Raw genomic sequence first — 121896 nt, forward strand, 5'->3', positions numbered from 1 at the left:
CTGGATCTTTAAAATTGCCTCCCGTCTCTCCAGAGCGGCGGGGGATTTTTCTTAAGCGAAGGTCGCGTCAGATCCATCGCCGGGCTGGCGGCAGGAGGGCGAGCGCGGCGTGCGGGGTGCCGGCTCGCTGCCGCGGCCGGCCCTGCGGAGCGACCTTCGTCCTCCTCGTCCTCCTCATCCTCCCGCTCTCCCCGGGCACCGGGGCCGAGGATTGCTTCGGGCCAGCAGGACGCGGGCTTAGCCCGGCCGCAGCGGCACCGCCGCGAGCGGGGAGGAGCTCTGCCCTTGCCCCCCGCGGGAGCTCGGGGGGCTGCGGCAAGCCTTCTCCGCTTTGGTATTTTTTGCATTTTTGGTATTTTTCCCGTGTTTATTGGTGCTAAGGAGCGCCGTCGGCCCCGCGCGGCGGCCGCCCGCTCGGCGAGGTCAGGCGTGAGCGCGGCCGGCAGATCCATCTGCTCCCTTCGCGGCTCCTCTCTCCGGGTGCAAAACGCAGCGAGGCCGCCGCGGAGGGGCAGCCGCCTGCAGCGATGGGCGCTTTCCCTTCGGAAGTCACCAAAGAAGTTTTTTTGGAGCCCGTCTACTTGCGGGGACGGCTCTCAGCCCACAAATCAATGCACCGCTGTATCTTATTTTCTCTGCAGCCAGCTGAGCAAAGCAGCGTAGCTCCAACAGAGACACGAATCTCCTTCATTTATCTTTGCTAAGGAAAAATTTCAAGGCTGAAAGTTTTTTTGGCTGCTTGGCAGCACTGTCAGGAGCGTGGCATGTTACAGATGGCTGGACGGGGGCTCCCTATTTGTTTTCCCCGTGATTTCCATGCTCTAAATTGCTGTTTTACTAACACATGTCCCCAGCTACTGGAGAGACAAATGTTTGGCCACCGGCTTAGGACAGGATGCATGGGTTTGTAGAGGAGCGAGCAGGCTCTTTCCCAGCCCTTCCCAAAGCTCGCAGCCCCCGGGACCCCCAGGCACCGTGCACAGACCCTGCTGGTCCTCGCGGGCACGTGCAGGGCCTCAGTTCCTTGAGCATCGGTGAGACCAACACGGGCAGAAACTGCTGACATCGGTGCACCGGCCAATCCCTTTGATGGCTTGTACATCGCAGAGGTTCAAAGGCAAAAAAAAAAAATCCCTCAAATTCATTCACACTTAGGCTCTTATTTGCATATAATTGCTTCCCATCACAGCAGGTACCATCCAACATCACCTTAATTATAGCAATCAAATCTAATCGTAAACAGGGCATGTTAGCAGGCAAATCCTCTGATACTCCAGGTGACTGCATCCACAGTGGTTTTCTACAGCACCAGAAAGGCCGATGCAGATAGCGTAGCAAAAGTTTAATTATAGAGAGTAGCACAGTTGGGAAAAAAAAATGAGTGGAGTGAAAACAGGAGAGTGGCTCATAGTAACAGCTCGTGGTGATTTCTGCTAATTTAAGGTTATGAGAACCCACAGACATGGAGCAAATCCTGGTTTCCCTTCGCCAGGACCGTGATGGTTGTGTGCCAGCCCATTGCACGGGTCATGGGAAGTTGGGGTGGTTTTGGAAACCTGCTGCAGCTGCGGCTCCCAGGCAGCCGCCATGGGCTTGTGCTCGGCTTCGGGCCGTGCTGCGCAGCCCTCGCTGGACGCAGCACCCTCCAGCATGGCATGGGTGATGCTGGCATTCAGCACTCCCCAAAATTGCATCCCTGGGAACCTGATTCTGCAGGATTTGATGTCAGCTTTTAAAGCTAGCAGCATGCCCTGAAGTCGAAGGGAGCCGAGAGCATCGAGCTGTTAGCATTGGGTGCTCGCTAGCTTTCAGCCTGCCAAACATACTCCTTTGGCAAGGGGGTGCAATAAATGCATTAAAAGCATTAAAGCACTCCAGCGACCCACGTGGACTTTGTTAGGACTGTACCAATAACTCGGTGCGTCCACGGAACGAAAGGCAGGAGGGAAAACGCGTGGCATACATCGCACCTGCCCTACTTTCCTGGGAGCACGACAGTGCAGAAGACGGCGCATTTGCAATGCGTTTCTTAAAAACTGAAGCCTATGTCTTGAGGATTTAACTCTAGAGAGGTTTCCTGCGGAAGATGCTAGAATTTTTCCAAAACATCTCTGTTTCCAGGGATGGCTGAGAACCAGCTGACATCAGTCCTCTGTGGAGCTCAGAAGCCGTTAATTAGATAAGAAACATTTGGGGAAACATTTGGTTCCTAACAAGGGCACCATCTCTACTTCACCAGGATTTCCGTCAGCTGGACTTCTCAAGCTGCATGACATCTGCATGACATCCTCATCCTTGGGTATATATATTTGCTTTCTCCCCTACCTGCTTTTCCTGGAGCTTTGGCATTAACAGGGCTGAGGAATTTAGCAGTACCTGCAAACTTCCTATGTCTTTTATGTAGAAGAGTTGAGGCTTTTAGGGGGAAATCTGGTAAAGAAAACCTTAGCCTAAGGATGTGGTTACAACTGATTCTGTACAGGGTTTGTAAGGTCGTTGCTGCACCTACAGCTACAGGCTCAGCCTGGGCATCAGGGTGGGAGGAGACCAGGAGAAGAACAAAATCTGGTGCTTGGGAGACTGTAAGATTTTCTCAGCGGGTGTTGCCTTTCCTAGGTCTTTACTATGCAGAACGAGAAAATGACAGTATTTTAAAACCTGCTGACAAAATGTGGCAGATGATGGCTGGGCTTAGGCAGGAGCCTTAGGGTTGAGGCCCCCTCTCGCCTCTGCTGGGTGGGTCTGCCAGGCTCCTTTGCGTCCCCGCTGGGCTCCCTTCTCCATCTTCCAGGAGACAGGTTTAATTTTCAGCAGGAGAAGCTTTTACTAGAATCACCAAAATGGTTTTCTTCCAGCAAAACACTCCCCCCACCAGTGATAGCTCTGTTCCGTCTTCGCTTTTTATCAGATTTATACGTTAAATTTCTCTGACACTTGGAGTCCTAGCAGCAGCCAGAGGTAGTGATCTGCTCTCTTCCCAGCTCCAAACCGCGTAGGCAAGGCTCAGTGCACGACGCTGGGACCGGCAGCGCTGCCCGACCCGGCGGCTTGGACCCCAGCGGGCTCCGGAGCGCCCGCGGCGGCTTTGCCGCCGGGCGAGGGTGCCGGCGGGGCCGAGCCCCAAGGACAGCGCGCGGGGCCAGCGCCGCAGCCGGCCTTGCCCTTCCTGCAAAACCGCCACCGACTGCTGCAGCAGAGGAAAGTCCCGGGTCCCTCCGAGGTCGGGTGGATTCCCCCCCGCTCTGGCAAAGCGCTGACAGCGCGCTAGCAAATCGAGCAGCCTATTTCATTTTGCAATTAAATATTCACTTCTGCTACAGCTGCCCGCCTCTCAGATGCACTGCAGAGCGATCAAGCACTTAGCGGGAGTGGGTTTTGACGGCGCTTCGGTAGCCAGCTCGGTTTTAGAGCGTCGCTCGGAGAAGGCTTGACGCACGCTGCGCTCTGCGTGCTGCTTACGACCGCTCGCCCCGTGAGCTCCCCGCGAGCCGTAACCCAGTTCTGGGGAAGCAAAGACGACCCAGAACTCCAACGTTTTCCCTAGCAGGCCATCAGTTAGGCAGAGTCCATGAAATTTTAACTAAGTGCTGTGGTTTGCCAAGGCACGTTCCTTTCAGGCAGCGAAGAGCAGAGCAGGATGGGTGGGGAACCGAGACAAACAAGGGAGCAGATTTAGGCTGACACGTTATAGGAGGCTGAGAGGAGTTAATTATTTCACTAACAAATGCTCTTAGGGGAACAAGTATCCCGCGTTTTGCTTTACTGTATTTTATTTTTGCTCTTTGCAGTCCCCCCTCCCCACGCACAGACTCTCTTCCCTCAAAGACGTCACTGCGAGCCAGGACGTGTGTTGGCTCCAATGATTTATTCAGAAGCCACATCAGCTCTGCCTTTCCACTCCGACGGTCTCCGGATCTCAATATTTTATATGGAAATCTCTCGCTGTCTGTCCCTGTTTCTGGTTCAAGCCGCTCGGCGAGCGCGCGGCGCGGCGGGCGCATGGCAGCTCCTGCGCCGCTGCTTGGCCTCGCCAGCAAGAGGAAGGTTTTTTTTTTTTTTTTCACATTTCTGGGTGCTTTTGAACCTCCCTCGCCAGCGTGGCAGGCGCGGGGCGAGCGCGGGGCGGCGCAGCGCCGCTGCCGCCAGCTCCCTTCCGCGCCCGCGGTCGGCCGGGCTGGCGCTCCGGAGCCCCTGGCAAAGCCCTCGCTCGACCCGCGCGAGCGCGGCGGGCGACCGCGGGAGCCGGCGCTCGCTCCCGGCCTCCGGCGAGCTCCCTTCCCTCCCCTTCCCGCTCCTCTCCGCAGCTCTGCCGCCGGTGGCGCTTAAATTACCGCTCGGCTCGGAAATTCGAAGCAGCATCTTGCAGGGGCTCGAGAAAGGGAACCGCGGAGCGGGCGGCAGCAGCGCGGGGCTGCGCGGAGGGGAGGCGCCGCGACGCGGTGCCGGTTACGTGCCGGGGGTTCCCGGTCTGTTTTGTGGCAGCTTCCCGGCGAACGGGGCCGCGGGCCGATCCAAAGCAGCGCCAAGAGGGGGTGGGATCCCCGAGGTGCCTCCTCTTCCTCACCCACTGAACCTGGCACGCCTGCCCGTTGGCTTGAGGAGCGTGAGGACGATGGAGAAGCACGTGCAACCGTGGTTTTCATGGCGAGAGGGTGGCAGCTCTTAATTACGCTCCCCCCCCCTCCGCCCGGCTGCGTTCGGGGCGCGCGGCGCTGCCGGGGATCGTGCTGCCGGCAGCGAGCCGGAGGAGCCCGGCGGCAGCCTCTCGGAGGAGGAGCGAGGCGAAGGCCGGTGGGGCGGGCTGCTTGCGGCAGCCGAGAAGCGGCACCGAGGCGGCGTCCCGAAGGGAACCGCGAGCCGCCGGGAGCGGCGGCGCCGGCCCCCGGGAGCAGCCCCCCGGCGCCCGCGGGCAGCAGGCCGGCCGCCCGGGGAGGCAGCGGCCAGCAGAAAGTTACGGTTCAATTGGACAGAAAAAAAAAAAAAAAAGAAACAACGCAGATAAATCAATTTCAAGAGGGGGAAAAAATTCATCTCTTTTTACTGCTCTCCCAACAAAAACATAAAACACAAACAAATCAAAGGGCTGCAAGCGCTTCCGAGGCAGGACATGACCTGACTGAGCAATCGGCTTTAATGTGCAGAGAGCTCCCACGAGGATTAAACCGCTGATAATAAATTATTTAGAAATATTAGGCAGAGAATAGGCCTGACGCCAGATTGATTCACAGCGGCGTTCGCAAAGAGCGGACGTGGAAATGCAGCGGCCCTGCAAGGAAAGCGAAGCAGCGGCGAGACCATCAGCTTTGCGGCAAAAAAAAAAGAGGGATCTGGGTTCGCCTCGGCTCGGGCTGAGAAACGGGGGGGAAACACCGCAGACAAAGCCGGTGGAGGAGGCTCCGGGAATTTCATTTCATTCTTTTTTTTTTTTTTTTTTTTTGTTAATGCTATTAATCACCATAGGCGTACGTCGGACGCCTTATGCATATTTAAACTGGGCCAGGAGCCAGTGGTTTCTCATGCGCAATTTCCTAATGTTAATAATGTTTCCATTAGCCGTATTCAGGAAATCTGCCATTTTTTGTCCCCTTCTGGCCTATACTTTTTACTTTTAATTATGACCCACTGTCAGCTGTTGAATAGGTTGACGCATTTGAAGCGTCTGCAGAGATTTCTTTTTAATAATGCAATTTCTCGGCTGTAATAGGCCTATAACTTGAGTAATTAATGAAACACGCGGGCGGGCTGCTTTCAGGTGCTGCCCGTTCATTTGCAACGGGGTGGGGAAAAAAATAACTCTCCGAGCGGCTTGCGGACGGGGAGGTGCAGCAGCGGGCGCTGCCGGCGGCTCTGCGCCCCGCTCCTCACCCGGTTTCAGCCTCGCCGCTTTTCTTCATTATTGAAGGTTTCTGCTTCGAGAAGCTCTTCCATTCTCAGGGAAACAAACTCAAAAGGGCCTTTTGCTAATCTCTCCCTTTTACTGCGCAGCAGACATGAGCGTTTTCCCCAGGAAAGCCGTCTGCAGAGCGCGCCGCCGCCTCCCTCGTGTTTTTAGCAGCGTCAGAAAGCCCCTTGCCTCGGGGGTTCGCCTGCCGCGCTCCCCAGTATGAAAGAAAGCGGACCTAATTAAATCGCAAAATTGCAGCTGGCGCTTTTCCTCTATTTTCTTTTTTTCCCCCCTCTTTCTGCTTAGCACTTGACTATGCCCTTAATTACCACCTTCAATTATTTGACACTTCAAGGCCCACGAAGGGTTTTTTTGGAAAAACCCTTTCGCTGCAGCCGAGGAGGAAAGGAGAGGAGCGCGGGAGGGCAGGGAGAGGGGCCCCTGCCCTGCGCCGGAGCCGGCAGTCGCGGCACGCCGGCTCTGCTCTCCCACCCCGGCACACGCAGCAGAAACACTCAACCCACTTTTTTTTGCCCCCAAAGCGGTGCCCGGTGCCCGTGCCGGCACTGAGCGCTGCAGGATCCCAAACTCTGGCGGTTCCCGGCGTGGAGAGACGTGGGAAAACCCTGGGCGAGGGGGGGCTCACATGCCAGGAGCAGCGGGCACCAGGTCCCCGAATCGGGGCGTTTTCTGCAGACGAGGCGAACGCAGCCGGCGCCCCCGGGGGGAAGCATCTGCACCGGGTATCGGCAGCTGCTTCTGCCCCCAAAACCGCCCGTGCAGCCGCTGCTCGCCGCCGCGCGCCTCCCCGGCTGCTCCGGCCCCGGAGGCGGGCAGCTCCGCGCCTGTGCCTGCGATTCCCACGAGATACGGGGGATGAAAAGGGGCAAAACACGGCCGTGCGAGGAGAGGAGGAGAGGAGGGTTAGGTGCGTTTATGCAATTCCTGCTGATAAATCGCTTGCATCAAGCGAAAAGGGAACTATGAAGGATTAGCGCAGACATGAAAATTAAGAGTCAGAAGTAATTAAAAGAGCCTGGATCTCTGCTTAGCCCCAGAGGAACGCCCGATAACGGTGTGGGTGCTCATTAAAGAGACATAATTAGGAATCTGAAACCACTGATGAGCCACTTTTAAATCCCCAGCACCGCATTGCGGGCGCAGGCGGCGCCGCGCCACGCCGTCCGTAGCGCCGGCGAGCCCAAGGGCGGGCAGCGCGCGCCTCCCAGCCCCGGCACCCACGAGACGGGGCAAATTGCCGCTGGTCCCACGGCAGCCAGCGCGGAGCGAGCCGCGGGCCCACGCGGCGCCCACCGGCGTGATTCGCTTTTTGCAGCGAGCCTTGCAAATGCAAGCGCGCACGCACGCGCAAGGGACCCGCAAGCTGAAATCTCAACGTGAACCTCATCTCCAAAAAAAAAGAAAAAGAAAGGAAAAAAAATCAGTTCTGGTTTCTGTACGCTACGAAATCTGCCATCAGCCCTCCCAGTGCTCCCCCCTGCTCAGCGACGCCGCCCTGCTCTTCTCCGGGCGGCCGCCGCTGCAGACGGACCTCGCTCGCCCTGACGCTCCTGCCGTCTTTCCCCTGACGACAGCAAAGCCCTTCCCGGGCGGCTCAAATCCGCGAGGTTTTGAGCTGCTCCCCGCGGGCGGCCGAGGGCCGGGCGCCGCGCGGCGGGCAGAGCCGAGCGGGCCCCCGCTCTCAGCCCGGCTGGACGCGACCCTGCGGCTGCCGACAGTCGAGAACGCCAAAACGCAGCAAAATTGTTTGAACGCGCGATGAAAAGCCTCGAGTGAGCTTGAACTCGATGGGGTGTTGTGAGGCTTAATTAATTTTACAAAAGCACTTTGAGGGCATCGGATGAAAGAGGTTATTATAGAAGCGCAAAGAGATCCTTTATTCCACGAGACGGGAGCTGAAACAGCCCTGGCCACGCTCCCTCTCTAAAGAGCCCGGGCTAAAGCGCGTGATGAATAGGAGGGATTTTTCTTTTTTTTCTTTTTTTTTCTTTTTTTTTTTTTTTTTTTTTTTGAAGTTACGGAACGGCCCTGCGGTTTCTCGTGATGACACACCGTCCCGGCGCAGGAGGGCGCGGAGGGGGAGAAGCTGCCGGCGAAAAACAGCGCGCCGGTTACCTGCTCGCCGAGGCGCGCGGCCGCCCCGCCACCGCCTCCGCGGGGCTCGGGGGCGAGCGGGGCTGCCGGGGCAGGGCAGGGCAGGGCAGGACCCGCACGGCGGGTCTCCTCCTCGGCCCTGCACGGCACGTGGCTGTCCATGGGGAGCTCACGTGGACGCGGTTGCTTTGGGGGGCGGCAGGAGGGGGAACAAGATTCAGCTGAAGGTGGTGGAATAATTAACAAGTAATGAAAAGGGAAGAGGAGGTTTGGTGTACCGCTTCTGCTTCATCGCTCTGTTTCCAGAGTGGGCAAATTGTAACCCATGATTTGCAAAAGCAAAGCCAAGCCCAGCGTAAGGAAGTGAATCTGGCATAAGTCTGACCCGGATCATGTTCTTGTTTGCAGCAGAAATGATAACTCCAGGAGAAACTGTCTCCACGCAGTAAAGGAAAACAACAGCACAGCCCTCTTCTGACCCAGGCTTGTAGTGCAGACGGTGGAGAAGCTGGGCTGGAGATCTGGGAAGTTCTCGCTTCCCCGGCAGCGTGGGCAGACCCATGGTCCGGAGGATCCATGTGGCTCCATGGATCTTTCCAGCCATGGGGCTCTTCCTGGAGCATTGTAGGGCACCTGACGCGCTCAGTGCAGTGAGAGTCCAAAGAGGAGGGGAGACTGGGAAGACACCGCTGCTGTGTTCAAGGAGGATGGGCACCGTCCGGAAAGAACTGATTTTTAGAAGTGAGGAACATCCTGAACGCAAGAGCCATCAATAAAGATGCAAGGGCTCAGCGCCTCTGCCAGCTCGGCCCCAGTTTTAAGCAGGACGCTAGCAGGATACACCATGTGCTCCATCAGCTGAAGTCTTTTCTCCCTTTAGGAACCGCAGCATCAGATCTCTCTCTGCACCAATTTATGCAGCATTGCAATGCTCTCCTTCCATCCACTCCAGACACCATTTGGCAGATCTGTGCTGTGAATGTCACAGCAGCCTTTCATAATAACTTCTCCCACTGTCCCATCAAGTGCAATGAAACCTGCGTACCATCTGCTGGAAACCTTCCCTCCATGTGCAGAGCTGCATCCCTCCCTCGCTAGAAAACCCCCGAACCCTTCCTTGGGCCCACTCGGTGTGCCTTGGTGTGGGGCAGCCCGGTGCTCCGCTAGGCTTTGCATTGCTCCCTGGGGGTGCAGGTGGCTCCCTTGTGTCCCCCCCCCAGGAGGCATGGCGTGGAGGTGACCAGATCTGGGCGCACGCACTGCAAAACCCTCGGCTTAAAGCAAAGTCTCACGTGCAGCTTTAGCACTCAGCCCTAACGTCGTCTTGCAGGGCAAAACGTCGACAGGATCTCCGCCGCCCACGAGCCTCCTTCCCTCGCACAAGTAGGCAGTGGCACTTCAAGCTGTCATGGATTAAAAACCACCGTAATTTGATTTTCTCAGGCAGGAGCATGTCATTTGCTAGGGAAGGAAGATTTGATCAGCTTTGCTAAGCCGGGTGCTCTGTGCTGGAGCACGGACCGAGCAACCTGCACAGAAGGGAAATTAGAAACCTGGCAGGTGCCTCGCGCTTGGCCTTCGGGTCCCGACCGCTGGCCGGGAGCTCACCCGGGCCAGCCGCAGTGCAGATTGCGGCTCGAGGCCCTCCGCAGCCCTCGACTCTGCGAGCCTGCGATGCTCATCTGAGCCCTCTTCGTGGCAGCACAATTAATCTCCTCCTCATTTAGCCCAAGATTTCTTCTTCACCATGAAGAATTTAAGAGAAGTTATGGGCAAATCACGAACCTTGCGGCTGCCTCGGCCCCGGCCGGATCGTGCTGCCGTTTTCGTTCCCGCGGGAGAGGAGGGAAGAGGAAGGGGTCGAACCGGCAGCTGCTTGGGTTTTATTCCAGCTTGGGAAAACAGTTTGCTATAGAGCTGCCGCTCTCTTGGAAACGGTTTCCAAGTGCTCCCCAAAAGCGGACGGAAGAGCATCCCTCGCCGAAAGCACCCGCGCGAGACCACGGCTTGTCCCGGGAGCCCGGGGACTGCCCAGGCGGCCTCGTTTCGCTTGGTCTGTAAAAAGTGACAATGACAAGGTGATCTATAGTCGTGTTTTCACTGAGGTGGGAAGAATCCAAGCCGGAAAGGCAATTAAGGCAGGAGAGAAAAATCTCAGGGCAGTTTAACAGAATTTTATTGTCAACGTTGTTGCGTTCCCCGCGAGCTGGGGGAGGCAAATTTGGTCCTTGCCCCCGAGGCACTCACAATTTCAGCAGTTTGGATAATGAGAAAAGGTGTTTTCTGAGGGAAAATAAGTGAAATGCTTTTTATTGTGAAGGACTCCCTTTCTTTAAAGCATTTGCAACATTCTTCATAGTTAAAGTACATCTACAATATCATCCAGTGCTTTCTGATACTTTCTCTCTCTGAAAGTACGATTTGGATCAATGAAAATGTCCTAGAAGCTTACGATAACAATCTTGCTCAGCATTTTTTCACTTGAAAGAAGCCCAGGGGAAAGAAAGACTCATGCTTTTGTGAGAAGAATTGTTTTCCAGAGAGGCTCTTTTCCACCCCTAAGAAACAGGCTCCAGGGAAACCTTCACCAGCTTTGCCTTCGGGGAGGAGAGGGACGCGCAGGAGGGGGGCCTGGAGGAGGGCTGGCAACGTGCCCGGGACAGCTCAGCCGCGGAGGACGTGTCACCGCAGTGGCTCTAGCCAGAGCTGGGCACCTCCGTGGCCAGGATGGACCCCATGGGTGGAAATGTCCGGCTGGTTCAGCTCTCCGCCCTGTCGCCAGGCATCTGCTCGGGTTGGAATCGAGTCCCTTGATGCCACCAGTGCCACGTGTGAGTCCTCGTTGCTCTCCTCCCTTTGGCAGTCAGGGCCGTGCAAGCCAAGTTCCTCGACCAGACCTGAAAGCCCAAATCTCTCTCTTACGTGTAGGGCAGGGACCACCTGAAGGGTGAGGAGCAACCCTCATGCCCTCTGCTGTAAGCCCTGTCTAACTGATGGGAAGTGGAAACGGTGGAAAAAGTGGAAAAACTCTGGTTTGGGCTTTGTTGCTTAGCCTGCTCTAAATGACATACCATATATACATAAATGCATATATGCATATCTGTCTCCTTAAGTTAGAAGCTTAAAATTGGGAAGTGGAACTCCTTCCACGGCATGACAAGCCGCAAGAAGCGGAGCGACGGGAACATCTGCGCCTGGCGGCGCCGGAGGCTCTGGGTGCCGGCGAGCCAGGTTCGGGGCTGTCCCGTCGCGAGGACGAGGGAGGTGGCGGGTTACGACCGTCCCACCCCAGATGGGTGCCCAGGACGCAGGCGAGCTGGCAGCTCCAAGCACTGGCTCAGCGCTAAGTGCAACGATGATAACTGTTAGGCTTGATTCTGCCGTGAAAATACACTTTAATCAAACCTTCTCAGATTTGCATTGAAACCCAAGCATTGCAGGAACCAAAAGCTGCTGCTTCTCCACCAGGAAATCTTCCCCGGCTTTTCTGTTGGGTTCTGCTTTAAATATTCCTCCCACCCAGCAGCAACTGTGCTCAGAACTGAATAATTCTACGAAGGGACTTTGGTGCCAAAGCGAAAAAAAAAAGAAAAAGAAAAGAAAAAAAAAAAAGCAACACCCAAACCTGTGAAGATTCAGCCTTGTATTCCAGTGCACTTGGCAACACCAGCGTTTTTTTTCCCCCTCTCAACAAAATGTCAAAAATGTACTTAATGAGAAGTTCTCCTCTTACAAATGAAGCAGTAATCTGTCAGAAGGGAAAATCTGCTGTAAACTTAGTCAGAGCTCATCCCTTGACTCCTTGCCAGCATGCATTAAAGTTCATTAGCCAGCTCGTCTCGGCGGGCGCTGCGCAGGACGCGGATGGCGAGGCTCGAGTGCCATCTACAGAGCCGAGAGGTCTCGGTGCTGCTCCGCGCTTTCCTCCTGCAGCGAGGTCTGCTCCTGTCCTTCCCGCCTGTCCTGGTGCACGCTGGAAGCAGGTTCACCAGCCTCACCGGTGGAGGATAAGATCTGGTTGGTTTGGGGGTTTTTTCTTTCTTAGGAAAGGTAAGCAGTTGCGAACATAAGCCATTTTGCAAGCTCCAGGAATTATTGAAGGGAGGTGCGGCAGGTCCCTAATGGCACTGCTAAGGAGGTGCACGTTAATCAGCTGCCTGGTAAAAATGTCCTGGCACTGGACAAGAGTTCACTTCGCAACCTGCACTAACCCAAACGCTCACTGGAGACTTCGGCGCCAGTGGAAAATAAGCCGGCATCCGGCCCACGGGGCAGGGATAGTCTCACGTATGGCTTCATGCATACGAGAGGAAGGCAGGGAACGGGGCTGCGCTCTGCGTTCGGCATGGCAAAATACACGGGGGAGCTGAAGTCGGGGAGCAGGAAACCCAGCCTGGAGTCACGCTATAGCATTTACCAGAAAGATCTGCATGGGAGCATATGGTGTGTTTAAAAATGTACCCATAACATTTATTTAAAATACAGGCGCTAAAGCTTGCCAGCAAAGCTTCATCAGAGGAAACCTGCCTTTATGCTGGAATCTCTCCTATTCTTCCACTCAAATCATTAAGCTTGTATTTATTTGTTTTTAGCTTAAACAAATGGGGAGTGTTGCAATGAGAAATTTGCCTAGGATCTCCCTCCAAGGTCCCAGATCCAATCTGATCGGCTCACAGATGACTTTCCTCACCTGCTGCTCCTGCCAGGGGCTGACAGACCCAGCTGCGTTTGCTCCACCTGATGCCCCCAGCTATAAATCCCCTGCTAAGGGGCTTTGCTGGGTGCTGGCCCTGGTGCAGCAGTGTGTCTGTGCTTGCAGCTCCTGTCCCTGCTGCTGGGCTTAGGATCCTGGCTGCCTTTTGGTTTTAACTGGTGTCTTATGGCAGTTGCACCACCTAGAGGAGAAACAGCCTCTGCTCCGGGGCCAGGACGCAAATCCAGGCAGGGTGGATGGAGTGGGACAGCAGAGCAGCCCGGTTATGAGCAAGGTGCAGGCCCTTCCGCAGATGTGAACGCATTCAGGGCCTCAAAGGTGGGTCCAGGTGGCATGTTTCTGCTGGATAAGCACGTGGGGAACAGGACTCAGGGTGGGCTGCCTGACTGCTGCATGGAAAAATAATTTAAAAAACCCTTCCAGTCTGCCTTCAAGCTGACCGCACGCCCCTGAGCCTGCAATCGTCAGCCCTGAACGCAATTCCATTGCTCAGCTGGACTTGTGTTACTGCTGTCCCTGAACAGCTCTGCCAGGGATGCTCGTATGCATTGCCATGATGGAGATGTGAGTGAGTAACTAGAAGGACCCCTCCTCCTGCTCTGGCAGCAGCATCGCACCTCTCTGCCCCCAGCTTTCTGCAAGGGACAAGATTTCTGCCAAGCAGATGAGCCCTCAGGCAAGCTTATGTGGAAAAATGGATGTAGAAGGACTTCTTCCTTCCTTCCTGCACCATAAGGGGACGTAGGAGCTCCATTCCCACCGACTGTGTACAGATCAGGCCTCTGCAGATTGTGTAAATCACAAGGAAATATTGGTCATATCCCAACGACAGCCGCTAACGTGTCTCAGCTCTCAATCTGCCTCCTTTGCTGACACCCAGTTTTTTCCTCCCACTCCCCCGAGCTCCTCGCAGCCAGCTCCTTCCTCCCAGTCCACAGCACGTACATCTGCAAGCTGTTCAGGCTGTCCCGTCCCACGCTCGTCTGGGCGCAGCGCTGACCCGCGGAGCCCCTCGGGGACCGGCCGCCGGCTCCGCGGGATGCTGAGCCGTGACCGGTCCGCGTAACGGGCCGAGCGCGAGCAAGCTGGGCCAAGGATCTCTGCCAAAAAAAGGCTTTTCTGAAGTTTGAAAATTCAAAGTAGCGGTGATTTGGCTTGATCCAAAACTCATTTAAAGTGCATTGCCCACTGAGCCAAAGAGCGGTTGTTTGCAAATCCTGAATCAAAGCCTGCTCACAACAAGTGCGCTTTGCACTTGCAAAGCTGTTTGCAAATGAGACCTGCTGCGCACCAAAGCGCTGGCCTCCGCCTTCCCGATGACGGCCCTGCCGCAACCTGGAAGGCGGGATTCACAGCGGGCGCTTGGCTGCGGACCCGGCTCCGCCGCACGGAGACCGCGGGAGAACTCGCTCTTTGTGCTGAGCTCCAGCCGGCAGCGCTGAGATCCTGCCGGTCACCCCGGTGTGAATTCACCGCAGAGAGGTTTCGCTTGTTTGCAGTCAAGAGAGCGCACAAATGCTAAAAATAGAGTATTCCTTGAAGGTGATCTGAAAAGCTTCTGTACGCATAAAGGCTCCTTTTAAAAATGACTAGCTTAGAGAGCTAATGGGGGGTCAGACTCTGCTCTGGCTCCGCCGGGAATCAGAGTTACTCCACGGAAACCAGTGGAGTCGCATTAGTGCCTGATTGACGGGGCTGAACGAGGCTTCTGGCCCTAAAGCCAGTTTTGGGTGCTCCTGGCAGCCCTGTCCCGGAGCCCCGGTACCTCGTAGCTCGTGCGCACGGGGCTGCGGGTTTTGGGAAGCGTCGGAGGGAGCCCTCAATCGCAGTGCAAAGTCAAAGCAGAGCCGCTTCCTTCTGAGAAACATGGCAACCGCGGCGTCTCGGTTTCGTTTCGGCTTTTCTTTCCGTAGGGGTGGAGGTCTCTATCCCACCCAGGAGGTCTCTGGTCTCGCCCTTCAAACCCGAAGCACCCGGCCCCCTTCCACCACCTTCCGCTCCAGCTCGGTGGCACCTAACGCCGGCGTTTATATCCTGGCTTGGGGCTGAAATCAAAGTGCTGCTGGGGGAGACTCTCCAACAAGACCAGACAAATGGTTCATTAAAAAAAAAAAAGAACAAGAAGAAGAAAGCAGGGAGGAGGGATCGACTTTCAGTCCCCGAGCGACTCCCGCTGCGTTCTTCAGCGCTCCGTGACCCAGGCAACGGCCGAGCCGCCTGCCACCGCTCTAGACTTCAAGCGCCCGTCCGCAGCGGGCCGGCGGAGCGGTGGGAAGGGACCCGTCGGGCAAGGCGAGCCCCGCCGAGGCACGGCAGGCCCCGCGGCCGGAGGAAGGGGCGATGCGAGCGTGAAGCCCTGGCCCGAGGGCTGAACCTATCAAGGACCTAACACAGGAGCCGCCGCGCTGCCCACGGCCCCCCGCGCGGGGGGCTCGTCGTATCCGCTGCCGATCTACGCCAAGTCCCAGAAACCGGAGGCAGCCTGTGCCGATAACGGTCTGACACCTAACGGGCGCAAGGAGAATTATGACAAGAACTGAAGCAGGCCAGAAATGTCCTTATGGAAGCAGAGCCGTAGATAGCGTTGCCCCAGAACAGAGCCCGCAGAGCTGGGCAGAGATGGAAGAGTGCTGTTTAAAAGAAAACAAAAAAATGTATTTTTAAACATCCTATAAAATGAATAACAGGAAAAGATGATAATTTAATCTAGATAATAGTTTTCATAGGACTCATTACTATTGTTAAAAGATTCCAGTTACAGAATATAATAGAAAATAATCATAATTTCCTTTGAAATTTTACAGGCCTGTGCAGTACAATAGCAAGAAAAGAGTTGCAATCAAATCCCTTGGCATTAAACTGCATTTCTCAAGTTGGACTCCTATGCCAGATATGCAGGGAGATCCTACTGAAAAAGGACTGCTTCAGCCCCAAAAGGCTGCCCCCCCCCCCCCCCCGGGTCTGCAGCTATGTTTGGTATAATGGACAGTAATGGGAAGTTCACCAGCTGGACTCAGAAATGTTAAATGTGTTCTATGACCGTGCTTCTGTGCTACGCTTTCGCTTGCGTGTTTAATATAGCCTGTGGGCTAGGGTTTTTAAAGCCTGGCATCCGAGAACAACGTACAGCAGTGGAGCCCTCTGATGCCAGGCAGCGGAGCTTCCTGGGAGCGAACGTTCCCCCGGGAAGCGACGCCGGCTCCACCAGCCGGAGCTGGCCCATGGCCCTTTTCCTTCCCTAGGAGTGATTTTTTTTTTTCTTTTCCTCTCTGTTCCCAGCTGGCATAAAGTCATGCTGATAAGGAGGCTCACACTATCTCCGCTCCTTTCAGAGGGTAAATAGAAATGTTCGATATCAAGAGCTGTTTGCCGCCAGCTTTCACAGACGTGTCTATTCCCCCCTTTTTTTTCTAAATTTTCTATTATAACTTCAAATCCTCATGAGTCTCCCCGGCATTTATTAAATAACAAATAAACTCTTCAGTCTACTATGTTGCTACATGATCCCGCAGTCCTCCATCTAGTGTGCTGCCTGCAATGAGACTGAAGGAACTGAACAGCCTAGACGGTGCAGGAGGATGTGGGGGCCGGGGTCCCGGTCTGATCCACCAAACTATTGCTCCTGGCAGCTCTGAAGGAGTCACAGAAATCTGCCATCAGCTGGGATGTGTTATGTACTCGCTGCAGCTCATAGCACAAGGAAATTCATGCAAGAGGGAAGCAAGTGCCTTAGTGAGCCCTGTTGCCAACCAAAGGTAAGCAGTCTACTCCATTTGCTTAAAGCCAACACTTGCACTAGTTTTGCCATAAAAGTTTTGAGCTACATGATGTCTGGACCCCAAATACTGTCAGAGCTTGAGGTTCAGACTGGAGTCCATCTGGGTCTTTTCTTCTGCTTCCACCAAAAACTCAATGGCTGCAGCTGGATTTGACATTTGTGGTTTGGTTTCACCCAAAGATGTGTTTGAGGAATGCAAAGCATTCCAGCAGAATAAAAAGGTTTGCAAACCCTGAAACTATCAGTTTCCCCAGCATCTTAAACATGGCCGTGCCCCTGTTGTGTTGGATAGGACCCCTGTTCTCAGTGAAACAGCAGCACAGCAAAAACACCTGGTGTTTTAACACAGCTTGGTGAGAAAACTGCAACTGGCCACGAAGACACAGGTTACATGACACCAGAGGAATCTGCAAGGTAAGCCCTTTAATTCTCAGTGTTTCTAGTGCTGTCGTTTTTCTTGCCACAGAGGAAGAAAAATACATCTGAGCTCCACATGCAACCAACAGCAGCTTTTGCTTCTAATTTATCTAGGTGCCCTCATAACAAGAGCTTGCTCCTACCCCCTGCAACAAGCCGCAGAGGGGATGAGCAGACTCTGAGGCTGGGGAGGGTTTAACAGCAGGGCATGCAGCCAAGAGCCAACCCCCCTGTCCCTTCCAGGCAATAGCACGTGCACAAGAACATTTATCGGGCTTCTGGCCACAGCTTTGACATTAATTTTATTTTTAAAGTGCATTCACACGCAAATGGAATTGGCCTGAGAGGAAACATGAATACAAGGGCCCTTTCTCTCCTCTGGAGTAGCATGAGGAGGAACATCATGAAATGAGCAAAGTTTCCTCACCTCTGTGCTGCTATTTGGCAGTTAGGGAAAAGCAAGTTTATTGTTTCCTTCTGCACAGAGGCTGGCTGTGCTGTTTTCAGCAGTCTTGTTCAAGCAAGCCATTTCAGAGTATTAAAGGATGTTATGTAGCTCAGGGAAAAGAGGAATATGTCTTAGCAGCTCTGTTTTATCTATTGTAAGAGCAGGAGATAAATTAAAACGAGTGATTATAGTGATATGTGACAGCTGGAAACACAGTCTGGTCCCACATCTCCAAATAGGCATGGTCAGGCCTGGTTTAGTAGGCAGGGGACTCCTGGGGAAGGGGGGGGAAAAAAGTGTGTTCAGAATCCTGGAAGTGACCTGATTCCCTCTACACTAGTGATGAAAAATATGCCTGCTCCAAAACAAGCATCCCTGGGGTGAAATCAGAGCTAGAAATCTATTTCACAGCACTCAGCTTACATGAGCCCAGCACCTTGTGAAAACCCGTGCACTGCTGTAGGGTGAGGGGGGGAAGTCGGAAAAGATGCGCGGCTCCGAGCGGCAGGATCCAGCAATGACCCTGCTCGGATAGCGGGGCCAAAGCAGAGCCAGTTGGCGTTCTCAGTCCAGCAGCATCTTCTTCTGCAAGGACAGAACGGATCTGTTTCTGAGCGTAAATGCTTGCTGGTTTATAGTACTGGAAACATCTCTAATTCCAAGTTAAACTTCCTCCTCCGAGCTCTGTCGGGGCGCTGCGATGCGCTGCCGAAGCTGCAGCGGGGACGGCAGCACGTCAGCCGCAGCGATGCGATCTCCACCCAAAACACCCAGAGCCCCGAACGAGGAGCAATGCAGAAAACTGACTAATTATATCTGATACTCGAAACAGGAACTCCGTTGGGTTCTGGAACGGCAGGGAATAAATCTCCTCACGCAGGAGAGTTGCTCTAAGAGGCAGAGTCCGCTGGGGTACGAGGGCAGGGCGGCACTGCCTTTAGGTGTCACCCCGTTTGCAGCCTGGGATCCTTCCCATCTGCTCCTTCCTCGCCCGGGCACCTTCCCCGGGGTTTTGGTAGCCCCCAGCCAGCAGGTGCAGGTTTCCTCGGCCGCCTCTGCAGCGTCGCGGATGTTCAAGCACCGTGAGGAATGCGCTGGCGAAGCAAACACGGGCAGCCCTTGGGTTAAGGCATTATTATTATTTTTTTTTTTACCTGCCAAAGAGTTAGAGGGGAAATGCGAGGATTTACAGAGCCGTGACCAGCTGCGTGTCCTTCCCAAGGGAGGCGCGGGCGGAGGATGCCGGAGCTTTGCCCCCTGCGTCCCCGGGCCCCGGTTCCTGCGCTTTTCAGGTCAGCGCTGCCCCTGCGAGGTACCTGGCCCGCAGCAAAGCGTTTAACCCTCCGCAATCCCCCTTCCAGCTCGGCTCTAGGCCTGAGATCAGAAACTAAAGCTGCGCTGTTTACACCCCCCCCCCCCCCCCCCCCCCCGGGGAAGCTCCGCGGGTTCCCCCGGGCGGCGGCTCCTCGGCGGCCCCGCGGCTCCTCGGCGGCCCGGCCGCCGCCCCCGCCTCCCTGCGGCGCATGCCTCCCGCGCCCGGCGGCCGGGAAGGAGGCGCCGCCCGCCCCTGCACCAGCGCGGCGGGCGGGCAGCGGCCGGAGCGGCGCGGCGGGGCCGGGCGAGCCCGCGGGGCCGGGCGCCGCCGCCGCCACCACCACCACCACCCCCCTCCTGCTCCTTCTCCTCACGCCGTCTCGGCCCTCACCGCCCCCACCCCGCGGCGGCAGGTGAGCGCGGGGCGCTGCGCGGGGAAGGGGGCGCGGGCGGCGCTGCCCCGCGGCCGCCAGGCCCGGCCCGGCCCGGCCAGGCCGAGGCCCGGCGGAAGGCGGGAAGCGGGAGCCATGGCGGCGGCCGGGGCCTGCCGCGGCCCCGGGCGCGCGCGCGCGTGCGGCGGGCGAGCGGCGGCGGGATGTCGCCTCAGCGCGGCGCCGGCGGGTGCCCCGCGGAGGGGAGGCGGGGGGGAGCCCCCTCGGCCGCCCCCCTCGGGCCGCCCCGGGCCCCGGCGGCCCCTCAGGGCGGCGGCGGCGGCCCGCGGGTGTCGCCTCGGGCCCCCGCCAGCCCGGGAAACCTGCCGGCCCGTCCTCGCCGCGTGGGCCGGGGAGGGGGCGCCGGCGCGGCCGTGGTGGGTGTTTGCGTGTGGGGGTGTGTGCGTGTCGTGTCCTCCCCCCACGCACCCCCGCGGCGCCGCTCAGCCGCCGAGGGCCGCGACCCCACGCCTCGGTAGCTGCTTTTTGCCCCTTTTATCCCCCCCCCCAAAACCTGGTTGTGTTTCAGCAGCGCGGTTGTATTTCACCTTCAGGCATCACCTACAACGTACCGCAGGCTCCTCCGGCAGGACCGATGCTGAGCGGTACCAGCGCCGCTGCTGCCCGTCGCCCGCCTGGATCTGCCAGCGCGCGGTTAAGTTTCGGCAACTCGTTGGGGTGTCGCGCGCGGCCCGCCGCGGCGAGGAAGCAGCAGGACGCCCAGAACTGGCTCCCGCTCCCTCTTAGTTTTTCACCGTGACGGCAATCACGGTGTTGGGTGATGAAGACATCTGCCCCTGTTCTGGGAACTATGGAAATAGGTTAATAGGAAACAGAGTTTTTCCTCTTTTTATTATTTATTTATTAACGATGCTAGGAGCGTAAGTGTGTTAATTGCGTTTCTTTGGGATAATTAGGTATTCTAATTTCTGTCTTTCTGATCCTTCGCTGCTTATTAACAGCAAGGCCCTGTTTAAATTTACTGTTGTCCCAGTGAATATGTTGGAAGCTATTTTAGAAATTATTTATTCATTCACATTTTTGGTAACAGTGTGGGCTTTGGCCTGTATGTGTAGTAGACTTCTAAGCTGCTTCTGTGAGACAGTCCCCACATAAGTATGTAGCTTAAAACATGAAAGGTCTAGAGTGCTTGTATTTTATTGACGTGTATACAGAAGGAGTAAATCTGAACTGTCTTCAGTTAACTAAAAGTTGGAAATTATAACAGCATGTGTCAGATTGCTCCGTGTATCAACCAACAAGGAAGAATGTTCTTGACCAGTACGCTCAAAATTTTAATTCTGCAAGAGTGGTACTTTAATTTCCACTGAGGAAGAAAAAATCAGAAATAGATGTCCAGAGCCAAAGGCTTGGGTTAAAATGTGTTATGCTAAGATGTTCTGCAATAGAGAACCAGAAAATGAAATTGCAAAAGTATTTTCAATTGCTTTTTCAGAGCTAAGAGCTCTGTGGAAATCATGTGAGGCGTATCCAGGGTCACTCTGCCTGGGTGACTTAAGAGTAGTCTGATTTTCTAATAAGATGGCAATAAAACTGATTCTTAAGCATAGGTTCTAGAATACTATTGACAAAAATATGCATCATGTTACACTACATTCTTTGTTAGAGCACTGTGCTCTTTCTAAAAGTGATAAAGCGTTGTTATCTGTGGTTTTCCATTATCCCTTTCTCAGTAACAAATAAATACACTTTTAAGTTTTTTAAAAAATTAGAATCATAGTAATTCTTTAATAAAATTTATGGGATAATAGTTCTTTATTACTAAATATTATTTAATTCTTTAAACTCTTTAAAATAGTTGTTGCTACTGATTAATTTGATACCAAACCTAGAGAATAATTGACAAGAGCAAGGTTGGAAAGAACTTGAAAGTAAAAAGGTGTCTTTGCCGGTTTGTAGAATACAGTAGCATGCTGGTGTCGAGACTTGCCGAGTTTGTGTGAGAGGTGATGTCTCGGAAGTGTAGAAATGGCACTACTGCAATAGTCTTTGGATAGTGTATGCCTCAAGTCAGCCAGATAATGTTTTGATCCTGCCAAATGATGCTGCAGGCAAAACCTTCCACTCTTGTGGAACCCTGTGGCAACTGTGAACTTTTTGGTGTATTGTCAGTCTTCTCTGGATGGCTTTTTTGAATTATCCCACGCAACAGGGCTTCATTCTGTGCAGGGCTTCTACTGTCATATGAAGAATAGCTTGTAATCTTACTACTTTTGCAGACTCTTGAAGGTTTGCTTTTACCTATAGCTTTGATCCTGCAGTTAGGTCAAAATGATTGCTGTCTCAGGGTTGTTGCTGTATGGTACGTTTCAGGAAGAAATAAGCTCCCTTTCCTCTTTTTTAAGCATCCCCAAAATCCCTTCATTTGTGTGTGCTTAATGCCAAGTGCGAACTAATAGAAGCTGTCTTGGGATAGAGTGTGATTTCACACTTGGCATCACGCTAACGCAATCACTCTGCCCTTTGAATAAGAGTTGATTTGTGTTCCACCATCCCAGCTCATGGGCAGCCTTGGTTCACATCCGTCCATTATATACCACGTGGACTTAGCCAACATTGTTTTTGTTGTCAGACTAAACAGCTGAGCTCTGTGCATGGCGGGATTTATTTAAAAAGGGCAATTATGCCAAAGGAAACATAGGGAGGAGAATGTTTTGCACGTTCTCTTCTCCCACTGGTTTCACTTCATTATGAAAGCTTCCCTTAAAATTGCTCTTTCTCTTTTGCCACAAAGCTCACTGCAAAAGTAATAAAATCCTATTAGTGATGAAGGAGTCTTACCCACTTATATACTGAATATAGTCAAAGTGAATCTTTGTGCACCTTGACAGTATGTGGTTATTTAGGAACATACTCAGAGTGCTACCCCCAGTGAAAAGTGCAGGAAGAATTTAAGAAGTGAAGGTAATTACCTGAATTAGATTATAGCTCTGCTAAGAAAACACTAAAAAGCACAAATGATGAGTGTTTTATCTTGTCCCTAATGGCCAGTAGTCACTGTTTTACTGGTTAAAAGAATGTTGAGGAGTAGCTTTTGTGATTTTCTGGCACGGTACGTCTAAGTGGTAATAATTTACGATTTGTCTTACTAAGCATTATTGCATGGAACTTTAAAAAGTCAGATACATTATGAAAAGTATTTTTCTCTCTTTTATTTTAGGATGGAAAAGAGACCAGTCTGAAAAACTGTTTCTCTGTCGACTTTGCTGTTGTCTGCTAGAATGTTCCTTATGAATGCTTCTCCTTTGGTAGCTCTACAAACAAAATGGGAGTCCTTTGGACCGTCAAGGAGTTGTAGATACCCGGTTTGCTACTCTGAATCCGAAGGGGACGTCACTAGAACTTCTGTCAGTGCAAAAGTTCAGATGATCATAAACAACCTGCAAAGTCAAGAATCTCCTCTGGGAATGAACAATGAGTATGACTGTATTACGCAGAAGAAACAAAAGGGAGAAAAGGGCACTAGTAGCAGAGTTGCATCGAGCACAGCGCTGCTGCGGAAGCACCCTAACTATAACAGGCAAAATTGCCCCGCTGATTCTGACGGCACTGAAGTAGAAGAGAATGTGGAGTTTGGGCCTCTCCTGCTGGATTCTGACAGTGACGATTCTGTTGACCGAGATATAGAGGAAGCCATTCAGGAGTACTTGAAAACAAAAAGCCAGAGTGACCAGTCACTGCAAAGGAACGCAGGGTGTTCTGAAAATACAGGCAGAGACAAAAGGTTTAAAAGACAGTTCTCTGAGAACAAAATGGCTAATAATCTTCTCCCCGTGAAATTTAAAGCTGAGATGCTCTCTGAAAACTATCTTTCTGATCACTTGGGAATTGGTAAAAGGCTACAGCCTGCTTCTCCTCAGAGCATCAGTAGTGATGACTCTTTTGAACAGAGCATCCAAGCTGAAATAGTGCAGTTCTTGAATGAGAAGAAGCAGCAAGAAATTAGTAAGTGTATAACTGAGGAGGATAAAAAAGATCCACATACAAGATCTGTCCTAAAATTTAACAAAGAAACTACTAATAAAACAAATTGTGGTGCTATAAAGCAAGGGTGTGAAGCATTTCTCTTAAGACACCATCCCAAGCTAAGGAAAACCAGCACACAGTCCAAGTGTTTGAAGTCTAAAGTCCGAGAAGAGCCTAGTGATTTCAGCCAAATGAGCCAGGCATATCTAGAAGTGGCCACTGCTAGCCAGCCCTGGTTAGTGGAGCAAAATGAAGAAAGTGGAGCTAATTTCTGGGAAACAAGGAAAGAACTTATCAATGAGAGCACGCACGCATCTGACTCAAGTAGTGATGATGGTATTGAAGAAGCCATTCAGCTTTATCAGCTGGAGAAGGTCAGGCAAGAGGCAGGTCCTTCAACAGACTATGCCCCTTTGCAAAGAGAACAGTTTGATACAAAAGGTATGGCAGACATTTCTGCAAGCTTGACCATTAGCTCAACAAGAAGTGCCTCACCAGAAGTCCATAAAAGCCCTGCAAGCAGCAAGAGAAAAGAAATTAGTACAAAATCAACAGAATTAGAAAGCACAAGCAATGAATTTAACAAGCTGTTTAAGCCACTGAAAAAAGCTGGAAATTTTGCACCTCCAGAAAACAAGATTTCTGCTTGTGAGCTGACATTGCAGGCCTCTTGCAGAGCAGACACATCTGCAGAACTCATGTGTGCAGAAGCTATCCTTGATATTTCCAAAACAATCATGCCATCCCAAATGGGAAGTAACAACAGATCACTTACTGCAGACTCTTTCTTTTCTCCCCAGCTTCTCTCATCATCTCATTGTGAAAGTGACAGCAGCCTTGTGGACAGCGATGATAGTATAGAGCAAGAAATCAGGGCTTTTCTGGCTCTCAAAGCACAGTCAGAAAGCCCTGTAACAAAGCCTCACAATCTGTCACATGCAATCCAGATGCCTTTGCCTTCTGATCAAAACAGCCTCACTGGTACCCTTGAGCCTTCTCTTCCCAAAACGCTGAAGCTATCACTGAGCCGTAAAAGGAGACTCAAAGGGGAAGGTAGAACGGCGAAACAAAGTGCATCAAAAACACCTGAACAGTTTGAGACAGAACTTTTTCAGTCAGATTACTGTTCAAAATATCCTGTACTCCAAGAGGAGTGTGCTCTGAGCAGCCCTAAAGAACTCGGTGGTCTTCAAAGGCTCAGTAGCAAAGAGGCTAGGCAGCAGCAGCCAATGTCTTCTGAATTGTCCGGATCTGTTGTCAAATGCGTGGCCTTGGACTCTGTAAACCCTTTTATGCAGGTTCAGGGTAGCACAGGAAAGCTTATTAAAAACACAATCCCAACCCAGGAGAGGGATGGTTCAGATGATGAGAGCAGTTCTCTGGATAGTGATGAGGATCTTGATAGTGCTATCAAGGATCTTTTACGATCTAAAAGAAAGCTAAAGAAGAAGTCTAGAGACCAGAAAAATCAGTGCAAGAAGAGAGTCAGATTCAGTGAGACAGAAACCCAGCTACTAGATGAATTTAGTAACCTCCAGCAAAATGAGTGGAAATGTAAAAGTCCTGTGCTACTGAAAAGCTGCCTCTCAAAGTCTAGAAAAGCTGTGAAAGAGAATGCAGTCAGAAATCCTTCAGACAACTTAAATGTCAGTGTTGCAAATGAAAGACCAGAAACCATGAAGAACTTAGAGTTTAATTTACAGTTTAAAAAAGGATGTAAACGTAAACCAATTTCAAACCAGAATAACCTACAGACGGCTAAAAATAAAAGGTGTACTTTCACAGCTGCATCAGCCACTGATGATAGCAGTTCTGTGGACAGTGATGACAGCATTGAACAAGAAATTCAGAAATTTTTGGCAGAAAAGGCCAAAGACTCTTCAAGCAATTTGGAGATGCAAAAAGATGATGGAACTCTTGACTTACTGAGAGTGACCAAACAAAGTACTAATAAAGGAAAAGCAAAGCATCAGCCAGTTGAAAATGAGATTGACCTCTTACTGGCTCAGAGTAAAAAGACTAAGGTATCTCAGCAAGCTGATGAGTTCAAGAACTTTCAGAGAACAGAAGGGAAAAGTGCAATGTTACGTGGCAGTGAGAAAAATGCTTCCTGTGCAGAGAATGTATATCTTCAAACTACTGGTCAGTCAAAAGCTAAACAAGGTATGGTAGGGGTTAAAGGTATTGCTGCTGGTGAGTTACCTGCAAAAGAGAATGCAAGAGGTAAAAAGGATATCTGTAGTATAGAGCCTGTGCAGAAAATACTTCCCCCTAAAACCAGCAAAAATGATGGTTGTAAAGTACAAAAACTTTTTAAAGCAAAGCCTAGATCTAAAAGAAAGAATACTTTTCACCTAAAAATTTCAAGTAAATTTATAGCAGGTCTGAAATACGCTCGGGACAGGAAGAAATCCATGCTTTTGAACAAAAGGCAGAAAGCGGAAGGGTCGCTTACCCAGGACAGTGCATTAGGAGCCGAGGTAAATTCCCAGGATACAGATGCACTTAAACAGGGAAAAGAAGCCCTCTCGCCAAAAGGCGAATTTAGTGGAGAGAATAAAACAGCAATAAAAGAATCCATTTTTTCTGAAAAGCTCACTGTGGAAGTGTCAAGACCTCATGTAGCAGAAACCTGTGAAAGACTGGAGGCTGCTGCTTTGTGTATCAAAGAGCAAGCAGAGGTTCACAAAACGGACAATGCATTGGGAGACCGAGCAGATTCAAGTTCGGGTCTCCCCTTGCAGGAACAGAGTGTGGCAGCAGTAAAAGTAGGTAAGATTAGCAGAGAAATATTTGAATCTGAGAGCATTCAGAAGTGCATTGAGGAAGGAGATGCCCACAAAGACAGACAGGCAGATTCAAATTTAGGTCCTAAACTTCCAGAACCTGGTAGGGCAGCAGTAAAAGTTAGTGGAGAAGCATCTCAACAGAGCATACACATGTGCCGCGAGGGAGAGTGTAACCAACAGTACAACAGGCCAGATCCAAGTTTAGGTTGCCCACGGCAGGGACTAAATGTGACAGCACTAATGCTGGATAAAACAAGGGGAGGAACATGTACGGATAGAAGTATACACATGTGCATTGAGAAAGAAGATATAGCTACCCACCAGGACAGTGACAGGCAGGAAGAAATTCAGGTATCCAGCTCCAGTTCGGAAGGGAAAATACCTGTCCTCCAAGACAGGGAAACAGATTGTGAAGTGGACCAAGGGCAGGAAGTTTTAGACAAAAATTGTGCAAAATTTACTGACGTATCTGCAGATTCTCTCTTGAAAAGAAAGGTATCAAATATGTAAGTACACTTTTTTTTTTTTTTTTTACAGTAACAGTCCTTTTAGAAAATAACTATCACTGTAATTATCTTGATAGGAGAAAAGGAGAGAAAGTGGGAGATACTGATAAATATATACACACTAATGTGAAAAATGCTTCTATTTAACAGCATACATAGTTTTTGTAGAATTTTGTAAATTATTTAAAGTGCTCTCTAAGGAAATATTTTTTATAATGATTTTTAGGTCTTGCATTACTACAGGATGCTGTAGTTACTGTAGATAAGATACCATGGCTAATCGTGCTTTAAATTATGAGGCCTCTAATCATATATTAGAAGTAAGCCTGTTTTTGTGCCTAATATATCTGGCAATCTATTAAGAGAGCCTAGAAAAACGCAGCATTTGATAGCAACGCCATGCTTTTGAGGCAAAGTATCTGACAGTTGTTGGCATTGGAGCTGCCTTAGGACAATTCTATGTAGTCGTTTCATTCTTGGGTCGCAGTTCTCCGACTCTGAGAAATGTTGAATGAGTTCACCAAGCAGAACTCCCATGAAGGTGTGGAGATCCATCCTTGTAGATCCAAATGCAAATTCAAGTACGTAAAGCTGTCATAGGCTCACGTCCTGTGTAAAGCGATCTCAGCGGCTGCTGAAAATGCCTTTTGAGTACTGAAAACCTGTTGGCAGATGATTCAAAGCACAATTGCAGTTCAAGTCAAGAGAAGGAGCATGTAGAAGGAGCATGTCCATTCAGACAATGTTATTTCTGTGGATTTCACTGGATTTACATGCTTTTGGGCCTGCAAGGCTGAAACAATTTCTTGGTTATTATCAAATCTAATATTGATGGCCTGCAGCTGCCCAATGATGGCATTTGTTTTTCTGAATGAACTTCCTTACATTGATTGCCCTCTCTTTCCTTTTTCAAAAGTGGTTTCTAAAATTTTACATTTCTGTGAACTTTTATCTTTATTTACTGTTTTTGTGCAATAGAGCAAAGTTAGGTTTGCTATAGGAGGTCCGAAAAGTAAACGCCAAGGATATTCTCAGCTCTTTTCATTTTTACTGATAGAGCTTTCTCTGCCTCTTTTTTTAGTAACCAGAATAAAACAATTTTTCACTTCTACCTTTTAATCTGTGTTAATTTTAAATGACTTTAAAGTAGTGCATTCATATCAGTAAGTGTCCCCAGACAGATTTCACTGAAAAATCTAAAAGGTGTGAATTTAAGGTGTTGACTAGTTATTTCATTTTCATTTGTATGTAGTGAAATCCTTGGATTAGTTTATTCTTACTCTTGTGATTTAGTATTCACTGTATCTGGTCCTGAACTTATTTCAGCCAAACTACCATTTAGTATCACTCTGTTTCTTAATCACTTCAGCAGTCCTCCTAGGAGCTGGCCTTAATTTTGCAAAACAGAGCAAAAGCAGTCAAAATCGGATCCAGTATTGCATAGTATTCCTTGATAAGATGCATTTGCAGAATGTTGGCAAACTACAGTGTAGAGTAGAACCAAGTAACTGTGGCATGTAGAGAAATCAATAACATCCTTTGTGTGTTTATACTATTGTGCAGTTGCATTTTAAGCATTTTTATAGAGGTCACTTGATATATCTTACTGTCTGGCCACATTTTTATAGTCTTTGGGTTTGGTTTGTTTGTTTAAGAGATCAGTATGTTAGATCCTTTCATTTTAGTGGTAGAATACCTGGGAATAGTGTTTTCTACTTAGCCCACAGGCCTGCAGTTGTTCTACACAGGCATATATTTTTGTCTGCCTTGATTCAATTGCAGGATTTGGGCCTTTTTGGCATTGGTAAATAGACTGGTATTTTAAAATAGAAGTTTTCAGAGTACCTTACTTTAAAAGGATTAAACTATAATTAATTTTAATAGAGTTGATGGAAGCAGTAAGTACTGTTTGTATACAATAAGCTGAATGTTTTGTCCTCACAAATTTCAGTAAATCGACATTGAGTTAAAAGGTGTCTTGTGCCCTGTCAATGTGTCTGTGTTCTCAATACTCTTGAACTGATTCACTTTCAGTTAAGATGCAATTCTGATTACCTTGTGCTTTAAATAAAATCTAATTTCAAACAGCACTTTTTTTTAATTGATAAGCTTGATTTGTATATAGGAAATGGTGTACATTGATAAGTTTATAATGTTTAATAAATTGGGTTCTGACCATGAACCATGAAACAAGAGTCTCCTATAATTTGTGTCATCATCTTTAGTGAATAGTCCTTTTTGTCATCTGTTTTTTTCCCTCGTGAATGTAGTCCAAAGATGTAAGTAGCTTGTGCCAGTAACATTTGTGAGTGAAGGATGTCACACTCTTAAGATGATCCGAAAACTTCGGATTAGCCAAACTGGGAACAGGATCACAATTCATCTACTCCTCTTGCTTCTTGCCACTTCTTCCCTTCAGCCACTAGCTGACCCTAATCCACTATTTGACAATAGAATGTGACTTCATGGGACAAAGAAGCAGAATCCAGATCTTAAAAGATCCACCTGTTTAACAAAGGCTCTTAATAACAAAAAGTGGAGGAGGAGAATCTGTAAAGCACAGAGGTAAACAAGGTATTTGGAGAGGTGAGAATGGTGTTTGTAATCCTAGCAGAACGGTAACAACAGTTTTCCCTGAGTTGTGGGCAAGAAGTGGAGTCTTTCCTTGTGCTTGCCCCTCTCCTTTAGCAGCATCAGAGGAGCACTTCCCGAGCGTTTGGGGGTTTCCTCCCGTTGGAGCAGGGTTTGGCAGGTGGAAATTCAGGTTCAGTTCTGGCTCCGTGTGACAGCCTTTGCAGCTCAGCTCCTGCAGCCTCCAGAACTGGCACGTGATCCTTTCTGCCCAGCAACTGAAAACTGGAGGTATCGAGTCCAGGAGCCCGTCGGGTGGGAGGATTGGATGAACACGCTTTCTTGCTCGCACCGGGGAGATTGCAACACCTAGCATTGAGTTCTCGAAAACAATGAGACTCGGGGCTAGTCTTGCAGGGGAGAAGGAGGAAGAGTGTTATTTTGGAATGCAAACCAGCCTGCCAGTGTCGGTGCTTCCGTACCACTACGCTGTGGGTATTCACGCCGTTCCCCCAGCTCCTGCTATACTTCTTTGATCTCAGGAAGTGATTTTCCCAGACTTTGTCACACTGGAATTGCTGACGTGCAAGGCAAGAGCAAAGCATCCACGGGGGATATAACTCTAAACAGCGTACAGCAACCGTCTGTGGCAGTGACATCTCAGCAGTAAAAGAAGTGGTGTGGCACCGTTGGCAGTAGCATCATTCTGGGCACAGTTATCATCAATCATTCAAAAAAAAAAAAAGAGACATCTGTGTCTGAACAATAAGAAGGCACTGTTGTACATTACAGGTTAGGAGCTCAGCAGCTGAGTTGTAGAAAAATTATACTGGATGAGTGAATATAAATTTAGGAGCAAGAGTCACATCCAGTGCCAAGTTGGGGATTGTAGTATAAATCACTTGAATCTTGATAGCTGCCATACCAAAAGGGATCAGCTTTCATTTTCTTCCTACTGATACTGATGCTAGCAGCCAGCCAGCAGTGGACTGGATACCCCTCTTTATTTTTTGGTATCTCAGGTAATAGCAGAAGAGGCACTTTTTGAGTGCCCAGAACAAACTTCCTCTTTCCATGATTTCAGACCTCCCTAGGCATTAATTTGATCGTGTATCTATTGCAATAGAAATATGGAACCATGAGCTTGGATCTACCCAAGTAAGTAAAGAAGGATTTGTTTTTTTTTTTTTTAATGACTGTGGTCTGTATTTAAAAAACAGCATGTTTTTTCATTCTGGGCACAAACCTTGCTAATTTGGTTGTTAAGATATTAAACTACTTGGTATATTTTATTATAGCACTGAGATATGTTTAGCACCTGAAGCCAGCTTCTTAGAGTTGATATTTTGGATATGGGTAGGTATATCAAAAAAAGAAAAAAAAAGTTCTGGGTCTCTAACACCTGACAAACAGGTCAGTATTTCTTAAGCCCATTAAAATGGGGAAGTGTAAAAATGGTACTTTGGCCTCAGTAAGACAAGTAAACTCAAATGAGGACACAAGAGGGCTCATGAGGAACGGAGAATGCAGAAAATGAAAAGGAACTGCAAATTTTTGTACCCTTGAGCAAATCAACTTGTGAAGGCAAATCTCTTCAGTTCTGCAGCTGAAGCTTGTGTATTGCTCCCATCCCAGCAGACCTCAGAGAAAGCAAACTGGGTAACCGTCCTCCAGCATATGTCGGGATACAGTCTGTGTCAGAGTGGCGTCAGGTGCAAAACTGTTCAGAGAAAGAAGGAGGCACGTGGGCGTTTTAAGATGAACCATGCAAACAGGTGGAAAATACATAATAAAGGCCACTAAATTTGCATTTTTAAGAGGCAGTCTCATCCCAAAATTAATCCTATCAGCAAAAAAATCTGTGGATAAAACAAAAGATTTGTAAAATTGTCTCAAATGTTTTGTATTTATTCAGCGCTTTATGTTGCCTTTCATTTCAGGAGAAGAAAGGGAAGTTATGAGAAACTCGAGGTATTACCTGGAGTCTAATGGAAGAAAAGCAGTGACTGATGGAGGATTACTTGTTTATTTTCATGAGTTAAATATTTAAAAAGTTAATTTTTTAGGACATTGTCTGTGCTTAGTATTTTTAATTTGTTCAAATATATTGATGTGTTTTCAGCAAAGGTGAATTTAACCAGGTATTTTTGTGTTTGAGATGACAAAATGCACTGCAGTGCAAAACAGGAATTCTCTGATGGGCATAATTTAAATCTTACTGGTAGGTATGGGAACATGTAGCTATACTACGTTTTGAATGTTTACTAAAAGCACAACTACAGGCTTGACAATTATTCAGTTTTGGACTTCAGATTTTTACTTAGTGTTTCTTATTAACAGACTACCTTTACCTTGCAAGTATGTTTATACGTACAACTGGAAAAATACTGTTATGCTTGTTTTTAATATACATTATCACTGTGTTGTACCTGTAAAGTAGGATTATTTCTCACCTATAAACACATAGAGTTCTTCAAGACTAAGTTTTAGGGAAAATGTGATATGGTGTTCATTTAAGTGAAGTTATTGTATATATGATGTAGTTTCATTGGTCGTGTAACTACAGTTGTTGCAATAAAACTTGAGGAAATATTTTTTCCTTTGGATTAGTTGCCTTTATTTGAATAATTTTTTAAGACACTGTAGTTTTGAGAGGTGTATTTAAAATGCTACCCCTTCCAAGGTTAACTTTGTGGCCTGACTAGTTAGGAGTGCTGTTTTTTTTTAAAAAAAAGGGTTGGGAGAGTTGGTTTTTTTTGTTTGTTTGTTTGTTTTTTTTGTGGTGTTATTTTTTATGAATATACTGTTACCTTTAATCAGTTAATTTTGTAGCTATTTCATTACGTTGTTACAGGAACTGTCATGTTACCAAACTGGATGGGTTTTTTTTCCTGCACTAAGAAGAAAAATTCATATTAGATCCTGATTTACACTGTTAACATTGTGAACTGTTTGTTAATCTGTTGCTGATTACTTTGCTGTTTGAATTATTTTCCTGACAGTCTGTCTATACAGTTTTACTCTGTTCAGTGACATCCATCAGAATTTCTTAAGTACTGCAGATTTCTTGCAGCAGATACAATGCCAATGCCATAGAAGCCATTGTTGCAACTCATACTAATTGGCCTTTCCCAGCTTATCCTAATAGAGAATCAATACTGAGTGAGCAATAAAACCACTCTGGCTCATCCAAAAATAATAGTTGCATGTTGTTCCTAGAGCATTCATGGAGCAGCATGGCATGGGCAAGTGCGCTGCCTCCGAGCTGTCCATGTTTGCTTTGATGGTCGCAATATTCCTGCATGCTCACAGGTATTTTGAAGAAATCCATTATTTTCCTGCATGTGTTTCTTTATTAACACAAGAGCTCTGAAACAATATTTCCAGTTTAGGCCTCCCACCAATATGGTTTTCATACAAGCTTGCTTACCCACTTAATTCTCTGCTCACAGCGGTTCGTGACATCCCACGGCTGCTTTCTGAAGAGGTAACCTGAGGCCAAACGCTCTAGTAAGAGAGCCCCGTTGCAGCCCGATGGCACGTGGCATTGCTGCAGCAGAAATATGCCCTGGGCTTGATGAAAGAGCCTATAACCTAGTTGAGTTGGTCAAGTGCAATGGTGCTTCGTGCTTTCAAAAGAGGCTTAGCAACAGATTTAGGATAAAGTTAGTGTGGTTGCTTCCTTGCTTGCTTTTTATTTTGTTTTCACTAGGTAACCAATAGTAAACTGAAGGAGCTTCATGCTGCACTCGCCAGTGCTGCGAATCTCCTAACAGTGCGATGGCCCGCTTGGGTTGTAACTGGGATGGAAGTTGAGGTGGTCGGAGGAGGTGATGAAGTTGTCGGGGCCGGTCACGTGGCTCTTCTCGAGGAAGGTGTTGAGCCCGTTATCCCTGTACATGCCACACAGTCCCAGAGTATTTGAGAAAGCATGTGAGGTGATGCAGTAGGAGGTCTGTGGGAAGGAGAAAATGCGAGAAAGGAGATGTTTTAAATGTCCATACAAAACAGTAAGGGTAGGTTATCCTAAGGCCCTTTGAGGAATTCATTGTCACAGGTGTTGCAGAGGCCAGAAGCGGGGGGTCAGGATGGTTCAGAACTGCTGTGTGAGGGCTGAGCTATGCTTGGAAAGGGGAAGAGGAGTTTTGTCCTTTCTCTGTCGTGAACCTTCTGCATTAACCACTGCTGTAGAATGAAAACAAAACCCTCAAACTTGCCAGTCTTTAGAGCCCCAAATCATTCTCCCAGTTGCTTTTCCTCTGTAGAATAAAAGTGGAGGAGTTTACCTATAAATACTGCGTACATTCAGTAATAGCATTCAGCAGCAAAAGTCAAACAAGGAATAGTTCTCTGGGCTTATATATGGAAGAGATTTTTGTCCTGTTAAATATAATCCCTTCTTTAGTCTATCACATTCCAGGATAAGACCTAGATGATGGAAACTGTACTGATAACTGACTTTTTCTGGTCTGTCTTATCCTCGTGTAAAACCTGCCTAGAAACACTGGAGTATCTGCTAAGCCCGTACTTTTTTTCTCCAGCATGCTTGTGCCAAAAGCAAGAAACTTTGCGCAGAACAGTAACTGCCTACCTTGCATATATACATAAAATTTGTAATTGCTACAGCAAATGGAGATTTAGTGTTACCAGGATGGTGGTGGTTAGCTTATAAAGATTTAAGAAAATAGGAGAAATCATCGCTGCAGGTTTTAAGAACGCGCAAACTGCAGCAGTAACTAAAGTAAATATCAAAGAAAAGCCTGAAAGATGCTTTTATTAGTCCCAGGTGCATACGTACCGGCATCTCGTGCACCGTCGGCGCTTTGCTCCCGTAGGTCTGGTTGCTGGTCCTGTACAGGGGGTGAGGCTCCTTTTTTCTAGGGGAGAGAACATAAAGCTGCATCACGGAAACGTTTCCAGCAAAAGCACATCCTGGCGGTGCGCGGGATGGAGGGGAGCTGGGGAGCCGGGGAGCCGGGCCCGTCCTCACCGGTAGCCCTGGAAGCACGCCGGGTGGTTGAACCTGGCCGGCAGCTTGTCGCTAACGCGGTAGAAGTCGCTGGTGCGGGGGTCCCGGGGGGGTTGGGGCTCCGGGGCTGGCCCGTCGGGGCTGCCCGCGGCCGGGGGCCCGGACATGCGGCAGGGAACGAGGCCGCGATCTGGGCCGCGGGTCCGGATTGGGGTCCCAGCGAGGGGGTCCCGGGCTGGGGGCCAGGTACAGTCTGGGGTCGGGGATGGGGTTTGAGCCTGGGGTCCGGGTCTGGACTGGGGTTCGAGTGCACGGTCGGAGTGCAGACTGGGACTGCAGTTTGGGTGCAGGGTCGGGGCTGGGGCTCAAGTCTGGGGTCCGGGTCTGGCTCTGGATTGGGGGGTTCGAGTCTGAGGCCAGGGTCCAAATAGGGTCCGGGGTCTGGGTGGGGAGTGGGGTTTGGGTGTGGGGTCGGGTCCGAGCAGGGTCCGGGGCTGGGATCTGGGTGCAGGGTCTTGAGGCCGCGCTGGGGTCGGTGCGGGGCTCCGGGTCGGGCCCGAGCTGGGCGCGGGCGGCGGCGCGTCCCGTTGCCCGGCGCCTCCGCAGCCCGGGGACCGGCGGGGGCGGGGGCGGCCGCACCGCCCTCCGGCTCCCGCGGCGCTGCGACGGCGCCCGGGGCCGCACAGGAAGCGGAAGGCGCCGCCCGGCCTTCCTCCTCCTCCTCCTCCTCCTCTTCCTCCTCTTCCTCCTCCTCCTCCTCCTCCTGCTGCTCGCCCTGCGCCGCCGCGCACGGAGCATGGCGGTGCCGAGGCTCCTGCGGGCGGGTGAGCGGGCCGGGCCGGGCCGGGCCGGGCCGGGCGGTGCCGGGCGGTGCTGGCCCGGCCCGGCCCGGCCCGTGTGACCCGCTGTGCTTCCCCCCCGCAGCAGCCCCGCGGCTCTGCAGCACCGTGGTGGCCCCGGCGCCGGCCCGCCAGCGCAGCGGTAAGTGCCGCGCACCGGCCCCCCTGCCGCGGGCCGCTCCGGGCGGGGGCTGCACCGGGACCGGGGGGCGGGGGGGTGTCCCGAGCCAGACCCACGGCACCGCCCGGCTGCCACCCTGCGCTCCACGGCATTGCTCTGCTGCCACCCTGCACCCCACAGCATCACCCTGCTACCACCCTGCACTCCATGGCATCCCCTGGTTGCACCCCACAGCATTGCCCGGCTGCCACCTTTCACCCCATGGCATCCTCTGGTTGCACCCCACAGCATCACCCTGCTACCACCCTGCACTCCATGGCATCCCCTGGTTGCACCCCACAGCATTGCCCGGCTGCCACCTTTCACCCCATGGCATCCTCTGGTTGCACCCCACAGCATTGCCCAGCTGCCACCTTGCACCCCGTGGCATCCCCTGGTTGCACCCCACAGCATTGCCCGGCTGCCACCTTGCACCCCATGGCATCCTCTGGTTGCACCCCACAGCATTGCCCAGCTGCCACCTTGCACCCCATGGCATTGCCCAGCTGCCACCCTGCACCCCATGGCATCCCCTGGTTGCACCCCACAGCATTGCCCGGCTGCCACCTTGCACCCCATGGCATCCCCTGGTTGCACCCCACAGCATTGCCCGGCTGCCACCTTGTACCCCATGGCATTGCCCGGCTGCCACCTTGCACCCCATGGCATCCCCTGGTTGCACCCCACGGCGTTGCCCGGCTGCCACCCTGCACCCCACAGCACTGCCCACCTGCCAGCCTGCACTACACTGCATTGTGTGGCTGCTGCCCTGCACCCCATGGCATTGCCATTGGCATCGCCCAGCTGCACCCCACAGCGCTGGTCTCCGGCCGCCCTGCAGCCCTCGGCAGCGCTCAGCTGCAGCCCCGCACCCTGCAGTGCTGCCTGGCTGCATGCACCCAGGACCAGGAGACGAGCAGCGTCGTTGCTAGTGTCGCCAGGCTCTAGCAAGCTGGTGCTCATAGCACGCGTCTGGCCATGGGTGCGTCGGGGACTGCGGTGTGCAAGCTCACAGGGCGCTGCAGATGGTGACGCGGGCAGCAAAGAGCCTGTTCTGTAGTCCTGCAGACAGTGGGAGGGAGCAGTCGGTTTTTTTCCCTTCTCCCCTCAGAGGCGGACGACAGGCTGATCACCGAGCCTCTCAGCCACCCCGACTTCTTCAACGTGAAGGAGCTCTTCTCCCTGAAAGATCTCTTTGATGCCCGGGTGCACTTGGGTCACAAAAAGGGATGCCGGCATAGGTGAGTGACCCTCTTTCATGATCCACCACTTGCTGAAATCAGAAGTGTTCGCCTAGACCTCTTTGGAGGTTGCTCTAGGTTGGGCCAGGGCTGGCACTGCCTGGATGGACCCACATTCTTGCCTGGGCGCAGTTACTGCCCTGCAAAAGCGCTGGTTCCCCGGTGCGATGCAGGCGTCGCAAGACCTGCAGCCCTTCTGAGGCCGGCTGGGACAGAGGGGGCAGGTGTTATGTACCAAGGACTCCGGTGTCCTTTGGGAGCGTTTCCCCACGCTGGTTGGAGACGTGGGAAGGTTTGTGTGGGGGCACGCCGCATTCAGAAACGCTGCTCGAGGCCTGTAGCCCCCCCCCAGTCCCCGCGTCCCCTTGTGTCGCCTTGCCTCTGTCCCCACAGGTTCATGGAGCCCTACATCTTCGGCTGCCGCCTCGGCCAGGATATCATCGACTTGGATCAGACCATGCAGCACCTCCAGCTGGCTCTCAACTTCACAGCGCACATCGCCTACCGCAAAGGCATCATCCTCTTCGTCACCCGCAACCGCCAGTTCAGCCACCTCGTAGAGAGCACGGCCCGCGAGTGCGGGGAGTATGCCCACACCCGCTACTGGCAGGGCGGCCTGCTCACCAACGCCCACGTCCAGTTCGGGCCTGGCGTCCGCCTGCCCGACCTCCTCGTCTTCCTCAGCAGCCTGAACAACGTCTTTGAGCCCCATGTGGCCATCCGGGATGCTGCCAAAATGAACATCCCCACGGTGGGAGTGGTGGACACAAATTGCAACCCCTGCCTGATCACCTACCCCATCCCCGGCAACGACGACAGCCCCACGGCCATGGAGCTCTACTGCAAGCTCTTCAAGATGACCATCATTCGTGCCAAGGACAAGAGGAAGCAGAACGAGGTCTTCTACGAGCTGCAGAGCAAAGCGGAGGGTGCTTAGAGCCGCTTCGCTCTCACGCTGGTCTAGGGACAGAAGTGACCGTGCCCAGCAGCTTGACGTATCTTCCCCACTGACAAGGGGCATGAGGAGATGAGGCGTCCTGCTCCACTCCCACAGGTGCTGGGGTCTGATCCTGCACCAGGAGCCTAGCCACTGGCTTTTGGCAGAGCAGGGCTGGTTGCTACAAGGGACCCTCCAGCTCTGCTGCTGTGCAGAAATCCTTCAGCAGTAACCGCTGCGGAGGATGCGCCTGTGAAGGAACTTCCCTGTTCCACTCTCCCCTCCAAAAAAAAAAAAAAAAAGCTGGGCAGAGCGATCCAAGGGGAGATGGAGCAGGGCCAGTCCCGATTCCTTTCCTTGTATTTGTCCGTGGTGCAAGGAGACACTTCTGTCCTGTGGCCTTCCAATTTCTGAGCGTGTGATCTTCTATGAAACCACATTTCTTCTTGATGTGTCAAATAAAGTGGTCTTTTATCCTTTTTTTTTCTTCCATGGAGGAAGGATGAGAAGTCTCTCAAACACGATGTTAGATGGGTCAAGGCAAAAGGGTGAAGGGTGTTTGCAGCTGGGAACCCCTCGGGGCAGGGCAGGCCCGGGACTGGGGGCTGCAAAGGGCTGGTCCGTAGCACTGCAAGCTGGAAACCGTGTTGTGTGTGGAGACATGCTGAGGATGTGTTGGGATGGGGCTCGGGAGCTTCAAGGTGGAGCCAGGAAAAAGGAAATTCAGCCCCTAACATGCCTTGTATCTCTCCAGCAGGGCTTAGGCCAGTCCTGCCGCACTGGGGGTCGGGCCCAGCCTCGGAAGAGCTCTATCTCTCCAGCAGGGCTTAGGCCAGTCCTGCCGCACTGGGGGTCGGGCCCAGCCTCGGAAGAGCTCTTGGCCATGGGTCCCTGCCCCTTTGGCCTAGTTCCCTTTCCGTGTTCCGGGCCCCGGGCCCCTCCATGGCTGCGTGCCTGGCCCCGCCTGCTCCCTGTGGCCATGTCTCTGTTCCTGGCTCCTTCCCATGGCCGTGTCCTGCTCCGCGGTCTCCCCCCATGGCCGTGTCAGCATCCCTGTTCCCTTCTCCCTGCCCGTTTCCACGTCCCCTCTCCCGGGCCGCGTCCGCACCCCCGCCCCCCCCCCCCCCCCCCCGCCTAGGCTGCTCCCCGCCCTCCGGGCCAGCAGAGGGCGCTGCCGGGAAGCGAACGCGCAGCGCTAGTTGTCCCCTCCGCCCTGCCGTCCAGCCGGCCTATATAAGCGGAAGGCGGGAGCCGCCTCGCCCTTTCGGCGGGAGGCGCGGCGGGAGCGGGCGCGGCGGCGGCGGCTCCTCGGGTGCCTCTTCCCGCATCATGCCGCTGCGGGACGGGCTCCGGCCGCAGCTGGGGGACGTGGCTGCAGCCGAGCGCACCTCCCGCGCCTGGAGAGGAGGAGGAGGAGGAGGAAGGTCCGGACGGAGCTGCGGGCGCTGGCCGGGCCGCGCGGGACGGGGGGGGGGGGTGTTAAGGGTGGCTGAGCTCCACGATGATGTTTCTGAATTTTGGCCTTAAGTTCTGTGTGAAAGCTCTCGGTTTTGCTGAGCCTTCTCCCTAACTTACTTGTTGTTTGGATTCTAGTGGCTGGCTCCTCATTGTACAATTTAAACTTCATCAGAATTAATGTGTAGCTGTCTCTAGTCCTTTTCACTGATCGGTTATGTTGTAACAGTTACTCGCTTCCTTTCTTTTAAAAGTTTTCTGGCTGTTACACTTTTTTTTTTTCCCCCGATTGGTAGGCTGTGTAAGTTCAGGATGTGCATTCCACTCTCCCCCCCCTTGTCAGGCATATTAGAAACTGAAACGTAAGCAGGCTTTAGAATTGATGTACATAAGGCAAGGGAATATGCCTCTAGTGAAGGAGCATAGAAAGTTCCAGGCTGCCACCGTTTTGGATTTTGAGGGAAATACTTCTTAAAGAATTGAGTGGTTAAACTGAATCTATTTAGCAGATGAACTTTTAAAAACTGCTTTAGTCTTCTGCTTTTCTGAAATGTTAAGTGATGCAGTTCAAAAAGATCAAGTAATCAGCTAAGCATTTGTTAGTAAACACATTCTTTCTGCTTTCTCTTTTATGTTTTTGCCTAACAGAAGGTGCACAAGTTGAAGTGAAGATTTTCCGTCTTGGCAAATCAAGGTAAGTGGATTTGAATGTAACACAAACCTTATCAAAGTCTGACGCTTTTAAAAAAAAAAAATCCTAATGATTCAGGAAAATAAGTACAGAGATCTTATCAACTCTCAAGTGCTGCATTACATGTTTTATCTACAGATACACCAAATATTATTTATCATACTACTTTACTGAATAGGTGACATAGTCATGAACTTAGAGGTATCTGTAAAGATCATGTTTTCAGTCTTACTGGGTTTTGTACACAGCAGAATGACTTAAAGTTGTTGCTTCAGTAAGCATAAGGAGAGTGATCGACTTGCTTAAGAATCAGATTTTATAAGTACATGGGAGTATGGAGTTGTGCTTGCTGAGTGAAGTAGTTCAAACTGGCTACTTCGTATGTCAGATTCATTAATGTCTAATGGGAGCTAATGACCCATCTGGCCTAATCTTGGACTCTGTAGCCAGTTTTGGAAGAGGATAAGCAACAGAAATGTCTTGCGTGTGCCTAGTGTAAGAGATTATTTGAAACTCACTTTTTTTTTTATTTCAAACCCATATAAATGTAATGAAATGCTTTTTGTTTGTTGATGCTTTGTAATGCTCAGTAAAATTTTCATGCATCTTCTACTTTATGGATAATATGTGAATATATATAGATTATATTGAATTGGTTCCTGCCCCTACAGGCGTTGCAGAGGTGGCTGCTGTGGCATCTTTGTGTCATTAGGTGGCAGAGAGAAACAGGCTATGTTCTACGCTCGTTTGTTCTGAAACCTGTGAGCATTCAGAGTGATTAATAGCCTGACATTGTTTATAAATAGACAGGTTTTATTAGGTGGTTCTTGAGAAACTAAACTCTCCTGTTCTTTTTTTTCTTTCCTTTTTTTTGACTATTCTAAGTGCAAGATCTGTACGCAGTAGAAATGAATGCTGTCCTATATGTACTGTAGCAAATGTGTAGTAGAAAGGTTACAGGGCTTTCTTAATATTTAATCTTAAACTGTAGGCACAGCTAGTATGTAGAATTGTACTTGTATTGCAGATGGAAGAATGTGAGTTAAAGTGATCTAAAGCTATGTGGCAAGTTGGTGACATCACTGGGAGCAGATGCTGGGAGTTGCATGCCTACTGCCCTGGCTTCTCTATGAAAGGTAAACATATGCTTTCTCTGTCTGCTTATATTTCTTTAGCTTGCCTCTTGGGCTGGCTTTCTCAAGCTTCTGTCAGCAGTGAAATAATAGCCATGTTATCAGGCTTTTGAAGTGTGTCTAAATAGGTAATATAAATGCTCTATGTATTTATCACTCTTCTTTTTCAGAGAGAGGCATGTAAACATGGCAGACCCAGGAGGTTTTCTCAAAGACCTGAGGTGAGCAGTAGTTCATGCAAGTTTGTGTTGATTAACTCCATGCCCCAGCTCGTGTTGCAAATGTGGCTGCTGTGTCACATTTGTGTCATTAGGTGGCAAAGAGGAAAAGGCTATGTCTTTGCTAGTGCTCTGAAACCTGTGAGTACTCAGGGATGATCCACAGCCTGACAATTGCTTCTCGCTTTACCTTTTTTCTTTTAATATTAAATCATGAAAGATGAGGGATTCACAGCTCTGGAGAGGTAGGGTACAGAAACTAGCCTTATCCTTCAGTGTGGAGGACTTTTATTCCTTTAATGAAGGTCAAGAGATAAAACTGAGTGTTCTGCCATCAAACATCAGCAGTCTTGTTCACTCCATATACTGAGCAGCATGCTTGAAAATTATAGCTTTCTTCATGTCTTCCTCTACTCAGGATTCTTCCATGGGAATATAGCACTGCACCATGTTTTTACCTTGTGGTTTTGAAGTCCATGCTCTTCCCTGCCCCATTCTTTCAGAAAAGAATATACAGCTGAATCTGAATTTGAAGTCAGCTACTGCTTCCTTAAATCTTTGAAGAATCCTTTTAAATTCTGTCTGACATCCATTTTCCTTGCTTTTAATTCCTTTTCGTATCTGTGGTTTTTAGATTAAAGAAAAAGTCTGAAGGCAGATGTCCAAGAAGACGTTTTCACAGAGCAAAGGTGAGGGAGGTTTTTGAACCTATATGATACAAGGCATGTGCATTGTGGCTTTGGCTGGAGTTGATGTTGAAACTTTTGTGCTTTACTAACATCTTAACAGTTTAATGTGCATACAGAGCAGTACTTTCTCCATAAAGCTGTTTGTTAAACTTGTGTTGAACTCAGTCTTGCTCCATGCTTACTTCCCAACTCTTGCTTTCAAATATCAGTCTAGGTGTAACATAGATGTGGTGTAAAACAATTTTGCAAGTATGAATTTCAGATTTTTTTTTCTTTCCTGTTGCAAACTGCAGAGGAAGAGGGGTGGAAACCATAAGAGCTTGTCTCAGACTTACTTGTTAGGTACCATAGATGAGAAAGCCTCTAAGCAAGCAACATGTTTTGACTCAAGATATAGAGGGATGATCTTGCAGTTAAGATCCTGCCGCAACAGAGAGATTGCTAATTCAAGCTTCTTGCATACTGCATCTGATACCATTATGGAGATATGGCAAATTTCAGTATTCTTTATTGTAATAGTCCCAAGTCCTCAGATTTTCTGCTGTTGTGACTGTTAATGTCATAAAGGGGGCAGAAATGAAGGGGCTTCCTGTGCCTGAAACTTGCAAGCGCCCAGGCCTTAGTAGCTTAACGTGATTTCCATGCACGCCTCTTTCTGAAGAGAATCAGCGGAAGATGGAGCAAATTTCCTTTGAAAGGCAGTTATAAGGATGCCAATTTTAACTCCATCTGGAGAAGGTCTTTTCCTTTTGTGCAAGGACAAATAGAAGTGATAGTTCTATTCTTGAACTCTTTAATTCTATTTTTACTGTCCTTTGTGACCTGCAAGACATCCTTGTTTGCCTGTTTGGTCTGTGGAATCAGGATAACATGCCTCTTTAATTTTGCAGGGATTAACATTATGTCGATACCAAGAATTCCACCTGAGTGTGGAGGAGGCAGGGGAAATGGATGCCTAAGTTTGTTGTTTTGAAAGTACTGGAGTGGGGTAGAAGCAGTTGGGTGTGGATTTAGCATACGAAGGAAATAGTACCCTGCTTCTAAAATTTAGCTACTATTTATCAACAACATCTTGACTTCCAATAGTGCTAAGTTTGACCAGAAGGTGTAGTCAACAATTTGGTAAATGTATGTATGAATACATGATTGTAAATCAGAGTGAATCTTCTGAACTGTCTTTAAAATCATGCTTGCTTTTGGGAAGGGGAAAAAACAGATCTTTTTCCTTCTTACAGTTACATTTGAGAATGAATTCTTCTGGAACTTGCTTCAAGGGTTGAAGGTAGGTATTATGTCATTTCTTGGAAACCTACTTAAACCCTATGTGTTACCAAAATAGTTAGTGTTAGGGGGCAGGTCCTTGGGCTGACACGCTTTGTCCCACTGACTACTTAAAGAGACTTTACAAAACTAAATACTTGCTACTGGTGACATCTTAAATTTGTAACTGAGAAGAGCTTAAAATTCAATATTTAATCTTTTTTGCTTACAAACCTCTACTTTAGGAGGGATGTTTTCAGGTTGAGGCTCTGATACATTTTGGTTTATGTATCTGCATATTTCATATTAATCTAGTATCTATTTCAGATTGTGCGTTGAGGGTTTTTTGGGGGGGATAAGGCCACAAAAGCCCTAACCTCTTTGTTTCTTACTAAAGTTCTTTAGAAGCTTTATATCACTGCTTATTTTAATCTGTGAATTCCAAGGAAATCTGTACATGAAAACAGGAGTACAATGAAAGAATTTGAATGCACCTTAGAAATAAGTGTTGCAAAGGTTTGTCTGTAGCACAGCTTAGGAAATTTAAGTGCTTTGGAATTGGAGAAGATTGCTGGCTATTGAAGTTATTTTCTAACATCCTTGGGCTTTTATTTGCAGATCATGCTGTGAGTTTTAGAATTTCCAGCAAACCTGGCTGCAGCAAAAGAAATGTTTAGTAGTGTCTGCATTTGAAGATTCCTGAAGCTTCATCTTTTCTCATACGTGGGTTCAAATAAACTCCAACACTACAGCCAGTGAAAGTGCCTGTGATGTTGCTTGTGATTCAGAATATTTGCTGCAACCTGTGTAGTGAAATGTCAGTTTAAAAAATTATAGCTGTTCTGCTCCAAGTTTCTATTTTTGCTGTGCTCCTGCTGAATATGCCTTAAAAGTTGTAATCTTCGCTTCTCCCGGTAATCTCAGCTCCATACACTGTTTTCACAGCCAGATTCTAGAGTACTTCTATGTCACTAGGTGTTTTCTCCACATGGCTAAGAAGGGGTTTTGAAAAACAAAAGTGAAATAATGATACAACTACAGTAAGTTTGAAATGATTGTGCTTGTATTTTTGTAGCATCCCAAGTAATATCATTTTTAACCTTTCTGGAATTTAGGACTTTCCTTAGTGTGTATGGGAACTGTTTGTCATTTTGCCTTGAGCAGTGAAAGATCGAAGTACTGCTTCTTACCTCACTCTTTCTAATGCCTATGAAATCTGATAACCTTTTAAAGCAACAGCTACTTTGAAGATCAGGTTGTCGGTCTTCTGGTGTTGTGACTCTTCCTCTTTTTCTGCCTCTAATGTGGGAAATCTGGAGAAGACATGAAGAGTATAAAATAGCTTTAGTTTTACTCACTTCCCTCCCATATTGTAGGGTAGCTTGTAAACTATAAATATGTGTTCAGAAACACTGCTTTTTATTAGTGAGGGACAAAACTCAGTTTTGTTTTCCAAATGCAAAGCCAGGATGTGTGAGTCACAAGTGTGATTCTTGGAGTGTCAGTCCAGTGCTGCTATTAGGGTGTTCAGTTAATGACATGGAGGGAGATGTGATGGATTTTTGTCAAAAATGTCTTTATTTGAATAAAGCTGTCTTAACTAGTTCTCTTTATTACATTGTCCCTCCCACTGAATTTCATGTTTTCATCTAGATGCTTAAAGAGATTCTGGTGTTCAGGATTATGTGGATAAACAAGAAATGTTTGTTTTTCCTGCATCTTTCTGGCTGCTTACCTGCTGCTTTATTTAATCATATTGCTTTTGTGGTGGGAGAGTACTGGAGGAAATTAAAGGTAGAGGGAATGTCATTTATCTGGGAAAAGTCCACAGTAAAATTTCAAACACAGATCAGAGGACCAAAAATAACTTTATGGAAAATCTGAATGGAAGGTTTTGCATGCTTAAGTTCCTTTTTCTAACAGCAGAAGAAAGTTAATTTGCCAGCAGAGCTAGTTGTCATGGAAATAGAGGACAATAGAATAAAAGCTATGGTAGCTACATGTATCATTAAAAATTTCAGTGTTTGCCCTCCCCCTTCGCCCAACAATCCCTTTACAAGCTGGCACAGGAACTGACAGCTGCATGCATCAGTCCGGCACCCGGAGGTGGAGTCTTCGCTGGCTCTTCCTTTGCAGTATTAATATGGAATTAAAGGTGATTCAGATGGTCACCCTAAGGATGCTCAACTTTACAGGAGTTATGTTGGAAAGCTGACTTCTCTGTGGACAGCAAGCTGCAGTGGTTCTGTGCTAGATTTAGAGCACTGTTGACACTAAAGCATTTCTTCTATAAATAACTGTGAGAGGTAATGATGATCCTATAGATCTAATAGGAGGGAATATTGATATCTCTCCTCCAAAGGGCTCATAAGTTTGCAGCCGTGACATTTAAGATTGCCTTCAGAGGCTATGTATCCTGCCAGACTTTTCCCCCCAGCCCTCCCCCAGTGGTTGTATGTCAGATATATGCTCCACTTCGCTAAGCAATTGGCAAGAGCACTGGCATATGGTCCATCAGCAGGACTACAGTTGTGCTGGGAACAGACAGCAAGCTCATGGTAGTTTAGCTAAACTCTTCCTGTCTACCCACTGCTTTAAAAGGTTGAGGAATTGAACATTTAAAGGAAATGGACTATAGTTGGAGACCTGCTAATATTTATACAGCCAAAGGACAAAATGTCTCGGTATCTGTTGAAAGGTTGCCTGGAAACTTACTTTAATAGTGAGAGAAGCAGTGGATTGTTCTGGTATTAATCTTTAACCTCTGCAGTGAAAGCATAGCTTAATTTTAAGAGAATTAAATTAAGAGGTTGTCTTATCCCTGAATGGCTGATTGAGCATTGTGCAAAGTTAACATGGAGCATATATGGTAACCTGTCAGCAGAATTGTTTCTGTTATAGCCCTTAGCTTTCCTGTAGCTGTTCCTTGCCTTACGCTTTCAGACCTGACACGTGAACTGGAATAGCTTACAGTGTCTGGCAGACAGTTCCACACTACATGCAGAAGCAGCTGGGTGGGGAGCTGCCTTTAAACTGCCGTGGGGTCAGGCACTTAACAGGGAATGAAACAACTGCCAGGATTCTCTTGTGTGGAAAAGTCAGCTTATTTGCTTCCCAAATTACAGCTGGATCTTATGGGGAATGACTTGGACACTTTTAAGTAAGTACTCTTGGGCGGAGTAATCTACCTGCTCTTTTAGATTACAAGAAAGCTGGTATTTAAAAGGCTGCTGTTTTGCCATTGATGTACTGGCATGATTCACAAAAAAAGCTATTTATTTACATAAGAGATGTTCATCAAAACAAGATGTGACAAGTACAGTATGAGTGATTCATTCTCATCTTTCTGTACTGCTTTCCTGTTAATCAAGAAACAGTTCTATGCATCCATCTGGGCTCTGGTTCCTTATCTCTTCCTGTGTCGTCATCTTCCCCCAAGCCTGTTCAGCCAGGCTCTTGGTACTCCTGCTCTGCAGCACGCACTTGCAGACCGAAAGCGCTGTTTCAATGATTCTGCCGGGTGGTGTAAGTCGAGATGTTCTGCTTTTCATGAAGGAAAAGGGGCTGCAACTATGCTGAACTCCCGGAGTAGGGTGTTTTCCTGGAGAGGAGAGGATGGAGATACAGACCTTTGACCCTTGGCTGGACTTTACCCAAGGACTTTAGATTCTAAACTCTGGGACTGCGCTTCTCCCATTAGGAATATTTGGTGTTCGAAATCTTCTTCCAAAGCAAAGTCTTGAGGTTGTTCAACACAAGGGAGTGATGCACTTCCATCTGGCTAGCCAAGCCACTGAGGGTCATACAAGTTCGGAGCTGCTTCTGCAGCTCCTCTTTCAAATCAGGTGGTGCTCCGTACAGCAAGTAGTCCTGCAGCAGCCCACAGACTTTAGCCAGGTTTGGCTGCACCATATCACTTTTGCACTGCTTCATGAGTTTGTCACAAGTCGCCATACAGTCCTTCCCATAGGTGCAGTCCACGTTCTGCTCACAGTGACGTCCCTTGAGGAAACCTCTGATTGTCATCTCTGTTGCCACCTTCCTCAGATTGACCATCTTGAAGTCATATTTGTCATTGTAGCCCACGTTCTTAAAGCTGGTTTCGCAGATGTAGAAGTTCCCATATGTCCCGTGGAATATCTCCTCCACAAACTCCAGAAGGCCGATGGCAACTTTTGCCCGCCTGGGCCATGCTGGTGCAAACCACTGGTGGATGAATTGGTGGATGACTGAAGGTAGTAGTGACTGGAGGAAGTAGGGGACATCTGCTCCATAGAGGGAGTTGTGGGGGATCTTCTCTGTGATGTAGAGGTCTCCACAGTGCCCGAGGAGTTTGGAAGTGTGTTCTTTCTCATGCAAAGAGAGCATGAGAAGAAATTCGTTGAGCTGAAGTAGTGCCCAGATGGATTTAGCCTCTGCTAAAGATACTTTCCCATCTCTGTTCACGTCTGCCATGGTGATGATCTGGCTCACCAAGGCTGCAAGAGAAGTCTGATCTCCTAGGTTGGACTGCAAACAGAATAAGAAATGGCATCAGACCCTTTAAGCTTTTGTGTTCAGGCTCAATATTGTGAAAATGAATTGGGGAAGCAAAGAATTGAGTGCTTGGCTTGGAGAAAGACAGAACAGCCGCAGTGGTAAAGCAAATTGTGTGTTACGTTACAGTGCATGGGTTTTGCTCCAGCATAATTGTAGCAGACTAGGGGCTGCTCTAAACTCAGATGGGGAAATTAAAAAAAACCTTCAGAGCGCAGCTGGACAGGGCCTATCCTGGCAGTTAAAGCTGGCATGAGATGGGGCTGAATTTGGCTCTGCTCAGAGCCTCTCATTTACACGTTATCGCTGTGATATAAACCCTGTGCTAAGGGCAGACAGTACATAACACCGCTCAGGAAAGGTCTCAGCTGTAGTTCAGGAACTTGGAGGTGCGAGACCACCGCTCGCCCGTGACGCGGCCCCAGCAGGCCGTGCCGACGGCTGCGCGGGAGCCTGGGCTCCTGCGCTACCACGCGTGCTCCGGCCTCTTGAAAGATCACCGCTCTTATAATAGCGGGTTTATCCTGCCCTCAGCCCTGTCGAGGGGGAGAAACCTTATTTCTGCCACCCTCTAGTTCCTCGTGTCACCTGCACGACAACGCGCCGCTGCGGCCTTTGGAGTCCTGAACGCGTTTTGTACAAGGAGTAACTTGCAATTGCTCTTGAACAGGACTGTCACCGCAAGGGCCTCCCGTGGTCCTGTGAATAAGCTTTGCTGTGCACGGATGTCACTCAGCCACAGGACAGCAGCTTCCAGGGCTACTGATGACCTTGCAAATCAGCGTTCCTGTGCAAGAATGAAGTTTCATACGGAGTCATATCCTACATCTACCCAGCTCTGATCAGAGACTTCTCTTATTTAAATGGAAGGGAAGATGGGCTTAGGTTAGGCTCTTTACTACTAGTAAGCAGCATTCCAGGCCTTAAAGGCTCCTGGAGGGATTTGCCACACTGACCTTTAGGAAATTCAGGAGCATTTCTTTGAACTCATCCATCGACGTCCCTCGTGTCGGTTTGTCAAAGAGAACCACATCCCTCCTGGGCACAGAGTCCGGGTTGCTGTCTGCCTTTAGGGCCTCTTCAATACCGCATTTGATGATCACCTCTCTCTCCTTCCAGAGCCCACTGTAAACCTAGAGCAAAGGAGAGGGAAATGGTAAAGACAGGGCAAAAACAAACCTCTCCTCTGCATTTGCTATTATGGGCTCTTGACAGGAACAGAACCCGGGAGGTTTCTGGCCCCAAGACACAGGGCCTGCAGCCGTGGAGACTTCTGCCTGTGGGGCAGCTTCAGCAAAGGGATGGGCCGCGAGCTTCCCTCCCATGTGGTAGGCAGAAGAAGGGGAGAAAGGGGCACCATAGCTTCAGAACCTAGTCATGGCCCTTCTGCCTGGCCAGCTGATGGCCAAGGGGCTGGGGAACGTGTGTGCCGTGCTCCAGGAGGCCACGTGTGAGCTGGGGCGTCATCCAGCCCGGGAGCTGGTTTGCAGAGGGACTGGGTGATGCCCCGAGGTGTCTCCCTGTTACCTGCTGTGCCGGCTCTGGGAGCCCGGCTGCACAAGCCGGGCAGCACTGCAGCTCCGGGCAAGCAGCAGCCCAGGAGGGCTTTGGGAAGAGCCCGCTCCACCTCTTCCAGGCAAAAGACCTGGGTGATATGGGATGAAGAACAGAAATGGGAGTAGGCAGAGCTTGTCAGGCACCGTTTTTTTGGCGATTTCACCCATCTCCTGTAGCTAGTTGATTGCTGTAGAGGGGGAGAGATGGTTTTGCCCCGGGGCCAGCGGGGTGACCCACCTGCTGCGTGGGAGAGGAGGAGAGGCAGCGCTGGAAGCGGAGGGTGTGCTCCTCGCACAGGTCTTTGCATGTCGAGCCAGAAATGATTCCTTTCTTGTACTGGTCACACTGGGGAGAGGAAAGCAGAGGGAGGAACTCATGGTGGTGCAGGATGAGAGAGGACGAGCCAAGACGCACAGCCTCAGCCCTGCGGTTTTTGAGCCCCGGATGCACCCCAGAGGCTGGGCGCAAGCGGGCCCCCGTCGCGCCTGCCAGCTCCCCCAGGCTGCTGGGCTCCAAGCTCCTCGTCCGCCTTTCCCTGCTGCCAGGCTGGAGCCAGCGCTTCGACAGCCACGCGTGCGCGCTCGCTCGCTCGCTCGACGCGACCAGCACAGCCGAGAGGTTGCGGTGCAGGTTGTGAGCTGCAGCTGCCCGGCCCCTACGTGGGCAGTGAGCCCGGCCGCCCTGGGTAAAGGCTCTTCCTTCCCGGGCCTAAGTTGGAGCAACGGTGACAGGTCTCCCAACAACGGAGCGGGACTGCGAAGGCAGCGGCGCTGCCCGTTGTGCCGCAGAGCTGTGCTGAACTCGAAAACGCAGCAGCACTTACTGGCACATGAGCTGCTCGGCCCCTGGGAAGCAGCGCGGGCCTGGGGACAGCTAACGAGTCAATAAACACCGCCTAGTTCCAGGTGCACTTAAAAAGCATCTTGCAGCCTACTCAAGGGAGACTGATGACTTTTGGAAGTATCTTTGCCTGAATTATTTGTTACCAGTGTCAGAAATTAGCAGTTAAGATGGCAACCAGTGGGTGATCACACAAACTCACACGTTCCCCTTGTTTCTCGATTTTTACTTTATCTATTTGACAGCACTTTGTTTCTCATCAGTGTCACTGCACCCCTGCTGAGCCTGTTTCCCTTGGTTTTGTGTGAGCCTCTCGTAGCAGAGAGAAACACCTTTTAATAAAACAGGCACATCCGATCGCAAGGCAACACAGGCCGTTTGGAGGCGAGAGCGCCGTCTGCAAACGCCCAAAATGTTATTTTGCTCTGAGGATTTTGAGGTTCTCTAGGACAGAGTCCACCCGTGGGCGACTCCCCCAAACTTCCTGCGGCGCTTTTGCAAAAAGCCGAGCGGCCGGCGAGGGAGGGAGCGAAGCCCGCGGCTGCCCGGGCACCCGCCGGCACTCACGATGACGGCGCGGCACACGTGGCCCCGGCAGAGCTCGGAGTAGGACGCGTAGTGCACATAGGCCACCCAGCTGCCCACGAAGACGCCCAGCCACAGCACCAGTAGGTATTTCACTTTGATGCCGGGGAGGCGGCCCTGCAAGAGAAGGGAAAGGGCAGTGAGGACCGGGGCTCCATGTGAGCTGCTGCGCGCGCGCGGGACCCTCCGCAGGGAAGGGCCCCTTTCTCTCCAGCCGTGTCCCCTTCGCACCGTGCTTCGTGGTGGTTTTGCTCAGCATGATTTTCCTTTTTTTTTTTTTTTTTTCCTTTTTCCCCTCTACAAACCGATTTGAGCACTGCCAAAAATTTCAGCCTTTATATATATATATATATATATATTCACCAGGCTCTTATGCGACTCCTGCTGCAAGTAGGTCACTTAAAATTCCCTAAAAGCAGGGGGATTACCGCGCTGGGCCCGGAGGAGCCGGCCGAAGTGCTGGACCCGGCGGAGGCAGCGGCGCGACGGGCGGCGCTTTGCAGCGCGGCGGCGTTTCTCCCGCGGCCACCAGGCCCTGCTCGCTTTGCCGGCGCTGGGCTCGGGGAGGAAAAGCATCGCGGTCCCCAGCCCCAGCTCGGTTTGGGGGCGCTCGCAGCCCCCGCGAATGAGCTCAGCCCTGCAGCCCCCAGCCGCCCCCAGCGCCTTCCGCAGCCGAATCGCCGGCCCGAATGAACGGGTTTCCCGGCTAGTCGGCAGCCGAACGTGAAAGCGTTCGCGTTTGAGTCAAGCCCGCGACGCTTTGCACGTTAACTGGAAATGCCGAGGTGTGAATCGGCCCGCGACGGCCGGCCTTGGCCTGCCACGCCTCCCCGTCGATGCGCCGGGCCCTTCCCGCCCTGGCGCCAGCATTGCTCTTGGCTCCTTTCTCGCTCATCAGGCTTGACATGTTTAGTTCTAGGGATAACCCAGGAGAAGCAAAAGTGACTTTATGGTGCTTAAACGCTGCTTTTCTTCTAGCAACTCTTCTCTCTCTGCCCGCTGCACGAGGCGCTTTGGCGTGACTATCACCTCGCTGCCGCGTATCCGCGCAGGCAATCCCTGTGCGACAGGGATCCGGCTCCCAGCCCACGCTCGCTCCAATGCAAACCAGCTCCCCCGTGCCCTCCGGGCCAGGCCCCGCTGCCTCCCCGCCGTCCCGCGGCTCCGCGGCGATTCGCGCCGTGCGTCAGCGCGCGCCTGCCAGCCCGCGCGCCCGCTCCTCAGGCCTCTTTTCCAAGGTTTGCTTGCAAGCAGCCAGCCTGCTGCAGCGGCTCAGCTGCCAAGGGCCCGTCTGCCCGGAGCGGGAGCAGGGTCTCAGCTCGGCCCCAGCGGGGACGCCGGCCCGGCCCGCGGAGCTGAGCAGTTGCTGCAGCGCCGAGTCCCGCGTGCAGCGCTCCGGCCGCGTGCAGCGAAGCATCGCCCGGCCGAGAACCCTGCCTGGAGCTTCCCCAGCTTCTGCCTCCGTCCTCCCTCTGTGCCCCAGGTCCCCTGTCTCCCCCTGTGCCCAGAAACCCCCTCCCCACATTAGCCGCTCCTCCGTGCCCCGCGCCTGGTGCAGCAGGCCTTTCCAGGGAGACCTCCCGTGGCCCCGGGGGGCTTGGCGAGAGTCGGGATTTCTCACCCCTCTGCTGCAGAGGAAAGGCCCAGGCCGGCCCCCCGGCCCGGCGCTCGCAGCTCCCCAGCAGCTTCCCCGCGGCACGGCGGGAACCCGGTGCCGTCTGCACCAGGAAAGGGTCGCCCGGCCCTGCCGCCTCCGCCAGCGCCAGCCAAGGGAGGAAACGGAGAAGCGAAGCGGGAGCGGCCGCGGGATCCCCGCTGCTGCCGCACTGCCGCAGCGGCTCGGGCATCCCCGGGGCACCGCGCACCGCCCCCGCCGGGCCCCGGCCGCCGCCCGCCCCTACCTGCAGGCCCGAGGAGAAGGGGCAGAAGAGCACCAGGTGCGCCAGGCGCCGGAGCCTCCGCATGCTGCGGGCGCCCCGCCGCCGCCGCCGCCGGCCTCAGGCGCCGGGGCGCATGGCCGCGGCCCCCGGCTCGCCCCCGGCGCGGCTCGGCTCGGCTCGGCGCGGCGCGGCTCGGCGCGGCGGGGCCGGGCTCGGCGCGGCGCACGCAGCACAGCCGCAGTCGGGGGGAGGCGGGAGCGGCGCTGCCAGCGGCGGCACCGCGGCGGGGGGGGGGGGGGGGGGGCACGACCGCGGTGCCGCCCCCGCCCGGCCCCGCTCCCCCCGCGATCCCTCCTCTCCCGGGATCCCGGGATCATCGCATCCCGCCCATTGCCCCCCCTCCCTCCCCCCCACCCGGGGATCCCACCTAGGATCCCTCCTCTCCCGGGATCGCATCCCACCCGCAGCTCGTCCCGCTGCACAGAGTTCCCACCGCTCGGGGATCTGTGCCAGGATCCCGCCCCACCTGCACGCTCACCCCACTGCCTGGGGGTCCCAGCATCCCACTGAGGATCCTACCACACTCACCAGCTCCCCCCGCCGCCCGGTCCCACCCGGGACCCAACGCCACCCGGGGATGCCCAGCGGGATGCCTGCCCACCCGGAGATCGCCCCGCTGCCCGGGAGTTGCACGCGGGGGTCCCACCCCACGTGGGTGCCCCAGCCCCACGGGAGCTGGGCCCCAGCACCACTGTTGTGCCCAGACGGGTTACCCGAGGGCTGGCCCCGCGGCGGAGGGACGGGGGGCAGGGGCATTGCCGGGGATCTCCGCTGGTGAGCCCGGAGGAGAGGGGCTCACGGAGGGGCTGATCCTGCCGGTTTACCCGGAGCTGTTTCAGGGTTTAACCGGCAAGAGCCCCACCACCACTACCACCACCACCAGGCAACCCATGCGTGTGCGCGCAGCGCCGGCGTCCTCGAGCTGAGATCCGTCATTTCTCTTTCTCTCTTTTCCGGATCTTACAGCCGAGCAGCAGCAGTTTCTGCCCTTGCGGTTTGCATTGCGTTTGGGCAAGGAGACCTCGAGGCGAGACAGGGACTGCTTTGTGCTCGGCACCGAGCAAACGGGCCCACAGCGATGGTCCCTGGGCCGGGGAGTTTACGGCACACACAGACGAGGCAGAGCAAGGGGAAAAAGAGATGGCACCAACGTCACGGTGGGAAATGCCCTGGGAAGGTCGCTCATAAGGCTGTTTTTAAGATAATTCCTTGCTTGCTATTATTAGCACTTCAAATGATCTATTTACTCCTTGTTCACGGTTTAAATTGCTCATTCCCATTTGGATTTGGCACAAAATGACCTTGCAAACAAGCTGGTTGCTTTGCCTTTTGTACCGAGAGGTTCCCAGTCGCTGCCATGCCCAGGGACTAACTAGCAAAAACCTTTGCTGGTCTATGATCTTGGCAGGGGCGATGCGTAATTATCATCGCACCAAAAGCCAGAGCGCCCCAAATCCTGCGGCTTGTTTGTTGCCTTCTTGTGACAGCAAAAAGATATCTCGTGCTATCGTGCCATGCCAAACCCAGCTCAGCGCCGGGACCTCCACATTCGGGGCTGAACAGGGAGCCGCCGTGAACAGTGTTGTTTCGGTCACGGGGCCGCGTTACCAGTCGGCTAAGCCGTCTGCAGCTCTCGTTTGTGCAGTGTTTTGTGTTCTGCTGGTGATTCTCCAGAGTTTACATGCCTTATTTTTAGTTTTAATTACCCTAGTGAGAGGGAGAGCCCTGATGTGGTTTGTTGGTTTTTTCTTTTTTGTTTTTTTTTTTTGTTTTGTTTTGTTTTCGGATGAGGGTTTCGGTTGGTTTTGGAAGATGTCGGGGACAAGCAGGTGCACTGCGGGGTGCCTGGGTGGAAATGCTGAGCGTAGGTGGGAAAGAGGGTCCGGGGGGGGGCCGCGCTGCTGCCGTGTGCTGCTTTCCATCGCACTTATGGGGAAATACCTCTTTTATCCTCTGCGTTTCCTTCGCACCATCACAGCCCTCTCCTCAGCCTCGGTGCCGCCTCCGGAGGCTCAGCGGCGACTGCCGCTTGCCTCCGCCTGCCCAGCCCGACTCTGCCTCCGGAGCCCTCCCAACGCGAGTAAGCGGCGAGCTGCGCTCCGGCAGCGGCGCTGCCGGCGGCCCCGGCGAGGTCACTCGCCCCTCTCCCTGGAGACCTGGCGGCCTTGGGGAAGGGATGAGGAATGACCCGGGGAGGCGAAAGCTCAGAGAGGTTCGAAATGCCGTGATCTGCGCCACGGGGCTCTGTAATATCCAAGGGTGGATTGGCCGGAGAATCTAATTAGGAATGAGCAGGCCTTCCCGAGCTGTAATACGCCAAGTAATTAAGTGATTAGTATTGATTGTTGAATGCTTAATGAGCGGTTATCACTGAATGATTAATTAAACCAATCAAAAGAATAGTAAGAATTCTGCAGGTGTGATTATATCTTATATTCAATGAGCGGCGGCAGCAGGCTCTCTCCCCGTGGCGCCTCTCTCCCGTCTATCTCCTGGGCACACAGTGGACCTGGCACTGGAGACGTGTCCTTTGCTGCTTCTCCCCTTCCAAAAATCCCCTTGGCACTGCCTCCGGAGAGGCTCCGTGTGGCACGGAGGTGAGGGAAGGCCACCACCCATGGACCCGCAGCATCCTTGCTGCCAGTAGCTTTTTATCTTCTCCGTGGTGGGAATCTTTGCTCACAGGTTTAACAGGTTTAAGTTTCTCCTGGGTCACTTAGTCCACAAAAGCCCTGATAATCTCTGATAAATCAGCTCCCTGGAGCATGCTCGCCTGTGATCACTCTCCAGCCGTGCGGAGGCTCTCTGCACTTGTCCCTGGGAACGGTTTCATGCCGGTGGGACACAGGCACTCGCAGGGGATCGACAGGCACTGGTGCACCCAGGTGTCCCCAAGGAAATGGGTGCCCACAGATGCATACTGGGTGGCACGGAGCTACTGAAATCCAAAGATCTTCTGCAGCTATACTGAGATAACAGTCTCTAGCTTGCCCACAATATTTACTGTAGTATATAATAATGTCATTTGTGACTGAATAAATTATCTTGCAAGGCTGTGCTAACTTGGGCTACCCAAGTATGGAGCAGCCCTTCCTCAAGGATGAAGACCTCCATCCACCCCTCCATCCCATGCCACGGTGGATGCCCTGTGCCTTCCTCTAGGTAGGGACATGAGCAGTGCCTGATAGCCCAGCCAGCGGCTCACGGTGAGATGCCATCGCAGACAGTGTCCCCCAGCTGCAGCTTTGGAGGGAGGTGGGTGAGACCCTTCAGATCCTGGCTATGGGGGTGGCGCAACAAGGGTCACGGAGCTGGGGCTGGCCAAGGGCTGGGGCTTGGGGCCGCCGGACTTGGGGCCACCCAGGCCTGCTTGTGTGGAAGGTCTGGTTGTGATATAGGCTAGGAATATGATGGCGGACCCTGAGAGCAGCAGTTTAAGGCTAATTAGTTTACTGTGAAGTTACAGAATAATAATAAAGGCAAGCAAATGTTATCAGGATTCCAGTCAAAACAGCAATAAACCCAGGTATCCAGTAATACTGAGACAGGGTTAACATCTAGGCATGCAATGATTTACAAAACCACAGATTCTAGGCAAGCTTGCGGCAACTAGAGCATGTTTTTTTCAGGCGAGTGACTCAGACCGGCCAATGGGTTCAGGGAATCCAAATTCCCCAGTCGGATCAGTCCCCCAGTCCCCTTTATTTGTTGGGTTGGGGAAGCACTGTCTAGACTCACCAGTCCATTACCACCTTGCTGCATCTTCTCCAGGGCATTCTCCCGCTCTGGGGTTTTGCAGCTCTTTGTGCATGCGGTGCACATTTTGGTTATCAGGCATGTGCATATCTCCGTTTTTGCACGTGATTACAGCAGGAGGCAATATGAGCCTAGAGTTGCTTTACACTGGCCTACACAAGTGACCAAATCAGTGCACAGGACTCTTGTCGAAGCCCTGCTGGTGCCAACGAGGACCCTTCTGCGGGGTGGCGAATCCATCCCCCCACTGCCTGCAAGCAGAAGGGGTGAAGCCACCCTCCGCGGAGCGCAAAGGGGGCAGAGCCACCTGGTAGGGATCCCCCGGGGTCTCGCTGTGCCTCGCTAGCCCTGGCAGGCCAGGGAGCCCCCGAGCCGCCGAGGGGATGGAGGTCGCCTCTCGCAGCAGTGCCCCAGCACCAGACCCAGGCTCAGCTCCCAGACCAGACCGCTTTTTGCGGTTTCCCCCTCCCGCCAGGGGCCCGGCATTCCCAGGGCCCTGGCACAGACTGGGAGATGACAGATCTGGGCTCTAATACTCTTTTCCGTGCAGCCTGTAAGGATTTGAGGCTGATCATCCGCACTTCCGGCATCGCAGTCACAGCTGGCTCTGCACAATGCCATCAGCTGCCGCTGCCTGCCTGGCGGGCCCGATGCGGCTGAGCGCAGCAGTTATAATTAGCAATGTTAATCAGCGCTTGTGTTGCTGGCTTGACAGCCCTGCCACCCCCAGCACAATCTTCCCTCCAATCTGTCCTGCGCTCGCCCCCTTCACTTCCTCTCTGAATCCCTGCAAATTGCCACTGAGCGCTGCAGAATGAGGGGGTTTCAAAAAGTTGGGCACTGGAGCTGTGTTTAGAGCAGGCAGATAAAGCTGTCCCCCACCCCAAGACCCCAGACCGAGCACGTTATCTTTCTGGAATGGCAGGCCTGCGACACAGAGCCTCCAGCCGGTGTGCAGGGCCTCGTCCGCTCCCGCGGCCATGCCAATCCCCTGTCCTGGGGTGAAGCCTCTGAGCAGCTGAGGCCAGCACAGTTTCCCTCTCTGGTTTCCGTCCAGCGTTTCTGCCCTTCGCGGCAGACGCTGCGGGCGGCTGTGCCAGCCTGGCGCTCCGAAGGGGAGCTGCTCTCATTATGGATTTCTGTCATGTGCCAAGCACAGGCTCTCCCAAGCCGAGGAGAAAAATGAGCTTGCAAAGGAGCATGGAGCCAGGGGCTGGGCAAGCACATCCCCGAATGGGCTTAGCTGGTTAGGGAGTTATTCATCGTCATGGCTTGCACTAGGAGAAACAATTCCTCCCTTCTCGGTGCCTGCAGACAGCCCCTGCCAGCCTCCATCCCACCACCTGGGCTCCGAGTCTCCTCTGAAGATGGAGGCCACAAGCCAGAGCACTCTTGTTCCTGCAAGAGCCAGGACAGAACTTGCTCCCAAGGTACTCAGCTAAGAACATCACCCACGGTGACACACACAGAGCAGAAGACACAGGGAGCGTTGATGTGCACAGAAGTGCACAGACTAACCCATTGGGATGCTCAGCTGTTCTAGCACCCATGCTGGCTTGTCCCAGTTGCCTGTGTCTGCTCCATGGTTGCTCCAGGTAGGAAGAGCACCCACCTCTGTGGGGCAAACCAGAGCCTATGGCAATGCAGCATGCCACAGACACGCTCACATTGGAAGTGTCATTTGTGGACACCATGCAGCCTCCTGGGGTCAGGGAGGTGCTCAGCATGGTGACCAGTTAACAGGACTTGAGCTCTCCTGGCTGGCAACACTAACCCATGGCATCGCTACAATGAAGCTGCACCAACAGCTCCTGCCAACAGGGGTAGACAAGGAATTTTATACCAAGCCCTGGCTCTGAGCCTGCCTAAGCTGCAGCACCTCCAAGTGGTGCTATGCCAGGAGAAAAAGCACATGTTTCTCGGGTTTATAAAAGTCAGTCTTCATCTTCCAAGTGCACTTTATTTATTAACTTAATGTATCTGCAGGACAAAGGCTCCAGTTCGGAGGCTTGGTGCACAAAAGGGCAAGGATTTTCAAGCAGGCAGTGGCTGCCAGAGCAAAGGAGACCTCCTTCACCTCCTCTGCCCATGGCCAGCCTGACTGTCTCAGAAGACAGCACAAACATCTCACCACTCATCACCAGGCTCTGGACACCTGCCTCTCCCAGCCACCCTCCGCCTTTGCAGACAGTCACAGACATTGAGGAAGCAGCAGAGGGTTTCCTCCCTTCTCCCCACACATGAGGTCCAAGCACCACAATCTCTAGAGAAAGAGAAATAGGAGAAGCAAGGAGGTATCACAAAAATGGTGCTTGAATGGTCACAGTGCACAGGCCATGGCTGGCACATCTCAAGCAGCTCTGATGTGTCAGCTGAGCTGCAGCATCTGCAGCATGGGTAGGCTCATGGCCAATGGCTGGGGCAAACTCCTCAAGGATGTTGGTATCTCCTGGCTTTCTGAACACGCTCAGGACTGCAGACTTGAGCAGGTTCTCAGACCACCTTGAGTCTGGACTGGAGATTTCCATCTCTGTCTGTACCATAGCCTCCTGAATCCTGGCTTTAGCCCTGTCCCAGATGGTCCCTCATGTCCCAGCTCCTCGGGTGCCTCGGAGCTGATCTCCCATCAACCAAAGCAGAGTTTCAGCATCGAACACCCCTCTTTCAGACCTGCAGCTGGATTTGATTCCCAGTGTTACTGAGAATAATGGACTTGTAACAGCAGTGAAAAGGCCTCAGCAGTGCAGGCAGCCAACTGGGAAATCTCTGGGGACAAGTCAGTTTGGATTTATTGTAAGTAACTGAATCTCTCTGATGCTGTGGTACAGGTTTCATGTGTCATGTGAGTGGGGTCCCAAGCATCCAGGAGTTAATGAGGGGCTGACCCTACCTGTGCCACTGCTGGAGTTTTCCCAGTGCAGTCAGCTGGCCTAAGAGGCCCCTTTATTCTTTACGTATCAGATCAATTGGGATGGATAGTTATAATCTAGTCCTTGTGAAAGCTTGGAGCAGACTTTGCAGCCCAGCTAGCTCAAGAGGAGGAAAAGCAAGTGAGAGTGAGAGGTCATGATGAACTATTGATTGAGCAGATGGTGGTGCTGCTCCCAGAGATGGCTTTTGCAGAGGACTCACCTGGGACAGCTTGCCTCTATATCTCCTGCTAATGCAGTTCCATTGATCTTTCCTGACAGGCAGCAACTATAAGATTTTTCTTAGCTGGAATCATTAAAAGGAATTAATCAATAATGGGAGAAATTGAGAGACAGAAGCTGTTTGTTTCATGGAGACATACTCCCCATGAGGGCTTTAGCCCACTGAGGTGCATATGTTTCATTTCCAACAGCCAGGGAGGCCTGCCAGGAAAAGAATTCACCTTGTCCTGGACTCTAGCACTTGGAGAAGGTTCTAAGCCTGTTGCACCACCCTGACAGCTCCGAGCAGGTGGTGCAATGAGAGGGGTCCCATGTTGCGGGGGGGGGGGGGGGGGAGGGAGAGCCTGATCTTAGGTAGCCCAGCCTCCTGGCAAGCACCCAAGGTCTCCTAGTCCCTCTTTTTCCACATAGGTACCTAAAGAAGAGTTGGCATTTCCAAGGTCTCTCAGCAGCAATTGGCTTTGTTACAACTTCTCCGGCCATATTTTTAGAAAGGGCTCACTTTTCTAGCTGTGGACTGACAATGCTCACCGTGTCTCTGGCTGATTACCAGAAGCTGAGCTCTTCTGAGACCTCCTGTCCAAAGTGCTGGGTACTAATTTCATATCATGCTTCTGCTAAATCCAGTCATTCCCTGGTGGTGTGCAATGAAGCCTGGCAGCTAGCCCAGCAAGCCACCTCTGTGATTGAGCTCGTATCCTACCCCACTGCTCAGCCCAGGGCGCTCCTGGTCTAGGATCATTCCTGTGGCAAGACAAGAGTTATTCGCAAGAGAAACGGTCTTTGTGTTCAAAGTGCCTCTGGCTGGGCCGTTCCTCCTCACCTCTGTCCCTCCCCTGCCGCACGGTGTCTGTACATTTCCATTGCTCTGCTGCGGTAATAACCATTCTTCTTCTTAAGCAGCTCCTGTGTGCAGCCTAGCAAGCGTCTGTGCAGGTGCTGATGCTCATTTTCCCTTGGAGAGCTAGATAAGGGGGCTAGAGAAATGCAGCTGGAGCTACCCAGGAGCAGGAGGAGGACAGGATGATTTTCAAAGGTGAACGCAAAGAGCGGCCGTGGTACTGGCCACCTCGTGTTCTCCTGGCCAGGAGCACCTGTGAGGTGTCCAATGCCCACCACTCACTGGGCTGTCCAGGGAGCACTTCTGAGGAGAACACTCTCCAGGAGTGGCTGCAAGGCCTAGCACAAGCTGGATGAAATGGGGAGGAGAGCTGCAGTCCTTGGAGATGCTGGGGGCTGCAAGAGGTGTGTGATGTTACAGCAGAGCAACCACAGTCCCCAGGGCAAGCTCAGGCTGTGGATGGTGCCACAGGCTCCCACATGGGTTAAGTTTAGCTTGAGGAATAACCCCCTTGACTTGGAAGCTGAGTAGATGTTTAAATGACTTGTAGATTCAGGGCAAAGGCCCTTTAGTATCTTTGCAGGATCAACTCTAAACAAGGAGCAAGTGACTCATCAGGTAAACGATGAGGGAAGGGGAAGGGGACCCTGAACCCATTTCCTATTGCTGGGGAGGGCTAGGCCTCCCCTCAGAGCCGACACACCCTGAGGCACCATGCCAGCAGGTCTGAGAGCCCAAGATAGCCCTGCACAGCATGCCACTCGCTGCCTAAAGATCAGAGAGAGCGATGGAGAGAGCCACGCTGCTACTAACTGGGCCTGCACCAAGCAGGTACAAAGTCATGCCTCAGAGTAAGGGAAAAGCCCTTTTGGAGGAGGGGACGGAGATCCCAATGGAGATCAGCTTCTTCTCTCTCTGGTACACATCTCACTCCAGTTCCCACAGCCCTAGTCACCCACTGCTCCAGCTCTCGCAGCCCATTGCACAGTGGTAATTGTTACAGCCGTCTTGGGAAACCAGGCCCTCGTCTCTGCTGTAATTACAGCTACCTGTCCACAGCAAAGGGATCAGAGAGAGCAGGAGAGTGGCTGCACCTCAGAAGCAGAACACGCAGCATACACGCACGCAGAGGTGCATGCTAACGGTAAGCACATGACACGGTCCCAAACACTCGGTTTCATTCCCCTTTGGACAGAGTATTCCCAGCTGCTGTGATGAGCCATAACTGGGCAGAAAGTCCAGGGCCACTGCCAGGTTTGTACAGGAACTAGGCAGTTCCTTTCCCTTGTTTATTTCCCTTTTCCATCATTTTGGGAGAACTGCCTGGAGGCTTGTTCAGCTCCATCATCTGAATCTGGTCCAGATGGGTGGCAAGTCATACTGTTGCTGTCTCATGGCTCCTGTGGGTGTCTGACATGAGAGACAGAGCAAACCCCTCAGTCCCAGCTGTCATCAGGAAAAGCCTTTGGCTAATGGCTTTGCTTTTCTTGATTAGTCCATCAGTCTCCAGGTAAACCACCCAGTCCCTTCCACCTGCACAAAATCCATTAGAAATGGTCGATTTGATTTCCTATATTTACACATGACGACTGGGAAAAAGCCAAATCCTATTGCAATTAGGGGGAAAAAATTATCCGGTTTTACAGCCTTGGGCCAGGGTAAACTTGAATGTTGCAGCCAGATGAGATTCTGTTTCCGAGATTGTGTCTAGTGCTTGGTGTGTTCTCATTTTATGCAGAACCTCATCTGGTGTGGATGTTGTGAAATCTTGCAGAACATGAAGCCCAGGGAAATTTACAGTATGCAAATGCAACAGAAAGATCTTGTAGCCTAACTTTTTTGCTAGCTCCTGTTCCTGGCATAATTTACTAGAAGGAAAAAATGAAAAAGTGTTGGGGGAAAGGGTGGAGTGTAAGCCCCAGCAGTAATCCTTGACTAATGGTGCATCGATCCTGCAAATACCGATCTCCAGGCTTACTGATTGTCATGTGAGCAGAGCTATGGAGCTTAATGGGACTGCTTGTATGTTGTCAGTCACATACATAAGTATCTCCCCAAATCAGCCTTGCACCTTATGTGAATTTAAATAATTTGGCTGTTTTTCAAGGTAGAGATGAGATAAGCTCAGAGAAACCAGTATGCAGAACCAGAGCTTTAGGAAGAACAACTGAAAAATATTTTTAGGTGTCTTAGGACCAGACGGGCTGGTGGAAGGATGTTGTGATCAGTAGGAAAATGGTGATAGCTCTTCTGGGATAGCTGGTGATAGAGGCAGCAGAGTAGGAACTAAGTAGATCAAATGATCCTTGTTTGCAAGGCATGGGCACTGTGGGTAGAAGAGGCAGGTACAGGCAGAAAGTAATGCTGCAGGGGTGTTTCTAAGAGGTGCCAGAGGCTGTGGTGGAGCATGTTGCAAGAACTGTGCAAAGCGCTTGGGTTCCTTAATGAAAGGGACTATAAAAGCACAGATGGCTGTAGCATCCTAGCAGATAAAGGATTTACTTTCCTAACAGTTATCTGTAGGTGGGTAAAGGTTACAGGAAAGGAAGGCTCTGAGTTGTATAATATACTTTTTCTTTTTTTTTTCTTAATTGCTTGTTCCCTCCCTAAACTCTCTCAGGCTCTCTCTTTTGCTAGTGAGCACTAAAGGCTGCACATCTAGAACCCCACTGCCAGAGCAGTTTAGCAATCCTGGGCTTCTAATTCTTTGTGCAACTTGGTTGCTATGTAGTTCTGCGGGTAACGGCAGTGCTCACAGTTGAACCACACTGAGTCAATGTCCCAACTGCTTCTCAAGTGTTTACTCTGTTGTCATGAGAGCACCGACATGTTATCATTTAAATGCACAACAAATAATGTGACTTCTGGGCACCAGGAGCCAATGCAGCAGCTGAGGATCAGTTTGAAGCTCTGCCCTGCTGGCTGGGAAAGCCAGGCACAGTGGCAGTGCCAGTGTGGGATCAGCGGAGGGCGAGCCGCAGAAGGGCTGCTTCGCAGTACCTGCACGAGGAGGGGCGGGAGGGATACGCCACTGACAGAGTGTTGCCCCTTAGGCTGAAACGAGTGAGGAGGAAACGAGTTTAAACCACGTCCTCCGTTTAACAGGAAGCACGAAGTGTTCTTTGCCTTGCAGAGCAGCGGGCTCCGCTGTGCGCGGCATTAGATGCAGCGCAGCCCAGGGCTGACCTGCTCAGTTTCTCTGCCAGATTTCAATGATGCCACCCTACTGGCACCAGCCTTTAGGGCAGCATTGCTTACTGATACAAAGATAGCCCAGGTTACCAGTCAAAACCTATGCCTTTATGGGAATAAGCTGTAGCAGTACAACTACATCCTCATCATGATGCTGTGCTGTTTAATGTACCCCGTCCGATCTTTGCAGTGATAAGACCAAAGAAACATGGGGCTCCGAGACTTCTCTCACAGCCAGGTGCTAAGAGAGGAAGTAAAAGAAGTAGCTGGATCAATAGATTGTCAGGGGTCTGGAAGAAGTTAGATCAGAGGTATGGATCATCTTACTCTTCCCACATCTTTGACAGCTGGGGCTGCTTTGCATCACTCAGCTGTAGGGGATTGCTGCCTAGGCTGGAGCCTAGGCTCGAGCTTTGGGGATCGCTAGCCAGGCTTGAGCAGCCTGGGGCACTGCACTGCCCGCACTATCAGACCTTCCTGTGAGCGCTTGCTGGCCAAGGTCACCAACGTGCACGGGTGCCCTGACACAGCTGAGAGAGGAGCTTGGCCGGTCACTTCCTGCTACTTCTGCTTTTAATATCACCGAAAGCAGCTGCTGCTTTCAAAACAATTCCTTTGGCAGGAGGTTAAAAAAAACAGGCCACGGGGCTAGAGTTGCCAAAGACACTGTAGGAGATCAAGGGCAGATGCTTGGTGAGCCAGCGTGGAGTATGACACTGTTCTGGAAATAGCACCAGCCCTCTTTCCATGAGCTGGAGACTCACGGGGATCCTTGCTGAATCACTAACCCTCCCTCGTGGAGGCTCCAGCTGCTCTCTGGCCAGCTCAGTGCTACAGAGTTAGGCCACGTCTGCCCTTTCTTCCCAGTAAGTGCTTTCACTCTCTACCCTTCTCTGTTCATCTTCTCCCTGTATATGTGGGAATTGTTCTCTCTTGTTGGATCTCTTTCTTTTCCAGACAGGAGCTAATCATTAAAAGTGTAGTCGCATCTTGTATTTTCTTACATGCCATTTCTATAGGAAGCAAAAAAAATGAGGTAAATAAAGGGTGGAGAACATAGCCAGATTACTACAAGAGATCAGACATCCAGGAACAAAAATAATGGGAATGGTCTCAGTTTTATGGCTTTTCACATGCCCAGCCACAGAAATCCCAACGTCAGTAATGGTGCATGGACCCTTCTGCTCACAGGGCTGAAACCTGCATGCCAGGATGGTGCTTTGCTGCTATTACTCTTTCTATTTGAGGCAGCTTTTAGAGGCCTCTGTCAAGCCTGCTCTAAGGCACTGGGCACTGCGCACATTACATAAAAAGCCAGTGCCTGCCACCGACAATTTACAGTCTGTTCAATGCTGGCTGGATATTGGTTTCTGCCAATGTTTCTGGACCCTGCAAATTGAAACTACCTGCAGGGTACACTTGCAGTGCATCTAAATAATTCAGTCAATAGTTTAAATATGCAAAACACACAGTGCAATCTAGTAAGTTTTTTTTTTTTTAAAAAAAAAAAAAAGTAATTGGAACTGCTTATTTCTGGCTGCTGCATTTCTCTTGAAAGGGAAGGGCAGGGCAGGGCAGGGCATTGCTTTTGCCTCTGAATTTGCACTTCTCCCTAGAAATGGCTGCCTTTCTGGGATGATGACATGATCACTGCTGCATTATGTAGCATGCTCTGAAACTCAGGGGTTGTGTTCCATGAGGCACTTGGTTGTGATAATATTAATGTAGAAGCTCTCGTCATCTGGAAACAACTGCAAAGCCATTTTCTTTAAGAAAGGAAACTTTTTATGTTTTTCATGTCACTCAGCATGACAGGTCTACTTCCTAACAAGCAGGCCCATGTCTGACTTCTAATCTGGCTTCAGAAATCACTCCCCTCCCTTGAGCTACAGAGTAATATTAAATATTTCATTTGCATTATTCCAGATAATGCATTGGAGAGCTTGGGGTGAAGGGCATTACAGTCAAACTCCTCTAGCAGTGTATACATGAAACAAATGCATAACTACCATCCCCTCCATGATATATTTGCTAATAGCATTTCCTGTCGACACCGCATCCATGCTGGAATTTGCATTTAAGTTTTCTAACGTCAGCCAGCATATGTGAATTAGGCTGATTGCCTTGTATGAGCTCCAAGTGATAGATTGCTAGTGACTTTCTTTCCAAGTCAACAAAAGCTAAAGTCACAAGGATAATGCAAAAATGCTCTAGGCCAGTGTATGCTCAGCTGAAGAGGACTCACAGTCTTCCCAAGCATATGCTGGATGGCACAGTGCTGGAGCAAGACTGACTGAGCAGCCTCTACAACGCAGGCCTGAGGGATTAATCTAATACTGTGTCTAGATGCTAATACAATAATGGTTCTTTGTGGCATTAGCAGGAATCATGAGACCAGCTCTGAGATGTCATTGCCTGGCAGTTGTAGGGAGTGCTGGCCTTGATCTCTTAAATAAAGAGAAATAACTTGTCTCTTCGCTTAAGCATTAAAGCCGCTGAGGGACAGTGAAAATACAGCGAACCAGTCCCTTGTTTTGGTGAGAGAGCTGATTTGGGAACAGCCTGTTACCACTGTTGTTGAGTCTAGGAAGAGCTGAGGGAACAAGAGTTATCTGGAAAGGGATAATCGTTTTTTCTCTAGTTTTCTAGGGGTTGTACAGTGTGATGCCCCATTGCCAACAAGAGATAGGACACTCAGGTCTACAATAACAAGGTTATAAATCCACATTTCCAGGGCCACAGCTTACCCTGGTGAACCAAGTCCCTACCATCAGTGGAACTGGTATTTTACTGTAAAGAGTCACTGCAAAACCTGCTGAAGCCAGTGAAATGATTTGTATTGGTTTCAGTGGACTCGCTTTCATCTCCCTTGCCAGGTTGGCACCCACAGAGATGTTGGGCCTGATCCTGACCTAACCCCAGTGCCAGAGGGGGAAGCTACCTCCCACTCAGCACACTTGCGCCCGTGAAAACCAGCATCAAGACAAGCGGAACAAGTTTACCCACAGGTATCAGCACTTGCCGGCTTATTAGTGCCCGTGGGTTGCAGCCCCAGGTGAATTAGTTGCAGCAAGGGTTTTCTCTGCTGTTTCTGTAGATAGGACACCCTAACTGTATGAGGCTGGCCTCTGCCCCCACAACCAGTCTGGAGATCCTGGGTGTCTCCTCCGTGGCTCCAACGCTTGGGAAGGTTTGGGGTGAGGACCACAACCTGTCCTGCCTTCTCCCCAGCGCGTGGCACCTAGGCTGTGCACCATGCTGGTGCTGCACGTCCCAGGGCTGTGTCCCTCCCTGGCCCCCGGGTACCACCAGAGGAGAATGTGGGCTTGGCAAGGAGAAGAGGACGGAGATGTGGAGGGCATGCTGGGGCCTGTGATGTGCCCACACCCCTCTCCAGGCATGGTGGCTCACCAGACCTCACTGATGCGTGCTGTGAGGAGGCGCCAGATGGCCAGGCCACGGCCCGTATGGCATGGGGAGGGCGTCCAAGGGCACTGTGCCACGTGGAGATCCCAGACCCCTCCACACCGCGCTTTGAGGGGACACCGTGCTGTGGGGGGACACCGTGCCGTGAAGGGACAACCACGCCATGAGGGGACACCACGCTGTGAGGGGCAGCATGCCATGAGGAGACACCGTGCCATGAGGGGACACCACACCATGAGGGGACACCACGCCATGAGGGGACACCGTGCCGTGAGGGGACACCGTGCTTTGGAGGACACCATGCTGTGGGGGGACACTGTGCCATGAGGGGACACTGTGCCGTGATGGGACATTGTGCTTTGGGGGACACCATGCTGTGAGGGGACACCACGCCATGAGGGGACACCGTGCTGTGGGGGGACACCATGCTGTGAGGGGGCACCACGCCATGAGGGGACACCGTGCTGTGAGGGGACACCACGCCATGAGGGGACACCACGCCATGAGGGGACACCGTGCTGGAGGGAGACACCGTGCCGTGAGGGGACACCATGCTTTGGGAGACACCGTGCTGTGAGGGGGCACCACGCCATGAGGGGACACCGTGCCGTGAGAGGACACCGTGCCGTGAGGGGACACCGTGCCGTGAGGGACCGCGAAGGCCCCCGTGCCGTGAGGGGACCCAAAGACCAAGGGGCCCTCGGGGCCCCCCGCGCGGCGCCATGAGGGTTCCCGGCCCCTCCGCTGTCCCCGGCCGGGCGGCGGCGGCGGGAGAAGGAGGAGGAGGAGGAGGCGGCAGCGGAGGGGAGGAGAGGGGAGGAGGCCGCACCGCCCACATAAGGCGGGGACAGCGCAGGCCGCTCCCTCGCGGCGGCGGCGGCGGCAGGGCCCGGGCTGCGCGTGTGGCGGCGGCGGGCTGGGCCGAGCCGGGCCGGGCCGGGGTGCGCAGCATGGAGCTGGGCTGGCTGCTGTGGGGCGCGGCGCTGCTGCTGGGGCTCCACGTCCTCATGGAGCTCAGCCCCGCCGTCAACTTCGCCGTGCGCATCGGCTTCTACTACCTGCTGTTCGCCGTGGGCTCGGCGCTCACGGCGCCCGTCTGCGTCCTCGTCAACGGTGGCCGCACCGTGAAGAACATGAGGCGAGTGCCGGGGCCTTCCCGCCCCGCGGCCGGGGCTCCCGGCGGGAAGGAGGAGGCCGAGGCAGGGTTGGGAGAGCGGCTCGGAGGCCGGGAGGGAGCTCCTGCCCGGAGGAGAGCGGCGGCCGGCCGCGGGGCCGGGAGCCGCCGAGGCGCTTCGGTGGCACGTGGCGGCCCTAGGAGCTCCCGCTCGGCCTGGCGGGAGCTCCCGGAGGGAAGGGAGCAGCCTCCTTGCGCTGGGGACGACCTCCCCAGCCGGGCGGCGGCTCTCCCCATCGCGCCACCTGGAAGCCTCCGATCCCGAAACGGATACGAGGCGGGAAGCGATGAAAGATTTAACATCGGAGGCGAGCGGAGCGCTAACCCGGCAGATCGGTTTCGGGTGTGCATCGGGTGCCAGGAGGCCTCCCGCCCGGAGAAGCGGCCGAGCGTCTCCTTACGCGTGCCTCGGGAATAGCGGTGCCTCGGGGGAGGCTACACGGTTGAGGGGTTTTTCCCTCCAGAAGCAGAGGCTGTGTGCGGAGAGCCGTCTGGTGACGGGCGGCCGCGCCTGCCCGGAGACGTGAGGGCTGTCGCGAGCGGCGCCGGGCAGGCGCGGAGCTGCCCGAGCCCTGCTGGTGCTGCGGCCTTGCTGCCTGGCTCCCTCGAGAAGCTGTCCCGAGGGCATCGAGCCCTGGTGACCAGGGAACGTGTGGAGCCGAGCGGCTCCACACGTGTGTTATGTGAAGGCAAAGGAGCATTTTTAAAGCAGGATTAGCACTTCTGCTCCAGGTGGCATAGGAGGACTTGGGCTCCCGGTGGCTACAGGCCCTGCTGCGAGCCTTGCTTCATTCTTCTGCAGTCAGCTTTTTACGTACTGTAAGAGTCTTTTTATCCAGATTAAATAATAACAGTAGGGAGAATCTCCTGGGGGGAAAGGAGGGAGCCTTAGTAAATGCTTTTGATTCAAAGATTGGACCGAGGCTCAGTCAGTGGAGCTGAACTTTGATCGTTTCATCAGTATGATGCAGCTTTAGCGTATGAGTTTCTGGGTGGAGCAAGCACAGTGCTGAAGAGGAAGTGTGGTGCAGAGCGCAGGCCTTGTAACCATGCGGGTGTCTGCCCTGGCCTCGGGAGTCGATGGTCTGAGGTCTGCTCTCATAGTGCGTCTGCAGACACAAGAAGTACCAGTTTGTTTTGGGGTCTCTCATCTAGCTCTGCCTTGATCCCCTTGAGCTGCTCCAGAGCAACTTTCCAATACTAGTGCTCCTCCCAGGAATCAACAACCAGCTTTGCAACCAAGAGAGTCTGCAGAGTCAGTTATGCAGGCACTCCTTTTTCCCAAAACTTTCCTAGTCTTCTGTAAACTTAGAAATGAACTCTGGGAACAAGAGCTCCTTGCAGTGGATAATTCTCATGTTGAAACTCGGAGCTGAATTTTGGCCAGAACCACAATTTTCCTGTAACTTAAACACATCATTTCCGTCTGCTGGCAATGGCTGATGATTGCTGTTGTGTATCCTAGCTCCTGGGAGGTCCCTGACTGAGGTGCTGTAGTTGAGCTCTTTATTCCTACCACATCCCAGACTGTTTGTCCAGGCTCAGGGAAGGGGTTGGAGCAGAGCATACGCTGGTGAACAGACAGCAGTAACAGCTTCACTGACCAGTCCAGAACACCCTGTCCTTGCAGTGCTTCTGACTGCCAAGCTGGTGTGACTTGGAAGAGGTTGCCCTCAGTGTCTGAGAGATGGCTCTGTTTGAGTGGGAAAACCTCCTGTGAGAGTTGCCAGTCTAGTGAGCAGCCCGCATTAACCCTTCAAAATTGGAGTAACCTGAAGGCTTCTGTCACAGCCTGGAGCAGAACATATGAAATGGGCTGCTGAATTTCAGACTGAAGTTAGTACAGATACACTGAAAAGGCACCTTCCCTCTGTTTCTACTCATTCCTCGTGTCTGGTGATAAGGTCGTCAGATTTAAAGCTCTCTATAGCTGTGACTGCACTGAGTCAGGATCATTCCTATTAGCAGTGAAGCTGCTTGGCAGCTGGAGGAGAGCAGGGTCCATCTGCTTAACCCTGTGGTTGGATAACGTAGCCAGCGCAGCAGGGCTACCGGTTGCCCAGTTCTTGCTCACTTGTGAGCTCTGCCTCTTTGCCTTTATCAGCTACTCAGACCACATCTTGTGCAAGGAAATGCTCACTCCTTACTCGCAGGGGGAAGTTGGATGTTTTGCTCTTGAGTAATGTGTAACTAGCCTCTCCCAGCAGCTTCAGAGCAGTGTGACTTCCAGAGTAATGACCTCTTTTTTGGTTGGCAGTCAGAAGGGAGGAGAAGTGGGATTTAGGTCAGTCTGGCGTGGCATCTACCATGACCTCATCAGTTCATGTCACCATGGCTTTTTTAACCTGTCCACTCATACTTTACCTGGGTTGGACTCCTGTAACCCCTACTATGGCATGTAGTGCTCTGGAATGTGGCAGCCTGTGCGCTTCCCCGTGTCCTTTCCCTGGGTGCGGCTGTAACCTTTGCAGCAGCTCTGAATGCTGAGGGACTGATAGCAGTAGTGTCACTCAGCTGTTACCTGCGGGCACTGGCCTGGCCTGAACTTGTGTCAAAGCCAGCACCCAGGCAGTCTGGGTGGAGGGGATACTTCCCAGTGCAATGAAACCTCACTGCAGGTAGGAGTGAGCTGGGGCAAGTCACCTTGGCAGAAGCAGTTAAGGAACTGATGGCAGGGATGGGGATACTCTGCACAGCTTGCCAGAAAGGGGTGTCTGCTGAGCAGGCCAGCAAAGAGCATTGCCCAGTGATCTCTTGGGTGTGTAGCTGTGTCCCTGGTTCTGGTAGGGGCAGACTGGGATACGGACCCTTCTCTGCTTCTCTCAGTTCCCTTGGAAGCAGTAAACATGGGGGTCGAAAGCCTGCTCTAACACTGCTGAGTCGCTTGCCTTACCTTCCTCTCCTTACAGCTGAGAGGAAAGCTGCCCCCAGGGATGCTGCAGGGCAGATTGCCCCATGGATGTTTCCTGACCCTGAAGGGGAACAGGGCGTGGGAGCTCCTGCTCTTCTGCCCAGCTAGGATGAGAAGCACTGTCAGGCAAACACTTTTTTTCCAGCTCTTGCCTCCTACTCTAGGTCATAGATGCTTTCTGGGCTGATGGTGCTGTGTAGCCCTCCATCAGGACACTGTGATAGAGAAGAAGCTGAAACTGTCCCTCAGTGCCCTTCTGTGGGAGCAAAGCTCTGTCCCCCTCTCTGGCAGGGAGAAGATGAGCCTCTGAGGCAGTGTATCAGATGCCTGCTGGAGGGCAGGTCACCTCCCAGGAGCTGTCAGTCTGCTTTAGATGAGGACAGAGCTTGTGTCTGTTCCTGGGAGGCTTTGTTCATGTGCAAGTTCCTCAGCATCCTGTCCTGGCAAGTGTTGCTCCTATGCCCAAAATAGTCCCTGTGTGCTGCTAGCTTCTAGCTTGTCCTTTGGCCCAGTTGGAGGATCCCCAGATTTCCTCTGTGGGTGGCATAAATGGACCCTGCTTCTTAGGCTGGTGGGGTCTCTGCCGGCAAGCCTGGGCTGGGGGTGCTCAGCAAGGGCATTGAAACCTGCTTGATGTGTTTGCGTGGGGGAGGAACCTGGGAGTGTTGTGGACAGACCTGCAGTTCCACTCACAGGCCAAAGCTCTTGGCTTGAAGGTGAATTTGCCCAGGATACATTACCCCCTCTGCCAAGCTGTGTGAGGAGCATCCCCTCTGATCACGACATGCATCTCTCCTTTGTATAGGGAAGTAGTTCTCACCTCTGGTGCTTTCATTCTCGTTTCTTAGACTCCCCTGGGTTAACAACACTCTGTTTCTTAGCATTGTTAAGTGGCATCTTCTGGCATTGCAAGGAGCAGAATTAACATAGCTCTCCCTGGATGAAGGGTTTGTAGCCTAAAAAGCACATGCTGGAGAGCAGCAGCTGATGAAAGATCTGTTTGAACAGCATGCAAGGCTTCTGACTGCAGCGGGGAAGCTTTGTTAGTCCTGGGCTAGACTTACAGTCACAGCACAAAGGGAAACAACAGCACCAAACCAAATGGATAGGACTAGTACCAGGAGAAATGATCCCCAATCCAGCAATATCTCCCTCTGGGGCTTTGAAGGGCTTTCAGTTTGCCCTCTGTTCACAGGGCTCTTGCAGCTGGACTAGGCCAGACTTGCATTTTTGGAAGAGCCCGTGGTGGAGAACACCATTTTCTTGGGAATGGCAACACTAGCTGACCTGCTTGGCACTGTGTCCAGATAGATTTGTCTCAGGGTGAGTGGGGCAACGGTGTTGCTGCAGCCAGGTCATTGGATGATACTGTCAGCTTGTAGGAAGCATATACCATCGAATCTGACTCTCCTGGCCTCAAAATTAAAACTAACTTTCCCCAGGATCCTGGTAACATTCCCATACAGGGACAGGATAGGGCTTGGCACACAACTAAAGCACCTGGAGCATGTGGGACCAGCCATGATTGGATGTGGACACCTGGGTGAACCTGGCAGATAAGACTGAGGGCCCCTTTCTGAGGGCTCCTTTCTGCCTTTCATGCACCTGGTGCTGTGCGCGGTGTCCAGCCCCATTGTGTTCTTGCTCTGCTGCTGTCTAATTGCTCTTCTCTTCTGCAGAATCATCAAAGCTGTGGTCAAGACTTTCAAGTATTTCTTTGGCCTGAGGTTTGAGGTGAAGGGATTGGAGAACTTCAAGGTGGAAGGCCCTGCTATCATTGTGTCCAACCACCAGAGCATCCTCGATATGATGGGTGAGGAGCTGGTTGGAGGGAGAGAAGTCCTGTTTGTGATGTGTGCAGGATTTCCCTGGTGAAGTTGCTGTCCTTCCCTGACCAGTCTGTACTGTAGATCCAGCCCGTCCAGCTTTCTTTATTGACGCTTCTTAACAGGAAGGGTTTTCTGTACACCTGGAGCTCTCACCCACATGTTCCGCCCCAAGTGCCAATCTTCTGGTACTTCTCAGCACCCCTTCACAGCCTTGACTTCCTGGCAGCTTGGGTGGCCTAGCCCCATGTTGGTGTGCTGGCAGCTAGGCCAGGGGGGTGGCCCAGCAGGGCACCCCGGGGCTGAAGAGTGAGCTGGCTTCCAGTGCATTGCACAGCCTGTGCCCACAGCCATATTCAGCCTTTCCAGAGCCCAGACCCTAGTGCAGTTACCTACTGCTGTACATGCCAAATCTCCTTCTGCTCTATGCTGGCAATAGCAGAAGCCAGCGGAGAAATGAAGCACTGGCCTCTCCCCCTGGCAATGTGTCTGTTGTCCTTCCATGAGCGGGTGCTCACAGCTGGTGGGTGGCTGCTGGGTCTCACCCTCTGCCCTCATGCTAGGGCTGATGGAGATCCTGCCCGATGACTGTGTCCAGGTGGGCAAGAAGGAGCTGATGTACGCTGGCACTGTGGGGCTCATCATCTACCTAGGCGGTGTCATCTTCATCAACAGAAAGAGTACCAGCAGTGCCAAGATGGTGATGGCTGAAGTGGCCAAGACCATGGCAGCTGACAATGTGAGTATGGTCGTGGCCCTTGGCAGGGTGACCCATGTCTGGGTGGGGTCCTCCCGGGGTGCTGCAGGAGAGTGCAGCGCTCCTGCTGCTGGCTCCCCTGGAGTTGTGACTACCTGTGGCTCTTGACAAGGCCAGCCAGTGATTCAGCCAGCAGGAAGGGAGCCCTGCAAGTGGCCTGCTGAAGCAGTGCTTTATCTCCCCGTGCACAGGTGAAAGTGTGGGTATACCCGGAGGGCACGAGGAACTGCACTGGAGACTTGCTGCCATTCAAGAAAGGAGCATTTCACCTTGCTGTACAGGCACAGGTAATGGGCCTGCACAGGGCCATAGGTCCTGACAGTTTTTTGTCAGGGTGTTGCAGACTGGTCATGCAATAGTCTGCTCAGTCTGTTTGCTTTCAAGTGGAAGCATGTGGCTTTCACTCCTTGGCTTAGGTGTCATGAGCACTTCCCAGCTGGAGCAAAGAGCCTCCTTCAAGGCCCCCTACAGCTCTAGAGCCAGGTCTGCGTTGGCTTTGCAGGCAGCTGTTCAGCCTGTTAACGTGGCAGTGCCATGTCTTGTACCCCATTCCTGGGAGCGCAGCTGCAATACAGAGCTTGCTTCTAGCAGACAGCGTGGCAAGCACTGCGCTTCGAGCTTATTCCGGGGATTCCCAGAAGCTGTTGTGTTGTATCTCAGTCCCCCAGGTTACAATAGCAGTGTTGACTTGGGACTGTTAATGCTAGTGCTCTAGTGCTACATCTGGGCTTGTGCTTTGTGGAATCAGCTGCTCCTTTCCAGACAGCCATATGGCACTGCTGTATATTGTCTTAAATGCCTTCTCTCTCCAAAGTGACAAGATCAGTGAGCAGTTAATGGAAGAGCAAACAGCTCCTTGGCCTTTCTACTGGCAGTGCTGAAGATGAAGCTGTCAATGCTCCTAAAGGAGCAGTGAGTGGTGCTTGATGGGGCAGAGCTCTGGGCTTGTGCTGCCATGGGATGCTGAATGCCTGCCCATGCCTCTGGGGATGGGGATTGCTGCCTAGCTGGGACTAGGTGGGCAGTTAGGGGGTGTGAGTGGGCCTGGCAGCAAGCAGCTCCATGCTATGCTTTGGCATCTTCAAGGCTGTGACAGCAAGCAGCTAGGTGGAAAGCTGACTCTAGACCCTAGGAGAGGGGCTGAGCGAAACTGCCTGGGAATTTCCCAGTGGCAGGTCAGAGGAGGGGACTGCTCTGGAGCACCTGTCATGGGACATGCTGCTGTCCCACCCAGTAAAGCCAACTGATGATGGGGGAAGCCTGAGCTGGCTGCCTTGCAGGAGGAGGGCCCTGGCAGGACAGGCTGGAAGGGCCTGCTGGGGGCACATGTGCCTTGCCTTCCAGTGCATGCTCTGCCCCTATTCTCTGCAGGCCTGGGAGGAAACTGGCCTCCCTAAAGGAGGCCCTGTTAGAAGCGACTGTGGGAAAGGGAATACAGGCCAGCTCTCTTGCTGGTTTCGGCTGGCCAAGCCCAGGATGTAGCCTGTGCTGTATCATCCCTGTTCCTGCTAGAGGTGACACAACCAAGGCTGCTGGAAGGAAAGAACAACAGTGGAAACAGTACCCACCTTTGCTTATGCTGCCAGTGAGTCACTGACTGTGGGTCAGGTCTTTGTTATCAGTCTAAAATAACACAGCTCTGTGCCTGCCCTCCTGGCCATGCCTCTGCCTGTCTGAGGCTTCTCTGGGAACAATTGTCTGCAACTGGTGACTTCCTTTCTTAGGAGCTGAAGCAATACCAGCAGGCCTGGCTGTGTGTGTGCTTGTAAAATACAGTGAGGCTTGTTAAAACAAGGATCCTCCAATGGGTGCAGCCTAGGAACTACTGGCCTGAGAGGAAAAGCCCTGAGGTCAAGAGAACCTTGAGTTGCTGGGGAGTGATTTAGCTTTCCCTTGACTCTGGACTACCCCAGCCTTAGGCTGTAGACCACACTGTGGGTCTTGTTTGTGGGGCTGTGCATGCAGCTGAGAGCTGAGTCAGGTCGGCTCTGCTGCCTGGAACTTGCTGCTCAGCTCTGGCCTGCCCAGGGTTTCCCTCTGCAGGGCTGAGATGCTGTGGAGGTGCAAGTACAAGTAACTCTTCTTTCTTCTCTTCCTTTCTGAGGTCCCAGTGATCCCTGTGGTGTATTCCTCCTTCACCACCTTCTATAACCCGAAGAAGAATCTCTTCACGTCAGGTACCAAAGACATGGAGGGTCTCTGTGGCCACTTGGGGGCAGAGTTGATGCCATATCTGTGTGGGGAGCCAGGAGAGAGGCAGTGCTGGGGTAAACAGGAAGAGTCTGGGAGATATGTGGAGCGCTTGTATCGAAACACCTGGCACCAAAGCACAGGCTGGGCTAGCTCAGGAAGGAGTGTAATTAAATATGCCACTTTAAAGCTTTTTGTTTAAAGCTGGGCACCACCTCTCCCACACAACTGTCACCACCCAAGTTGTGTGGTGGAGGTAATCCTTCTCTAGGAGCAGGGAAGGAGCGGTGGTGTTCCTCCAGCTGTGGGGAGAGCATCCGGATCAGCCCAGTCCCTGTTCATGATGGCAGAGATCAGGCATGCTGGAAGGAGCAAGTGTGCTGTAGCTCTTGACCTTCAAAAACAAGGACCTCTCTTCAAGCACTCCAAGGGAGTTTGGTAGCATCTTATCTCTAAAGCTCAGAAGTCTGTTAATGTAAGTGCTAGGCTAGCTTTCCGCCAGCTTGGGGTGTAACTTCTGCTCCCTTGGCAGGCTCCTAGTGCTAGTGAGTTTGGCTTCTAGGTGCTTCCCTCATTTAGGAGACCTTATTTGGGGGGGGGGCAGTTTCTCCCTCTGTCTGCTCCCTGCCTGGCTCACTGGAGACAGCCAAAGGTAGGAGGTCTAGGGGGAAGCAGGTGGGGAGGAGATGCCTGGTGCAGGCTGTGCACGGCAGGACCCTGGAGCTGAGTGGGGCTGAGGATCTGCAGCCCAGTGCTCCCACCTGTTCTCTTGGCAGGCAGTTGAGGGCAGAGCAGTGATTCCCAGCCTTGGAAAGGGGCACACTTTGGCTAGGTTGTTTGGAAGAACATGCATGGTGCGAGGTGAGGTGGGGTTCTGGGGAGCTGCTCTGGCAGGAATGCTGGGTTTCAAGGATCCTCTTAAGAGAAGAGCTTCTCTGAAGTCCTGGAAGGTCCACTTATCCCTTCCTATGGAGCAGCTCCCTTAGGAGGAGACCTCTTGCTGATCTGAGTGCTTGGGAGACCAGGAAAGGGCAGAGAACAGCTCCTGGGGTGTGTGGATTTCTCACAGGCCTTCTCTTTTTACCAGGCAAAATCAAGGTTGAGGTTCTGCCACCAATTGAGACCAAAGGTCTGACATCAGATGACGTCTCAGACCTCACGGACAGATGCTTTCGTATCATGAGAGAGACCCTTTTCAGGCTGTCAGGCCGCCCAGCCGAAGTGAAGGAATCTTCCTAGATGCTTCTCCAGTGGTGTCACCATGTGGTGGTGGCTGAAGGGACCTGTCTGTTGCCAAATACCAAAGGGACTTCTCTTCCTCTGCAGTGACTTTTAACTCTGGGGACCGCACTGTCTGGCATGCACGGGGTGCCAAGGCAGCGCTGAGCATCCCCACTGAGTGGATTTCTCTTGGGGTTCATTATCTTGCAATGAAATGTCTCCTTTTTTTCTGAGTTTCTCAGGCATCGAACTTGTGCTACCAAAGGGCTCAATGACCAGAGGTGAGTTCCCACAGCTCAGATAGCTGGGGTAGACCAGGGACAGAAACCTAGCTGACAGCTGGGCTTTGCCTCGTGTGAGCATGTCCCCAGGCCCATGTTCTTGCAGGCTCAGTTAGGTGGTGGCCTGGCCTCTAATAGTCCTAGATGGAAAACTGCAGGGCAGCAATTCTGGTCTGCACAGCCCTGACGCTGCTTGCACAGGGCGGAGAATTGGCTGAAGATACGAACGTCTTTGACAGTGCTGCTCTCAAGTGGCATGCCAGCAGGGTGGTGGCATTCAGGGGCCAGGCCTGAGCTGTGGTTCTGCCAGTGGAACACTTGTTTGCCGGGAGTGTGGTGTCCTTCCCTGGCTGGATCTAGTGCATGGCAGAGCTCAAGGGCCATCTCTAGGGAAGGGCCCAGTGACCTTCCTTCCTTGAGAAACTTCCGTAGGTTACAGCAGTGTCTTGTGCTGGAGTTATGCACTGTGCAGGCACTCTTAAGTAAAGTCTTTGCCTTTGGAAGAAGGAATCTAGTGCTGATAACTTCTTCAGGGTCAGCAGGGCTGGGAAGGGGAGTGTGTGGGGCTGGTTAGCCTTATAGTGTCTCTTAGGGCTGGATTTCCTTGTCTGTGCAAGTGCACTGCCAGCTGAGGGGTGCAGTAGCAGAGGGAAGCAGCAGCCTGACCAAGCCAGCACATGTAGTTTTGGAAGAACTTAGCCAGATGCTGTCCAGTCTTGCCAGAAACCATCTTCTGAATGAAATACCAGACTTGCATTTCTGGCATTCAGAGCCACCAGCTCGATAAGTCTGGCACAAACGCAGGCACTTGTGCCTCTGCCTGTGGGAGGCACTCTGTGAGTGACACTCAGCAAGTGAGCTGGTCTGTGTTGGGTCTTGGGTGAACCCGTCCTCGCTGCATGCAAGGACTTGTTCACAGCATAGTTCAGGGAGATGTGGTAGCATGTGTCTGGCTCAGTGCTTCCTCGATGTTGGTAAACAGTGCTGCATACCTGCTGCTGGCATGTTTGGCCTCATTAGAGTGGGCGCCTTGGTGCCTATGGTACCTGTTACTTGTGCTGCAAAGGGCTCTGTTGCACTCATCTTACTGCTTGTTATGGTCAGCAGTGGCCGAAAGATGGTGCCTCTCCCATGCATCTTTGTGCTGATGTAGTGGAGCTCCTGGTCTGCACATCTTAAAATTCCTGAGGAGCCACAGGCACTGTGGGTTGTATGGTTTCAGTGAAGGAGCTCAGGTAAGAGTTGCCCTTGACTCAGTTGCCTGTGCTTTGAGGTGACAGGCTAACAAGGGTCCTGGATGCCTCACTGGGAGCTGCAAAAGTGCTGATGCCTTCTGCAAAGGAGCAGGGGTAGACCAAGCCCGTGCTTCCAGGCTGTAATCTCTACCTCTAACTGGGGTGCCTCCCCCTAACCCGGCGAGTGCTCTTGTAGGGAGTGCTACCTTGACAAGCCTTACGTGGGCCTCCAAGGCTGTTTGTCTTTTGCAGCCTGTCTCTGGTTGGCATTTTGAAGGGAAATATGTCCTTGACTGGAAAAGGCGTTGTGTGCCCCAGCAGCTCTTGCAGAACCAGAAGGCCTCAGGGGAGAGAGCCCTCAGGCTGAGCAGGGCTATAGCTCAGAGCTGTATAGTCTCAGGGTTCAAACGGGGCAAGGGATGGGTCTGTGTGCGGCGGGGGGGGGGACTGAAAACAAACCAGCACTTTGAAAAGTAGCAGACAAATGACTGTATCGTGGAGGCAAAAACCCATGAAGGTCCAGAGGGTGCCCCTTGCCTCCTGGCTATAGGGGGTGGGGGACATGAGTGACTGGGGAAAGCTGAGTGTTGTGGCCAAAGATCTGTCCCCTGTGCAACTCCTGTAGCATCTGTCCCCAGGACGAGGGAGCAGTGCCCCGGGGTGCAGTTGTCTGCTGTTCACTTTTAATTGGGTTGATAAAAATGTATTTGCTTTTTTTTTTAAGTACACCTTTGGTTATTTAAATAAAGGAAACTCCTGGTCTTGTTGTGGGGAGTGGGAGCTGGGAGCGTAGAGCTGTTGTGGGAATAAAAATGGTGCTGGCCCTTCATCTCCTGTACGAAGGCTTGGTAATCCAGAGGGAAGGCATGTCCTCATCCCCACCTTGTGTCCCACAGGCAGAAGGGTTGTGCTTTTTGCACCCCATCCTCACACCCTCCTGCAGGAGCAAGGCAGGGGCCTGCAAGGGCCTGTCCCAGGGGCAATGTCCTGCCCTTGGTGGACAAGAGCCTGTGTCAAAGCAGGACCCTGCTGTGAGCTCTATCCCAGCCACTAACGAGCCTGTAGCCTAGATGTGCGCAGCAGGAGGCTTTATTTTAGTACAACCTCGGCAGCCCTGGGGCGCCTACGTGGCACGCTCCTCCCGCCCTTCTGGACAGCGTTGTACCAGCCTGGCCGTGTCTGCCCCACTGCCCCCGTACCCTTGGGCGCGAGCAAGCAGTGCTGCTCCGGCATGTACTCTGGGGGGGGGGGGGGGGGAGACCAGCTCATCTCCCCGACAGCCCGCGCTTGTGCCGCTGTAAACGCGAGCCTGCAGGCCCTGATGCCTCGGCGGGTGCACCGCAGAGCGCTGCCCGCAGCCTGCTCTTTGGCTCACCCTGGGGGCACTGCCGGGCGGTGCAGGCGTGCCCGGGCCCACGCTGTGCTGCGGGCTCCAGTGTTGCAGGGAAAGGTTTTCTGTAAAAGCAAATAAAAGCAGATGCGCTGCCCCTCAGGCCCTCTAAGGCGTAAAAGCACCATGCTGGTTACTGCTCTGCAGCCCTGAGGGCTGGTGCGGAGGAGTGCGAGTGTGAGATCAGCGGCAGCCACCCTGCTGAGAAGCCACAAGGCACCAGCCCGTCACCAGCCCTCGCTGCGAGGGGCCCCCATGCAGGGAGGCTTGTCGTGGAGAGCAGGCCAGAGGCTGCAGAGCTGGGCACCCAGTCCCCTGTGCCCAGTCAGCGAAATACTTGTGCAGAGACCAGTTACACCCACCATTCTCAGGGGCTTCGTGTACAGCCGCTCTCCCTAGCACAGCTGGACAGGCACAGCTAATGGCACAAGGTAAGGCTTTTATTCTCTCTTTTATTCTCTGCTGCTCCAGCAGAATGGGGTGAGATGCCAAGGGTTAGAAGTCCAGTTTGGAAGTAGCTGCACGATCTTCAATAAGGTGAGTTTGAAGGTGAAAAGATGGAGATACTGATGGGAAACCAGCTTTCTCCTGTTACCCTGTGTCTTCCCGTGCATGATGTGACTTCGCTCCCAGCCTTGGGCTGGCTGGGGAGATCAGTACGGATGAACTCTGCTTGCCCCAGTTCCTCAGACATTTGGCTAGAGTTCATTCTTGCAGGAACCTGGAAAGTTGTTTTTTTTTTTTTTTAAAAAAAAATACAATAAAGTTTTTAGCTTGGGTTCAGTGTGGTAGCAGCAAGTGGCTTTGTAACTAATGCAAGTCTCTTGTCCCACTGCTTGGAAGGAGGAGGTGGTGGCAGAAGAGGGTTGGGAAGGGCCAACACAGCATCTGTCATGGTTAGGCTGTTTTCAAACAACTTTCTGCTGTGACCTGTCCACCTGTACTGAGACCAACCCACCACTACCAGCTTATATTGCCCAGCTACAGACTACAGCCTTTTACAGGCTGCATCCATCAAGTTATAGCCTGTCGGGGGTATGTGCAGCCAAACCCCGTACCTGGACTCCTCCATCCAAGCCAGCAACAAGCACAGAAGAGCGGGGCTCAGCCTGCTGGCTGTAACCGCCTGCCCCTCTTCCAGTATGTGCTAAATAACGTTGCCTCTTTCCCCCAGGACAGATGAGGTTGGCTTGTACTCTGTAAGTGCCACCCACTTTTGCTGGCTCCCCTGTCCCAAAGGCGCAGGTTGGCTCTGCCCTGCCGTGCCAGAGTGTGTCGCTCCAGCTTGCCAGCCCTGGGGTGGGGTGGGGGCCTGTGCAGGGCATCTCACGAGGGTGCTGAGCCAGTGACAACACCGCTGGCTGGCCCATGCCAGGAGGCCGGGACCAGGCTGTCCAGCTGCAGGATGCGGCTGGTCAGTGCTACGGGGCAGTGATTGGAAGCAGGCCCTGCCGGTCTCCGAACCCAGCAGAGCCTCGTCTGGAGCAAACTGGAGCCTGGCGGCGGTTTAGGGGCTCGCTAGGCCCGCGCTGAGCCAGCGTTTGCTGAGCAGCCAAATGCAGCCATGAGACTGCCTGCCTGCTAACTGGAAGCAAGCATTACAGCCCAGCAGCGACATAGTCTGTGCTGAGCAGGGGTAATTCAGACTTAGAAGGGCAAAAATTGTTATGATTTAAAGAGCTTAGACCTTGCATTTTTGCTGGTGGGTTAAGGAAAATGAAATGTTGTTTTTGTTTTTGTTTTGTTTTTCCAGCCCTTACATACATCCCCACTGAGCAGATAAATGCAGGGTGGAGTTGTACCTTAGCATTAAGTTGTGAAATGCCTTCCAAGGCACAGAGCAGGGACAGCTCTGCAACTGGTCCTCCCTTCAGTGCCTGGCTTGAGAGCAACCTCCTTGCGGTTGTGGTTTGTGGCTGTGATCAAAAACCCCATCAGAGCAACTGTTTTTCTGCTGGGGACCACGATGGGCGAGAAAGCCCAAGGGGCTGTGCCAGGCCCCTGCTTTGCCTGGAAGCAACGAGGCCTCGGGACGTGTGAGTGAGCAGGGGAGCGCAGCTGCTCCTCCATGCACATCTCCATGGGATGCCCCGCAAAGCCTGGAGTATGAAACACCAGTCTCATGTCCTCCAGGGACTTTCAAGAACGTGAGAGGGACAAAAGCACGCTTTACTTGCGGGAGGAGGCTTGGCAGAAGCTCATTTCAGGACTTAGGAGTCATCCCTTGGAGTAAATCCATGTTACCATGTGATGCTGCTCACATTCCTCAATGCTGTCACTAATAATAGGTATAGCGTAGTGCTAGGAAGCTTGCTCTGCTGGGACACTTGGTTCTGATAATTACCCTTTTCTGGGACTTTTTTTAAGTGTCAATTTGCAGCCTCTTAGTCTTTGAAGAGATCCTGAAGGTTTCCCTTACACATAAGCCATTGCCACAAGCAGCAGGAGCCGGGACTGCGCGCGCCCTGAATCGTAGTTTCCCCTTAGCCTTCCCAAGCCGGCTGTGGTTAGCGCCAGGCTGCTGCTGCCGCACACCAGCTCCGGAGCCAGCCAAGCAATGGTGAGTTTCCAGACTTTGACTGGAATCAGTTAATGGGAAAACTAGATTTTTGGCAGCAAAGCTGCATATCAAAGCGCTCATCTGGTTTATGCCCTACTATGAGTCAAAGTGCAGGGCTTCAGCAAGAGCTTTGCGCAACCCTCCTCGTGGACCTGGGTGAACTTAAAACCTGCTAAGTGGCTAGGCTGAGCGTCCAGCACTACAGCAGCCTCCCTGCTCCACTGTGCGGCACGGAGCCCGCCGGGCAGACCACCACCGTGTTCAATCACTTCACACGCAGCAGTGCTCACCAGGAGCTCTTGTTCAAAGCTGCTCAGTCTGCTACTTGGGAAAAAAAAAGAAGAAGAAAAGAAAAAAGAAAAAACACCCTCTCCATCGGGCTGCATGGCAAAGGACTAGTGCGTAGACTTCAAAAAGAAACGTGCCTAAAGACTTCCCAGGCTCGTAAATCTGCCAACTTCGGCACGCTCTCTAAACTCTTCTGATTGGCTTTCTTGGGCTGTTAATTTCCTAACAAACAGTTACAGCCTCTTTTTTTTTTTTTTTTTTTTTTTTTTTTGCATTTCATCCTGGAGTAATTTTTAATGCTCTAGCAAGGGAACACAGCCGGCGAGCGTGCATGCCGCTGAGGGTGCCCGTTGTGAGCCATGGCCTGCCACAGAGGCTCATACTGGGCTCCCTCTGCCTCTGCCCCAGAGCTATGTGTGTTTCCACGTGCCTAAATTTTGGCTGCTACAAGGGCAATCAGACGGTGCAGCCATAGAAGCAGCTCTGAAATGAAGCTAATGGGCTGCTTGTGTTCATCTTTTATTAATTACAGGCTGCTGAGTTTGAAGGGAGATACAGATTAATAGTGGCACGCGTGTTACTGATCTAGCTGGCCTGCATCTGCTCACCGTGGCCAGCTTTCCCAGCTCTGCTCTGCGAGGCCAAGGGTTAGACAAATTCTGCTTTAGACAAATAGCCCACAAGCGGCCAGAGGAGCAAAGCAATGCCACTGAGGTCTGCGGGTGGGTTAGCGGTGCTCGGCTCGGCCAGGCTGCGTGGGGAGAAGGGGAGATGCATGGAGCGTAGTGCTAAAACCTCCCTTTTCCGGGCACTTACACGTCTCCAGCCGCTCCTCCAGGAAGGAGATCTGCTCGCTCAGGGAGTCAATTCTGTCCAGTTGTTGGAGGGAGTGGGAGAGCCGGCTGATGGGGTCTGTGCCCACGTCGTCTGGCGCAGATGGCATGAGGTTATGGAAGGGGGCCAGCACCAACTGGAGCTTCTGCAGAGGGGCAAGAAGAGGTGTGAGCCCATCCTTCACAGCCCACCCAGTGGGCTTCAGCATGTCACCTGCCTGGGTGCAGCCCATCCAGGGCAGCGTGCACGCAGGCCCGCATGCTCGCAGGCGCTTGAGCATGTTCACAGGCCCACTGGGCTGGGAGAGCTGCTCGGCAGGCCAGGATCACTGCTAGCACGAGGCCAGTGTATAGAGCAGGGCAGAGGGAAACCCATGGCCGTGCATGCCCCTACGCTGCCGTGGGGGCCTGCGGAACGGCAGTGGGAGGAAAGGCAGCAACATCTGCTGACAGCTCACCTGCTCCAGTGCTTCCACCCTGTTCTTCAAGTCTTTCATTTCTTCCTTCATTTCACTGGATGGACCTGAAAAAATAAGCGAGAACAAGCCAGTTAGTAAAAACTCATTGCCAAAAAAAAAGTGGCGGGTGGCAGTGAGGACCCAGCTTCTACCAGCAGTGATCCCTGCAGGCCTGAGCAGGGCAGCGAGGACACGTCCCACCCCCAGCCCACCGGCACCAGCCCCTGCAGCACGACTGCCACAAGCACAGGCAGCTGGAGCCGCAGCTCGCGGCTGCCTCTCCTCCTTGCTGGAGTACCTGGAACAACGCGCGGGAGTTTTTCAGGCAGTGAAGGGCAACGAGGGACGCTGCTCACAGCACGCGCTTCTGGCAAAGCCCAGCCTTTGCACCTGCGTTGTCAGGCAGTTCGTTAGCACCGGCTCTGCCTTGTCCTACATGTCCTTGTCCCATGGGGAGCACGAAGGATAAAGGCAGACGGCTCACAGGGCACGTGCAGGCGGGTGCCCTGTCCGCCCAGGCGCTTCCCGCATGATGCCGGTGCTGGCCACAGCGCATTATTACTCACGGTACGAGTTTGAAGTGTCACAGCGCGTACCAAAAGTAATAATGGGCCGTCACCAGCGGCGCCCGCCGCTCCTCGCAGCTCCGGACGTGCTCTGCAGGAACGACGACGACGACGACAGCGAGGACCGCCGCGGCTCCCACGCGGCCAGGCCCTGCTGCCCTCGCAGAGGGAGCGGCGGCTGGATTTGTGCACAGGGGAGGTTGCTTGGAGGGGTGGAGGGACTCCTGGGTCACTGGGAATAAAGCTGAGGGGCTCTGGCTGCTGCCTCCTTGCCCATCACTTGCTGGTGCTGCTCCAGCACCCTGTGGTGCCAAGCGTTCACCCCGGCCCTCACCAAAGGCCCCGAGCAGGCTGGGCTGCACGGCAGCAGCGAACAGGTTACCTTCCGGGCTGGCGACGCCTGGCTCTGGTTTGGGGGCCAGCGCCGCAGGCTGGCACGCTTTGGCGTCGGCGGCGAGGCTGAAGCCGGCGCGGCAGGCGCAGTGGTAGCTCCCGGCCGTGTTGATGCAGAGCTGGCTGCAGCCGTGGCCCCGGCGGGCGCACTCATCCACGTCTGAAACCACAGGCACGAGTTTAGGGAGGCACCGTGGTGCTTGCACGGGGCGAGGGCTGCAGAGGCGTCAGCCACGCAACCAGGAAGCCTCCGTCCCCCGCCAGAGCCACGCTCTGATGGCAGCACGGTCGTGATGGGCAGCACGGCAAGAGCCCAGGCCACGAGCCTCACTCCTTACTAGCATCAGTGCAGCTCTGGGAGCTCAGCGATGCTGAGTCCTTGGCAGGGTGTGAGCACAAGACCCACCAGCCCTTGGGACAGGCTTTACTCAAGCACCCGCCGCGCCGCTGAGCTGGCCAGCACGGGCTCCACGCTCCCCTCAGCTCTGCGCGCCCCGCAGAAGGAAACTTGGGGTGACCAGAGTGGATCTCGGGCCTCCCTCCCTCTGCCCTCTGTCCCCAAATCAGAAGAATCAGAAGCAAAATTTGTGGTCAGAAATGTCCAAATTCCGGGCGGGGCAGCCAACGTCCCCGGAGTGGATGTTCCCAGGCAGCCCCGCGCCGTGCTCGCAGCGCTTGGCTCTCATCCTGGATTTACGGCCGGGGTTTTGCTTCCAGCCCAGCCGTGGCGAGGAGCTATCAAGCCTTTCAAGTGTGTATAAAACCCAGTAACCTCTCCTCACACGGGGGAGTTATTAAAGCTGTTCCCACAAAGCAAAATGAGCAGAACTGCTTCCCACGCCCGGGAGAAGCTGTTCTAGGCAGTGGGAAAATCCTTTTCCCTCCCCATGCTGGAGCCGGAGCTGTCAGCAACGGGCTCAGCCCTGCCTTGCCCAGCGTGGGTCAATGCCACGCACTCACCCTCCGCGTTGTGGGTGGAAGTGGTTTGCAGCGTGCCCATGCTCTGAGGTCTGCAGAGCGCTGCTGCCCTCCGCGCTGCCCGACTTCCCTCTGCTCTGACGATCAGCATCCGGCCTGCTCTCACACCACTAATGAACTTAGGGCCTGGAAGCCTCCAGGTTTCCCCCCCACACCTCCAAATATTTTTGGTTCACACATTTAGTCTCTGCAGTTATTGGGCATCTTGGCTTGCAGTGAGAGACCACAGAGCATTTGGGACGCTGCAAATACCCAGCTCACGGGCCAGTCTTGCGAGCACAACACTGCTCAGCGCCAGGCCTTTTGCCGGCTGCCCAGCCTGGCAGCGCGCACCGTCGGCTTACGTGCCTCAGTGTCGCCAGCGTTGTCGGAGAGCAAATGCGACCGGTGGGCCTGAGCTTAGGGCCAGGAGCAGTGGAGCTGCCAAAGGAAGCAGCAAGTTTCACTAATACCTGAGCATCCCACCCCTTCCGCTGCTTCGAGACTGATGGGCTGGACCGTTCGGCATCACCGCCGTGTGGCAATAGAGAGGCAGAGAGAAGTGCAGCCGGTACCTGTCTCACAGGTTGGCCCCGTCCACGCCGGCGGGCAGGCGCATCTGTTGGGGAAGGCGCAGCTCCCACCGTTCTGGCACGGCACCCAGCAGAGAGCTGTGAGACCAGAGACAAGAGCACAGCGTCACCGAGGCAGGCACTGGGGTCCTGAGCTCTCCCCCCACCGTGGATGTGCGCAAAAAACACAGACAAAACTACACATCGCAGCCCAGGATGCTGCGTACCACGCCGGGAGCTAAGAGCGCGGAGGCAGCACTGGGCGGCTGCACGGCTCCGACAACCCCAGGGTGCGCAGGGCGCACTGGAGTGGGACGGGCGGGCTGGGGTTTTGCAGCACGCCAAGAGGACGAGGCATCCACAGCCAGCCCGGGGCGGCAGGCAGGCCGGCAAGCAGCCGATGCCGCGCTCCATGCTTAGCTGGGGAGGGACTGGATGCTGATGTGTTCTGCATTTATTTTGTGTTGTGTATCACAGTTTTCTTCTAAAAGCACCTTTCTTCCATCACTGCTGATTTATACAGAAAGAACTTACTCATTTCATTTATCTGCTGGTAACTATAAAGTTAATAAGCTATCCCAAAGGGAAAAGGCATGCGATGCTGTGGAGAAAGGCCAGAAATTAATCAGAAATTGTACTACATTTGCTTGCACTACTGAGTGCTGAAAATGTAAATGCTTTCCTACAGGGAGAACCAGACTGACAGGCAGAGTGCAGATAAATAAGAGCGCTGCCGGGTACCATCCAGACGGTGCTAGGTTCCCCTGCTAAAGCCCGCATGGCAGCAGGCGCCAGCTGGGGTCTTAGAGGCCCCCAGGGACCGATGTTTAAAAAACCCCAAACAAGCGGGGTGCTCGTTTCTCAGTGAAACCCAGCTGAAACAGCAGGGGAAGGGCTGAGCGCCGCCGCTGCACGCCGGCCGCGTTACCTTTGTTGCAGCTGAGCGCGTGGCCGCTAGCTCGGCTCCAGCCGGGACAGCACGAGGCCGCGGGCTGGGGCACTTGCCTGTACGCCTGCCGGTAGGCGACCTTGTAGATGGTCCTGCAATGCAAAGACGGGGCTGAGCCCAGTGCCAGAGTGTCCGGGGACAGCCCCAAGCGCCCCCGCGCTGGCCCAGGGCCCGCCTCGGGCCTCTCTTGCAGTGCAGCCTGCCAGAGGCAGGCACCGCCGGCAGCCCTGCTCACCTGTAGGTGCTGCAGAGCCGCTGCCCCTGGCACGTGGTGAGGTAGGGCTGGTAGACGGGCTGCACGTGGGACTCCGGCACGGCGGCCAGCCGGCTCCGCGGCTCCGTGGCGCAGACTCGACGGCTAAGCAGACGGAAGCGGGTCAGACCCGAGGAAACAACCGGCTGCATCACTCGCAACTCCAAAGGACCTGTGCCGGTCTACACCCACCGAGAGGAGCCCGAGTGACCCAGGAGGTTACTTCAGGCTGTTACAGGGCAGTGACACGCTGCCATCCCTGGTAACTGCATGGCATTTTCCCAACCTCTGCTCAAAGGCGCAGACAACGCCTCCTCGTACACTCACCCCTGCACAGCTCCTCCAGTTCAGAACATTAGGGGCATCTATTCAATGCAGATCTCCTTCCATTCATCCTCCCCCTTCTCCTAAAATCATTTTCTTTTTAGGTACATTCTTCCCTTCTGAGACTTCTGCATCCCTGAAACTGATGTCCCTGTGGCCACCAAAAAATTCATGAGTTCACAGAAAGGGTCACGCCCATAGCAACAAGGCAGAGCCCAGAGCAGATTTTTCCCTCTTTTTTCCCTAAGATAACTGAGATCCGGTCAAAAACTTTCCCAGGGTTAACAGCCAAAGTGGTCTTTCCTAAAGATTCTTTTTTCAACATTTTCCAGCCCAAGCCATTCAGTCCCACTTAGGAACTTGTCTGTTCGTCTCAGCTTCCCAGTCCAATTAGAAACTATAATAAAAAGGCTGGGAATTAATGTGGACATCAGATGGCTTCCATTAACTCCAGAAAAGTCCCTTCAGCCTCATTGATTAATGGTATGGAAGATGCAATTTATAAACGGCAATTGTTTGCTTTGTGAATTCTATAATGAAGTCATAACTGCAGAGTATGTGTACGAGAGAGGAATTCAGCCCATCAGCTTAGTCATGACCAGAATGCAATAGGTTTAATGCTGGCGGAGAGTGTTTTGCTGTAAAAACAAATGGAGTAGAAAACAGGAGTTGAATCGGAGGGGCAGGGGGTGAGCAAGAGTTCCTTTCGGCTGGGGAGGAACTGGAGCACTGAGCTCTGGGGCCTCCTTTTACCCAGCAGAAAGTCAAGACGGGGCTAATTCAGACCAGGATCAGGGCGCTGTGTCAGACCTCTTCGCAGCAAAGGGACAGGGAATTGCTGGGGCTGCCACTCCCAGGCTTGCGCGTGGGCGCACGGGCTGTGTCCCCGCAGCAGCCCCAGGAGCACGGGGCACGGCAGGCCCACAGCCCCGGCCCGGGCAGCTCCCCAGAGCTCGGAGGCTGCAGCCTCCTCCGAGGGTTCATTTGCAAGGCCCGACAGCCAGACTGTGCGCACGTTTCTGCGCAGGGCTGTGCTTGAAAGGGACAACAGTAACTCATGAATAATCCGAGGGCTGTTTAGCTTTTGACTCTCCACGACACAAAGCTCAGAGCATCTGTGTGTCCCCTGAATGGAGCTAAGCAGCGCCCAGGCATTTTGTCCAAAAGGATTTCTCACTTCAGCGACACTAGCAAAGGCCTGCTGAGACCCAGCCACCCCAGAAGGGCTCTGCAGAGCCTTTCCCACCTCATCAGCAGGCCGGCAGGCAGCCCATCGGTGCACAGCTGGCTGGCTGAGCTCAGCTTGTGGTGTCGCCGGGACAGAACAAGCTTCGCTGTGACTTGCAGATGGGCTCAGCATGGGCCTGTGAGATGCAGACAGAAAGGAGGCTTACCCTGCCGGGGCAAAACCGCCCGTGCCGATCACACCGAGGATGAAGACAAGTCCTGCGAGGAGGCAGCCGACTCGGTGCATCTCTTGGCCTCTCCCGTGCCGCTCTCTCCGTTGTGCGCTGGGCCGTGCGGCACCAACGAGCATCACCCTCCGACGGGAAGCGCCTGCTCCTACTGCATGTCTCGCTCGTCAGCGGGGCACCCTGGAACTGAGAGAACAACCGCGTGAGCATGCAGCGTCCATCCCCAGCCGACGACAGCTGATGGAGCCGTGGGGACAGGGCAGGATGGGAGCTGGACACAGCCATCGCCAAGTGAAGCCCTCGCGAGGCAGGCCCTCCTCCTGGCACACGCCGGCTCTGCTCGCCTCGGAGCAGCGGTGCGGCAGTGATTTTTACCCGGGAGGAAGGCCTGGCGCTGCGTGCGAGGCGCTCTCACCAGTGCAGGGCTGCGTGTCCAGCCTCTCCGGCTGCACAGGAGGAACCTGAACCATTAGGAAATTTGTGGCCAACTCCGCACAGTAAGGCCGAAACAACGGCCTGTGATTTCTTAATCCATACAGCATTGTAAAGCTGCATTTTCCCACCACACAACATACTGAAATCTGATCTTCTTTTCTTTAAAATGCAAAGGTTCTTGCCAGAAAAAAAAGTGCTTTAAAGGCCATATGCACAGTGTGTAGAGTTAAGTACTAACTGAGCTGGAAATAAAGAGGCTTTGATTTTCTAACACAGGACAAATATGAAACAGGACTGAAGAAGGTCAATAACAATATCTAATTTAAACAACATCTAATTTAAACAAAACAGTTGGCCTCCGGATGGCAGCAGTTAAAGGAGGAAGAAATAAAGAAACCCACCTTAAATATATGACAATCAAAAAAAGAATAAGTCTTTCTGATTAAGCCTTGAGAAAGGCATTGCTTTCCTGGGATACACACAATAAGAAACATTCCTCAGAAACTAGAAATGCAGCGAGCTATCTAGAAGTTTAAAAAAAACACGAAACAAATCAAAACAAGGGACATGGGGTGGAAATGGACTGGAGCGTTGGTTCGTCCCAACACTGCTTGGGGACAATTCCTAACTCAGAGCCAAGTCGTTGGGTTAACTGGCATAACCGTCTCCGCGCAGAGGAGGAAGCGGTGGCACAGAGGGGTGCAGGCCCCCAACGGCCTCTGCCAGCGGCGCCTGGGCTCCGCGGGAGCTGCCGAGCCCCTCGGCTAGGGCTGACTGCAGAGCGGGAGATAAACCCAGGCGCCTTGTGGCTGGTGAGCACCGTACCCTCCCAGCGAAGCGCTGAACCTGCAGGCAGGTTGTGAGATTTCCTGGTCCCAGCTGATTCTAACTCACGGCACGGCATGCAAGCTGGCGGCCCCGCGGCACGAGCCCCCCGCCTGCGGCTGCAGCGACAGCAGCGTACCCACGCGAACACTGCCACAGCACGCAAAGGCTAACGCCTTCCCGCCCCTTGATAGCAAACATCTTGACTTTTCCCCATGCATGTTTGCACGCAATGATATTGCAGGGAAAAGGGCTACTGAGACGAAGGGCTGGCTAGCAGCCTGTTCCCCTCCGCGCTGGGCAGGCTGCCTGGCGACTCACTACAGTCGATAAGCAGCACACACGACTCTGCCTGGCTGTGCAACAAGGCGGCTGCATCTTGCAGTAAACTGACTGCATCTCTATTGAACATAATCAGGGCCTCAGTCGGTCGCTGAATTCAGTGGTGCTGCAGAAGCCAAGGATCCAGCTCTGGAAGCACAGAAAGGGATGGCAGTGCAGCCATCCTACAGCTCTGCTCGCTATTCCTCTGGATCCATGCCGCAGCAGGGAGCCGCACGGGCCTGAGCCCCACTTCACTTCCATAGCAGCCCAGTTTTGAGGCTGTAAAGAGGATTCCAGTGATATAAAACCTCTAGACTCCCATTCTCCTCCTTTCTCTCCAAACATAGCAATACATTTCATCTTCTAACGATTAACAGGTGGTATTTCCACCATCATGAAATCAAATCTTGGTTCATCTGTAGGAAAGTTTTTTAAAAAAGTAATGAAAGAGTCTTCTTTCTCCTCAGTCCTTCTGGAGGTACCCCAGGGATGCTAGCATACAGTCAGGGATGTACTAACTCCCTACTGCTCAGTCTGCTTTCTCCAGGGCTATAACAGGACACGTATTTTCTTTACAATCCTAGATCTGCATACTAGCAGTACTTCTTCAGAAGTCTGCAAGTCAGACTCTGCCAAACGTCTCAGTCCTCCCACAAAACTCCTGCAACTGCCATGGGAGCTCTCCCTGCAGGGAAGGCAAGAAATGCACGGTGTAAGTCTGAAAAATAGATATGTTGCTTACTTCTTTTTGAAATTGAGTGGCATCGCCTACCTAAAGTGGTCAGAACATCTCTCTGAGTCTCAAAATTGTGCTTCATAGCAGAAAAATTGTTTCAAAAGTGAAAAGATAGACTTGTGTTTGTAATGAGTTTATGAAAAATCATCATCTTTAAGGCTGCAGAAGATCCAACCTGTTGCCACTGTCTCTTGAATACTCTTTTCTAAAGCACCTAATTTAAGAAAAAACTTTTCATGCTTAAAAAAAGAAAGAAGAAAAAAAGAATAGCATGTTTTGCACTGTCTATAGTCTATAGTTTCTCATACTCATACAGTGAGGTGAAGCCCAGCCTGGCAATGTGAAGCTATATAGGTGCATCTAAGCTTCTGCTGTTTTAGCGGGCAGCAAAGTCCCCTCAGCCGGCCATGTGCTCCTGCGATTTCCCTCTCCCCGCCAGCCCAAAACTTTCCTGCAGGGCTTCTAAGACTGCCCTTGCCTAACCTGCAGCAGGAAGCAATGGGAAAATGCAAGCAGTACTGCATGCAAGCAGTGCTTTTTCTAGCTCTGCCCACAAAACTGAAGCTAAAACTCCACAGGATGCCAGTGGTGGGAATTGGGGTCTATTTCCAAAGCGGTGCAGCAGAGTCCAGTCCTTCCAGAGGATGCAATTACCCTCGCACTAAAGTGACAGCACTTCCTCAAGCAGCATGGCCTGGTCCTGAATGTGAAACCACTTCTCTGAACCTCGTACTGGACCCATTCCTGTGCCCTTAGTACCAAACCCTCCAGGAGAGGGTCCCTGCACCATCAGCAGGAGGCAGAGGGGTCTTCCTCTCCCTGTTCTCTGCACAGGCTGGGATGCACTACGGAGCACAGGCGCAGGGATGTGGGCACCAAGGAGCACTGTGCAGAAATGCAGGCTCCATGGCAGAGATGCTGGCACTGTGGAGCAGGGATGCAGCACCGCAGAGCAGGGCACAGGGCACCACGGAGCAGGGCACAGGGCTGCGGCTGCCACGCAGCAGGACACAGGCACTGCACAGCAGCACTGCAGGTACCGTGGAGCAGGGTGCAGAGCTGCAGGCACTGTGAAGCAGGGCAAAGACCCGCAGGCACTGCAGACCAGGGTGCAGGGCGCTGAGAAGCGGGGCACAGGGACAAGGGCACTGCGGAACGGGGCGCAGGGATGTGCGCACTGCACAGCAGGCTGCAGGGTACTGCAGATCAGGGTGCCGGGACATGGGCACAGCGGGTCAGGATGTGGGCACAGAGGAGCGGGGTGCAGATCAGGGTGCAGGGACACCGGCACAGCGGAGCAGGGTGCCGGGACATGGGCAGAGCAGAGCAGGATGTGAGCACAGAGGAGCGGGGTGTGGGCACAGAGGAGCAGGGTGCAGATCAGGGTGCAGGGACACGGGCGCAGCAGAGCGGGGTGCACGGTGCAGATCAGGGCGCCGGGACACGGGCACGGCGGCGCGGGGATGCTGACCCCGGCCCGCAGCAGCCCGAGCGCGGCTCCCGGCGCTGCGCGGCCACCTGCGGCCGCGGCCGCCGCGGGGGGGGCCCGGGCGCCCCGAGCCGCCGCCCGCCCCGCCGCCGCCCGCCCCGCTACTCACCGGAGCCCGTGGCGGAGCCGCCGAGCCGCCGCCGCGCCGCGGCCCCCGCGCGCTTCCTGCCCCGGGCCCGGCCGGTGCCTCCGCCCCGGCCCAATGAGCTCCCGGCGGCGGCGCGGAGCCTCCCGGCCCCCCGCGGGCGAGCGCCGGCAGCGCCGCCGCCTCCCGGGCCGCTCGGGGCCCCGGGCTCAGCCTGGACGGGGGGGACACGGGGCACCGGGACACGGGGCACCGGGCTCGGACTGGACGGAGGGGGACACGGGGCACCGGGACACGGGGCACCGGGCTCGGACTGGACGGGGGGCGGAGGGGGGACACGGGGCACCGGGACACGGGGCACCGGGCTCAGCCTGGACGGGGGGCGGGGGGGGGGGGGGGGGGACACGGGGCACCGGGACACGGGGCCCCGGGCTCAGTCTGGACGGACGGGGGGGGGGACACGGGGCACCGGGACACGGGGCATCGGGCTCAGCCTGGACGGGGCGGGGGGGACACGGGGCACCGGGACACGGGGCACCGGGCTCAGCCTGGACGGGGGGGGGGGGGGGACACGGAGCACCGGGACACGGGGCAGCGGGCTCAGCCTGGACCGGGGGGGGGGGGGGGGAGGGGACACGGGGCACCAGGCTCAGCCTGGACGGGGAGGGGGAACACGGGGCAGCGGGCTCAGCCTGGACGGAGGGAGACATGGGGCACAGGGACACGGGGCAGCAGGCTCAGCCTGGCCGAGGTGGGGGGACGCGGGACACAGGGCTCAGCCTGGCCGTGGGGGGAGGGTGTGACATGGGGGACAGAAGGTGTGACACACTGCTGTTGTGCCCCATGAGTTGTCACCCTCTGCTGAGGCCAGGGGAGACCCTGATTCCAGACTTCCCTGGGCACGATTGCTTTCGTGCCTGTATCGAGGCTTACCTGCAGACTGCCCATGAGGCTGACACCCCGCAGCCCTGCCAGCACCCGTCTCTGCATGCGCCGCACCAGGGGGACACAAGGTCCTCCCCCCCCCCAACCATCCCAGCAGGGATGGGCAGGAGCATGGGCAGGAGCATGGGCAGGAGGGGATGATCCTAGTGTAGCCCCCTGCCCCTTGCGCAGAGGTGTTCGCAGACTCAGGCCCTGGCACTACTGTAAAATCACCCACCACCAGCACAGAGCCAGAGCAAATTTATTTCTCTTTTCTAAAAAAAAAAAAAAAAAAAAAAAAAAAAAAAAAAAAGTACTACAGCTGTACTATATTTGCGCTTTCTAAGAGAGGAGCCGCAAGAAGAGACACTGCCCTTCCCCGGACACCCAGCACACTGACACCAGGCCGCAGGATCCCACTGTGCCCCTTTAATCCTCTTGAGCTCATTACAACAGCAAAGTCCTCCAGAACTGGGCAATGAACTGCCAGGACAGGGAGGCTGATTTCCAGCGAGCCCTAAAGGATGCTTAAAAGATTCCTCGAACGCTCCCCACAGCTCCTCGAGGACTGGGGTGAAGGAGTAAATGAGAGAGAAACCCAAATGCCACGTACAAATCCACTCGGAGCACAGCTCCGCCGACTCGCCAACCCCCGCCCCAGCACAGATCAGGCAGGATGATCCCCCTGCCGCCTGCAGACTTCTCACATTAAATGCCCAGTTATTTATCAAAAAAATCGTGCAGTTCGATTTGTGCCAGACTGCCACTTGTTTTGTCTACATTTTTCCTGGGAAATTAGAGCACAGAGGCCTATTGTTTTTCAAATGACTTAGGCGCCTGTCCATGCACAGAACCAGCCTTAAAGATAGCAGGGGCCTGATGCATAAATGAATGGCAGGATACACCCCCATGGAAATATTTGTTCCCATCAAGCTTCACAATTTTTTGGAAAGCATGTAGTCATTTAAGGGAAATATTTAGCAGTTAAACAAAAATGGTGCCAAAAAAGCAACTGAGATCACTAGCCTGTCCCCTGTATTTCCTCACGGATACGGTGAGGCTGCTGGTTGCACTGGAGCTGTCTCAGGACGTGCTGGTCCTGCAGGGAAGTGGATGCATGCTAGGTCTACTGGGGTGGGTGCCTTCAGGTGGACCCATGTAAAAGGAGCATAAAGTCCTTTGGTCAAATCCTCCCTGGGGAAGGGAGCAGAGCAGAGGGGAATCAGCTCCAGGACCTGCTGGTGAAGATGGAGCGGCCAGGAAGAAGGAGCCCTCCCAGCAGCAACAGAAAGGCTTGCTGAGGCTGGTGGAAGTGCAGCTCCTCGCTGCATAGCATCTTACCTCACGTAAGCGGGAAACAGAATGGTTTGCTCATTCTGTCTAGATCCAGCCAATCTCTGGGGAATGATTTCAGCTCACTTAAATCTCATAAGCACAAAGCACAGGCAACTTTTCCCAAGAGCCTTGAAGGGACAGTAATTATCTTATTATGCAGAGAGTGTTATTGTTTTTTCTGGTGTATGGGGGAGATGAACAGAGCCTGATATTTAACTTAGCTAATAGTTGCAAATGTAGTTGCCGGTGGAAAGCTTCCCCGTCCGACCACACTGAAAGTATAGGATCTAATTTCGCGGCCGAGATACACTCACCTTATCTGTGGTGCTCTGTCATTTGTCCTGGACAGGGATCCTTTTCTTAAAGGGCATCTTGGTTTCTTACTGCCAGAAGAAAACAATACCCGCTGTTACACTCCCTTTTTCCTCCAGGCAGATGTTGGCGATCCAGCCCTTGCCCATGACGGACCTGATGTGCGATTCCCTGGATGCTCCCCACAGCTCCCTGGTGAGAAGGGTGGAGAGTGAACACAGGACCTGAGCCAAGTAGGGCGCCTGTGCCTGGTACCAGCGCTGAGCTCGCGTGCTGGCAGGGCACTGAGGTACGGGCCCATTTCTTCTCACCCGTGCAGCGTGGATCTGCAGAGTGGGTGTTTTAGGAGCATCCCATGGGTCCTGATTCTCCCCTCACTCGCTCAAGCTCACAGTGCTGTACCATCTGCAGCACCCCAACAATATATATTACTATCTTCACTAGTTGCACGCACTCATTTAAGGATAAAGATCACCAGGCTGCCCTTGCACGAATCCCCAGGATCCCCATCATAAAAGCAATGCTGAGAAAGGAGATGGATTCAATCACACTCAGTTTTCCTCATGGCGCTCGGCTTTCGGCTTCTCACTAGATACCAACATGCTGTGCAGGACTAAACGCACCATCCTTCAAGGTCTCCGTTAGCGCTTTCTCAGCCATTCCATAATTATTCCATAAGTGCACTGCAGCATTTTAAAATTCTGCAATTCTTTCAATTGCAAAATGTTTGCTTTTCAACTCCATTTGCTGGGTCAAATCTTTGCTCAAGCAAATAGTCATGTTATCTGCTTAAGAACTGCATATAGCCCATTAAAAGAGCATTTAATCCTCCACTTGTAGGGAGGGTTCAGTGTTTCATATGTTAATATTAATTTTGCTAGGAGGAAATCCCCCAGGACACAGCCTGGCAAAGTTCCCTTGAAATCAGTGGAGTTATGCCAGCTCAGGGTGGGGGGGATTGGTTTTGTTGGCTTTGTTAATATAGGTGTGATATGTTTCTGACAATGGCACTAAGGGATTTTGGCTCCTGATTTCAAGCCTATCTGGATTTGAAGTCCTCCCTGGACTGATGTTTTACATGTTTCTTCCAAAGCTTTCTCCCTTGCGCATTAGAAGTTTACTCCCACGACATCTAATATTAATGCTTGTCTCAAGGCCAAAAAAGAAATGCTTCTGCCCAACCTCCCTCTTAGATTTAACGATGTTTAAATCTCCTTGTCAAGGAGAGGCTGTTTGAGCACCAGTGTGAGTTATGAGATACACCGTGTGCCTTCCCCGACCAGGTCTGAGACCGAACACCAGGCAGGCTGCGAGGCTGACACCTTCACCCACCCACCCTTTCCTAAACGCATCCTGCAGCCTTCCTAAGCGCACAGCACCAGATCCTACTTTGCCCTGAAGGCACCCGTGGTGGACTGAGGACCGAACGGGCCAGCTAGCCTTCAGCCCCCACCCGATTCCCAGTGCGGTAGGTGGGCTTGGCGCGTGTTTGGGGCCAGTGAGGGGTTGACTTTTTTCCTTACTCAGAAGAGAGCTCTGGCTCTGTAATCATGCAAAAGAAATGATTAACAGAGGAGACTAGATAGGAGGGTACTAACGTCCCACACTGGGAAACCCCTCTTAGAGAGGAGGGCTTGCATCCTGTTTGTGGGATATGCCCAAGTATGCGAGTGCTTCTCCTAGTTGGGGCCAAACATGCTGTAGTGACAGATGGAGATGGATGGACAGGGGGACAGAGACAGCGCAGTGACACACACAGAGAGGCAAAACTTTCCAGCTGCTACAAAACATGCCTGACCCCATACCTGCTGTGCACAGTGGTCTCTCGCTGGCCTCCGCGGGGGTCTTGCATAGAACTGGAAGTACTCGCTAAAGCAACAGGGGTTTTTGGTGCTTTTGCAAATAGGGAGCATCAGCTTTTCCTGCTTTAAGACAAACTTCTTTGCTCAGACTTTTCATAAGGCTGTTTGTAAACTCTACACTGAAGTTTAGACTTCAGAGCAGCCCCTGTTCTGCAGAGCTCTGCAAGGGAAAAGACCTCCCACTATTCTATTATGTCCCATATTGTTCTCCATTGCGTCAGCTGCAGACCAGTTATCTCAGTGAAAATCGAGAGGAGCCCATTGATGTCAGTGGGATCAAAGCAGGTCAAACCAGGAAAAGTACTTGGCCCATAGCACTTAGTCTGTCGTCACCAATTACCCAGTGCTATGCATATTATGACCCAGATCTGATTCCCACAAAGCAGATTTTTTGCCTGAGTAAGGACTTCACAAGCATTAAGGATCTCAGGAGTGGTATGTTATAACTCCAGGCTATCATAAAGACATGCAGCAGCCTAGCTTTAACCATGCAAAAACAAATGTATGAACAGGGCAACATCCTGTACTGTTAGCCAGGTTTATTCTCTCTTATTACAGCTACTCAGAGATGAGTTCTTATTTACACTTAGAGGATGCAGTAATTGCTGCTGTGTAAAAACTAGGAAATGACTCATCTCACCCAGAAGTATAGACTGAATTTCACCATTTTCTGTGATTTTTTCCTGGCAAAAAGTGGCATTAGTCAGGGGAGAATGATCGCCTGCCCTGCTTTTCCCTCTGCATTTTTCCAGTGATTCACTCCCCAAGGAGTGCACAGAAAGCGCAGTGGGAATAAATGCAAGCTGCACGCATAGCTCTGTCATTCCTTTAATCGTACCCATACCAGTGAGCAGCCGCTTTCAGAAGAGAGCGCTTAACAAGATCCCTTTGCTCCAATTCTGCTTCTGTACCAGGAGAAAGTCTCCAGCTCCAGAAGTCTGAGTTTTCCTCTCTGCAGGCACCTCCCAGGGAGCAGTCAGGAATCCAAGCATTCACTCGTAGGAGAAGGGACGGAGAATTAAACAGCATTTTTAACTACTCTCTTCTGTTCACAGAGACCTGCCTTTTAATCTCCTTTTCCCTGTCCTTCTCTAACTGCCTTGAAAGCTCAAGTTAAATCTTCCCTCACCATGCCCTTCAGCTGCCGGTGTAACTGTGACTCAGGTTCGTTTACTCTGATTTGTTGCAGTCGGTAAATCTGTCTCCCCAGAGCCAGCCCCAGCTGCAGCACCAGGCAATGGGAACGGCTCAAACGAGCACACTTCCCAAATTCAATTTTCCTTCCTTATCTGCAAGGAAACTTGTACAGAGCTGGCAGTTTAGCATGATAGATGGGAAGTAATTCAATCCCCAGTATTAATCGCGGGGTCACAGGGAATAACGTTTAGGAGCCGAACGAGCCCACGTCAGGGCAGGTTCAGTGCTTTCTGCGCCCACCCCAGCCCCATTTCACCCAGAGGAGGGATGTGGTTATTGAGGACGCTCTGGCTCCAGCGACTGTACCTGGGCTTCTGTCTCCCACAGCTTCCCAGGCAGCGGCAGACGCTTCCCAGTCCACTTCTAAATTAATTTTATCACTTACAAAGCCTTGCTATTTCTTCTTATATTTGATTCTTTGCATAGTGAATCGATTCTGTGAATGTTAGACCTTAGGAAAAAAAATCGTGCCCCATCATTTCTGCAAGAGCTCTTCCCTGGCACGGTCCCGCTCCGTGTTGCCTCCGGCGCGGCCGGCCGGTTCCCGCACATCCCTGCTGCTCCTACCCACAGCCAAACACCGCAGCGGGCTGGGACAGCGGGACCTCGCTGCTGAAAACGAAAAGCGCGCAAATTACCCAGCTCCACGCTCGTAACTTCGAGGCATTCGAGGCCCCGCGCGGCCCCCGCGACGGACAACCAGCTTATCGCGGTTATTTGTCGGGCCGGCTCGCCGCCCGGGGCCGGAGCCCGCTGCCCACCCGGCCGCCCGCCCGCCCCGGCCGTACCTGCAGCGCCGCGGCCGCCGCTCGCCGGGCCGAGAGCGGCTCCTGGCCGCCCGCCCGCCCGCCCGGCTCCTCGCCGCCGCCGCCGCCATCGCCGCCGCCATCGCCCCGGCACGGCGCGGCGGGCCGCGCGCAGGCGGGAGGTCGGTCCCCGCCGAGGTGGAAGGGCGGCTTTTTATGCTTTTCTTCCTGTATAAATCAGGACGGGGATGGACAATCCCCAGACAGGACTTCCTGTGTGTGCGGCGCGCTGATAACGGCCGCCGCGGGCAGAACAAACGCCGCGGCCCGCTCGCCCCGCCGGGAGGGAGAAGGGGGCCGCGGCCGGGCGGCTGCCGCCTGCCCCCCTCCGCCCCGGCTCCCCCTCCCCGCCCCCCTCCCCGGCACGGCCCCCGCTTCCCCCCGCGCCTCGCCGGCAGGCGGCCACGGCGGGGCAGAGGCGCCGACCGCCCTGGCCTGCCCCGCGCCTCGCGCCGGGCCCAACATGGCCGCCACGTCGTCTTCCCCCCCCCACACGGCAGCGGCCATTTCCTCACACCGGGCCGCAGCCCCTTCCCGGGGGACACGGGCTCTGCTCCGGCCGGGAAGCAGCCACTGCAGAGGCGGTGAGCGAGGAAAGGGGAAATAAATAAATTAATTAATTAAAAACACACACACCCCCCCGCCGGATCCCTAACTCTCGAGGGCAACGCCGGTGGCGGCGGCATGTCGGACGCCTGCCTCCAAGGCGGCCTCGGCTCCCGGTGGCCCGAGGAGGGAGAGCCCGGGGCATCTCCCCCGCTACGGGCGGAGCATCGCTCCCTGCCTTGTTCAGCAAAACAGCAGCCCCGCCAGGACTCGCAAAATATCCCCGTGTTTGCTTATGTAACTGCATGGCTAAAGAGGGACCCTGCTTGCTTTCCTCGGCAGAAGGGCGCTTAAAGGGCTGTTTTGGGCTGCCCGTCGTGCTTTTCAAGAATAAGTGGTTTTATGGTACATGCTGTTTAGCCTTAGCATTAGCGGAGGGTGACGGGAAATGCAGGCATGCAAAGGAGTCATTTCTGCGCCCGCGCGTGCGTGCACGTGCGGTTGTGCAAGCTGCATGCTGTGAGTGCATGTGCAGTGGTGCATGTTACACTGTGTGTGTGTGCAATTCTGCATGTTGCAGTGTGTGTGTGTGTGTGTGTGTGTGTGTGCGCGCGTGCAATTCTGCATGTTGCACTGTGTGTGCTGCTCAATTCCGCACAGCACGGAGTCTCCACAAATGCTCCCAGGACCCTCAGGCTCCTCTCCATCTCCTCCCAACCAAAGCCCTCCTGAACTTTGGGGAAAAATCTAGCCCCAAATTTATCTGTTCCAGCAACTGCCATTTGGCCTCGTGCCACCTTTCCCACCTCCCCTTCCCCAGGGTGGACACAAGTCACGGCGCATCGCTGAGATGCACCAGCCGCCAGCGCCAAGCCGAACGTGGAGCGGGTCTGCTCCAGCCACGGCGACGGAGCTGGCAGGAGTGAAACGGGATGCATGGAAAATGCTTCCTGTTTATCCAACGGCTCTTCTTTAGTAGTAGCTGGCGGGGCGGGAAACAGTCACCAGAGGCCACAAGAATGGGTATTTTTAAATTTGAAATCGTGACACTTCATCTTCGAGCACACCGCTGTCCGCTAGTGGAAGTCGGCGTTGGGGAAAGCCTGGGCGTTCGCCAAGGCTCAGCTACGGCGTGTGCGAAAGGGAGGGAGGTATTTGCGCCGCTCGCCCGCTGTGCACAGCCCTGCCTTGGCACGCATGCCTCTGCCAGCCCCAGACCCGCCTGCTGGCGTCCCCTCTGTGCACGCAGAGCAGCAGCCGCTCTTGCAATCTCTAAATTCCCTGCAAACATGACTTTTTTTGGAAGCCCACAGCAGTGAGGTAGCAGCTGGACCCACCAAAGGCAAAGCATGCAGATGCACAGACACACAAAAGCCAGAGGTGCTTTTGCAAGGCTGCAGAGTCTGCGCTGTGGCTGTGCCCTGGCTCGCTGACCAGGCATGAAGCAAGCAGGGGGATGGAGAGGGTCTTAGGGTCCTCATTAGCACTAGTCAATTAGTGTGGGATGTTGCTCTCCCAGCAGTCGATGGGGCTGCAGTTGCATTGCCCCTGTCCACACTAATCCCTTTGAGTCTTTGAGTTAAGATCTGTTTTCCTCCAGTGTTTTGCCGCAGGAAACTTTTCTCCCAAGTGTGTCTTTTCCCTCAAAGCCTCAGCCATTCCTAGGAAGCTAAATCCCACCTGGGTGGGTTTATTGGCCCTTTTGGGCTGTCAGCTGGCTGCCAGCGTGCTGCAATGCTGCAGCCCCTTGGTGTTTAATCAACATATGAACAAATCTCAGGGAGAATGCTGTCCCGTAGCAAGGTGTGACGCTTTCAATAACAGAGCAAAATGAGATGGCAAAAACAACAGCTCCAGCCGACATGCCTTTTCCAGTGCAGGAAGTCCAGGACAGCCTAGCCTTGCCTGGCAGGGGAGCCCAGGCTGCCTGCACACGGATGGGGTCAGAGAAAGCTCTGCTGCGTCCGCCAGCGAGCTGGCTCATGACCCGGGATAGATTTAAGAACATAATGTCAATTTTTTCCAGGCTTGGGCCACTCCAAACCCTTGAGAGTAACAACTTCTTCTTGGGGAGCACAGCACATCTGGAATGGTTGTCAGATTGGGGCATGGGACTGAGGATGCCTAGGTCCTGTTCCCACTAACTTCCTCTATCCACCGTGGAAAAAACTATTTTGACCACCTCTTGCCTGTTTTCTCATTAGAGGATAAGAAAAGCACCGGTCCCATCACAGAGGTGTTGTGCTCTTTACCCTGTGAGCGGCTTTCAAATTCCTGCATGAAACCTGCTACGTAAACTTAACTCTTGATTTCAGGTGTAGTGAACATTCATGAGGTTTAGCTCTCGTCTCAGCAGAAGAGCAGACGCTCACTCATGCCTGAAAGCGTAAGATGAAACCGTATTTCAAACCTGAACCTCTTTGGAGGACCCAGCATGAGGTCCTGACGCTGCTCCCCAGCATGCCCATGCCATCGCCCAGGCACTCGTAGGCACCATGCCCGCTAAGGCCCCACAGCCCTACACAGCCGGGTTTCTTCACTAAGGGCCTCTCGTATGCACCCTGCTTGCTCCATCGTCCCTTGGATCAGCCAACTCTTTCCTTTGCTGCAGTAGAGGACATTTCTTTCGAGGCACCAAGTGGGCTGGGACAAAAACCACCTGCAGATGTTGCACGCCGAGACCTCACGTGTTCCTGGGGGAGAGCGGCTTGTCCAAGCCCTGCTCAGCTGTCCCAGGACGGTCCTTGTGACGAGGACACCGGTAAAAAAACTAAACAAGACAGCGCTGCCGAGAGAATCCATCCCGGATTTTACGGCGTGCCTCCCGCGCGCTGGGGCAGGACTGGAGGAGTTTTGAGGGTGCCCTGGGAATACCCGCACACTGCAGACGTAATTAATCAAGTTCAGAGGCTGTATTCTTCGTTACTGTGCCTTGCTGCGCGGGGACAACCTCGGGAGTCTGGCGGACAACCGCTGCCTTGCTGGAAAACAGATTTGTCTCTTCCTGGTGAAAATCACACATGAGAAGAACTTTCGTCTGCATTTTTTGGTTTAGAAAGTGCCATCTCTTGAGAAGCCTGAATTCAAAAAAAGTTCCTCCAAAACTTTAAAAATCTTTCAGTGAAAAAAATTGAGTTTTGAAGCTTGAGGCCCAGAAGTTTGAAAGATTGATTGACATTGTGCTTTTCCTGCAGAAATTTCCATATTGGTTAAAAAAGGCAGTATTGTTAGAACAGGGGAGGCTGTGAGCCGCAGCACACGATTGCTGGTGCGAGATGGGGCTGAGCAGCGTGCTCCAGCACTCCCAGATGGATGAGAAGGATCAGGCGGACAGACCGACGCTTTCCAAGCGGTTTGGGGGGTCTCTGCTATCACAAGCTGTCCAGCCACGTGATGGGGGAAGGTTTTTTTGACACAGCAGATCGGGGAATATGTTGTCCTTTAGCAACTTGATTATTAGTCTTTCATTTAAAAGAATGATCAGAAAGAGCAAAAAAATGCCAAAAAACTTTGGGCAAAACCCAGTTCTCCTCTTTGCTCTGCACCTGGCACAATGTGCTCTCATTCCTCACGGAAAGGTCCACTTTGGGAATAAAGACATAGTGCTGGCTATCCTGCCACCCATAAGGCATCCTTGCCCTCAGACTAGGCCCAAGAGTGCAAGAAGCCGCCAAAGGCTAATTGTGACTGATCTGTTAATCAGATATTCAACATGAGGCTGCACAAAGAATTAGGGCCGTGATGACAAAAAGCCGCAGAGCAGCGCGTCTTGCAGAAGAAGACTGGCAGGTTCTCCCAGGACATGACTTGAACATGGCCATACGCCGAGGTAAAGCTGCTGGTGTGAGCAGCGAGCCCGGGGCCTGGGACCCAGCCTGTGCCAGGGAAATACCTCGACTGTGAGCAGCACGTGGGCGCACGCTTACAGCTACGCACACGCTCACGTGCTGCGCTGGAGGTGCAGGGAAAGCAAAGCAAAGCAAAGCGCTAGGCAGCTCGTGTCGTCGAGGTCAGCTTTTGAAATGAGAGGTCTCCATGCAACAGATGTCTAACCCAAAGGGCTCCCCAGAACGGCTGTTCCCAGCTGCCAAGGAGTGGGTACTGGTTACCAGCAGAGCTTGCGTGTAATCCCCCATGGAAAGTATGTGCCCTGGGTGCACCTCACCTGCCCGTGCGCTGCCGGTGTCGCTGCTCGCTCTGGCATCTCTGCTCTCGATTTCAAGGGAAAACTGATAAGAAGAGAGAGAAAGTGAGAGAGAGCAGAGACTCGAGCCGGTGTCCCTTGCAGAGGCCGTGCCCTGCTGCCGTTGTTGCGATAGAGATGGGAGAAACCCCAGAGCCTCTCTTCTGCAGAGCCAGCGTGGCAAAGGGCTCCTTTATCTCCCCTCCGGTGCGAGATAAGGTATCAGTGTTGTCCTGCCAGAGCAGCTGTGTATCTCCGGCAGATACCTCCCCTTGCTGCAGCAAGCTTTCAGGCACTCTGGAAAGATTTGAGCAAGACCGTATCTCTGAAACCCGGGCGCAACGGAAAGACGCACAGGGTGGGTCGCATCCTCACCGCGGGGCTCGGAGCGCCTCGCTGCCCGCGCGAGGACCGGGCCGCCTGCCTCAGCTTGCAGGCCTGGCCGCGAGGGTCCTGTGCAGGACGGGGACCCCAGACCGAACCAGGGCCGGGCGCTGGGCTCCGCACGGCCCAGGGAACCCGCGCATTTTCACTGATTTCTCCGGCCGGTGGAGGTGCGATCCCTGTCCGGCACCGCTGCTCGCCGAGCCCGGCCAGCTGCCGGCACGGTCAGACGGGAAAACCGCTGCCGAAGCACACCGAAACGAAGCCCTTCGCCTCACTCCATGAATTCCAGCTGTCCCTATCCCCCACCAGCACCACCTACGCAGACAGTTGGGTGAGATTTTCCTAGTCTGGTTAATCTCCCTTAAGGGAATATACCTCCAGGGATGGGTCTGTCATCCCCTAATCAGGGCAGATGTGCGAGATTTTGCCAGAAAAGTCCAAATCCTAAATGCAGAACTTCTCTTTCAGTGGAAACACAAAATATGCATTTTGTATGCTCACCCTAAAGCAACACCAAATGATAAAAAGAGTAAAGCTCACCCCAGATCTGCCCTCCTTTGAGGATGCAGCAAGAAAACGTCCCTTCCCCGTTTCAAAGCTTAATGAGCTGCTTTGATGATACCTGAATATTTTTAGAACTGACCAAACTTAACAACTGTTTTAATGAGTCAGTGAGAACTGTATCTTACTGCAACAAGCTGCTTACTTTAATGCCTCTCACATATATGTGTATTTGAAAAGCATGAGCTGGGTTTCTCCAGGGTGACTTATCATCATCTGGGAATTTGAACCTCCTCTTTGATTGTGCTCTGCCGTCCCCTACAAAGGACCTGGTTGCACAGCTTTTGGAAGCTCTTCAGTGGCAATTTCTATGAAATCCTCATGCAACATCATGAGGAAAGTCTGGGAGGAAAAGGCATATCATCAAAAAAAAAAAAAAAAAAAAAGGAGGATAAAGCATAAAAGCCATGCTTTTGCAGAGGCTGACAAAAGAGCTCACCACAAGGGATTAAAGCTCTCGGAGCAGGCGGCTGAGTGCCAGCGGTTCGGTGGTGCATCGGCACACTTCTCCACGTGGCAAAAGCAGGAGACTCGGCAGCACCTTTGTGTTGGCCAACACGAGATTGGCTTCTGGGTGAAGCCACTGAAAGGGGAAGTATTTCCCTCTCACCAAATGCATGCGCTGAAAGCTGTTTGCATGGCACAAAATGGTGTTAGATCCTGGGGAGGCAACTTCTGGGCTGCTCTATCCGTCACCGAAGTCCTGAGAGCTACAGAGCCCTTCTCCGCTGCACTTTCAGCTGACACCCTCTTTCCCAACAGCTTTTGCTACTCAGTAAACAGACAAGAATAATTGAAATTTAAAACCTGCCCAGATGCAGAGCACTTGCAAATGATTAAAAGTTTTAATTGTCAAAAATACTTGGTGTGTTGAAAAATACACTCAGGGCCGGTTCTGATCTCATTTGCGTGGGACTCAGTCCGGAAGAGATCTCCGTGGAGAAATCCAGAAGAAAGGAAGGGACATTGAACTAATGGCGTTCTAAAGAAATTAGCTAGTGCTTATGGATATTAAGCCAAATAACACACAGCTGAATAGAGCTCGATGTCTTCTTTATAAAATTAATAAAGTGCATAATAGATAATGTCTCCCCATTAGTGGATCTTATACCTTGGCTGAAAAGTCCTACCAAGGAAACTTTTCATGTTTTTTCTGCTGACTTCACTGGATTTCAGCGGCATAATAGAGAAGTGGAATTCAGCCTAAGTCAAACAGTGAATGCAGAAGTCAGGACTTGGGAAAAAGATACAAAAAAAAATGTTGATACGTGTCCTCTCTGACACATTGCAGTGTATCAGCATGGCCACTGCCATTATTTTGTTTAATCACTTATCTCCACCGAGGGAAGAGGAAATTCCCAAGAATGCATGATCGTTAAAAATATTAGCCAGGGCCTGGCAATTATTTTTGGTAGCTAAAAACTTCCTGATTGAACGGTTTGGGTTTGCACTGGACTTCGGTGAACGTTTCAGCATAACTTTGGTAAATACCCATTATACTCGGGCCGGAGCAGTTCACAGTTCGGCTGGGAAGGGCGGGCGTGTGTTTCTCTTTCTTTTGTTTCGCAGCGCAGCACGGTGAAGTGCATAGCACTACACTGAATTAGCATTTAGCTATTTTCTTGTATCCTTAAATAAAGGCCCAGTTCACAGAGGCAGAAATCTCTGTTTCCTTTCTGGCAGGAAACAGGAAGTGAATGCAAGGGGCAGATTTCGAGCTTGCTTGCAAGAACAATTAAACTCCCATCCAGAGGGGAAGGGGATCTGCGTCAAGAGGAATTCACCTTTTTTTTTTTTTTTTTTTTGGAAGGGAAGAGAAAGAAAATGACCTTTAGTTTAAAAGCCTGGAAGAATAAAGGTCTAAGCATTTAGAGCTGCCTGCACAAATATAGTCATAAAGGCCTTTTCCTGGCAAAAGATTGCAGCAGCCACCAGCACCATCACTCAAATGGTGGGGCCATACTGCAAACGCTACATCGCTCAGGCCCCTGTTAGTTATCCTAGGTTAAGGGCGTCACCGAAATCTATCAACAGTTCCTGCTCAGGAGGGACAGTCCCTGGGCTTTTCTTTTTTCTTTTCTTTTTTTTTTCAAAAATATTAACCATTTTTCCCTCTGTCCCTCCCCAAAACTTTGCCAGTCCAACAGGTCGGATGAGATTTAGTAGATCCCCTTGCCTTCCTCCCCAAAAGTCCTATTTATAGGGCATCGACTCAACCTGTTACGTGGCCAAGCACTCACACTCTCGCTACCACTTTTCATCCCTTTTCAGCCAACTGTAAAACCCTCTCCAGGCTTTCCTGGGAAGAGGATCTGACCCAAGGCCCCAGGGGCTTGACTGAGTGTCAAAATAGGATCCATGTGGTCTCCCCATGGCCTGAGTCTCCATCCCAGTGGGCCTGAATACACTCAGAGCAGGAAGACCATCCTACCATGCACAAACCATCTCTTTGCATTTATTTCTACCCTCGTGCAAACCAGATTCCCAAGGGAGCTTCAGAGATGGCGAGTGCGGGAGCTGCGACCTTCAAAGGTAGTTAAGCATCTTATCAGCCCTCAAGCTGGTCGCGGGAACAAGCAGGGGCCCTGGGAGAGCACCGAGGACGTGGCCGCGGTCTGTGGTCCCACGCACTCACGCAAGCTTCTCGGAGCAGCTTTGCTCCTACCCAAGGAAAATATTTGTTCAGAAGATGAAGCTGTGGCTGGGCAATGTCAGCAGCAAATGTCAGCAAGCATCAGGAGCAGAGCAACTGATTAGACAAAATGGGCCAAACTTCACCCGGGAGGGAGAGATCAGTGCGGGAAGGAGGAATTTGGCCAAATGGTTAAGATTATTTTTTGTGCTCTCTTGTTGCTCCATCCTGGTTTGTCCAGGCCGGCAGCCTCACTGGTTTCAGCCCAGCTCCCCTAGCTCCTGCGCGAAGGCGCCCGGGAGCAGAGCCCCTCCGACGGCGCGTCACGGAAACCGAGCAGCCGAGCTCGGATGAAATCACCTCTTGATACTAAAGCTGCCATTCTCCAAATATATCTTGGCAAACTTCCACTTTTCTTCTCCCGAGTCACCCAGATTAAAATGCACGCAGCTGCGGGGATGCTCCGGCCAGCGCTCGGAGGGACAAAGCTGCGGTGGATACAGAGCCAGCGCGAAAACCCCCGGCACCCCTGAGGGGGTCGAGCATCGCCCCCGCGAAGGCGCGCGGCTGCAAGGCCGGCGCCGGGCGGAGGGGCCGCGGCGCGTGCGGGAAGCGGCGTCAGCCTCCCGCCAGGCGTTTCACCTTTTTACTACCAAAGGTTTCAAACCAAGCCCACCCAGCTGAAGCCCGAGTGAGACTCAGGTTTATCAGTCTTGCTGGCAGCAAGGGAACAAGCCTGAGTCCACGTTAAGCCTGGGATGCTGGTAGGAGAACGGTGCGTGAGCGGGTGATGGAGCAGGCAAAAGCTGATACGGGTTTTGCCTCTTCCTGTCCTGCCCCTGCTTCTGTTCCCCTTGAGCTCCCCGCCAGCGCCTTGGGGCACGAGGGTAACTCATTAACCCGCGGGAACGACGAGGCCTAAACTTTCCCCTAGTCGCTGCGCCAGCAGCTGGCGGCGAGGCCAGTGCCTGCCCGCGGGACGGGCTGCCGGGAGCGCTGCCAGCACCGCGGGGAACGTGCCGGTGGCTGCAGGAATGCAGCCGCGGAGAGGCAGAGCCGCCGAGGGGGTACGGCCCCGGCGTGCCCGGGGCGCAGGCAAGCTCCCCGCCGGGTCCCGCGCGTGCCCGCGGGGCTTCCTCCCGCCGAGAGAGCGTCGTGCGACCGTCAGACGGGGTAACCATCGGCTGGCAACGTAAAAGCCAGCAGCGGGTTATTCGAGGAGCGGGGAGCTGGCGCTGGAGGAGCTGCCGCTCCGCGGGGCCGTGCGCGCCCGCAGGCAGCCCGCCGGCGGCGGGGGAAGCGGAGCCGCTGGAGCGGGACGTCCTCCCGTGCCCGGCAGCTCCCGCTGGCGCACGGACACACGCGGCGCTCGGGGCACGGAGCCTCACCGCCCGCAAACGCGGCAGGCGCCGATGCGGGGCTTGCGGGAGAGTGAGCTCCACGCTGCCCCGAAACCCAGCGGCTACTCCTGGCTACAAAGCCACCAAAATTTAGTAGGTTATATGTGAGCACAAAAATCAGTTTGATCAGGCCCACGTGCCACATGGTAAACTAAACTACTCATCTATTATTTCTTCTCACTTTTCCCCTCCTTTTTTTTTTTTTTTTTTTTTTGCTTTGTTTTGATTTTGATTTATTTTTCTGCTATCATAGCAAGCAGTTCTGAGATTGGCAGTAACATACCCTGGGCTAATTCCGTGGAAAGCCTGTTTTCAAAAGGAAACATTTACTGTCTTGCTCCCAGCTTTGATTTGCCTACCCTGCTCGCTTGCCAGAGCTTATTCTGAGCCGTTAATAGGAAAGTTTCTTTGCACGGAGCCAACCAGCTATTGTGTCCAGGCGATTTTGTTCAAGGAATAGAAAGCACATTCACTTTGTGCTCGAGGAGGCGACATCTGTTCGACTGGCGCGTTTGAGAGCTCGGAGGGGAATACGGCAGCGAAGCAGCGTTCTTGCGAGGAGCTGTTTTCCAAAGGAGAGAAAAGAAACAAGAATTTAGGAGAGATAAGAAAACGGCTGTCTGCACAATCTGGGAAAGCCTTGTGCGGAGCGATGGAGACAAAGTACGAGAATGCACTTTATTTGTGACAAGCTTTCCATCCTGGGCAGCCAAACAGGACATCCTGCTTCAGTTCTGCTTCCTCTCTTTAATTAGAGTTGCGCTGGGGACACTGTCGTTAATGTCGTCTCAGCATTTCCATGACAAAGCCCTGTTTTTGCAGGACTTTAGGCACTTGGCCCTAGGTTAGAGGAGAATGGCTCAGCCCGGAGATGGTCCCAGGTTCACTCGGTCGCCGGCAGCCAGAGGCTTCGGGCTGCTGCGGACCCGGCAGGTCCGAGAGGCGGCACCGACATGGTGCCCGCCTTTCCGAGTCCGCGCCGGGGAAACCTCTGCTTGCAGGCGGCTTGGCTCGAGAAGCCGGGAGAAGGAAGCCGGTTCTCCGGCAGAAGCGCTCCTCGCCCCCTGAGCCCCCTCCTCGCTCGGCTCCCGCCTCTCCGGCGCACCTCCCGCAAGCGGCCGAGCTCCCGCGCGGGGCTGCCCCACGCCGCCGCCGTCCCCGCTGCCCAGTGCGCCGCGTCGCGGCTCGCCGGGGCTCGGAGCTGTCCCCGATGCTTCCCGGTGCTCCCGCGGGCTGCAGGAGCCCCTGCAAATGGCACCGTGGAAAAAATGGCTGTTTGCAAAGCAAATAATACCAAAAGGGTTGTAAAAATAATCACTCTGCGGGCCTGAAATCACCCAGAGGCCGGGTGGGAGCGTCGGTCTAGCGGCAGCGCTGGCAAAGGACTTGGCTGCCAAAAGAGCTACAGGAAAGAGTTTTGGAGGATATAGAAGTACAAATTAAATACGCCGCAAAGCGACTCGCTCCCAGGACAGCCTGAGCGAGCACTGAAAACCCGTGTCGTGGCGGACTGCGTTGCCATTGCGTCCTGCCGTGGTAGCTCACACGCTTCGCGCAGGCGCCGGGGCCGGCCGGGGCCGCGGTTGCCGGCTCGGGCGCAGCGGCAGGACGCAGCCCTGCAGCCCGGCCCCGCGGCTCCCGGCCTGGCGTCGCGAGCGGAGCAGGCTTTGGAGCGGGCTGCAAAGCACCGTTTCTGCACGAGAGACTCAAAAGCAGGCAGGGTTCAGCCAAACCTCCTTCTGCTGCTGCTCTTTCGCTTCCCACTTCGAGGGAGGCGACCGCACGCGCCCGCACCCCGCGGGCAGCGCCGTGCGGGGGGTCCCGCCGCGCGCCCCTGGAGGGGGGCCGCTCGGTTCCCGCGCGCTGGGGCTTCCCCGTGCTGCACCGCGTTGCACCGCGCTGCACCGCGCTGCACCGCGCTGCACCACGTTGCACCACGTTGCAGCGCGCTGCAGCACGGCAGGAAGAGCGCGGCGGAGATGAGTGTTTCCTGCCGCGCGGGAGCGAAGCAGAAAGCGCTGTCACGCCGCAGCCCCCGCGGGTGCGGCGGCGAGATAACCCCGGGCGCAGCCGCCATCACTTCCCCCTTTTGTCCCTGGCTTTTTTCAGGCCTTCCTGAACAGAAACGTCCCGTCTCCGAAGGAATGTCGCTTCCACCGGCCGCCCGCGAAAACGCCGCGCGGCACCCCGCTCCAGCGCCCGCCGCTCGCGCGGGGCCCGGGTGCGCCGCGGGGGACGTGCCGGCCCTCCTGGAGGAAAATCCCTCCCGGGAAGCGGGGCAACCCCGCAGCCGCCGCCGGGCCTCTGGGTCGGCGTTCCCGAGGGGAGGCTGACATGCAGCCAGCCTGGCTCACGGCTTCCTCTCGAGGACAAAATAATCTACCCGTCACAGAGACACGTTTTTCACGGCGGGATCCATCGTTAGCGCTCGTTTCCTCTCCTGGCTCCTTTCCTGGAAGCGGTCCATGGAGCGGGGCAGGAGCGTGCGGGGGCCACGGGCTCCTCCGGCCGCTCTGCTCCCGGAAACCCCGGGTGATGGATCTTGCTCGGAGCAAAACCTTTTTTTTTTTTCCCCCACCCCTCCCCGGGGTTCGACTGTCGGCCGTGACGCGGAGACGGGGCGCCCAGCCCGAGCCCCGTGCAAAGCCTTCCTCCGGGCGCTTACGCTTCGGCCCTGAAGACTTGCTGCCGGCTGTGGTTTTCCCGAGCGAGATTGGAGCCCAAGAGCGGTTCCTTGGCGGAACGAATTTTTCCTCTGCGTGTTTACTTTTAACATTCCCCAGAGTTAAAAACAGCTTTTTTCCCCCTAAAACAACTGGAACGGTAATATCTACTATCGCCAATTATAATAAACTGATAGTGGATCCGAGAGGAACCGAATACCAAAAAACACCGCTGTAACCGGCGCCACTGATCAGAGGGCGGCGTGGCAGAGCGCGCGGGCCCGGGACACGCTAAATGCAATTATTCCCCTAAGAAACTCTATCAAAAGCCCTGCGTTTTGCCTCTTTCCTTTTCAAAACCTACTCCTGAGCCCGAACTAGCTGCCACCCAGCCCGAACGGAGAGCAGAGCTCTTCCCGGGGGAAGAGTGGGACGGCAGAGACCTGGTGCCCGCGGGCGCGAGCCTGCCTGGAGCTGCCCCCGGGCCCGGCGAGGGGGGCCCCGAAACCCCTGCCCTCGGGGGGAAAGGATGCGGCCCCCCGGGAGGCTGCGCAGGGAACGGGGCCAGGGGGTTATCCGATCTCGGCGAGCAGACGTTTCCGCCTGGCGCGCCCCAGCGGCGCGGGCGCTCGGCCCCGCTAATAAATCACCGCTCCCGCCCTGGGGAGGAAAGGGGAGCCGGGGCGAGCGGGGCCGCGAGCGGGGCGCCGGCACCCTGCCGGCCTCCGGAGCCGCCGGCCCGGGCTCGGCTCGCCCCCGGCCGGGCGACCGCGAGCGGATGAGCGCGACACGTCCCGGAGGCGGGCAGGACACGTCCCTGCACCGGCAACGTCCATCCCCTCTCCCTAGCTGCTCCCCGTCTTTACGGAAAGCCGGAGCTTTCCCCAAGTGGCGAAGGCCACCCCGTCTCCCGAAACGTCGGGCACAGCCCCGGGGGGATTTCTGGGGCGGGCAGCGCGCTCCCGGCCCGTGCCCCGGCGGCGGGCGCAGGCCTGGCACAGGCGGGTTACGGAAATTGTCCTGCCTGGCCGGATCGCTCTTTGCCACCTTCTTCGGAGAGGAACTGCATCCCTGCTCCGCTGGGATGTGACGCTACTGTAACTTCTCAAGATTTCAAAGCATAAAGTAGATTTTGATCACCCCAACACAGCGGCATTTTCACTTTCTTTTCAGATTCAGGTTTACAAGAAACCTGAGTGTTGCGTTTGCTTTGTTTTCCGTCTATTCCAGGAGCGTCAAAAGTCAGAAATCCCCCTGCAAAAACTGCCTGCAGAGGCGAGAACACCGGAGCGCCTCGGCACGCCCGACCGCGGCGAGCCGGGGGCACCCACGGGCCCCGGCTCCGCGCCGGCCACCAGCGGCAGCAGCTTCGGCGCGGTGCAGCCCCCCGGCGCAGCGCCCCGCGCCCGGCGCTGCCGCCGCAGCCCGCCGCATCAGCTGCAAAGCGAAGGAAACCAAAGCCGCCTGTTCCTGCTTTATCCCAGAAGGAAGCTGGAGCGGGGATAGATAAGGAGCGAAGTCCCTGGGGAAGGGCGGGGGAGAGCTTTTCGCTTCCTCTTCCTACTTTTGCTTTTTACTGCTCTGTACCTCGAGTATCGGACCTCCTACGAAATGCTCCCGGCGCACAGCCCCGGCCTCCGCGAAGGCTCCCGCGGAGCTGGCGGGGCCCGGGCGGGCCGAGCGCGCCCTCCGCTCGCCCCCGCGGGCCTCGCCGGCTCCGTGCCCCCGCGCCGGGCGCCAGCCAGGCTCCCGCGTGGCGCTGGGCTCCCCCCGGGGTGAGGCGCCCGCGCGGGGCCGCTCCTCGCCGCGGCGCGATGCCGTGCCGCGGTGGGTTATCCAGCTCGGCCGCAGCGGGAGAGGACGAGGCGCTGCCCGGCCGGGCGGCTCTGCCTCGCCGGGTGCCGCTCTGCGCGGGGAGACGGCGGGCTGCGTGGGGCAGGGCCGGCTCCCCGGCCTCCTTGCACGGTGCTCCCAGGTGCTATTTTGGTATAAAGACTAACGCTCGCCCAGGAGCCCTGAAACCCCCCTGCTTTTTGCCGGGGAGGGTTACTGTTCCTCTCGCAGCTGCAGTCCTCTCCGGACGGGCTCTGAAGGCCATCATAACAAAATCGGCAAACTGGGGCAAGCAGGCTCTGAAAGATATATAGGCAGAGGAAACAGATGCAAAGGGAGGCCCGTAACAGCCTTATTTTGCTACCAACACTCCAAAACGCTGCGAGGACAAGCCCAGCGGGCGTGCGAAACTTCCCCGCAGCCCCCCGAGGAGCGGAGGTTTCAGCAAACCCGGTTTGCTCTCCCGTCGCCCCATCTTCAGCACATGGAGAAGCACCTGGATGGCAAAGCAGCCCGGAGCGGCTTTCCCGGCACGCGCTGGACCTGGACGGGGCCGGCAGAGCAGGGCCAGGGCGGGCACGTGGCTCCGGAGCGGCTCTTCGCCCCCGGCTGCGGGAGGGTGGGAAGCGTCCCCGGCCTGGGAGCGGCAGGGGTGGGCTGCACCGGCCGTGCTTCAGGCAGGATGCGCAGGAGCTGCTCTCGCTCGCCCAGCACCGGCCGCGGTGGGGCTGGTCCCCCGGGGATGCTGACTGCGACGCGGCCCGCACAAACAGCCTGGCATCTCTTTTCTCTTTCTCTCCTTTTTTTTTTTTTTTTTTTTTTGCTGTGCTTTTGCCTCCAGCCAGGACATCGGGCTCCCCACCGGTATTTCTACGTCCGTGATTTGTGTGCTTCCCACAGCAGCTCCCAGGGGAGCGGAGCGCAGGGAGGACCGGTGCCCGTAACCGCGTCCTCGGGCCAAGCCGGTGTCCCCCGTGCCGGTGCCCCCTTGCACGCTGCAGCCGGGGCGGACGGTGGCTCTCGCCGAGGCCCCGTGCCCAGCTGGCACCGCCGCCCCGGCACCCCAGCTCCTCGCAGCCGCTCAGCACCGTGCTGAGCCCAGCCGAGAACCTGGGAAAGCTCCCGCTGCCCCGCCGGGGCTGCTGCGGGGAAGGAGCTTGACTTCTACCCCTCTGCTGCGTTTCAGCCTCCCCCTAGACGTGCCCAGCTCCCCGCTGCCGCCTCCTCTGTGCACCAGACCCGTGTACCTCGCTGCAGGCTGGCATGGGGGGGAGCAGCGCTGCGGGGGTCCCCTCTCGCCCTGGCTCGTGGCTGCAGGGCGCCGGTTCACCCCAGCCGCCGTCCCTGGCCATCCGCCCGCGTCGGACGCGGAGGATCCCTGCAAAGGGAATCGGGGAGCAGAGCTGCTGCCGCAGGGCTGCAGGCGGTGCTGCCCGGGGGTCGAAGCGCTGACTTTGGCCAAGTCGCCCCAGGGCCAGCGAGACCAGAGCTCAACCCTTTCCCCACCCGGCCTGCCCCAAAGGAGCCGGCCAGCAGCCCCGCGCGCCTGGCTGGGCCCCCCCAGATAAACGCTGGGGCGCTGACGTGGAGGAGAAAGTGAGCCGTTGCCTGCAACCCCTTATCTGCTGCTTCTTCTGTCCCTGGAGTGAATGAGTGACATGGGAAAATGCGCTTTCCAACAGGCATCCCGGCCAGCCAGCTAAAGTAGCTTTACCGAAGCTTCTAGCGTGGCGGGACCAGTTCGCTTCTGCTCCGGAGCTGCCCTCGTTACTTGTCGTTAACGCTGGAAGGGGTCTTCCCGGCCCGGAGGATCGCAGCGCAGCCCTGACCCCGCAAGCCGCTCTGCGGGACTTGTGCAAAAGGGTTTGCAGCGTCTGGGACTAAATATAGGCTGTGATGTGACTCCGCGAAGGAGGAAGCGAGAGCAGCGGCCGGGAAGGGGGGAGACGCCGGCGCGGTCCCGGGCGGGGGGCCGGGCGCCCACGCCGGGCGGCCCCCGCGCGGCTCCGAGCGCTGTTGGGAAGGCGAAGCACACCCCGCCGCGGCTGCTCGCGGACTCGCCGGGTCCGGCCGCAGGAAGAGCTGGAACCCGCCGAGGGCAAACCGGGACTTTCTGGAGGGAAAATGTCGGTGTGAGCGGAGCGGAGCCCCCGCCACCGCTGCACGGCCGGGTCACCGCGCTGGCAATCACACGCCGGAGCAGACGTCGCCACGTCTGGGCTGCAAAAGGCAGCCAGGAGGGTGCTTGGGCTTCGGGGATTTCTCTTCACTTCATTTTAAGCCTCAGAAATGCTCCTACCCTAATCATGTTTCCGGAAACCTTAGAGAAGAACAGACGTAAGGCAAGGCAGGAGCAACTTCTCCAGGCGGCAGCAAGATGGAGTGGGAGAGCCGCGCTAGCCCGAGACGGACGGCTTAACAACTGGGGTTTCCTGCTTTTACAAATAAGAAACATTTATCGGAGTTTGGCAATGGCTGAAACTACCCATTTATGCGGGTCGAATTGAGGCAGTGGTTTCACATAAAAAAGGGAAGGAGTTTGAGTGCAATAAAAACACCAAAACACTTCACACCAAGGCTTTCCTAAAAATGAGTTTTATTTTGGAGCTGCCAGATGTTGGGCTCCATCATCTGCAGAAAGAAACGCACTTTTTTGGAAGGGACATGTTCCCTGAAAACTGAGTCTCGGTGTAAAAAGAAAAATAGAACCTTCAAAGGATATTAAATGGCCTTAAGAAAGGAAGGAGGGTTTTCAATTCAGACCGAGCGTGTTTGCAAAATGAACCGAAAAAAGGGGAACATCCCGGAGAATCTCTTCTCGGGTCGGAGCCTGCCTGGCTCTGTCCCTGTGGTTTTCAGTTCAGCTACGGAGCTGAAACACCATTTGCTGCTCCTCCTCTCTCCCCGGAGCTGCGAGCGGGCCCAGGGCCGGAGCAGCCCGGCAGCACCCACGGCTTTCGCAGAGCCAGGCAGCTCCCAGCCCTGGTCCCCGGGGCAGCCGTGCCTGTGCACCCACCTTGTGCATGGCTGCAGCGAGGCTGGGAACATCCAGCTGCTCTCCCAGGGAGAATTTCCTCCATAAAACCCCGTTATGCTGCAAATCCCATTCTTGGGGGATGCAGGGGTAGACCTGCTGGCCTGCTGCCCCTCTCCCCGCACAGGGGACCAGTGTTGTCCTCATGGCCCTGTCCCACTGAGCAGATCTGGTCCCTGGGGGAGCGGGCTCTCCCCCGGGGTGGTTTTCAGGGTGGTCTAGGACAGCAGTGGTGGGCAACGTGGCACTAGATGGCAGCGACACCTCAGAAACAGCCAGGCCACGGTGGCACCTTGGTCTTGGACTTGGCTTTGGCCTTGGCCTTGACAGGGAGGCCATTTGCCTCCCCAGCCTACCCCAGCTGCCCACCCTGGCAGAAGAGACCACAGGAGATGGCCACAGTTAAAAGGAGGGAAAAGACCACTTTTTTCTACTCTCTGAACTGAGTTTGCTGCTGCCTGAAAGGCTGTTTCTGCTCTAGAGCATCCCCCATTCGAGGGCCAAAGCACCAGGGCTGTCCAGCCGTGGTTATCAGGACAGGCTGTGCTCATCTGACAGTCGCTTGAGTTGCCCATGATGTGTATTAAAGTTGTGAGCAAAATACTCTCATTCAGAGAGAGAAAGACAGGCTTTGAGCTGGAAGACACAAGGAGGATTTTTTCTGCAAGAGCCCTAAGGCAGAGAGCAAATATCTGCTGGGCAGGAGCAGACTCACATGGAAAGAGAAAACACCTCCATCCCCTTAGCCAGACTGGCATGTTTTGTAATTCACTACATCTTAAACAAGCAAAATGTTATGCAAAATGCGGTTGATCTGCCTCAAGAAGGCAGCAGATATGTGGCGTAACCCCGGCGAGTGGTATGGGCTTGTCCCACAGCTGCCAAACTGATCCCAGACAAATCAGGGCTGAATGTGTCTCACCCTCAAGGTCTCTTAAAGTTTTGTTTGTCACAGTCTTTCCCATTCCAGCAGCTGTTGAGCTAATTCCTGTCCTCAGGCTTTCACACTCTTTTAAACAGATTGCTCTGGCACATTTCTGACCTCTGCTGCTCTGGGTTCACAGATCGAGACATGCTCTCCTACATTAACTCTTGATGAGAGCAGGCTCTGCACGGTTTAACCTGGATCTTCTCATCCAGCCCCCATGCATCTGCCTCCGCAGCTCCCATGTCTTCTCTAAGCCTTGGGGAGCTGCAGACTCCAACACAGCGACGGCACTGGGTCAGACCTGCCGCTCGCGGGAGCCGTGTGAGCACGGAGGGCCTCCAGCAGGTCAGTCAGCACATGCCCCTTGGCCTCAAGCTGCTCGGAAAGCCCTCCAGCCTTCAACCTGAGCAGCTCCTTTCTGCATCCCTGCCCACGAGCTGCCGTGCAGCTGGGCCTGACCATGACTGATCAGCGGAGAGGAGGTCGCAGAGCTGCACACCTCCCCTTCTTCTCCCTCCGAGGAAATCCAGGTGAAGTGGAAAATTCTCATTTCATGCCTGGACCACCCCAGACTGAGTGGTGTGAACCTCCCATGGTGGTCTAAAGCACCCTGCAGCACTGCAGAGGAAAGCCCTTCGCGTTGATGAACCCCCCTCGCGAGCCCGGGTGGCTGGAGGCAAGGTGTCTGAACACGTATCCCACGCGGACAGGGTCAGGGGTCCCAATCCGTGCACAAACGGCAGCGGTTCCCTGGGAGGCTTGTAAGCCTTGGAAATGGCAAGCAAGCACCGTTCTCAGCAGCACGTGCCCCAGCATGTTTGCACAAGTAACAGCCTTGCCCCTGTCAAACTCCTGGGCTTCTTCACCATCCAAAGGACCTGCCGGCGCCCTCCGCGTCCTGAAACTCTCCGCCGACACTGGTGCATTTTGTTCATTGCAGTTCTTAGCTGAGGCAGGTGAGGACCCTGAAACCAGGGGCCCGGCCCTGCGCAGCCTTTAGCACACGACTGGCTTCCGTACAGCGGAAGCATGTTCCAGGACGGCCTGTCCCGGGCCAGCGGTAAGCAGGGATCTGCGGCTTTAAGGCACAACCAGGCCATGCAGCAGGTTGCTCTTCCCAGCCTCCAGTGACCTGCCAGAGTCAAGTTAGCTGAGAGTAATTAGTGTGGTTATCAAGGGATGAGGTGGATTAATGTGGGAAAGTCGTCGATGAAGGCAGAGAAGGGCAGATGCTTTCCTGGAGTCCCCAATCAATACAGACCTTGGAGGATGAATGAGGGCTTCAAAGCCGGCGTCAGCGAACAGCTGAACGCTGTTAGCTCCCGGACGGCCGCGCTGCCTGCAGCGGCGAGCGAAACACGGCTCAGGGCACCCCGCACACGCTAGCAATTATCCCTCACTGGTGTCTCTGAAGGCGCCTGTGCCCACCGGGCACCCACGCGAGGGAGGAGGGCGCTGGCGGGGCGGGAGGAGGACTCGTGCTGACCATGTGGAGGTTGTTGCGAATTTGTGAGTTGAGAGCTCGAGGAGCTGAGAGCTCCCGGCCCTTCTCTGGTGCCCTCCAAATTCAAGTCCTCTCGGGCATGCTGCACACGCTGGCTCTGTGCCCTGCAGCAGTCCTCCCAAGGGGGGTGACAGACTTGGGCACCACCAGCCTTGCACGCAGAGACGCTGAGCTGGCGGCCAGCACAGCTCCCGCACGCCGGTTGTCCTGCGCACAGCACCAGGCTTTCACCTGCAGTGGGCATGGCAGACGCACAGACATGTCCCCGTGGCCGGAGCTGCCCCCGCGCAGAGCAAAGCCGTGCGGGAGGTCCCCAAGGCACCGAGAGATGCTGTATTTTATTGCACCGAAGGAGAAACTGAGGCAGAGAGCGGGGAAGCGGCTTGCCTGGAGTCACCAGCTGGCGCAGGAGGAGGACACGCCGCCGCGGCTGCACCCCGGCGGCGCGGGCCAGCTGGCCGTCGGGGCGGCCGGTGGCCCGCGCGGGCTCGGCAGGTTGCCGGCGGTGGTCCCCCGGGCAGCAGATGCCGGCAGCCGCGTGGGGAGGCGCGGGAGCGCGGCGAGGGCCGGAGCGGGGAGGCAGAGCCTGCGGAGCGAGGAAGGCCGCGGCCCCGCTCCCGGCCGTGCCACCCACCCGCAGCACCGAGCGGCTTTACTCGAAAGCCAAGTGGAGCGCGACGGCTCTGCAGAGAGGGGGAAAAACCAAAACAAATCGGAGCACGTCTTCCGCCCTCCCGTCCTGGCTCCCAGCCGCTCCTCTGTCATCCCCGCTGGAATGTGCCTCCGAATTCCTCGCTGGCTCGCTGCGTGCCGCTGCCGGCTTCGCTCTGATTGCTTGCAGCGATTGCACTTTTCCCACACTCCAGATCACAGCTAGGAATCACCCGTGGCTCCGTGCCGGCTTCGCATCACCCCCAGCACAATCGTACGAGCGCAAATTTGGCAAAGCGGCAGATCCGGAGAGCCGGCGGGACGCGGCGGGCGCTGCGGGCCTCGCCCCTGCATCACGCCGGGCCGGCTCGGCCTCCGGCGCGCTCCAGCCCCGCGCCGGCCGCTGCTGCGGCACCCGCGCTAACGCGGGCCCGGGCGAGCCGGGCCGGGCGGGCGCTGGGTGAGCAGGGCAGGAGGCGCAGACGGGACTGCTGCACCCCGCATCGCTTCAGCCTCAATCCCCGTTTCGGCCTCCTGATGCAGCCCTGGGAGCCTGGTCCCCGTTTCAGCTGCCTCCCTTCCCGGAGGCTGCCAACACGGCGTTTCCGGGCCAGCCCTGCTCAGAGCCGGGTCTAGGCAGTGGTCCGCAGGTCTTGCTGGCAGCGAAGCCTGGGGAACATGTTGCACCTGAACATGAGAGATGGTGGGGAAAAAACGTGGGCCAGGATAGCACGGGACTTCTGCTCTCTGCACCGCTTGGTGTGCGAGGCGGGCGACCGCGGAGGCCTGTGCTTGCCTCCCGCACCCTGGTCCTGGCCAGCTGGCTGGGGCCGTGTCCCCCTGCCTGGTGTCACCACCCCGGGACCTGCACGCGGGGCAGCTGCAGCTTCCGCCGGGCTGGACACACTGGGGAGACGTCCGTGCCCTCGGTGACGGGGCACCACCAGCAGCAGGGTGGGCCAAAACCAGCGCTGAGACGAGCTGTGGTCGCACGGGTCTGCGGGTCCTCCTGCGAGCCTTGGCACCTCCAAGTCCACCTGCCCTCCCTGTGGCCGCAGCTGAGCCCCTGGCAGCAGTTTCTCCTTCCTGCACCCCAAAATGAGGAACTGGCCTCATCTGCGCGGCAGAATGGGGGGGGAGGCCCAGGGGGAGGCGTGCAGCTCCCGCGGACATGCCAGGAGGTTGGGAACGGCCTGGGAGCGAGTGACCTGCCCAGATTTAAGTGGCGAGTCAAGGTCCGAACGCAGGTTTTCCAGAGCCAAGACGACCTCATTCATCTCCCGTTAATGGACTTCGTTTTACACGGTGACTCCATAAAGTAGTTAAATCTTATCTGTAATTTATAAAAGGATAAACTGCATGTGATTAATACCCTGCTGCTCCAAGCCGGCTCCACCGAGAGAGCATCCCACCCTCGCAGCCCGCCGCAGCCGGCTGCCCGAAGGGCCCGCGACCCCGCGCTCCGGCTCCCGCGAGCCCGCTGGACCAGGCAGCAGGGCCCTGCCGGAGGCCACCCGCAGCCCCCCGCACCCTCCAGCCTCCTATCTCCCATCCCAGCTCTAATCTCTGGGCTCAGGGCTCCGAACATGAATAAACTCACCTGTTATTTGCAAGCAATTCACCGACAAGTCCTCGACAAACACAGACATTCAATTAGGCAAATAACACAGCCCTCTCCCCCGTTATAAAGTGCTGTAGCCTGACTTCTGTTTGAACTGTTTTATTGCAAAGACTTTTAAATCACTCTTTTTATTTGAGATGAAGTAAAAACTAAACAGAAAAAAAAAAATTAGGGAGAGGAGACCGGGACGGGCGGCTGCCAGGGCTCGGCCCTATCTCTGCCTTTCTCATAGGAAACCCCCATAAAACGGCTGAGAACGGGCCACCGGCAGCACCGCCGGCTGTCGCGCTCCTATCGCTAACCAAACACAGCGCAGGGCGAACGCAAACACTCCCTCCAGCCCGCTCAAGTCGCCAGATGTCAAATCACCGCGCTCAGCCCTACCCGCGCTGGCGGCAGCGCCGCGGCCCCGGCCCCGGGGGCTCACGTCCCGTCCGTCCCCCCCGCCCCTCCGTCCTGCCCGGGCCCCCCCAACCCCGGCGCAGGGGAAGAGCCGCTGCAGCAAGCGCCTTGGCTCCCCGGCGCATCGCTACTTCCCCCCCCGCTCCGCCGCTCTCCATCCCGACCCGCCGCGACGCCTGGGCTCCCGCGCGCGCCTCCTCCGGCAGGTCTCTTTTCTCCGGTCCGCTTCTGGGATGCAGCGGCCCGGCGGTCGGCCTGTCTCCTTGGGGTAATCCAGCTCGCCCCGGCGCTCTGCCG

The 121896-nt window shown here is 53.9% G+C and overlaps 6 protein-coding genes, 2 long non-coding RNA genes and 2 other non-coding genes across 20 annotated transcripts; 7 read left to right on the forward strand and 3 right to left on the reverse strand.

The window, feature by feature from the left end:
* Positions 1-18979: 18979 nt before the first annotated feature.
* On the forward strand, positions 18980-28576 carry PPP1R26 (protein phosphatase 1 regulatory subunit 26). Of its 3 annotated transcripts, none has more exons than XM_062590606.1 (3): positions 18980-19083; positions 19656-19922; positions 22283-28576. In XM_062590606.1, exon 3 carries the CDS (start codon positions 22344-22346, stop codon positions 26385-26387), a length of 4044 nt encoding a protein of 1347 aa, XP_062446590.1. In that variant the 5' UTR covers positions 18980-19083; positions 19656-19922; positions 22283-22343; the 3' UTR covers positions 26388-28576. The 3 variants fall into 3 exon arrangements, with proteins under 3 accessions (XP_062446590.1, XP_062446591.1, XP_062446592.1); XM_062590607.1 differs by having other exon boundaries at positions 19656-19755; XM_062590608.1 differs by lacking the exon at positions 19656-19922.
* A 4048-nt stretch (positions 28577-32624) lies between these two features.
* On the reverse strand, positions 32625-34559 carry PIERCE1 (piercer of microtubule wall 1). The gene is made up of 3 exons (XM_062590610.1): positions 33945-34559; positions 33753-33831; positions 32625-32909 (listed from the first exon to the last, which is right to left on the reverse strand). Exons 1-3 carry the CDS (start codon positions 34088-34090, stop codon positions 32724-32726), a joined length of 411 nt encoding a protein of 136 aa, XP_062446594.1. The 5' UTR covers positions 34091-34559; the 3' UTR covers positions 32625-32723.
* A 112-nt stretch (positions 34560-34671) lies between these two features.
* MRPS2 (mitochondrial ribosomal protein S2) lies at positions 34672-37579 on the forward strand. The gene is made up of 4 exons (XM_062590609.1): positions 34672-34747; positions 34848-34904; positions 36034-36163; positions 36557-37579. The coding sequence occupies exons 1-4, from the start codon at positions 34720-34722 to the stop codon at positions 37098-37100; spliced, it is 759 nt and encodes a 252-aa protein (XP_062446593.1). The 5' UTR covers positions 34672-34719; the 3' UTR covers positions 37101-37579.
* A 791-nt stretch (positions 37580-38370) lies between these two features.
* On the forward strand, positions 38371-44159 carry LOC134148674 (uncharacterized). The gene is made up of 7 exons (XR_009960255.1): positions 38371-38524; positions 39204-39249; positions 40274-40382; positions 40550-40600; positions 41232-41286; positions 42522-42568; positions 43165-44159. It is a non-coding gene; the product is annotated as an uncharacterized LOC134148674 (long non-coding RNA).
* On the forward strand, positions 39905-40040 carry LOC134148842 (small nucleolar RNA SNORA17). The gene has a single exon (XR_009960283.1). It is a non-coding gene; the product is annotated as a small nucleolar RNA SNORA17 (small nucleolar RNA).
* On the forward strand, positions 40639-40772 carry LOC134148843 (small nucleolar RNA SNORA17). Its single transcript, XR_009960284.1, has one exon. It is a non-coding gene; the product is annotated as a small nucleolar RNA SNORA17 (small nucleolar RNA).
* A 1666-nt stretch (positions 44160-45825) lies between the features above and the next one.
* Positions 45826-52042, reverse strand: DIPK1B (divergent protein kinase domain 1B). Its single transcript, XM_062591052.1, has 5 exons — positions 51966-52042; positions 50047-50181; positions 48877-48984; positions 48039-48215; positions 45826-47055 (listed from the first exon to the last, which is right to left on the reverse strand). Exons 1-5 carry the CDS (start codon positions 52026-52028, stop codon positions 46243-46245), a joined length of 1296 nt encoding a protein of 431 aa, XP_062447036.1. The 5' UTR covers positions 52029-52042; the 3' UTR covers positions 45826-46242.
* Positions 52043-67281: 15239 nt separating this feature from the next.
* AGPAT2 (1-acylglycerol-3-phosphate O-acyltransferase 2) lies at positions 67282-78728 on the forward strand. Its single transcript, XM_062590834.1, has 6 exons — positions 67282-67509; positions 72136-72269; positions 72846-73021; positions 73231-73326; positions 75144-75216; positions 76317-78728. The coding sequence occupies exons 1-6, from the start codon at positions 67322-67324 to the stop codon at positions 76466-76468; spliced, it is 819 nt and encodes a 272-aa protein (XP_062446818.1). The 5' UTR covers positions 67282-67321; the 3' UTR covers positions 76469-78728.
* Positions 78729-79775: 1047 nt separating this feature from the next.
* Positions 79776-99313, reverse strand: EGFL7 (EGF like domain multiple 7). Of its 9 annotated transcripts, XM_062590827.1 has the most exons (11): positions 99237-99303; positions 95546-95581; positions 95392-95460; positions 88904-89110; positions 87168-87290; positions 86912-87024; positions 85987-86082; positions 84444-84614; positions 83496-83560; positions 83021-83183; positions 79776-80077 (listed from the first exon to the last, which is right to left on the reverse strand). In XM_062590827.1, the coding sequence occupies exons 4-11, from the start codon at positions 89044-89046 to the stop codon at positions 80055-80057; spliced, it is 897 nt and encodes a 298-aa protein (XP_062446811.1). In that variant the 5' UTR covers positions 89047-89110; positions 95392-95460; positions 95546-95581; positions 99237-99303; the 3' UTR covers positions 79776-80054. The 9 variants fall into 9 exon arrangements, with proteins under 9 accessions (XP_062446811.1, XP_062446812.1, XP_062446809.1 ...); XM_062590828.1 differs by lacking the exon at positions 95546-95581 and having other exon boundaries at positions 88904-89104; positions 99237-99313; XM_062590825.1 differs by lacking the exon at positions 95546-95581 and having other exon boundaries at positions 99237-99313.
* Positions 96620-106016, forward strand: LOC134148571 (uncharacterized). The gene is made up of 2 exons (XR_009960238.1): positions 96620-96857; positions 101827-106016. It is a non-coding gene; the product is annotated as an uncharacterized LOC134148571 (long non-coding RNA).
* Positions 106017-121896: the final 15880 nt, after the last annotated feature.

This window comes from Rhea pennata, chromosome 18 (genome assembly GCF_028389875.1).
Source record: "Rhea pennata isolate bPtePen1 chromosome 18, bPtePen1.pri, whole genome shotgun sequence".
Taxonomy (NCBI): Eukaryota; Metazoa; Chordata; class Aves; order Rheiformes; family Rheidae; genus Rhea; species Rhea pennata.

Excerpts from the sequence above, each read along its gene's own strand:
- PPP1R26 (XM_062590606.1), top strand. The coding sequence starts at position 22,344 with ATGTTCCTTATGAATGCTTCTCCTTTGGTAGCTCTACAAACAAAATGG.
- PIERCE1 (XM_062590610.1), bottom strand. The coding sequence starts at position 34,090 with ATGTCCGGGCCCCCGGCCGCGGGCAGCCCCGACGGGCCAGCCCCGGAG. Across the intron at positions 33,832-33,944 it reads GCGTGCTTCCAGGGCTACCG|AAAAAAGGAGCCTCACCCCC; the intron begins GTGAGGACGGGC and ends TCTCTCCCCTAG. Across the intron at positions 32,910-33,752 it reads CGACGGTGCACGAGATGCCG|ACCTCCTACTGCATCACCTC; the intron begins GTACGTATGCAC and ends TCCTTCCCACAG.
- MRPS2 (XM_062590609.1), top strand. The coding sequence starts at position 34,720 with ATGGCGGTGCCGAGGCTCCTGCGGGCGG. Across the intron at positions 34,748-34,847 it reads GCCGAGGCTCCTGCGGGCGG|CAGCCCCGCGGCTCTGCAGC; the intron begins GTGAGCGGGCCG and ends TCCCCCCCGCAG. Across the intron at positions 36,164-36,556 it reads AAAAAGGGATGCCGGCATAG|GTTCATGGAGCCCTACATCT; the intron begins GTGAGTGACCCT and ends CTGTCCCCACAG.
- DIPK1B (XM_062591052.1), bottom strand. The coding sequence starts at position 52,028 with ATGCGGAGGCTCCGGCGCCTGGCGCACCTGGTGCTCTTCTGCCCCTTC. Across the intron at positions 50,182-51,965 it reads CCTTCTCCTCGGGCCTGCAG|GGCCGCCTCCCCGGCATCAA; the intron begins GTAGGGGCGGGC and ends CTTCTCTTGCAG. Across the intron at positions 48,216-48,876 it reads CCTCCTCTCCCACGCAGCAG|GTTTACAGTGGGCTCTGGAA; the intron begins GTGGGTCACCCC and ends CCTTTGCTCTAG.
- AGPAT2 (XM_062590834.1), top strand. The coding sequence starts at position 67,322 with ATGGAGCTGGGCTGGCTGCTGTGGGGCGCGGCGCTGCTGCTGGGGCTC. Across the intron at positions 73,022-73,230 it reads AGACCATGGCAGCTGACAAT|GTGAAAGTGTGGGTATACCC; the intron begins GTGAGTATGGTC and ends CCCCGTGCACAG. Across the intron at positions 73,327-75,143 it reads ACCTTGCTGTACAGGCACAG|GTCCCAGTGATCCCTGTGGT; the intron begins GTAATGGGCCTG and ends TTCCTTTCTGAG.
- EGFL7 (XM_062590828.1), bottom strand. The coding sequence starts at position 89,046 with ATGCTCGTTGGTGCCGCACGGCCCAGCGCACAACGGAGAGAGCGGCAC. Across the intron at positions 87,025-87,167 it reads CGGCTCTGCAGCACCTACAG|GACCATCTACAAGGTCGCCT; the intron begins GTGAGCAGGGCT and ends TTTGCATTGCAG. Across the intron at positions 86,083-86,911 it reads CGCGCTCAGCTGCAACAAAG|CTCTCTGCTGGGTGCCGTGC; the intron begins GTAACGCGGCCG and ends CTGGTCTCACAG.